This window comes from Ptychodera flava, chromosome 21 (genome assembly GCF_041260155.1).
Source record: "Ptychodera flava strain L36383 chromosome 21, AS_Pfla_20210202, whole genome shotgun sequence".
Classification (NCBI taxonomy): Eukaryota; Metazoa; Hemichordata; class Enteropneusta; family Ptychoderidae; genus Ptychodera; species Ptychodera flava.
The window spans coordinates 8,986,777-9,108,672 of record NC_091948.1 but is presented as its reverse complement, the minus strand read 5'-3'; the positions used below and the strand labels follow the sequence as shown (position 1 = coordinate 9,108,672).

Below are 121,896 nucleotides of genomic sequence, written 5' to 3'. Positions count from 1 at the left end.
AACAAAACTGTCGACAAAATCAATATTACAGGCGTCGTACCCACTATGTCAGCTATATCATAATGTTTATCACAATCGGCTTCTAAATTGTTTTTTTTTCTTTAAAAAGAAACATTATATTAACCTTTGAGGAATCTAATACAAGTCTGATCTTAAACCAAGGCTAAAAGGGGACCAATTTTAGGTTGATTCTCCCCCTAGGAAAATGTCACAGCTATATACCAGAAATAACTCTGACCATTAGCTGTGAAACAAACAATTTTGACAGTGTAAGTTATGTCCAGTTTTATCACGAACAAATCGATTAAAACTCTCGTTTTAAGACTTCGGTGCGCCAAGATTCGTCTCTTCTTTTTTTGTCGGAATAAGCGCCCTCCCGCGTTCATATAATGACAGAGTCCTCGCACAGCGGAGGCTGAGAAGAGAATTGCTTGCAAGGTTGCATCCTCGTAAAACAATTCTCTTCCTTATACGGTTTCACGGCATCTACTTGCCTACTAGAGAGAACAACTGAATGCACAGGCTTATGAGCGGTAATTCACCAACGCCAGAACTTCATAGTGTAAAAACATTCTATTCTCAACCTTGAACAGAACACTATAGCGGACTGTAACACCGACATCATCAGTTTTCAAGGATGACAGTAATTTTTTGGAATGAAGCCAATGGAACTTCAAACACTTCTAGATTGAGGTATGTTTTGCATACTTTGGCCAGAATTTACGAAATAAAAATGACAAGAGTCGCTTTCATGTGACCAAATTTACATTTATTAAACCTTCTTTGTAAAATTTTGAATTATAACAGGATATCCTGTAATATCTAAAAATAAAAAATATCCTTTAATTTAATGTACATTATTTTTCATAATGGTTTTGAACGTTTGTAATTTCCAGGCACCAGTAGAATGCATAACTTTTGTGAAAGGGTAACTCACCCACCAATTTCATGTAAAATATAGAAAACTTCGACACCTATTTCATGTGAAAATGTTGATGATATGTAATCAGGTAGTAGTAGCACAAGTTATGATCAAAAAACATAGTCAGCAAGAGAGGGCACCACGCGCCATGGCTATTGTAAACTGGCCGTTCCAAGTCCATGTGCACTTCTTCGACTGGGCTCTAGAGGGCGTTCTCCACCAGCACCATTTCAATTGATGTAAATCATGTACGATATGTATAATAATATCAGTCATTCATAATTACTGACAGTTGTCAGAAAACAGACGCGTCCGACTGTTCCTCGGTGTCCGAGTCCGCACTGATGCGATGAAATCCCTTCATCCGGTTCTTGGAAAATATACCCATCAAATTCAATTCGGTGCCGGGCCCGAATTTTTTCCTTCGGTCGGCTTGCCACGAGCGGCACCTGACGATCAACGCCGTGCACACGACAACCAAGGCCACCGCCGTCACGGGGATTGAATAGAGTAATATAGTACTGGAATCATCCCTCACGCCGTCGTTGGTGTCGCTGCTCGCGTGGGCGGGGGAATCTTTAGTATAGCCGTCGTGTTGGACAACATCTGTCGATTTCGTGTGAAAGAAATGTAAATAAATAAAATTTATAAAATTGATACTGTACTAATAAGAACGAAAATGTCGCATAAAAAACGTTTTAACATTCGGGAATTATAAATTGAGAACGATTGGTAGTTTTAGCAAAATATTCTACGGGATCAATATTCCTGACCTTGTAATTTCTAATAATAAAGTATTGGTGGCCCAATATACAGGTGCAGCCAACGGAGCTATTCATCGAAAAAGCTATTCCAGGAGCAATTTTTGAGGGCAGGGGAAATTTTAATTTTGCTAGGGCAGGGGACATGTTTTAGGTGGTAGGGGAGCAAATTTTAGTTTTTTTTTGTAGGGCAGGGCGGATATCGGTTGATTGTCATGGGAACAGGGCTTGGCGAAAAACTTTTTGAGGGGAATTGTTTTCAGGGCAGGGGAAATTGGCAAGTTTTTTCCGCCACAGGGCGAGGGAGCTTCAAAAATTCACAGTGGGGAGGGGAAACAGGCAAAAAAAGTGGGGAGTGGGTAAAAATGAAGTTTGAGTGTGGGAGGGTAAGTCGAAAAATGTTCTGTGGGAGGGCAAATTATGAACAGCTAGTTAATTACCCTCTTGACTTAAAATTAGTCAATTCACATTATTTGTCATGCACAATATATCTTATCATAGTAAGGACCTTTTTAAAAGTGCATTGTTCGTTGGCTGCACAATATAGACACACGAGATATGGTATTGGGAGTTCACTTCTGTTGGGTATTTATCCAGGACTGTGACACCTATAGTGTCGTAACGTGTGTGATGTTTATGATATGGAATGTCGTTACAACCGGCAACGGAGTGAAAATATCCGATTAAAATTCATCGTACAGGAAGCGTCGACATTTCTAGGTATTTTTGTGTGTATATGACTGGTAGGCGTTAGGCTGTAATGTATACTACTGGCTGGCTTGAGGCTTCATTGAGTATCAATATCACTGAAATCTTCCACATCTAAATTGTTTTACTCGCCCTTGTTGAAGTTATGAAAGGAACAGGATAATTTAGAAACGATTACTGAACCCAGAAGTTGCAAAGTAAAACTCACAAACACTTTTTAATATGCCATGTTTCAGATGTTGAAGAAATGATAACTGTAAAATGTGATAATACATTCATTAATTTTTGGGGAAAATACATTTTCTCCAAGATTCCTTGAGTGTGAAATAAGAAAATATAACTCTTGCAAAGACACCGCATTGAGTACAATTTTTTGCAATATTATTGTAGATAATGATAAATGAATCGTAGACAGGACTTAAATTCAGTAGTCAACGATAACATTGAAATTGCATATATAGAGACTTGGTTGAAAAGTCAATCACTGGGCTGTTTGATATGATTCGGGGAGAAGGACAAGAAACCATTTTGCCAGCAGATCAGAAATAGAGGTACATTGATCAAAGTGACAGTAATAGATCGTTAAAGTGTCAAGTTTTACACAATTTGGTCTCCGTGACTCAGCTTCCTGCTTTGTGTACCAAAGTTGTAAGTCCGTTGGACAGACATATATATAATTTGGTGAGAGCATGTGGTTTATGTCTGGAAGATGTGTGTACTCTGACGTGGCATCGAAGGGGACGAGAAATGAAGAAGTGTAACGAGCTCACCTTTGACCTTATCTAGGTCATTCATGCTGCTTTTATTGACCTGGTTGTCTTCACTGTCATCTCCTTTCGCACTTTCTTCATTTTCAAGTTTCTCCTGTGCCTTAAGGGGTAATGCATCACCTTCAAGTTCGTCAGTTTTCTGACTGTTTTCCTGTGTCGCCGGTATTTCTGTGGGCACTTGTTTCCCGAGAAGCCCATTGTCACTTCCCGAACTGTTCCTCCTCGCAGAATCGATGGGGCCACCCGCTGGCACCGTGCTCACTGCTACATTCCCAGGCTGCACTGCGATGCTGTGGCAGGTTCCGAAGAAACACAGAATTATCAGAAGCAGTAGACTCGAATTGATCATCCCCGCGGTCTGAACTGTCGACCACGGTGAATAGATTGGATTTAAATGAGTTTTCTGTAGTCTGATACGCCAGGACAAGTCAAAGAAAATAGAATATACGGAAACTGGTGGTACCGCTCAGAAATAAATGGCAATACGGTCAATATAACGTGTGAGCGATTCTTCGCAGACCGTGCATGGTGAAAGCCGCTGGTGAAAAATCTATTTCAGGTAGCGACAGACGTCATCATACTTTTCAAGCACTACCATTTTCACTGGAAAAAAAAAGACAGTAATATAGCCTTGAGTTAGTGATTATCGTTTGGTAACGGAGACGCCCATTCGTGCGCGTCAGTCATGACATTTCACTGGTTTATGCAGCCAAGGGTGGTGAATGAGGCACGGACTGAACTTAAAACGATGAACCCAAAACACTCTTACTTGGAGATTAGACTCGAGACAAAGCGATGTCCTGACCTTTCTCGTAAATCAGGGAGGCACATACATTCCCGTGAAGCTTTATGGCTGCAAAACCAGGGTCAAAATGCAATGCTTAAAGAATTTTCGGTGTCGAATTTGTTGTTTGCGCGATTATCGTTCTTTGCTCGTGGTGATGAACTCTGGACTTTGGAATGAACGAACGCGAAAAAAAAATTCCATGCTTCGAATGGAATGGCGGGGTCATTCTTGGCTTTTCTAGGTTTACGTAACAATCTCTTTCCGTGTTAGATGCGCCTCTTTTATCCACTTTAATCCCGGATCATACATATCAAAACAGGTCTATGCTCTCGGATGCCTGGTCATGAATTACACGCCACGAATGTGCGTGTACAATATAGGCCCTACTGGGTGAAAAACAAACAACTACACTTTTACATGCACACCAACCTGTCAGATTATTGCCCCTTCATGTCTGCTGTCGGTGGTCGTGGACATGGTTGAAAAGATTACTGCGTTGAGTGCTGGGTTTACATAAATACAAAGAGAAATGCTAATATAATTCACTCACCAGCCTTGCAGGTTGTTTACGGTTTCTAAATACAACGCCTACGACAGGGAATGCTATCCTGCGGTTCCGGCTGTGATTCCGACAACGGTCAGCAAGTTATTTCTGCCTTGAATCCATCGTCACGTTGTAATAGTCCACAAGGAATACAATACGGCTTCTCACAGCGAAAGACACGATGAAATATTTCAGTTTTTTGCGCGTTAGACTATCGCTCCGGCAGATAACCGCACCAGCAGCAACGTTGCTTTTTGCACAGCTGTTACACAAGGCAGATCTATAAGTACTGAAGCACTGTGTGAAGCCCTAGCCAGCTTTTGTCATCGTGTACTGAACCCGCATGAGTGCTATTTAATAAACAAATACATCGCCTGATTTACATCTCATTTGCATACAATTGAAATACTCGTGGAAGAAAACTTTGTTCTCAGTGTCGCGATGTTACGAGCTTTTCTAAACACTGGTTTTCAAAGTTCGTTTTTTCCGCGTTCGGCAAGGGCACTGGAGCGGAACGGTCGAATACCAAAAGAGGGTGTTTATTAATCGAGGGAAAGCAGCATGACCTTGGTGAAGGAAATGGGGTCAAACGGCGAACGTTGGACCGCATGCCACGGAAGATTCGCTATCATCTAGCCATCTGCGCGGTTTTAATTGTTTCTCATTCATACTTTTGTGAAATGGAAGGCGGAACTCGTTCTGACATGTTCGACTTTAATTCATATCAGAATAAATTTGAAAACAGATTACTAAATTGTCTAAATCTACTTTCGTTTATTTGAGATGATCATTTCGCCGACAATATTCGGAAGCACAGTCGATGTGCATAGGCCTAAACGTGGGCGTTTTAAGCAGTATTAATGGTATTCATTGATTTGCTATGTATGTATGTATGTATGTATGTATGTATGTATGTATGTATGTATGTATTGTACGCCAACCGTACATTCAAATTTTGCGATGTCAATATTTTGGTTGTGAACACTCAATGGACGATTATTCTTGTTGTCTGTGCTCACAGCAGACAGGTGTACCCGATGTACTTCCATATAACACAGAATTCAAGTTGTACCGGTACATTTGACAAATGGTTGCCCAGCAACAACGCAAATATGCCCATATGGTAAGACTAAACGTCCTGGACTATCTTCCCACATTGTACCATATTGACGTGTTCCACAGTGGATGATGCGCACCAACTCAAAGTCATTCCTATTCATACCAGGACATCAAACAAAGCTGTTCATACGAAACGCTTTTCGTAAGCGATTCCTTTACTGGCGGGTGGGTATTTTTAAGAATCAGCGGGAGGGCAATTTTTCCTTGCTAGCTGGGGAAAACCAATCTCTTACTTAGGGCGGAGGGACTGTGCTTAGGGGCAGCCAAGTGGAGAATGTCCAGAGGGCGGGCAGAGCGTATGATTCTGTTGTTTTCGGGAACTTACCGACGATGGGCAGGGTAAACACATAGACTCCCCTCTACTTTCAATGGCAAAGCACGGTCCCTTAACAAAACCGCAGGTGAAAGTATGTGGCAAAGAGATGGTAGCGAGGAGTTCCTTAGAAAGAAGGAAATCGAGGAGATTTGCCGGTAGGGATTGGCTAGCGGAAAAAGTGAAGCAGCGGGAGGGTTGTTACGAATTTGAACAGCCACGCCATACTTTCAGTCCGTCCAAAATACGTGAAGATAGCATACTGACATGTAACATACCTCCGCTTACAGTTTCTCAAAATCAGCTTGTTGACTGCCCCTCTGGTACACATTTTATCCAAAGCAGAACCTTCTTTTGCAAACATCATTTGATAAATACTTTTCGGAGATCTGAGAATTCAGCGAGAATGTGGGTTTCAAAGAGTCGATATTTCAGCTACAATATCCTGATTCAGTGTGGTTTCCTCTAGCTATTGAAGTAAGTATCCTATACCAACAGGAAACGAAATAGAATTCTCAGCAATTTTCTGCAGCGTTCCATTAATGTGCGCAGAAAAGTGTTCCCTTTCAGATATCCGTTAACATTGTAATAGTTTAAATGGAAAAACAGGTATAAAATGAAGCTCATTGTGTGAGAATGAATTGAATATTTATTTGGTAACGGTGTCGAGGAGTCACTCCGCACATGAAACTCCTATCAGAAACTTTAGTTTTGTGAAGTCAGGATGAACAGAAGGGCGCCCAAGGTGGTTTTGGTCTAACTCGACAACCGCTACGACTCAGACAAATAAACTGACATGGATAAAACCCCTGTTTGTTTCAAATGGTCAATCTAAATTGATTCCGTTAAATTATTTGCAGAAAACTGAGGGAAACTTTTTTGTTTTGTTGTAATTATAATATGCAATGCATTCCATCATACATGCCTAGTATTCCAATATTACAGAGATATTCCTCGAATTTGAGCAGATGTGAAACAAAGCGATCAACAAACTACGGATGAGACCTGTAAAATACTTTGGAATAATAATATCTGTATTAGTAGAAAACCAGTCTTTTCCCAGATTTTACTCCTATTGCTTTGTGTATATTATAGATCTTTTATACAAGAGAGAAGTCGGCATATTGTAATTAAGGGAGCCGTCATTATTTATGGCCTGGGGGGTCGGAGGAATCTTAGGGGGGTCACTCAAAAAATCGAAAGCTACAAGGGGGGTTGCTCAAAAGTGGAGAACAGAAGCATTTAGTGGAGTTACGAATTAATACAACAATAATAGTAAAGATATGTATATTCATACAACAATAATAGTAAAGATATGTATATTCATACCCGGTATTTGTGTACACACACACACACATAATATATATATATATATATATATATATATATATATATATATATATATAATCATAATACAGGTGGTTTCAAGTAGAAACTAAAATCTCATTACACTCTGTGTTTCACGTTATTGTGATCTTCAGACGAGAATGATCAGCTATTCGACGTGGCAAGCCTTATGTTAGAGGCTAGTACTGAGTACATTTTTCAGTATTTCCTGATTAATTGATATACTTGCCTGATCATAAATGAGAAACGTCTGCTTTCTATATTCTACATTGTATAGGTTACCGATAGGGGAAAATGTGTAAAGCAAGCTTATTCTGATGCTATAAAGTTTAAAACCAGTTGAATGCCTTGACAACAAACCCATCTTTTATTGCAGGAAAATAATAATAAATAATAAATGTGAATAAATGTATGTCTGTCGCTATTTTTTCGGTTTCAAAAAATATAGTTGAAATCAGTGAACTGCAATATAAGTTTTGGAATACTGTCTCAGATTTATTTTCCTTTGAGTTTTTATACGAAAAAAATACTCCCCAAGTGCCACCAAATAACACCATTTTAACCTCTATTTTTCAAAAGCGCCAATGGCAGGAGGGGGGACACCCCCCTCCTGACCTCCCCCCGCGACCGCTTATGTGGTCTCTTGTGGTGCTTTCACACCACATCTTCCCCCTCTTGCAAAAAAATCCTACAGAATAACTGCATGTCACCAGAGCACTGGATACAGACCTGTACATCAGCCCCTGCCACAGCAATTGGAACCTCCTTCCGACAAAGACCCATACGTACCACAGGGTTTAATCAGGGTCTGTACAGGGCCTGTAGCAGCAGCAATCCATTTTACTGTATAGATATTTAACTTTCCCAATTTTTTTCGGGGGGAGGGGGGGTCACTCAAATTTTCTGTAGCAGAGAGGGGGGGTTACTCAAACACGTCATGGTTGGCAGGGGGGGTTACTCGAAATTTTGGAGTTTCGAAAGCAATTCCTCCGACCCCCCAGGCCGTAAATAATGACGGCTCCCTAATCGTCAGGTGACGTCATGTTTGTCACCTACCTCGAATTCGAACGATTTTATCTCTTCATCATGGATGTACATACTTCGATATGCTTATGTTCGTTTAATTTAAACTGTATGGTTGCAGTGGACGCAACAAATATGAGTTACACATGACGAAAAACGATAACACGAGCGTTCAGCGTTCTCCCTGCACTGAATGGGATTGGCAATGAACTGAAATTTTCTGTCGTGTGCGGGCGCTCCTCCACGTCCCGAAATCTTTCACATGTAGCATGGCATAGCTCTTGCACATCAACTTTAAACAATTCAGGGACTGTCCACACGAAATAAAAGACATGTTTGAGAAACCTTTGTTTTTATATTTTATCGACTACGGCCAGGGTAGCCTCTCAAGTGGTATGCTTGAAATGTTGATATGATATTAGAAAGTCGAACAATTGATCCGGGGCGGAATTAAAGCTAGCAACTTCAGCAAAACAGGCAATGGAAGAAAGTGTACGTACTGCATCACGCAAATATTACTAGATTGAAATGGCATTATGTAAACATTAACAATTAGCGGTTTTCCACGACATATGATGATACAAACTCTCTCAGCCCCAAGAATATCTCCAGGTAATAACGTTTCCTAGACAATTCCACAGAACATTTAGAATGCTAAACACGCAATTACAGCGAAACGGTCATTTAACCAAATTTGAATAATAAGATTTGATAGATCTTTTGTAATTTAGTTGAACTGTTGCCATGGTAGCTGCTAATATTTGCAGTGTTGCCATGAAAAAACGTAAATTGTAAATCCATTACACGACGTAATTTGAAAAAAAAATAGACTGAGGAAAATAGTCTTAATGTAATCTTGATATATCTTCAGACATATTAGAAAACTTACCTGCTATCAATATTTCTACTTAGCAGAGAAAATGCCAATCGAATATAAAATTCCAGCTTACTCTAATATATGATGGTGTTTAACGTAAACACAGACTGGGTACAAATGATGTAACATTTAACAATGTTTTTATTATTACTGCCAATACTACCGTAAGCTGTCATGTCGTTAAGCCATCATACTGATGTTTGTATATTGTTGACCAGAAGGAAATTCTTCGAATTCAACCGCACCAGAAAAAACCCCCAAGATTTTTGCTCTGTCAGATGTTTTCTGAACAATATCTCCGGTTATTTGTTCTGTCAACATAACGCTCCAGACATGCGTGTGTTCGAATTCAACGAACTGATATCCTTTCTGGCCGGACTTCAAAATTGTTCTCTTTACCCCAAAAATCCATGTATTAGGTTTAATTATGTTTTATTTGTCAAACATTAATGGACACACACACATATACACACACACAAACACACACACACTCAGTTTTGAAATGACGACAACACATTTATAACCATAGGGCAAATTAAAATAACCCAATCTCAGTGAGAAAGAAAGATTATGCCACTCGAGATGAGGTAGAAGTTCGATATCAAAGTTAGGAGAGTTTGTAGCTGCTGCTCACAAAGGTATATGAACATCGTATCCTGGAGATGCCATATTAAGGCAGTATGCACCTCGAAAGTGAAAGACTTAAACTTTTGCTCAAACTTTCGTTAATGAAACTTTCAGCCATTCTCTTACTAAATCAAGAATAAAAATCGGGGGTCACCGTGCAAATTTTGGTACTAGAGAAACAAATAACCCACGATTTACTGATATTTAAAATTCAAAATGGCCGTCATCCCTGTGTTAACACTATTGAGAAAAAATAAAATTTTCGATTTTCGAAAAACTAAGCCAGTGAAAAGTTTTCTTACACCAAGAGCTTTAAATTGAACCACCACAAGTGATATATCAGTAGAGAATTGTAAAAGTTTGAGAGTCCGAATATCTGTCCCCGAGGGACGATCTACCTTAAAGTTGTTGCATTGTTGAAAAGAACGCTTTACTTTTCTGGGACAGTTACATGTAGTTTTAAGTTTTCAGCTCGTCTTCACTTCGTCGCTATTAGTGTTTAACTCCTGTGTATCTCGTCGTTATTTATGTCATTCATGTTCAGAATTTTTGAAGAGTACTCCTATAAGTAAAACAGTTTCATACATTTTCACAAATCAACTAGTATCACTGTAGCTTTGCTTGAAGGGGACAAAGCTTATTTAATTGAAAATCTAAAACAATCGAAATACTTTCTAAAAACAAATATCAAACTCGCATGTCAGTGTACGATTGAGTATCAGGTATACTGTGACCAGTTCTGTAAGGACATTGATTTTAGCTTGCCAGAATTTGGTTATCATCAGCAAGTATTGTGCGTACATATATCAGAATGTTATTGATTTCTCTATATCTCTATCAACTTTGTCCTTAACTTTGTCGCCAACTCTTTCTGATCAGTTGTAAACAATATTCTAACTTCGAAAATAATGGAAAATTGTCAAATTAACGTCTTATGATTTTTTTTCATTTCAAGCTTTTAACTCATGAGTTAGATTATAGCTGGCACCCTGCATCCAAAAACCCTGACTGTTACTCAGAGAATACGTCTTGCCAGCCATCGGGACGAACCCTGTAAATCAATCGCAGATAAATAGTAGCACACAGTTTTCATAAAGCAGGGGCAAAGGCGGTATCATGTTTACTATTTGAAAGGCTGTGTGGTCTGTTAAGCGTGAAAAAGGCATGGCTGACTGATAGGTTTACTAACAAGTCTTCAAACCATAGGGCTGATAGAGTTCAGTGTTAACTTTTGTCTAAATTAAACTCGACAACTTCCGGACTATTGGTATACTAATAGGCACATTTAGGCCAAAAATATGTTCGTTTGTCATCCTAGGTCGCGAACAAAAAGTAACTTTTTTACTTTAGTAAGGTTTGTTTGAGCTCACAAGATCCAACCACCAACATGAAAGTAACAAAAGCGGTAATGCTGACACACAGCAAGATAGTTACAATTGGAGTCAGTGGTCAACTCTTTACTGTTTATGTTATCTTACAGATATGGATATTTTTCTGCCGCACTGAGCATTTTTTATGTTTTCTTTTTTTCAAGCGAACAGGAAAAGGTTTAAAAAGCTTGTGTACATCGAAGCTGAGAAAAAAAACATTTCCTTGTCTTTAACGTTACTGAAAGTGACATCTTCACCAAGAAGGCTCGGAAGTATTCAACTTTTTTTTTGAAAAAGATAAATTTATTTCAATATAGTCACAAATAAAACAAATCTACATAACTGTGAATGCATTAAAATTACAATGCGTCTTGTCTGAAAAAAACCCAAATAATTAGCTGTTTAATTACAAAGCTCATCATATGAATGCATTCAGGATGCATTCTTCTCCTTCAAGTCTTACAAGGCTTGAAAACTTTGCGATAAAATCCTCAGTTTTGTTCATCATCTTATAAGTGAAATATAATGTATTCATCCATGAGGAGAGATAACATTTCATTACATAGGATTGAAGGGAAACTTTAATCCCATCAAGAGTAACCGAATTTCGAATATTCCATACTGTATATTTTACAAAGGAAGTAATACAGTAAATAATGTCAGATGTTGCATTGTTATCATTTTCGATTCCTGCAATTGCTAATCTTTTGATATTGATATTATTATCAAAGTTGTGTTTTCTGACAAAGAAAGAAGTACATTTCTGCCAGATTTCTTTAACATATTTGCACTCAAATAAGATGTGTTCCAGTGTTTCTTCTTGGCCACAAATATGGCATTTCCCATCACTTAAATTGAAAGTTTTGGCCAAGCTTCCTGTGACTAGGCCTCGATGGAAATCTTCCAATTTAAATCATTTACTGAATTACTGACAATTCCTGTTGAATTAAGACGGCTGAATAAAGTAGCTTTGTAACTGTCAGAAGTATTCAACTTTTTTTTTCAACGTTCATGTGAGGTTTATAACGAATACGCCCTCTACAGTTCAAGTTGGCAAATTTTAGTGCTTTCTTTACCCGTGTAACTTCATCGGGGTGTGTCTTCAAAAGTGAAGTTAGGATGGGGTTTTGATTCTTTCTAATGATTAAATAATATTGTTTATTGATATTGTGAAATGGGGATCTATCATAAGATTAAGGGAGGCGTGGATTTTAATGCAAGCAGACTTTTCAGCCGCAACGCTTTCATTCTGCAATATCGATGGTGCTGTGCGCACATATTTACAGATACTTGTGCATTCTGACAATAAAGGTAAGATGTGACATGTGATATAGCATATAACGATGTGCAGTTTGGTGTGACGTGAGCGATGTGATGTTATGCGATGTAAGATGATTTTATATCTATGTTCTGTTAGATCAAACTGGTGTCAGATGTCTGAGATCTCTATTAGAGATTTTACATTGTAGGGGCCAAGTGCAGTTATTCCTCGGGGTCAAGATGAGATAGATGGTACCTTCGTCCAAAAAAATTACGAAAATATTTCAGTTACCGAAGAGTGTCGACTTTCAGCTTTATTGACGGAATTTTTAAAGTTGGATTCTTAAAATTTCGTCGTTTTCCCCATTCTGACCTAGTCACGTGTTTAAACTTGTAGTCGAGTATTCTGATTGCATAATCGCAAATTGTATTCATGAAGCGACTTCTCCTCTGTAATCATCGCATTTATTGTATTAAAATCACCGGATTCATAGGACCTGAGATAGTCATATGAGATAATCATATCCGACCATCAAATATCCAATTCTTTTGTGTATCACTTTTCGATCAAAATCGTTACCCAGCGTCATTTGCCACGCACGACGACAACAACCGCTGTTGCAGCTGGACGCGAAGGGATATTACGGCGGTGTCGATTTCCGTGTTGCCATGGCATCCAGAACACATCAAGCGGCTCATCGGGACGCCGCGTAGTATTGACGCAACCTGAATTACACATATACATGCTGGCATTGTGCAATTTGATCCTAGCCGAATGTTCCATGCTGGCGGACTGAATCTCTTTTACTAGAAAGTTAAATTATTAAAGTCTTCAATAATTACGACCTGCATACTCATGCAGCGTGAAGATTTTATAAGTATGAGTATGAAGCCGAATACGTGCTTTGGGCGTATGTAGGGATATAAACACGCTTACATTTTCAATGCACGTTATTTGACAAACGATCGGTGGGGAAGCCATACAAGGGCATAAAATCAGTACATTGGTCGTGCTTTTTGCCTTGAGTGCCGAGAGCGCCCGCAGGGGACAAGGCTTTCAACCAAAAATGGCCTCCGACAATGATATGATATAACTATATGTACAAGGTACAATGCAACCTTTGAAGTGTTACAGGGATGGCTTCCTGTCGCTTCAAGGGGAACTTGGCTTTGATGTTGCTCTACGGCCCGTTTGGTGTTCGTTACATGATACAGTACATGGCTTGCATCGCGTTTGGTGTCTGTTAGATTCCTTACATCCCGTATCAGCGAATGTAACAGTCATGCAGTGACTACATGATCTACCACAAACAGACACTAGTCAAATTCCATCCTGATTTTGCTTAAAGGGAGGCAGTCGTCGGAACTCTGCTCAAAGGTTGCCAGGGACCCCTACGACCGATGTAAGTACTGTAAATAGGGTAGGTTGAAACATGTTTATTAACAATGAATATCGAAAAATTAAATGTTGAAGCTATGTTGAAGTGGTGCATCTCGATATCATGCATGGAACACAAGAAAGCGTATACAAGAAAGCATATGTATGTAAACAAGCAAGGCGCACACGCGCAGTTCCTACGATCGCCTCCCTGTAATGTGTGGTTTTGTAACGCACACAAAAGGGGTATAGATAATCTACCATGAACAGACGCTGATTAAAATTCAATCCTAATTTTGTTTAATGTGTATTTAAGCATGAATCGATGCTTGTGACATACTTTGGCTCTAATTTCCTGTCGTGTTTAAGTTGTATTAAGAGGAACATCGCGTACTTAGTGTAATTTGTCTCATTTGGCGTACACCATTGACGTATTTGATTTGGACTGTCGACGAGATTCATATATATATATATATATATATATATATATATATATATATATATAGAGAGAGAGAGAGAGAGAGAGAGAGAGAGAGAGAGAGAGAGAGAGAGAGAGAGAGAGAGAGAGAGAGAGAGAGAGAGAGTCTGTTTCAGTTCACAATTTGGTGTGTCAGTACGGAATAAACCTTTCGTGGATTAAAAACTCACACCTGTGACCCTCGTGAAAGGAACGCTTCACCTTGTGTTAAGTTATCTTTTTCAAAGGTTCAGATAAAGGTCAAAAAACACTATATTGTGTCATTTTGAGTTCAAAATGGAGAGTATCAGTTCACACGCAGATGGACCATAAAATTTCCATTATAAAAAAACGAGAGTGTACAATATCAGGTTTCAGTTCCATTGAACACCATTGTCAATCATCCAACCGAGTAAATTGACATATTTGTGTGTGTTCGTTTCATCTTCTTTTTTATGACGATTTGACAAAGGGCAGTTCAAGGGCACGTTCGATTTGAAAAATAAAATCCAATCCGAGATCTCTCTCTCTCTATATATATATTGACTGTTTATGTCAGCGACATATATAAGAACAGATCAATGCCCTTAGTAATACTTTTTTTTGGTGTATTTGGCTATATATAGAGACAATTTTAATCTATTAAAGTCTTTCAGTGATGATGGCTGTTTTTGCTACGGTTATGGTAGAACACGCCTCAGCGACAGACATTCTGATTCTCAAACGTTTGCAATTCTTTTCTGATATACCACTTGTGGGGGTTCATTTTAAGGTTCTTGCTGTGAGAAAATTTTCACCGGCTTAGTTTTAATTAAGGAATGGCAGCCATTTTGAATTTTAAATATCGGTAAATCTTGGGTCACTTGTTTCCCTAATACCAAAATTTTCACGGAGACCCCCGATTTTTATTCGTGATTTTGAAAGAGAATATTTGAAAGCTTCCGTAAGGAAAGTTTGAGCAAAAGTTTAAGTCTTTTACTTTCGAGGCGCACACAACTCTAAATGAATTATTAACCATAGTCCCATAACTTTATGGCAAATAAACACTTCTCTTAGCAAACGCTAAAGACAGATATGTTGGCACGTTAAGTCTTACCGAAAGCTATCGATGAATTACCTTGTCTTCTTTTCACCATAACATCTTTATGTGTTTTTTTTTCTGGTGAGAATTTCATATTTTGAACACACTTTCTTACGCAGGTATCGTCCATCCTGTTTTTTACTCATGCTCCGTGCACAGCGCCATTGACGATAGTTTTAGTTGAGGATTACATTTTATTGGCACAGATTTTTCACCACATGTTACAGGCTTAAATCTTACCAATGCCTTTATGACGGTGGAATGTTGACATGTTGGAGAGCGCGTGTTGCATTAAAATGAGTTCAGGTGCGGCGCAAGAAGAAACCTGTCATTCTGCTGGGATGAATTTAAGGTAGTTTTGTCATTTGTCTTACTATATCAAAGACTGGTGAGGGCGCGGCGAGGCGTACTTTCGAACGCTCGAAAAGCAAAATTCGAAACGACATATTACCAAGACGTAATAATTGTATACTTTTTGTTCGTTATTTCAATATTCACTTATACTTTTGGTCACCGCTGCACTCAACAAGGAAAATGACGATAAAATCACAACTGCATTTTGATGTCATCAGTAAATATTTCGCTCCTCTTTTATAGCTGCATGAGCGCCACCAGCGGTAACTTCAAACCTGCTGGGAACGTTCTTTGTGTATGAAGTGTGCAGCAGTCGCAACAATACCATCATCATCATTATTATTTGTACGTATTGTATCTGCGTTGGTATGCGTGTGCGCAGGCCGTACAGACCCTTATGATCATACCTGTGGTTCTCACGCCCTGACCGCGTCCTGGACTCAGTCGCGAGATGCTCCCCGACTCGTAGCTCAGTGTTATGGACATGGTTCCCCGTATTAACTCCCACCTCTCCCAAATTTCACACTTTGCAGAAATCCACTCGTCCTGATGAACATTAGGTTTACTGACTGATTCGATTCACACGAAAATAATACTTTAAAATCCTAAGTCGGTGTACTCATTACATATCGAATTCATCAAAGTAGGCCGGGAGTCACCACAGACAGTACAATGGACGGACAACGCAGAGTTGGCCTGGTTGTTCAGGCGCAAGCCATATTCTCGATATTATTGAGCTTGACAGCGATTCAGAACACGGAATCTGGAAAATTAAGGTAGGTGTCAATCTTGGTAAAATTTCCTGACATGATCCAGACCTCGCAACAGGTCAATGTCTTTATGCTTCGTGTATCTGTCAATTTTTGAAAACCCTTCCACTTCGTACGATCTGATAATTTCATTGATAGAATATTGGTTCTTTAACTGACAAAATAAAACAACAAACAGGTTAAGCTATTTTATTAACCAAAAGAGAAAAAAACATTAAATGATCAAATATGAAAAGGAAATAGATCTTAAGTGGCGCCACTCCAGAAATGATGAATTTCAGTTTGTCTGACATCGATTAACATAGACCAGCTATGGCTGCAGTTACTGCCAAGAGCATTGCGCTCATGGCAGATACGGGTATCCTGGCAACGACGCTTGGATGTTGTTCGATTTCACTGAAATACTGACACTCATTGCAAGGTATGTACTTTAAACTGAACCGCTCACCGGTCTCTTTGTCTTCGCTATAGGAGGTCATCACGAAGACAGCCATGGCAGATACGGCGTACGTGTGCTAGCTATACATGACCATGAATGTAAACGCGCTATATTGAAGCGATGGCAAACGCTACCGCCTTTGCAAATTCAATGAATGGTCCCGCATTTTCCCATTCAAATGAATACGGGCAAATATCTTGTCAATAACAGAATAATATGGCCGCTCAAAGTGCGTTGAACCGTGGGAATAGATAAATTTTCGCGAGTGATCATTTTTACGTGGAAAAACGGAAACTTTATGTCCACTAAGAGAATTACGAGAAGTCTACAAAGCAAGGCCAGATAAAAATAGTTATAGCCCTACTATTGTATCATGACATAACTATATCATTAAAATTAATACATGTATGAACTTTATCATTAAAATTAATACATGTATGAAATATGAATCAACAGGTGTGCGTTCAACTGAAACCTGCGGCGAGTGACTCAATTTTAGTAGTTTGTCATGGATTGGCGATTAGCACAACAGATCAAATCTAAAAAAAAATATTCTGATACTGAACTCCACTTTTTGACGGTGCAGCTATATTGTAACAGTGACAAGAGTGGGTAGGTGCCGTGATCTTTGCGCACACCGGAGACGCCGCTGTTTGCCAACGTGATTCAATTTTCTTGCCAGGGCAGTACGACAAGACTAGACTGGTGCGTTTGTTGTTGTTTTGCTGGTAGACGTATGGTTATTCCTTGCGCATGTGGTAATTACGTGAATTACGTAATTACGTAATTACTTAAATTCCCTGAAATGTTTGTGATTTCGAGCTTAACGCTCCATAAGCCATAAGAGATGTGCTCCATATTTTAGAGACTTGCTTTCCATTATTTTTTACTGATTGCGAAATACATCATCTTGTTAATTCAACTCCTAAACTCCACGTGTTCAGACTTTTCAATACAACTCGTGGCATTTCTGTCCCGACTTGAATTCATACTGCAACAAACTGCACATCGAACAGAATTCTTCTAGGCAGAAAGGCAAATTCTTCAACATATTCTGGGGAGAAGACAATAAGAACCAGTATGAACTTAAAATGCTCACGTGTTTCATTATATATTGCAGTTGTGTGTAAATTTAAACTTTTGCCACATCTTTCAACTTCATTGAAAGTGTTATGATCAACATCATGAACAATATTTACCACAGATTAACTCTAAAGGTGATAAAGTCTGCAAATATGTAATTACCTGAAACAAAAATACTAAACTTCTTTAACTGCTGTCATTGTATCACTAGTGTATATAGCAAGTGTAACTGCCTTTGGTCAAGTCCTTCAAGCTTAATATGCCAAACTGTGAAAGCTCATTAGATATACAAATTATAAATTAGCTGACATGAAAATGCCAAATGACTTTCATATTTTAACCTGGTATCATCTATGTACATAGCACGTTTTGCCAACTTTGATCAAGTAAATCCCGGTATATATCCCTAATTAGGAAAGTTCATTAAATATGCAAATTAGGAATTGTTGCAGTAAATATGCTTAATGACTTTCAATAATGTTAAATCATGGTATCTTCAATATACATATCAAGTTTCGTCAATTTTGATGAAGTCAATTCAGATGTATATCCCTAATTAGGAAAGTTCATTAAATATGCAAATTAGCAATTATCTTTCATGTCACCCTAAATACCTTTCACGGCTGATATTTCTTGGTGTGATTAATATTTGTAGCAAATCTCATCAAATTGTGTTCAGTCGCTCTCAATTTATATCCGTTTTTTCTGAAATCATTAATTATGCAATTGAGCAAAAAGTAAGCAAGCCAACCCCACCAAAAACTAACCACTTCTTGCCATTTGCAAACTGAATCTATGTACTAGATTTGATTCTGATCTGATGAGCCGTTCTTAATATATCGGGCCCACAGACAGAGGGACAGACATACAGATAGACGGACAGACACACAGACGGACAGACAGACATCGCGGCGAAATTAGCTCGCATATGTAAACGCTTGAGCTAAAAATGTACTTATTTTGCTGAAAAAACAATTGAAAAAATTATCAAAGCTTTCAGCTGAATTCGTTTCAACTAAATACAGGGAGTATCATAAAATAAACACCTATTACCTGGTCATGAGGGCCATAGCGCTCATTTATTACATCGACGGGCCGTCGGGCGGGCCGTGTGTTACAGATCGCCGCTATCCCCCGAGGTTGTAAGCCAAGGGGTATAGCGATGTGTTTCTGGTAACACATGCCCACGATGGGTAATAAACGGGCGCTATATCTCAAATAAAGACCAGGTTATAGGTGTTTTATTACATGCAACACGCTCATAGCGTATTATGTTGTGGTTTTTAATGTGTTTTGATATTATGCGACGCAACAATCCATTTTGACAAGTTTACTTGGCGATTTCCCCACAGCGGTAACAGTACTAGTTGTACCAATTTCTTCACAACAATATTCTAAGCATGTAGCAACATCATTAGTTGCACTTCAATCTTTATCGTTGATAAGCTGTTCAAGTTCTTACGCTAATGGAATGAAAAATCTTGCTGTTCTTTTTCTGTTTAGTGAGAGCCGGGCTAGCTAGTCGCACATCCCTGGCGCTCATCACGTTCTAGTCATCCGCAGTTGATTCAGAGCTGCAGACGACACTTCGCGTGTGGTCACGTGACATGGCACTTTTCCAAGTTTTGCCAAAAGCTATTTCCTAGGGAAATAGTCTTTAAAAAAATACTCTCTGATGTCACTTTTGTCAATTCAGTGAGGACTAGATATAGAAATTTTCTCGTCACGTGACGTATTCTGGCGAATCCCGACACCGTATAAGCATGTGGCGTGTTATAAATGCTTTTAATCATACTTTATACGGTGCTTCATCAGCAGTACCTATAGTCAATGTTGTCGTTTAAGCCATCTGCTCGCTTTCCTAGGTAAGGAATTTTTGTCCAGTGCCATCTAGTCACAAATTGTATAGAAAGTCTTTTGGAACTAATTTGGGAGAATAGGATCTTTTAATTCTTCAAATTTATTAAAAGTGTTAGGTGTCCTATTGCTGAAAGTTGCAATATTACAAATTACACATAAAAACAAATGAATCCCAATATGAGCTTAAATTTGCTGATTATACCCGACATAACAACAATATCCTATTGTTCCAAATTAGTTCCAATCGTGTTGAGGCCGAACTAGCATAGAGTGGTTCAAATTACATGCTTTCCCAAAATAGGGTATAGGTCTGTCGGTATTTTTTTATGTCGCCATGTTTTTTATTTCGTTCAAAACGATGTAACGGTTAATAATTTCTTAATAACGCATTTCAGAGTGGCTATTGTTGTTATATCATAACACAACACTATTGTATGTATGATGCCATCAAAACTAAACTGGCTCATCACCATTTATTCACAGAAAATTGAAGCGATTATCAGTGACCATTGTCTGGGCTTTGCTAGATAAAATGACGATTCAGGTTTTAGTTTGATCAGGCAAAGTTCGTTTGGTTCCGGTTACCCTACGCTGACTTTGCCCACCTACCCTAAACTTTCTAAAGTCGTACGTTAACTTGGAAGTGACCCCATCAAAAGACAAACAAAGGAAAAACACAAAACAATAAAAAATCAAAAATTAGATGTGAAATCAGGCCTGGGCGAGAATAACAAATCCGCGAGCATTTTAGTGAGATCTAACGTGTGGTCGATGTCAGTCAGCAATTGCGATCATGGAGACGAAAAAATCTTCGCTGGCCGCTCTTAAAGGTATACAGTCACCTGTAATCTAAATATGCCCATATATGGTCAAAGGAGCGTTCCTTGGTATTCAAAATGCTCATGTGAGGGCGCTGTTTTTAAAAAGCGGCCACCCGCTTAAAATCTGTCATTGGTTAGATTTTCTCTTTCTACGGTAACTGTTGCAAATTGGAACAGGTGACAGTATACCTTTAATCATAAGCGCAATTTCGAACAAATTTTAGAGAAATGCCATCAAGGTGTCCCTTACTGTACAATACTCAGCAATAGTGCTGGACCATGGTTTCAGTGCAGCAGCCTAATAACAATGGCATGGCATGCACTTGGGTCAGGCTATAATATGATGAATTTCAACAAAAAATATTTCCGCTTTTAATAGTTGTGACCGATTGCGAGAAGTTTAATAATTGTTAAAGCTTGATGACGTGAAGGAATCTGCCGAGACAAACATACACATGTTTCAAGTTCAAGGACGAGCTGATGTGTTTTGCGACAGCCTGCTACAAGTTCGGCTAATAAGACACAACATTGATTCGTACCATTTATCAGACAAAATGAGAGCTTTTGAGTTCTTTTGGTACAAGATGTAATAATATAAATAATTTTTGAGTTTTGTGTTTTAGCACATACAAACGATCAAAATGGTTTTAAAAAAGACAAATCAAATCCTGTTTAAATACAGTAAACATACTTGTGACTTTACTGTACTTGTTGGAAATTAAGTTTGACAAGAATGAATAGCAACTTCAATATTGCAATATGTAACATCTTTTGTTAGTTTCTTGGGTCTGAGAAGTAATTGTATAGACTAAAATTATTTATTATACTTACCCTTTCAGGACAAATATTGTCCCAATCATAGCTCTCAGGATTCTTTCCCACGCACTTGTACAACAGTACTGTCATTAATTCATCGTTCTGGTGACGTCGCTTTGAACACAGGCCAGTGCATCTGTCTAACCTATGATATCTGCAGTAGCTGCAATATTTATTGTTTTTTTAGTGTTTCCATTTGGATGTCTATTAGAGGCACATAATTTGTTTTTTTCTCTGTAGCGTGTGGAAAAGCTGTGCATGCAATCGAGGCCCGGCACTTCATCCCGTGTATCGTTGAAAAGAATTTCATTTGAACTCACTTTGTCAACGGAACGATCCGACATGTACACAATACCCAAACACTGCAATTCCGTGGCACTTTACGAACAAAACAATGCGAAAAAGAAGATGAATCTGCAATTGTGTGTTGGTAAAATGACTAAATAATTAAGCAGAGAACAACCGGTGATACAACCGTTTGGTTGGATCAGTTTTTTCGTGTAAATTCGACGGATCGGGCAAATCTGTAATAATCTCTCTGACAATGTTTCATCGAGAGTAGTGCCATGGATGGGTTGAATGTCCTCTAGTCATTACAGTGTAATTAGTTTCAACAATTACTAGTATTAACTAGCTGTAAAATGAAGCAGTTCTATTGTCACGAACATCACGTGACCATAGACAGCGCTCTCAAGGTCTTGGCTATTAGACTAAGTGCTGTTATCATCAATACACGGCGCGTGCTGCCTACATGAACGCAAAAGTAACACACACATACAGGCTGAAAAAGACGAGTTTCGACATCATTTCGGGACTAGAACAAGAAACTGCTTTATGCAAAGAGAGAAAAAATATCGGAAACGCATCGAATATTGCAGTTATTGGAGCTTTAATTATTTTTAATATCTCGGTTGGGTTATCTCCAGCCTTATCTCTGCACAGTTGGGTGCAACAGTTTCCCAACGGAGCAGAATGGCGGCACACCTCATTTACGTTGAACACAGCAATGTGTGCCTATTGTAGTGCATATTGTCTTCCCGTGAAAGATGTACCTACCTATCTCTCAAATTACACAAAGTTACCTGAACACTGCAAAAATTGCCATGCAAGCATCATCAGTCAAGCCAAGAAGTCACATAAGTATGCATTAGGTTGTTCAGGTATTTCTGGACAATTTTAGGCGTTTGCCAAATACACAGAGACTATGCAGTCCCGTTCGACATTCCATTTTCCAGGGGACGCTAAAGAGGCAAACTTTGAATATGGCGAAATGCATGTTGGAACAGGGCCAAATTGCCAGGGGAACCTAGCTTAGCTAGGATTTGGAAATTTACATAAATTTACATATCAACTGTGGAAAATTCGAGGGGGGGGGGGCTTCTGCTCCCCTCCTGCATCCCCGCATGCTACGGCCCTGCGGAAATAGTTTAATGTAAGAAAGCAGATACGAAAAGTTCTCTTGTATTGATGATCGACTATATGTGATATCATATCATATCCTAAAACGTTTGTTTGCGAAGTGATATGTTACTTTGCATACTGCTAGATTACATGGGCATCGCAGCATGCAACTCGCGAGGTGCAAATTGAAGGCTGTGGAGAGTATACATACGCCATCAATAAGTGAATAGGCCCAATGCCTTTAAAGTCAATGCGATAATACACTGTCTCCTGTGTGATACACAATTACACTGGGCAAAATCATGTTCGTATCACAGTTACCATGGAAACTGTTTTTTTTTCAATCGAACTGTCCACCAGACCTAGGGATTAATTGAAACAGCTACCCATATTAATTCGCGACAGGTGAGGCGCTTGTCGTTGTAGTAATATTCATAGATGTGTACAGAAGTTTTCGCGAACTTTCACTTCAGGGTCTTCGTTGTACGTTTTTCGTAATTTAAAATATTTTGTGATCCCTATAACAAAATAATCTTACAATTTCGACTGGTGCATTCTCCGTGTGTTTAACGTTAAGACCAATTTTATACAAGCACAAAAACGTAGAAACATTTGACCTACCTCTCCATCCTTTTTGATACTAGTATAAGTCTATCTATCTCTCTGTCTTATTGACTGTCTTTCCCACCTAGTTGTCCTGTATGATTTGACAGTGATCTGTATACAGAGCAAATTCGATATGCGTGCATCCCGAATAGGGATTGCCGGATTGGTGATTTTCCCAGAATTTACTCGAGGAAAGCCTTTTCATATGATTTGCATTAGCCATCGTTCAGCAATGCTGAAGCAACGTCATTTAAGCCGATATTGTCAACTGAAAAAAATGATTTGCCTTTTTGCTGTAAACGTGGTGAATGATGTTACAAATCCGTTGTCGACGTTTGCAGCAGAAATGATTACAGACGGAAAATGCCTTTCACGAGAAATATAAAGTAGTTAAACTATAGCTGTCCACAACTTTGCAAAAAAAAGAAAAAAAAGCAATATAAGTACAGAGCTATAATGGCCCCAGTAAACAACATGAAAATGCAGGCAGCCAGTGGCGACTCATGTTCGATGAAAAGACGAGATTAATTAAGGTATATTTCAAAGGAAATGAAATTGGCAAGGACACAAGGACCACACACAACGCTGCATTATGAACACTGATGATTGGTATTAACCAAGCGCGATATAGCAACAAATTAAGATAAGTATACTTATTGTGGAGAGGGACCTAATTTAAAATTACATAGTTATGTCATCATAAATTCACCAAGTCCCATGTGTTGGTATATTTCAGCCTCAACAAGTAAAATAGTCCAATAAACGTTAATTTTTTCTAAAAAGAAATACCAAACGTTTTATTATAGAAATGGCTGATATATAACGTGCTTCCTAAATTGTCGTCAGCTGAAGTGGAGGTATCGAATTTACTACATCAGTGCATTTAATAATACGGTCAGTGCGAACACACATTTAATGAATTACTAACTGACTTTCGATAGACAAGGGACCTTTTTGGTAAATCTGGCATTAAGCGTAATTTTGCAGATTTGATGAAAACAAATAATATTAATAATCTTTGTGGTTTCTGTTAATTATTTTAATACAGGTTTTTAATCGATTGTACCATAACATATGCCACATGTCTTGTAAGTTGGTCGTGTAACATTGCCATCTTTTCTTCATTTGATTGTACATATATACCGCGCCACCAAATGGAAGCCAAAATGGGACAGGCCTGTCCAGATATTATCCACTTTTCACTGTAGCCAGGACAGATAATACCCTTTGCATCGACATCGGGTTTCCATGCGATAAGTTGATTGTTTCCATGGCAGCGGCAATAAATCTGATTTGGTATTTGTCGGGCGAACCGTAACATATGTTGGTAGGCGCGATCAATCTGTTCGCGTAAGTCGACATAGAAAACCGGTACAAAAGGAACAAGATGTTACCACGACCGATAGCTTGGACTTATATTTATTTCCTTTTGTTTTGATTTTTTTATCATCATATGGGAATTTAGAACAACGGTATTTTGGCAAATCTCTCAGATTATACATGCACTGAAAACGTGTATCAGTGGAATCTATCTGCAAAAATATTTTGTTTCTCTACGTTTCATATCCGAAAGAAAACATATATCACATATCATTTTGTGGTCATTTGTGCTTTCTGTCCTATGCTGTCATTTGTTGAGAACTACGTAGCCATTTAGCAGAGGAAAGGATAGAATAGGTGACCTTAGCAGTTTGTACAGTAATCACAAAAATAATTTGAGTTCCAAGAAAACAGATGGTCTCCTAAAACTCCAAATTTTACCGCCAAACTTTACATTTTGGGCAATTAAACTTCCAAAGAAGCAATTTATTTGACAAAAATTGCATCTGGGTATTAAGTTTTGATTGACTCAAACGAATGTCAGCGAGTATAGTTTATCACTATTGGTCGTTTCAACAGATGTTACACGTATTCGAACCGCTATTGGCCAATCCACAAAGCTATTTGCGTGCGTCATCGTTGGTTTCAATAGAAAAGTCTGTCCCATTCATCGCTGTATTTTGCTGTCGTGTATGACTGTTTGATGATCACTACGTCATTTTTGTTGTGTGCTGTGCGTCTGCTGGCTTCCTCCACCCATCTGTAAGTGAGACAGATGAAGACATGTTTTCCCCACTGAATCAAGCTCTTACTCAAATATTCTCAACATATCATCTTAAGCGTATCAAATGACTTGTTTCAATTTCACCCCCATAGTTTCTACTTGCTATACAACTCCAATCGCTATAAATAAATCAGTATTTATGCTTCAACTATTTTAATTCAGTGAGTACCTATTGCGAAGAATTGTACGCGCCTCGAAACTTTATCTTAGAGACTTTCCTCAACAAAACTTTAATTATACTCTCGCAAAATCGAGAATGAAAATCAAGGGTCACCATGCAGATTATGAGATGATAATTGAGAAATGAATTAGTCCATATTTACCGACTCTTGAAATTTGAAATGGCCGCCATCCCTGTTTGGGGATGGTGGCCACGAGGGAAATAATTAAGTTTTTGGGATTTTTCAAAAAGATGAGCGGGCGTTAAATTTATGAACTCCACGAGCTTCAAAATGAGCGCCTAAACGTGGTACAAAAAAGAGTATTGTAGAAATTTGAGAGTCCGAATATCCTGTCCCCGAGGCTCATTTCTACTTTTAATGACGGCGATGAACTTCGGTTCGAAGAAATTCGGAAAAAATTAAATACATTGATTCGATAAGTTAACCTTAAAGGTATACAGTCATCTGTAATCTAAGTATGCCCATATATGGTCAAATATGCCCATATATGGTTCCTTGGTATTCAAAATGCCCATGTGAGGGCGCTGTTTTTAAAAAGCGGCCACCCGCTTAAAATAATTGTTTATATGTTAGCAAGTACACCGGTTGAGTAAATTTCACAAGGTAGTATTCAAATCGGAACTCTTAAATTACAGAGATAAATTACACCTTTAGGAATCCAAATTAAACTACCGATTTAACCTGTTTTCGTAAAGACAGTTGTCTGCCTAAGACAGTTTGCCGGTGGGTCATAAGCGCATTTCGATTGTAACATCACTGTTATAAAATACCGACAGCATCATTGTGTTTAGATTAATGTTTCTATTTCAACTACGAGCAATTTGCAGCCACCTTTTTGTTTGTATAAAAACTCTTTTACTATTTCCAAAATTCCTTTTATTCAATTACTTATGGGCAACACAATCATCGTTCGGCAGATCACGTTTCCGGTGAAGGTCATAAAATATTCAACTGGACAAAAAGCCATAATATCCTGTACGTCGATTCGTCAATTGAGTCATAAACGTCTCTTATGTATGGATATAGACTTAATTAAGGCGAGCAGCATGAAAAGTAATAACGTGTCTACAAGTTGCTGTCCGGGAGGGCCTATGTCGGTCGATTTGTATAATTGCCTCTCACGGATGTCATTAAAACTGTTACACTTGTACATTGATTCGATTAGTTAACCTTAAGGTATACAGTCACCTGTAATCCAAGTATGCCTATATATGGTCAAATATGCCTATATATGGTTCCTTGGTGTTCAAAATGCCCATGTGAGGGCACTGTTTTTAAAAAGCGGCCAGCCGCTTAAAATCTGTGATTGTTTAGATTTCTCTTTCCGTGGTAACTGTGGCAAAATTGGAACAGGTGACAGTATACCTTTAAAGTACCCCGGGGGCAAATTTCGCCTAATCGAGTCTTCAAAACTCTTGTTCGTTATTAATTAAACAAAGTAGAACACACATGAGGAAAAAAATGAGGAAATGTGTGAGCATGGATAAGGGACTGGACATAAATTACAGGGGGGGGGGGTGCCGGTGTTTTTCGAAACACCGCTGCATCAAAAATAGTGACCCTTCAAAAGTTCATGCACAAAAATTAGTGACCCTCCCCCTTATCCGTGCTTGAAAATAAGTGACCCTCCCCTGTTACTCAATACCCCCAACAAACCCGCAATGTGTTCAAAACCTTCTGACTTGCTATACTTTTGAAGTCTCCTCCCAAAAGCAAGGCAAAATGTGGCCGATATAACGCTTTGTCCAAAAAATATCAAATCATATGTGTGTGATAATTCATGTAAATGTACTTTGCTTGAAGTGGCAGGTAAAAAGTGCATGCGTGTACAAAAATGTAATTTTTAGATTTCATCGATAGTGTTGATTCACTATACATGGTAGTCGACTATAAAAAAACTATGAACGTCCAACGTGTATTTTCCAATATAAAACTAGCAATATTTGTTCATCTACAGATGTTTAATAACTGATATAAATATACTTGATTTGCATGGGTTGTTTACAAGTGCTCATGTGAACAAGATTTTGGAATTTCACTCAAAATGTTGATCAACTATACATGGGAGTCTATGACAAAACTGTAAATTTTTTTTCCACAATTAAGAATATGCAATATTTGTGCATATATGGACCCTGAATAATTGATATAATTGTACTTGATAGAAGAGGGTGGTAACACGTGCATCTGTGTACAAGAAATTTGTTTTTGGAATTTCGCATAAAATGTTGATCCATTATGAATTGTTGTCTCTGACGAAACCATAATTTAAAAAAAAAAAAATAAAACTTGGCAAATCTGTGTATTTATGTATGCTTGATTATTGATATTTATGTTCTTGATTAGACTAGAGTGGTTACAAGTCAATGTATGTGCAAAAAATTGGATTTTGGAATTTCACCGAAATGTTGATTCATTATTCATGGCAGTCCATGATGAACCTATAATGTTTATCATATACAAAAATAGGAAAATCTGTGCATTTATGTACACTCGATTATTGGTATTAGTGTTCATGATTAGACTAGAGTGGTTTCAAGTCTATGGTTGTGCAAGAAATTTGATTTTGGAATTTCACTGAAATGTCGATTCACTATGCATGGCAGCCTATGATGAAACTATGAATATTTTTTTCCAATACAAAGCTAGGTAAATCTGTGCATTTATGTACACCTAATTATTAGTATTAATGTTCATGATTAGACTAGAGTGGTTTCAAGTCTATGGTTGTGCAAGAAATATTGATTTTGGAATTTCACTGAAATGTCGATTCACTATGCATGGCAGCCTATGATGAAACTATGAATATTTTTTTCCAATACAAAGCTAGGTAAATCTGTGCATTTATGTACACCTAATTACTAGTATTAATACTAATGATTAGACTAGAGTGGTTTCAAGTCCATGGTTGTGTTAGAAATTTGATTTTTGAATTTCACCGAAATGTTGATTAACTATACATTGTAGGCTATGAGGAAACTACAAATAACTCATAGGTTATCTGATCCTAAATTGTTATTCAAACGTTGTTCGACCTGAAACTTCCAGTTGTTATTGATGACATTTTGCACTATTCTGAATAGTTTGCATTCTGTCAATGTCCTCAAAAAATGAAAAATGTACATACAGCTTCATGAACATTCGACATCGACCTATACCCAATGTATTGTCAATGGGAGAATGATATCAAATAAGTGATCTCCCAAATTGTTATTGAAAGCGTCATTATAGGGGACAGTTTATATGCACAATAGAGGAGTTGGATAAGTAGAAATCATGACAACTTAAATCAATGTGGCTGCTTGGTACATTGTTTACTATACCTTTAAACTTGCGCCCGAACTTGCGCCTGAAAATGGAAATGGCAGAAAATGAAAGAGCCAGGAGGTATTTTTTCTTTTTTCAGTATTCCATATTCTTCAATACGTGCACATGCAATTTTAGCTTTGATGCATAAAAAACGGTAACCCTCCCCAATAGGCTTGCACAAAATTTTATGACCCTTCAAAAATGCTTGCGCGAAAAATGGCGACCCACCCCAAAAAAACACCGCCCCCCCGTAATTTGTGTCCAGTCCCTAAACATCAGCGAGTTTCCTGTCGCGAAGGTTACGATTTAGAAAGCTACAGCTGGCTTTGTCCTATCCATAGAGTAACGGCACAGAAAATACCACAGCTCATGCGATACTAAAACACATGCTCTAAACAGCTAAACTCTTTGAAGACCTTTTAGACAGGCAAAGAAAAGATACGAGTATTTCTAATTCTAGCAACTACGCTATCTAAAACCTGCCGACTAAACCATATTTCAGGACCATTAGTCAAACATACTGACAGTACTCATGTAAAATTTATAAAGACAGGAAGAATGCTATTTTGCAAAATAATATATGATACATTTCAATATTATTCTCAGCGTCATGGCATGAAACTGAGAGCTTTTAGTCTAATTTCCTCCTGCAGAAAGAAAATTTGACCCATTGATGTCCTCTGAATGACATCGATCTACCAGCGACCATATTTTTTCATTTTTTGGCAAAATAAACAAAAATTTAATATAAATTCTCCCAAGTTACAATAATAAATCCCCGACCTACATACCCTATTTGCAAAAGCCACGTTAAGGGAAACACATTTTTATTTTATTCTGACCGACCATTTGGCTCTGTCGCAATGACATCAAACGGAGACCTAACATATAGTAATACGTCACAATTAACAACAATGTCACACTCTTCAATAGCTAGATCGGGTAGCCATGGTAACCAGGAGCCCCTGTCCTTGTGAACTTGGCAAATTTGGAACCGATGTGTAGTAACCATGGAAACAGCCGACAAATTGACACAGCATGTTGTGATGGGTAACTGGTGCCGATTCACGCACATGGCTCACGTGTACATTTCTTCTTCCAATTTTAAACAGTGAATTGGAGGAGGATACAATCCAGCTCTTCGCTGACCTGTTAGACGGCTATGATAAAAGGATACGTCCAAACTATGGAAGTAAGCTCCTCTCAACTAAACTGTATCACTTATATTACGGAATGAATGCTAACACAATGCATGACATGACATACATTCATTTATATCGGAGTCCGACCTCTAGAAAACATGACGCTGATATTGTTTTGTGACAATGAACTGAAAAATGCAAAATTTGGGGTGTCAGATTTCATATTTAGATCATTATGGTACACGTAAGCTTGTACAAGAATTTTGATCAAAATCCAAAATACTCTAATGTACAGCGTTGAGATACATTTCTCTATCTAGCAACTGTAAGCGTATGTATGTATGTATGTATGTATGTATGTATGTATGTATGTATGTATGTATGTATGTATGTATGTATGTATGTATGTATGTATGTATGTATGTATGTATGTGGGTGTGTGTGTGGGTGTGTGTGTATGTATGTTTGTTTGTTTGCAGACAGGTAGGCACACATAACCAGACACCCACCTACCGACCAAGCCAGACGGGTAGGCAAGTTGGTCGAGAATATAGTTATCCAGTTATACACGCATGTAGGTTTTCTTATACATCTATTTTATGCATGCGGACATATATCTTAGTTGTTGATGGATGGGCTAGACAAGTCAACATAGAATTCAATGAAACGATACTTTTAAAAGGTTGATATGATTGGTAGACGATCGATGACAAGAACAATTGTGACGGGAGATAAGTGTCTGGCAGGCTATCTGACTTTCAGTTTTTTATGTCTGTTACCTAGGTGACGAACCCTGCGTTGATACTGTGCAGCTGTACATGGCGAGTTTTGATGATATTGCCGAGTCTGATATGGTAGGCGAAGAATATTTTCATTTCTATGAAAACAGTAAATTGTGATAAAATTTTTCATTATAACTTTTCCTCTTGTTCTCTGTGAAGTGAGTTTAGATTAGAAGTAAACACTTCGTATTGTGTGCCATCTGCAATGGTATAGTCAACACCAAAGTCAAGTCCAGACTAAAATTCAGTTGTCATTAATAATATTAGAACATTACACATGTACAGGGCTGTGTTTACATATTGATCGCCAAGACTGCATTTACAAATATCTGGTGGGGGGTGTAGGAATCACGATTGAAATTTAATTCGTTTTAGATCCCCCTCGATACGCTGAAAACATTTCAAACACTCCCTATATATGATAAAAAATATTCAAATGCCATAACATTATATAACATTTTGATATATTTTATCCAGTATGTTTGCTCTTCGTATCAACGGACTCCAATCTCTTGTTTTACATCCAATATTCAGTATTCAGCTTATCAACACAGCCAGCACATGTGTTCTGTATACTTATATCGGTGGTAACTGCACTTCTCAGCCAGGCCATAAATTGAAATGTCGGTATTGCAATAACACTAATGCATATTCATACTCAGGCTGTGTTTCACAAGCTTTTAAGCATTTAAACATGTTTAGAAAAATGATGTACAAGAAAATGATGTTGATACACAGAATAAAAATGTTGAGAAAAAAATCAAGTTTTATTCCTAACTGATCATTCAGATCTCGGATACTCTCTATGGATAAGTATATACTCTTTGAGAACATTTTACCCACAAACCCTGCTGAAATGCTCATGGGCTTGTCGACCCAACACAGCCTGCACAATATCTTTATTTTCAGTGATGACATGTGGAATGGAAAGTAGCGGCAATTTTTGTTGACATTTTGTATATTTATGTGTGTCAACAGTTTCTCGGTTTACTTGCAAAAGCAAGTATTTGGCTCGTCAATTATATACAGTCAGCACTAGCCTAGACAGTAATTCGTTGTTAAAATTACAATATATAGTTTGTTTTGATATTGGAGGTGTATATTTGATATTTCAATACATGCTTTTGGGTGTAGCTGGTTTATGCACAAAACAAAAGCCTCCGTGTGGAATATATCAACAGTTGCAGCTTCTGTTACAAGGTCTATACTTTTTGTCGTTCCTATGACAATCAATGCCATGGTTACTATTTTAAATTTTTCAATATAAAAGTCATGAAATTCTATAAAATTATGTCAGAATTTGTTTATTTATTATTAACATAAGATAAATTGGATGATATAACCATGTTTTTATTGTTTTAATGTTTTTACCTACCAAACTGTGGACTCTGAAGATGTGCAAGCATAGGGAACCAAAATATTTTTTATACCCTATACTGCAAGTGCAAACCATTCAAATCTCCTTCTACTACCCACAAAACTTTAAAATCTCCTCGAATCCTTGAATGACTCCAGCCCCCCTCCTAAAAGTATTTGTGAATGCAGCCCTAGCAATTCGATATGATTTTTGGAGCCTGTAAAACCAAAAGGTGTATTTCATAAACAGAAAAAAGTAAGCGAAATGCACCAAAAATTATGTAGGTATAGTATCAATCAGTTATCGATTTTGCTCAGTCTGAGCACCCTGGTTGTTGGTGTCGTGACGCCGTCGTTGTATTCATACATGCTACGTAGCTGATGTTCCTGACACGAGTATAACGCTCGACCGTCCATTATTTCAATGGTAATTTTTGAGCCAGTTTAGTAATTTTTAGCCAGTTTACAACATGACGATGCTCATTACAATTCATCTTACCCATCAGAGTTACAGCTTCACCATCTACCTCAGGCAAGCTTGGGATGACCCACGACTCACTTACGACGAATCCCGTGAGCTGCCGCCAAGCAGCTTCCTGGTCGACAAAATATGGGTTCCCGACCTAATGTTCGGCAACGAAAGAAAGGCTGTTTCTCACGACGTGACGACGGATAACAAGGTCGTGCAGATCACTCCAAATGGATCCGTTTGGTACAGTGTCAGGTGATCTCTCTCTCTCTCGTTGTTAAATCTGAACGACACCCTTTCCCGCCAAAAATTATGACAGAAATTTTCGATCGACAGTTCATTCATTTTGGATTGGACCCTCCTCAAAATGACGGATTTTATCACATAAACATCGTTTCATGTATTTTTTTACATTTTAACGACAAAATTGCCCCCCTCCTCAACTCAGTTGAAGAAGTTAGAGCAGTTCAGATTGAAATGTTGACTTTCAAATTTGTCATGGAAGAAAAGCGTAGACAATGATTTGCGATAGGACGAATCCTTCATCCTTTGTGAGTAGCTCTTGGGTTTTTCAAGGGATTACAGTAGGCTATAGCTGCTGACTTTTCCCCGTGTGTGTGGGCGGGGAGCAGTTCAGTTTGTATATGTGAAAGTAAAGGTGGTGGCTTTATTTGAGATACTAGCCTAGGTGAATTGGCCGCATCTAGTTGCATCATATGTCACTGTCCCGCAGACACCACAGTATTAATTGCGTTCGCGATAAAATCATTATTTTTGCGAATGAATCGTCAAAAGGATTATATTTAAGCAATGTTGTAAGTGCGGAGGATTACATCTAACAGAACTTTTCCCAGGCGGTGATTTGGCACAGACATGCCCGCCTATTTCAACTAATACATCCAAAGCCCGCAGCGTGCGTGCGTGACGTAAATTGTCGCAACATTTTCAACTTCATTTTGGCCTCCCTACTGTAAGAGGTTCAAGTTTCGCCAACTTTCGCCACACTTCCTATGGTCTCAGAACACTAAAATACAACAAAAATGTTCCAAACTTACCTACCTTATCTCAAGAAATCATGTTATAAAACACAAAGTATGCATTCTACCTTAAGTAGGCCATACCTTTTTTTTCTAGGCAGTTTACCATATGTTGGCATTTTAGCCACACTGTGAAATTTGATATCAGAAAAATGAAGCCAGTGTTGGTACAGTTTGTGTCTGGTGTACGTGCGTTATCGAAATATGGTACACATATTGCGAAAGATTATCACCATGGATACAACGTGTGACGTATTTGGGTATTTTTCTACTGTGATGAAAAGAAGTATAGTGAATAATCAGCAAACTTTTTCATTAATTTTGTTTTTTTTCCATTTAATCTGAATAGAATAAGCCTGACGCTGCACTGTGATATGGATTTTCACAAGTTCCCGATGGACCAACAAAAGTGTGGGTTGGAGGTCGAGAGCTGTAAGTGCTCCCAATCCCGTACCGCGACTGCGCAATGGCTCATCATATCGATATTTTTTCATTTAGAAAAAAAGGAATTCATTTTGCTCTTACGCACTCACAGGGCCAAAGTGCGACAGAAATTGCACCAGGGTATGGCAGTAACAAGTGACGTCATGAGCGAATAAAAGATATTGAATTCAAATAAATACAAATGTGTCAGTACGGTCCACGAACTACATGCAGCAAAATACATCAACATTGCAGGGAGTAATTGTATGTTGGGTTTCAGGGTATATTTTATGTGGCCTCTATAAAAATGTAAGGTTTTAATATCTGGGAATTAAAATCTCCTGCTTTCGAGCAGCAATAATAATCAGGTAACCAGTAGTGTCTGAAAATCGTAACGATGTGGAGTCAAACACGTCTAACAGCGTGAAACTTATTTTCTGACCTAACTTGTACGTGTTAACAATACTTCGTACAACATGTACGTGTGTCCTGATACCTTTCTTTTTTCAAAATCACTGAAAGTATTTTAGGTGATTGTAAGGTAGTAAATGTTAAAGCAATCAGAATCAATCGTCACCTTTTCCTTGCATTGAGTCTTTTATATTTACAGAAAATAAATTACAACTAGGTTCCATTGTAATGTCTTCTGTGCCATACGTATCTTTTTCAAAACGCAAACAATAAGCTTAATTATCGCCTCATAATGAAGTCGTCCTAATATATTTCCATTTCCATATTGTTTCATTGCAGTTCAGTACACGATAAAGGACTTGGTGTTCCAATGGGTTGAAAACGAACCTGCCGAATTCAACAAGGCACATCTGAAGCTACCCCAGTACAGTCTACGAGACACGACGATCGAAAACTGTACAAAACAGCTGAGCACCGGTAAGAATGCGAAATCTGCGCGCCTCGAAAGTGAAAGACTTAAACTTTGGCTCAAACTTTCCTGAATGACACTTTTAACCATTCTGTTACAAAATTGACAAGAAATATCATGGGTCACCGTGCAAAGTTTGGAACTAGCGAAACAAATTAACCAACGTTCTGCGATATTTGAAATTCAAAATGGTCGCCAATCCTGTGTTAACTCTATGGGGGAAAATTAAATTTGGATTTACGAAAAACCAAGATGGTTAAAGTTTTTTTTCCTCAAGAGCTTTAAAATGAGCCCCCCAAGTCGTAGATCAGAAAAGAATCGTAGAAATTTGAGAGTCCGACTATCTTGGAGGCGCGTTCTACTTTAACCACAGCCACACACTGATGAGAAATGGAAATTCTGGCAAAAATTCTGTGTACACATACATGTAGTTCCCGAACCAATTCTAGCTTTAGATTCATTTTTATGTAGTCTTGAAGCTTAATTCATGCTAGTTGTTTGTGCTGCGGGTTCTGATTGCATGATTGTCGTCTAATTGTCCATGGTCAAAACATCCAGGTTTAAGAATTGCAGTAAACGCACGATAACAAGCGCAAAAATACAGTGTGGGCAGGATGGACCTCAAGTTGTTTGAAACCCCTACTCACTCCCCAGTGCGTACAAACATTGAATAATCTCATGGACGAAAAAATATTGGTAGAGTATATACACATATGGAAAGTTGCATGCTCTAAAGTATAATATGTTCTCGTACTGAGTATTTGGAAGATGTTAACACACAATTTATCACAAAACACCTGAAATCCAGATAAAACGGCTTCCCAATAATGCCCGTATTGTACACTCTTTCAGGCTGGTTCACGTGTATCGGCATCACATTCAGACTCGACCGTGAGCTTGGTTACTACCTACTGCAGACTTACATCCCCAGCATTCTACTCATCATCCTATCCTGGGTCTCCTTCTGGATCGACATCAAGGCCTCACCGGCACGGGTGGCGCTCGGCATAACCAGCGTGCTCACCATGATAACGACGCTGAACGGCGTGCGGGAGGACCTACCACATGTCTCCTACATCAAGGTGGGTGGCGGTCAAAGTAAAAACTGTAGTCATCTTTGTAGAGACAGTGTGATGTGCATCATCTATTAAAACTCCATTTTTTTTATCAAAATCTGACACCATATTAATTACTGTATTACTGTGATATTTCATAATCACCCAATATGTAAATTTTAACCCGATATGTACTGTCACTTGACCTAAACATGCAATGACACTTAGTACAATAATCGTGTTATTACATCATTAAGTTATGCGTTATTATCTATGGGGTAATTATTTACGGTGTTGCAGATGCAAGGTGCCTCCCCTCAGTCCCCTCTATTGCTAACCCAAGATGACCTCTAGACAATTTTTTCTTCAGAAGCCGACGCCAATCGACGTGTAATATATCACTGTTAACGTTTTTCATACATAGCGTTAAGAGACATGGCTGTGAGCCTCTTCAATGCTGTAATACTGTGAATAGTACAATTTTAACGAAATGATTATTTTCGCATGATGTCATTAGGTTACGCAATCAGTATTACTTTGCATACGTCATAGCCCGGGCTTCCATTAATTGGCCGTGTGAGGTAGCTTATTTTTATGTTTCTACTAACAGGCCATTGATGTGTGGTTTGCTATGTGCCTCATCTTTGTTGTCGGCTCTCTCATCGAATATGCCATTGTACACTATCTATCAACAAACAAGCTACGCCTTTGGCGACACAGATCTCCGTCGAAAGTCGAAAAGGTACAAAATAAATAAATAAATAAATAAATAAATAAATAAATAAATAAATAAACAAATTAAAAAAATGACGCTTCTGTGTAAATATTGGAGATTTCTCCGACAATTTGTCTTCGGGAATTCCAAATATGTCTTATGATCGGGTAGCATCTTTATTGTTGATGAACATGTTGAAGATACAAATGTATCACGTGCAGTACTCTACAAGAATGCCACTTCACAAGAAACTGTCAAACCAACCGAGACCACATACAGTAGAAGCGGCTCTCGCGTCTACTGTCCCTTTACCACGATGAACGTAGCATTTGAAGGCTATACCAGATGGCGTTTTCTGCGACTTCGTTTTATTTCGATCTAGTTTTCTCCTATCCCTTTTATTGTTGACATGATGTCATCGAGTTTTGTTCGTTACTGTTCATTTGTCAATTTGATTAGGTACAAAATACCGGCATCAACAACTATAATGACAATAGCAATGACGACAACACCGGATGCTGCTGATGATATTGAGATTAAGGTGCCCACTTTGCCCCGCATACTAATTAACGCGATTTGAACTAATTTGGGATAATTGGATCTTCATATTTTTCAAATTCATTAAAGTGTTCGGTGTCCTATAGCTGAATTTTGAAAACTTACAAATTACTCATAAAAACAAGTAACTTAAAAAGAAAAGTGGATGAGGTTACATTTACAGATTGAATCAACACTACTTCATCACCCAATTATCCCAAATCAATCGTGTTTTTAATGCAAAACTTCGAGAGGATCCAGATTTATTTAGCAGTGTAAAACTCTCAGTTCTTGTTCGAAGCGAGATGAAAACACTGAAGTACAAGATGCTTACAAGATCTTTCTTTATGACTTTCCTTTTCATGTTAGGCTGAAAAATACACGGGCGAATGCTGTGTAAGTATGTCAATCGTCGACCAAAGTCGCTCAGTCCCGGCGTCTCGGTCAGAAGCCAACGGCGAAGGCGTCATCAGCAACGGGGGCAATCCTGAAGCTATATCGTCTATCTCTGGCTCTGCCGCCGAAGAAGGAAGGATTTGGATCCGCGGAAACTGCAGTCGCAAACCGGAGGCGATCTACGACACGGGCAAGAAGGTGGACAACGTGTGTCGGGTAGCGTTCCCTTGTGCATTTGTTCTGTTTAATTTAGGTTACTGGACTTACTATAAGCTGGTGTAGTCGTGAGATACTATTCCCAAAGACAATAAGGAATATATTTTGATGATAAAAAATGAAAAATCTCCAGCATAAGTGAGAGAGAGAGAATCGCTATCTCTATTTATTAAAGCTTCCCCTCGCCACTTTGAAGACTATTTCGCTACAGAACAAACTCGACCTTACGTCGGGGAGCTCGACGTCACATAGGCTGCTACTTGATTCCTTTAGGCGCACACTGGATCTACACTTTCTTCTGCAAAAACAGACGCAGAAGTTCAATAAAACAATGATGTTCCCGTTTGTGTGTGTGTGTGTGTGTGTGTGTGTGTGAGAGAGAGAGAGAGAGAGAGAGAGAGAGAGAGAGAGAGAGATAAACCTCTGTCACCATGGATTAAAGGAACCATGCGCAATTTCATGACTCGAGACAATGCAACATTTGTTGGTTTTCGAAATATTCACACTAGTATGGAAGATGTGCTGTGTCCGTCGTTATGCGCTCCTTCCGGCCAACAGAATGTCCCGCAAGATTATGCGAGTGATGTACTGTCGTGCCGTTTGGAATGCGAATTCTATGAACTTCAATGAAGCTTATGAAGCGACGCGGGGAACTATGGTAAAAGACCAAAGTGACGAGTCAGGATACGTCAGCGACGGCGCAAGAAGTACAGATTTTTGAGATATCTATAGAAACCTCGCACAAGTGAAATATGTTTTACAATTTAAACCAGGAGAAACAATTCTGTTCAACAGAGAAAGTGTGGAGAGCAAACAGAGATAGGAACTGTCCCCGTCAGAAATCCCGTGTCTGCGGGGATTTGGGTGTGGATATTGAAATATTCAACCATTACATGTAATTAATCATTCTGGCTTATGCTGAAAGTCCGGGTTTAAGCAAATGATAAATACACCACTCCCACCGCTGAGCACTTTCAGATAAAAGACGCGGTATGAAAATATGGTTGCTGGATTTCAGATAAGAAATGTGCACCGTTCTGATCTGGAAATTTATTAGTCAGGGAGGGAAGATTATCCCTTCATACGGGGTCGATGGGGATTACACGTCAATACGAGATTTTGAGAAGCTGAAGTGGATTATCCACAGGCGTGGGTGTGCATCACCTCTGTATGAATATGTCAGACCAATTGAAAGCAGAATGAACCCAACAATAAAACCATATGGTGCAGTTTGATGACTGCTAATACGCTAGGAGTGGGATGGGAAAAAAAGTAACATCTGTATGTCGAGACAAAGTGGGATCTTTTTTTCTTTAAGCTGGTATCAAAATCCACTCCGTCCTCGATTTCCTTGCTACTGAACAGGGATGGAGATGGAAGCTGTCTGACCGTCGTGGTGGCTGCGTGGGTTGGGTCACAGCGTGTCCGGTCAGCTGCTGGGTGCACCGTTCAGTGTTCACGAACAATATCGCGGAAATACAGCGTGTCAAAACGTGATTGATGAATCTATAGAGTTATACAATAATGTGAAAAAGGAAGCTTATGGTCAACACATACATTCTGAAAAAGTTTTGTTGCACCATTTGGAAACGCGTGAATAGTCAATATTGTTAAAACCCAAGCAAGTCTAAAATATTTCATATTGTTTGTTGTAGATATTTATGTAATTTATGAAATTTTACTTTATGGAAGACAGAGAGATGGAATAAATTAATATTTTGTAAACATGTCAGTCAAAATAAGAAGATATAAGATGCATGTATACAATTTAGTCTATGCAATATAGATGTTTTATGATGTATATATTTCCCAAGGTGCTAGTTGTAAAATTCAGTTGAGCTAAAATAGCTACCATTGTGTAATTAATGAGATCAATCAGATATGTTGTACGTTGTTCGTGGTCGATTTAGATGTGATCGATTTCGTGGGGCATTCAAACTGCCATGTCAATTTCTCAGCGTGGAGTAATTGGGTTACTAATTATTAGCTTGCTGTTGATTAAGTCTTTGTCAATTAGCTTGACTCTGACAGAAGACAAAACCTGTCACATCGTTTTAATCCTCTCATCATTTAGACTAAATCCCTGGGATTGATTCACTGGGTTTTAAATTAGTACAAATTAGGTAAGATTTATTAGTCTACCTATATCAGTGGAATCTTAACGACTCGGTCTAGGATTTCTTTAGGTTTGGTTTGCGTTGTTGTAGTGTACTAACCTTCTGAGCTGCCACTCAACGTAATCAATCATGGAGGCAACGTGTCTTTCAAGGTAGAACGCGCCTCGGGGACAGATAGTCGGACGCTCAAATTTGTAGAATTTTTTGTCTGATTAACAACTTGTGGGGGCTCATTTTAAAGATCTTGGAAAAAGAAAAACTTTCACCGTCTTAGTTTTTCGGAAATCCAAAATTTCATTTTCCCCCCATAGAGTTAACACAGGAATGACGACCATTTTGAATTTCAATGTCGCAAAATGTTGGGTAATTTGTTTCGCTAGTTCCAAACTTTGCACGGTGACCCCTGATTTTTGTTGTTGATTTGGTAAGAGAATTGTTACAAGTTGCATTCAGGAAAGTTTGAGAAAAAATTTAAATATTTCACTTTCGAGGCGCATACTACCTTAATGATCAGATGGGAACTTCTTACAATTCCTATGTCATAGGTCATGGGTCAGAGTTCAAAGGCTCAATGCTGCAGAAACTACTGCAAGTTGAGCAAATGTACAACACATTGACCCCTGCTCATCTGCACTCATATGATGAATCACTGAGACTCAAAAACTCAACTCTACTGTGTTGTATCATGGTCCCAGTTTGGTATCATATGGTGTGCATGATAATGAGGTCAAGGTTACACATATAGAGTCAGATAAATTGTGATGCCAAGTGCACACACAAAATGTTACAAAATTTGACCTTTGAACACAAAATGAAAGGTAATTTCCTCTTCTGAAAATTCATTTCATTGTCACACAGTGGACAAACAGTAATTACACATTTTGATAAAACCATTCGTTGAGTCCCTGTGGATTTCAGTGAATAGAAACACAGGAAGGCGGACACACATTTGCACCTATGTATGCAGGTGGCCCTCTGTGGTTTAGAACTCCTGTGTCTGCTGAAAATCAGTGAAACTACTTTAACACACAGGGAGTATCAGTGTCTTTGTGCGTCATACCAATTAAAGATTTGTTACTTGTGGGTTACCGCTGTTTTGCCATGAATTTGGCAGACACCATTCACTGTATAGTTTCTCTTGTGGGCCTTGCTTTGTGTAGCTGACAGTATTCAATTTATGTGTTTGTACAAGTAAAGAGGACAAATAATAATTAGTATGATATGTATTTACATAAAATGTTTGTATAGAAAACACAACAACCATGACATGCAAAAATTTTTGTACAACAATCAAAGATCACGTGTTTCGTTTAAGATTAATAAAATATTATTTATTTCAAACCAGGATGATACATAGTGTTGTGTATTTTCTTCATAAGAAAGGGTCAATTATTAAACTGCTTTCGTATAAAGCACAGCAACATTTTTTCATTATTGTATTGTTTAGTTCCTCTCTTAAACAAATACTGCAAAGTAGAACTTGGATGTCGAAGGCCACTTGATGATGATCTGACAACTTTGAGTCAGCGAAATCCTTTCATCCAGTTGGATACGTCTTGAATCCCCGATAGGATTACACGCTGTCAAAAACTCCAGTAATGATGGCGGCATTTCTATTTCTAGAACCAGTCTCCAGACCAGCTGTGCTTGATAGTATCCGCATGATCTCTCCGCTTCCTGGTGGTGACGCTGGCCTCTCCTTTGGCTACTCTCCTTCGTCTCTGATCTTTCTGTTTCTTCAGCAAGTTCCTTTTCACTTTGTTCTTGATCACGTCCGGTCGAATTGTCGCCTCTGATGTGGTGCTACTCATGCTGGGACTACTCCGTGTTCTTGGTTTCGACGCTTCATCCCTGAACGGCCTGTGCTGTGAATTCTGTACACTGAGATCTTCCATGTCCTCCCCACCCTCCTCTTCTTCCCCATCATTTGAGTCTCCCTCCTTCCTCTTTTTGTCTTCTTCCCCCTTGTCATCGTCGGTGTCCCTCTGTAATCTCCCCTCATCCTGCCCTGCCAAGTCTGTTGAAGAAGTTCTGAGTTCAACATCAGATGAATCAGATAATGCCGTAACTTCAGTGCCCATTGCTTCTCCACCAGCACTGATCTCTGTCCTTTCAGCTGACTCAGCAGATTTTACAATTCCTAAACTTGTAAAGCCACTTTCAAGTGAAGCACCTCTGTTTTCTTCTCGTTGTGTTTCATCCTCATCATTACCATCATCACTATCATCATCATCATCATTATCCTCTTCCTCCTCTTCATCAGTGCTGTCTCCTTCCGTCTCTGTTTTCCTATCAATCCTTTCTTCTGCTATTCCCTAAACATTGAGAACACAAAAAACAGTGTTTTCCTCAGTTCCAGTTTCCTAACACTTTTATCCATTTCATTGAAATTGCACATACCCATTTCGACTTCTGACCTCTACATACAAATGTACAAGGCATGGGGGTAAAAGCTGAAAACCTGTACAATCACATAGGCTGCCTTTCTTTACTGCAATGATGACGATAAAAGTAATCCTGGAACTCAAACTACGAAACCTTCTCTGAATTCATAATTATAAGAATCACAGTGACATACTGACTGCTGTGGATATATTGGATATTGTCAAATCTTCACAAACAACTTATCATAAAAGGTATGAGAGTGCATATAACTATAATTTTTTTCACTGAGTTTCCATTTGCTGAAAGTCTCATCTGAGCCCATGACATTTCAACAAATATTTGGTTCACAACAGCTACCCCCCATAGCTTGTATAATTTTGATACTTCAGAAATAAACATCTATATTCAAGATTATGATGAACAGATGACATATCAGATCAAACAGAACTTGTGCCAGATAGTTCGACACGCACGTTTGCAAAAACTGGGCACACTTTAGACCAAAATCAGTATGTTAATTGTGGATGACGATTCCCTTGAAGTGAAGAATTCAGCTTTTTTAGTAGAGGTCAGGTTCTACAATTGGAAACTGAGTATTAAAATCTATGCGACTTTACGGATGCAACTGAGAAATCCAGTTGGTGAGTTGCTGTATTATCCATGAAACATTCACAACTTCAAGACAGCCACTGGTAGTGTCCTCCAGTACGATGGCAAGTTTTATGCATAGCTGATTCAGCTAAGTCAATTCAAAGCTTTTCACAATGTCAATTTCTTGTCCTGCAGCACATATTAAAAGACAACTACACTTCCTCAACTCAAATGATAAAGTCTTCTCAAAACACAGGATGCAGACTTTTTCAAACTTTAAATGGTCAATTGATATCTTTAAGTTGATTCTCTAGGTTATCACTTGTGACAACTTTCACAATGGATTATGTCCTTACTTGTAAAACATGTGAAATTTACAAATGAAAGAGAATAGATTAATCTATAAGATCTACCTGTTCTAGCTCCTCTTGCTGATCTTTTGTAAATCCACTGGCTGCCACGGCAACATCCAAATTGTCAGTTTTACTACAGATTAGAATGTACATAATCGACATGAATTAAAAACCAGTACAATGACATCCAGTTGCCTACACAGACACTTAAGTTCCAATGCGCCTCGGGACAGATACGTGGACTCTCAAATTTTACAATGCTTTTCCGATCTATCACTTGTCGGGGGCTCATTTTAACCCTTTGCACCCTGACCCCCTGGTACCCTACGACATCATGCGGACATTTTTGTCCGAGCCAGGTTCAAATGGTTACAGCTCTTGGAGTAAGAAATTTCATCATCATAGTTTTTTGAAAATTGAAATTTTTTTCCCCCATATACAGTTAACACTGGGATGGCAGCTAATTTGAATTGCAAATATCAGGAAATGTTAAAGTAATTTGTTTCTCTCATACCATGTCTCGCACTGTGACGCATGATTTTTATTCTTGATTTGATAAGAGAATGGTTGAAGGTTTCATTGAGGAAAGTTTGAACAAAAGTTTAAGTCTGTCACTTTTGTGGTGCATACTACTTTAAAAGAATATTAACCCTTTCACCACCATGGTTTGTCCCAAATCCATTGTTTTCTATGGTAAAGTTGGACCTGTATACAGGGAACAGGGGTGAAAGGGTTAAAGTCCCAAGTAGTTGCTGGAGGGCTTAAAGATATGTTACTGCATGCAAGATGTATGTTCCAAGACGTCAATTTTTGAAATGTTCAAAGTCATCTAAATATCACAAAGCGATTTCTACACAGATATATCTTAAATGCATCCATACTCGTGAACAGTTATCTCCCGATGTTCATGGTGTCGAACACACTGGGTAGGTACAAAGCATGAATAGAAATAACATTAACTTACACAACATCACTGAATTTTGGATAAAGTTCACTTTCGTATCCAAATCTCCTGGAGAAGAAATCTCTTACACACTGGACATCACGATTAAAATACCTGCAAAATTTTTTTTACAAAATAATGAATAAATTACTTATGACTCTCTTGCATTACAACTGAAAACACCTGGATCAGTCTCAGTCAGCTGTGCAGTTTCTGTTCGAAGCAGAAAGACCTAGAGACATTTCGCATGAAACTTTCATGGTGAATATATAGAACATACAACATCATTATTTTTGAATTCTTAAGTTGCAAAAATGATCTCATACAAGGGATGCAAGTTTGGATGTGTAGCTATCAATTTGGATGCTGGTTCAATTTTGGATTCCTGGTAATTTGACCTGACCCAGGTTCTTGCAAAAGTGAAGTTAGCTACAGCTTGGTGAAAGGTTTGGTAAAACACTGAACTGACTGGGTCTCTAAAGGTACATGTACCCAACTTGATGTGTGCATGTCAGAAGAGAACAATGTTCAATTTGCGGATAATACATCAGACCTCTCCACCATACTTATCACTACAATGGAATGTACTTGATGAGTATGATACAGGTTCAACATACAATAAAACCCATCTGAAATGAAGCAATTAATCATCATGACTGTGAACCATCTACCAATCTCACCATTCTGCATTTGCATGCGACGTTGACACCATCTGCGGGAAGTCTATGAGCGTGACCTTGTCTTCACTGTCAAGCATGATGTTGAACTCGTTGAAATCGCTGTGTATCAAGCCGTAGCTGGCCAGTTTCACGATAAGATCCATGCAGTCGCTGTAAACTTGAGCAGGGTCTTCAAGGTCGTGAACTTGACAGCTGTGATGTTGGGATAAACAGAGAGGATGAAAAAACCTCAAAATTTTGCTTATTTTTCACGACTGCTTTTCTGCTTTCCTGTCTAACTCTTTCATCCTAAAACGTTAATGTTATTATGTATACATCTAATTAATTTGCTACTTAACTCACAGAAATCTGTACAGGAGTATGGCTAGTGTTCTCTGACTGGGAATTTCGAGGGGCCGGCATTCTATTCATATGTTGATAACCATACAAAGAATACATTTCCATAACAAAAGATATGCAAATTATACATTTGAATGAAAATTCGCCGCTGGTTTTTTTTTCCGTACTGGACACATGTACAGATGGCTACTGCAAGTCAACAAGGATAAATTTTACTTTTGGGAACATTCATCTGCAATTTGTCTCATGATGAAACATTGGTGGAGCTGTGAAAAAATTACAGCCAACAGAAGAATTAAAAAAATTATATGGAGTGGGCACTAGTGCAACTGAAAAATGACAACAGCCGCTCTAGTGTCCACTGTATCTCTATAAAATTGTTAAACTCCTAGCATAACTCACTTTGAAAATTTTTAGTACATATGTACATGCATTCCACTTTGGCAGGAGTTTCCCTTCTCCTAACGTTGTCACATTTTGCTTTAGAGTTACTTTCACACACTCAACTTGCATAACAACCCTGGTTCTTTAATTAAAGGAGCATGCGCCTCAAAAGAGAAAGGCTTCAAGTTTTGCTCAAACATTTTTAATTGAAACTTCCAACTATACTCCTACAAAATCGAGAATACAAATAGGGGACAACTGAGCAAAGTTTGGTACTAGAGAAAGAAATACCAAATGTTTACCGATGTTTGAAATTCAAAATGGCTGCCATCCCCGTGTTAACTCTATGGGGAAAATTAAGATAGTGAAAATGTTTCCTACTCTGACAGCTTTAAAATCAGCCCCGATAGGTGGTAAATCAGAAAAGAACTGTAAAAATTTAGAGTCTATACATCTGTCCCTGAGGCGCGTTTTACCTTAATTTACATAGTACTTACAATGGGTAGCCATCGACTAACTCAATGATAACAACATCTATCGTAATGCACATGGTACTTACAATGGGTAGCCATCAACTAACTCCATGATTACAACATGTCTGTTGAAGTCCACTGGTTTAGGGACAGGAAAGCCACGGTCATGCAGAGCCTGCAATCAATCAGTCAGTGATAGAGTTTACAGGTTTGTAAAATGGTCTTGTCTTTTTCAGAAAATGTGTACAGTGAACAAGCTGAGGGACACGAATATTTTGTTGGAGTCACCATGCTGTTTGAGGAAAAATGATTTGGCGGACAGGGTACATGACAGTATTGCTAGATTCCAAGTTGATGTTACTGCCTATGTATGTATCACCATAATGCCAAATTTTAAAATCGCCACTACATGGCCTTATGATCAGGTATTTTCAATTTCAAGCACTTCATCCAAGTTCAGAATTGATTAATAAGTGCTGAGTACAAGTTGGACGTGGACATGGCAAAGTTTATCCTCGCCGTTAAAATACAGTTGACTTCTAACAATAGAATTATTATGGTATGACTGATATATGCCATGGGTTAAGGTCAAGGAATTCCACAATGTGTGTTTAATACCAGGACACGCATGATTTCTTGCCATAAAAGAAAATTGAACATGATATCTGGAATTTTTCTCTAGGGATCTCCTCCGTTCAATAAAAAATTCATGTGCAAATTTTTTGATCTGACAGAAACTATTATAAGCTGAATATTTGTTTTAATCTTAGTTTTTATGATAAAATGACAATACTCCAATTTTTTGAACAGTCATTATCATTACATGTACCGCGCAGGTTTGAACTATGTCTAATATTAGTAAATTTGAAACAGTATAGTTCTCCACCACACGGAACACACTACAATAACTGCCTGACTTTTTTTCGGTTAGATTTGATGAATAAAAGCAGTTTCAAGTTTCCTATGAGGCAAAATCTGAGTGTTTTTACATGTACATCAGAGGTACATGCGAGGCTCATGATACAGTTTGTGTCAAATGCAAATCTAAAATACAAATTGGAAAGCCTTGTGGATAGAGGTTAATGATAACGCTCTGTATGCTGAATGCCAAAAACCGAGAAACAAAGCTCTTACCTTCATGAATGCAAACTCCTTCATAGCAGCAAGTCGGGACAAGTACAACCAGGAAGCATTTCTCCGGTGTTTGTGGTAATCTCTTTTTTCCTTAATTTTGCGGAATGATGTTCTTCCCAGCCTGAAATAATAAATCATTTTAAAGTTTGCTGAACTGTGGACTAAAAGTCTGTGCTGCTAATGGGGAATGGAAATATGTTTTGTTTGCTAATAGATTAAATTTCTGTTATAAATCATGCAAAATACGGAAAGTGGAAAAGCCTTCAGACTCTGTACTTTTAAAATGCAATGTTTATTTTGAATAACTCGAACAGGTTGTACATAAATTGATTGGATTTTGTTTGAAGAAAATATTAGAATTATAACTTAAGTTGAGATACTGTTGATGAATAATGTTGCTTATATATGTTAATCCTTTGAGTGCTGTAATTTTGCCACCAGTGCAACATTTTGCAATTTTTTATGAATTTTACTGTAATTCTTTTGATAATTTTGGACCAAATGAACGTCACTTCTCAATTGAATTCAGTTTTTGATCAAAATTTTGTGAACAATCATGAAAAAAATTGTCTTGGGGATATTATATAAAGGTGACAAAAACTGACTTTGGCACTCAAGGGGTTAATCTGTTTACTTATAGTTTCCTATACATGTATCTCCATGTAAGTCTTTTGAATTTTTTAACAAAAATCAGTATTTTTAGCTGGCTGTATCAAATCTTGGCAAACAATCAAACACCCATTCATACAAGGTTTATAAATATCTTTCATTCACATCAAACTTTGTATCGGGTTTACTTGACTATTACAGCAAATCTCTGACTTCACTCCCTTAAAAACCCTTTTCTTCCCAGCCAATCTCACTTCCCCAAAGTCAGTATTGAGCAAAAATCATATGTATTTTCACTCGCTTGGTGTGTTATTGTAGCTTTAATCTGTACAGATCATGTTTACAGCATCTCTGTTTTCAGGAGCAACCATAAATTTCAGTCACGGGTGTAAACTTTTATGTAAGAGTTCCTAAAACCTAAAAAATAGCTTCTGGGGTAAAATGTATCTTATTAACTATGGGTTCTGTAAATACATTTCTGGCTGTGTATCATTTAAAATCCGTATATGTGTTATGAGAAATTCTGCAAAAATCAGCAACTCCCACACCAATGTGTGTGCTATATTGACAGAAAGGGATATTATACATTGTGGCCAAACATTGAGTGTTTAATGGTACAGGCAGTCAACTACTCCCAAAATTGACAGAGTACTGGCACATCCGGTAACCAGATGCTGGGCAAACAGTGTCATCTTGTGGTTTTCACTTACACGTCACGCTCCATGTTTTGCAAGTGGTGAAAAGGGAAACAGTCAATGGAACCATCTTGTCATTTTTCTCTCTCACATATTACAGTTTTTCAAAGCTATAAAATGTTATAAATCATAACTTGGAGTCGTGGAAAACATTGCCTCTGTCATCAATAAAGTCCCTACGCTCTGACAAAACTTGTACTGGTTAAGAGCTGCAATGATTGACTTAAAACTACCTTCCCAAAAAACAAATTTTCCCAAAATTGCAGGTGTTAAAAATTATTCTGAAATATTTGAACATTTTGAAAGTCAACACAAGAGCAAACAATTATGGTAATTACTATGAATTCTAGTCACGAACTAATTAATTTTGTTATTTATTGGTTTGGATTACTGACGTGACCTCTTGCCATGAAACTATTTTTAAAATATTTTTTTGAGGTGATGAAAATTGTAGTTGGCTGAATACAAACACGAATTTAAATTAAATTAAAATGTTTCAGCTATTATTTATTCTCTATTTTTTGGCAAATTGCAGGGCACAGACCAAGTCAATGAGAAAAACCAACCGACTGTCAAATGTCATGTCAACAAATAATAAGAGAGTATTGTCAGCGTATACATATTCAGTAACTCCTGAAACACTGTTGACAGTCAGATCCTACAGATATTTCAAGTGTTTGGCTTTATCGGTCACACGGACAAATCTTCTCATATCAACCACGTTTTATCTGCTAATGGTGTTTTTTTATGTCACCACTGGGGTGCAACTTTCTCTAACAATCGATAAATACTCTTTCATCACAAATTTGGAAACAGCAGAAGAAGGTAACAGAAAATTTATTAAAAGGACAAAGTTGACAAAAATTCCCTTTTTTTATTTTATTCTAGGTTGCTTTTGTTTCACACTAGAAACCATTCACTCTGTACTGCTGAGGGAAGAGTAATCAGTCATTGAAATCCTTATTAAATTTCACTTCATTGTACAATGTAGATGTCAGGTTTTATCCTGTCACCCCTACATCCCCAAAGATGGTTTCACCCATCCTACAGAAAACAATGGGGGCGTACTAAAGTCTGGTGTTGCAATAGCAACACTCTGGTGATCCAATTCCTCATCAAATACACAGCATCTTAAAAGATGTAATGTCTGTCACAACCCCTTGAACACATTCTCCACGAACAAAAAAATAATCATATTTCACTCAAAACAACAATTTCTTTTTACATTCAGAAGAAATAAAAATAGAATACATGTACCATTGAAATATTGGCGATTACACTATAGTTCCATTGAAAAATCACATGGTCTGCAGATTATTAAAAATTAAAAGCTAGCAACATGGTCCGTTGAAAAAGAACATAATCTACAGATAAGTATTGCATTGAAACACGGCCTGCAATTCAATGGTTTAGTATTTATCAGATGTTGAAGAGAAAAAATGCCCAGGCACCTTGACAATATGATGTACAGTGTCTGCCTTGTTTCATTTAAACAGTAGAATACATTTGTTTTGACGACAAATCATATGGAATAAACAGGCATCATGTAGCATTATCTCTGATTTCTGGGGATTGTTGATGAAGAAATGAGAAGAGCAAGACCACTGTTGTCAAAGATACAGTGGTATCAGTCAAATCTGACCAGAAGTTTCCGAGTTCTAGCTTTTTTCACTGTTTGCACATTTTTTCAACCTCATTTGCATATTTTGGGGTGTTGCATTTTCATCAAACAACAGCAGCTCTTCACCCAATGATGCACCTCCACATTAAATATTATAGCAATAAACATACCTGTTTTTGAGTAATGGATGGACAGCCAGACATACAGACATACACTAGATTTTTCCACCTATCAGATAAAGCTCCCATTGTCATATACACATGATAAAATGGAAGCTAAAAATCTATCGTAGGAATCTTAAAACTGGTTTCGTGTATGTAGCACTGAGAAAGGCACAGGTGTCTAGGGAACACACATCTCGGTCAAAACCCGTCTTCATCTTCCTGATTTCAAACACTTGAACCATGCACAAGTTCATGGCACATGTGACATACTCACCTGTGAAGCTTCATGACAAGCTGCTCATCATCATCATTGGCAACGATGTAAATGTCTGACTCTTTGCCAATGCCAATCTGGTTGCCGACTGATGCAAGGGCTCCTCTTGTCGCTAAGGCTTTCAGAGCCAGGTAGTCATAGCCGGGATAGGTCAGCCTATAGCCAGGGTCTACAGGGGTCAAGGGGCACATGAATGAGTGATCAAGGGAAAAACAAAACAAAGTTTTAAAATGATGAGCTACTGATCTGTACAACAAATAGATCAGGGAAATGCTAGTTTGTTCCACTAAAGAGAAAGAACTCTAAGTACACTCTGAGTACACTCTGTGTATAGATGTGATTTTGGAAGACTAATCAAAAAATAGATGCATGTCTGTCAATTTTTAAATCTGAGTGCTCTTTCCAAAAAGATCAATGACAAAGACAAGTAGATGCTCCAAACAGAAAGTAAAAATTCAAAAAAACAAATGAACTAGTATTGGATAGCCGCAAAATATGAAAAAAACCCGCAAGTAACCATTTTGAAGGCATTCACTTCACTTACGTTACTAATACACGACAAAGTCTGATGACATTATTCTATCAAGCACAGAAAACAAAAACGATTATTAGCCATGAACTTGGACAGTTCCAACACTGACTTAAAATTCCTTACCATGTAACCAGAGTATGCGATGCATTGATACTTACGTCTTCCACTTTCATACACAATGAGTTTATTTTTGACGAGCTCCCTGAGCACTTTGTGACATCCGCCATGTTTCAAGTTGGCTATACTTGCTATGAGGGGAGCCGGCACTATCTCATGGTTCTTCATACCCATTTCAAGCTGTAACAAAGGGAAAATCAAAATCACACTCAGTTTGCATTGATAACTGATGATGGACAGGGCTGAACTTTTGAGCTTGACTGGTTTCTTTGCCCTGCCTTCAGGTTGAAACCATTCAAGACAGGGCTGAGATACTTCAGTCAATGAACTGACAAATTCTGTTACAACTTCTGTTTTACTTGTCAAACCAAATGATCATTGAGCTCAGCTACATGTACATCCTCCTTTGTCAAGCGTTGTTCAATATTAATGTAGAATGCCCCTTGGGGACAGATATTCGGACTCTCAAAATTTTTCACAATTCTTTTCTGATCTACCACTTGTGGGACTTATGTTGCTGCTTATGGAATAATAAAAGTTTTCATCAGTTTATTTTTGTAAAAATCAAAAATTTTATCTTACCCCATAGAGTTAAAACAAGGATGGTGACCCCTGAATTTCATTCTTGATGATTTCAAAAGGGATCAGTTTAAAGTTTCCTTATGGAAAGTTTGAGCAAAAGTTTAAGTTTTTCAATTTCAAGGTGTGTACTACCATAATACAATTCTAGCTTTGTGCATCACAGACTCAGGCATAGAAAAAATAGGATGTGACACAGTCAAACATCAGTTCACCTAGATTCCTACAACCCTTTTTGGTCCGTGAACCCTTTTACCACCATGGTTGGAAAGGCGAAGTTTCCAAATTCTTTCCCTGAGAACATTGTAATGTGGGGTAATGAGACAGTGTGACCAAAAATCGGACCCAATATGGTTAAAATGGCTGATAGATGACTAACTATACGATAATGAGTTCAGTGAAAGGTGCATTTACAGTTGCCAAATTACATTTGTATTTCCCTGAGAATATTGTATAGGTTGATAAGTCCAGTGAAAGAAAATGGAAGATTGTCCTCATGCTGACCTTTGTGTTTCCAGTATCATGGATACAAGCCGTTGTTTCTGGTCAGTGACAGGTGTTCACCGGTAAAAAAACGTGTTGATCAAGTACGGCACTATTGCTAACTTTACTTCCTGCTTTGGGAAAACCATGGGCGCTAATTTGCACTGCATAGCTGAGCCTATTCAGAGCCCAGAACCAGTAGAAAAAATGTCTAAGGTACAATTTGCCTGCATGGCCATCCCTTCCCCTCTCGGAAAACGATGCCAAAAGTCATTCATGTTTGAAGTGCAAATTTCGTCAGCATTTTTGCCAATGAAAAACTGCGTTTCGGGAAAAATTTTAGCACCAACCTTTACTTAACAGTCTTCACAGCGTTCAGCGTGAAATGCAACTATTTCTGTGAACGCAATCTCCAGTCGCAACCGTTCGTGCCAGAATGGACTACCTCCAAGATGGCGTCTCCTCTGACATTTGTTGACATTGTGAGTTTGGAACTTTCAAGATTTTTTAGCCACTGTCTTGTTCATACACATAAATTTGCACAACTGTAGCATACTTAATGTGAATATGTACAAGTTCTCATTACCCGTGCCCCACTTTATGCCTTTGATTTTGAATATTCACTTACAGAGTTTTCACGTCAACCCCATTGTTAAGGAATAGGACGACCTTCGAACCGGTCATCCTACTTATGAGTGATGTAGATATATTGCATGGTTGTAGTCGCTTCTGCCTTCATGCTAAGTATAACTTTCCCTTATCACTACCCTTTGGATTCCACTCGAGTTACATGCAGTTGATCTCCTGGTCCAGACAGCTCTAGAGGTTTCAATGAGCATCTGACATTCCTTATACTGTAGGAGCTGCAACCGCTAAGTAAAGTATGATTCTAAAGAACCTTTGAAAGAGTGAAGTCATGTCCTCAATGCATGCATGTTATGACATCAAGCACGATGTGAAACAAAGTATAGTGCAGTAACTAACATTAGTACTACAGCTCATGGATGTATCCATGCACAGCTCTACATATGTATTGTATACCAATAATTGGTGTATTCTTTGGGGAAGAATAGCGTTCCAAAACTTAAGACACACGACGTATAGGCTTCGGAGGAAGCGTAGGTTCTTTTCTAGCTCCATGGCGTACCGAGAAAAGGTCCCACACTACATCTCGACTGTAATTCTATCATTACGAGCCGCGGGGAGCGCTGTGGTGTAGATCACAGGTGCGTGGAGTTGCCGTGTAGTATACATAGAGAGAAGGGGCCCCTAGTCCCGGGAGGGGCCCTTCTCTCTATGTATATACTACACGGCAATTCCACGCACCAGTGGTGTAGATAAACCAAGAAATTTTCTGGTTATACCACATTTGCAACTCCCTGTGGTTTCAGTAGAAAAGTCAAGTTGGGTTTCTGGCTAAACAATTATTTTGTCTATCCTTTGTCAACTATAGGAGAGAGAAATGGTATCATTGGATTGTGCAATCTGTCACTCACGAACAGTGAACAGCTTAACAGTGCACTGAGCATTGCTGAAGCCAAACTACGAACACTCTCTCTCCCATCTCATGTATCTCAGCTTCACCGATTTTCAGTTTACTTACCGCCGTAAGGACTCTGAAATCTTCCTTTGACAAATATCTCAACATCGTCACGTTCATTCGACCCATTTTGTCGTTATAAAGAGGTGAATCTAGCGAACACTAATGCCTCTTCTCTCCACATGTGCCACCACTTGTACTTCCGGGTCATTTAAAACTCTGCCCTCTACGGCCAAGCTGGTACTGAGTCTGTCCGGTACTCGGTCCACCAGGTGCAGCTAGCAGCAGGTGTGGCCATCCTCAGGCGACTCGAGTTCGGAACCAATTACCGGCCTCCCTGACGGGCAGAACTCGACAGAAACTCGGTATCTCGAGAAGTCAATAATAAAACTACTACTAGTGGTATCGATTTCCCCCAAAAATGACTTTTTAAAGGTGACGTGCATCTCTAAACTTAACTGTCTTAATTTGCTTTAACTTCCTTAAGGAAACTGCAAACCATTCTGTTTCTTCTGTAGCAAGAATAAAAAACCAGGGGCCATCCAACAAATTTTGGAATTAGAATGACAATTTACTTCAAATTTACCATATTTGAAGTGATCACAAAGATGTGAGCTTTACATGTAGTGGGCGGCGGCAGAATATCCGCTACTCCCTGATTGTGATACAATTCCCTCCTTCTTTTTGGTATCTCTGTTCTCATATATTAATGCAAACTTCGCATTGGAGCCGCTCTTGGCACTATTGTGTGATTATTTTTTTCTTAAAACGGGCTTTAAGGTATAATGATGTTAATATGTGTTTAATCTGACCCGATAGAAAGTGAACATCTTTCTGGCTAAGAGGTCCTAGTAGGGCGTACGTTGAGTAACTTGTTCGTGACTCTGTCAATAAGCTATGAACCCGACTAACTCATTCGTCACTTCACTGTCCATCCCACGACTGAGAACTTATGCACGAGACACAACTACTCACTCGGTCACGAGACAACAACAACAACAACAACAGCAACATAATTTATTTTTATTTTTTATTTTCAAATCATTGAGAAAATGTATGTCAGCGTACCTTTATGACTGCAATAAGGGTATACTCGCTTGAAAATGTCCCTGTTTTAGCCAAATATGATTTAACTCAGAGTTAATACTTATTCCATATCATATTATGACCATGCAAAGTACATCATGCATTCGTGACGTAACAAGCTTGAAAAGAGATGCAATTCAGAACGATCATATCATTACATTATTCATAGGTTGTTGACAAAACGTATAGAGGATACTTTACTTCTCTCGTTGCCTTTCCGTTTTCGCGATGACTACATAAATTTGACATTCTTCCCTGGTTTAGTTTTTTACTTACTCTGTCAAGGTATTGAAAAACACATGCACCATGCAAAATTCGAGTATTTTACGGTCACAAATTGACAACAGTATTCTACATGTGAAAAGCCTATTTTTCATCACATACTCCGAAATTGGCGCGCAAATTGAGTGAGGTCGCTCCACCAGTGTAAATGCATTTTACAGTTGAATAAGTCGTCTGCCCTCGGGATGACTAGAGACACGACACACTTAAAATGCCAATCTATCATCTATATTTCTAATATTCACAGAAATTAAAATATTTAAGATCGTCACTGTTATTAAGCATAATGTAAATAATTAATAACTACCAAGTCATTCATATACTCCTTATGGTGATTAATTATATGGTCAGTGTTCAGACGACTTCAGGCATTAGATGTAAGTTTTATCACACAATAAATTTTGGGTGCCGCTTCTTTGTAAACTGAGAAGCGAAGGATCCCATTATTTTTCTATTCTTCCACCAAAACTCCATCGGTGGTCGTTGAATCCGTCAGTAAGTGTTCTTCTTCGAAATGAACGTCTTCGTACTCGGCGGAGCCGGTGTAGTACAGCCAGTAGCCGATGTTGAAAATGATGAACGCCACTGGGAAGGCTATCCGACAGAAGTAGTCGATTTTCTTACCGGTGTCGTAGACGGCCTCCGGCTTGCGGCTGCAGTTGCCCCGGATTTTCAGGCGGTTGCCCATTTCCTCCTCTGGCTTGCTCAGTGTACTGACTTGAGAGAAAGTGCTGTCGGAACGTTGCTTCTTCTGTGATGCTGGTGCCTTGTCTATGATAGTCAGAGTTAGGCAGCAGTCTCCGGACTGATGTTGTTCCTGGTTGGAGAACAAGATAGCCGTTCGATGTAAATTAAACAGCTTTATAGTTACAGAGAGTGGCTGTTGTGGTACCTTTCATGAGTTTGATGTTATTTGTTAAGGTTACTGAATGTAAAATCTTGAATCGGTTGGCTAAACATTGCTGCCCTCAAATACCATGAAAGTGCAGACCTACTCTGACGATGACACGGACACTCAGATGCAAGTAAGGATCCTTGTTACTATAGCGAGCAAGTATAAAAGATTGTAAGTTTAACAGATGTTAAAGGGGTACAAAAAAACAGAAAAAAAAGTTTACACACTGTATCTGATCAATACGGCGTTTCCGAGGTAACAAAGCCTCTCTGTAAAGGTATCATATTTGGAAGTATGATACAAAATCGCTCCTGGAAACTTTTATGGTAAAAATATAGTGACTGCGTTGTCATCGATTAAGACTCGTCGGTTGCATGTCGCGGGCGAATTTCTTTTTCTATCCCTTTCACTTCTGTCGAAAAATAAAAGGAGCAGAGTTGCTGGTATTTGATTACGTTAATCTACTCCCCTTTTCACTAGAATTGATGTTCAGATATTGATAGAGGAGTAGGCAATATCAACAACATCAAAATAAAGTATTGCAGTGACAATCTTTTGTGACCAAATATTCGTTCATAGATTTAAAAGAGATTATGCCTTGAAGGTTGAGGGACCGGCATCGCTGGTAGCAGTAACAAACAGAGCGCAGCAAACTGTTCATCCATATATAAACCATTAAAACATACAATATGACGTCAAATTAGGTGCAGAGTCAAGTTTCTTACAAAATCCATCCTTTGAAGTTAATTTAGTGAACTAACACCACTTAACTGTCTGTTTATACCAAGTTACGTCGTGTTACGTCGCTAGATATCAGACTAGTGTTTGGCGCCTGATATCTCATAAGCTTATATTTTCCAGTCATTACAAGAAATGACATATCTCCCTTCTATATTATTTGAGAGAGCTGAAAATATTTTGTCTCGACTACTTTTCTGGCATGTTCAATATATTGTATAACTGACTTCTGACGTAATACAAGATTGACAAACAGTTTGGACGACGTTAGTCTTCCTTACATCGACAGAATGCACCTTGAAAGTGAAAGACTTAAACTCTTGCTCAAACTTTCCTCAATGCAGCTTTCAACCCTTCTCTTACCAAATCAAGAGTTACATCAGGGGTCATTGTCCAGTTTTGGAACTAGAGAAACAAATTACCCAACATTTACCGATATTTGAAATTCAAAATGGCCGCCGTCCATGTGTTAACTTGTGAGGGAAAATAAAATTTTCGATTTCCAAAAAAACTAAGACTGTGAAATGTTTTCTTACTCCAAGAACTTTAATTAGCGGTTGTTTACACTGACACTATTAGAAGTCGTAACCTCCACAAATGTAATAATCTCCATAAATGTAACATCAACCATAATTGTAATAAAATGCACCCATAAATGTAATATCACCCATAAATGTAACAAAAATCAACCATAAATGTAATAAAAACACCAACCACAATTGTAATAAATGGTAACCATAAATGTAATAAAAAAATCACCCATAAATGTAATTAATATTTGTCAACCATAAATGTATAAATCTGTTTTGTCGTTGCAATTGAGGAATTGGCCCTTAAATATTGATCTATGTACTAAGGAAAGCAACTCCACACATTATTCATAACTGAATTGTTTGCGTTTAGTGTGTGTTTTGTATATTTAAAAGTGTATTTTACGTTTCCCTGTTTTGTGTACAGAACTGATTGGCCATGGCGAGACACAGCTGTAATCTGAACGTCAGTGCAGTCTCTACTCCAGACTGTATAACACTACGATCCTTTAACGCCGTTTCTTTTCCGAAAATTGCCGTACTTTCTTAATCAGTCGCCTCAAATTCGTCTTCAGTGGATAAATTGTGTGATATAATCGATAGATTGTCTGTATTCCTATGTTGTCCCACTTGAAGTTTGTTCCTTCACTGGAGATGCTAGGATGTCTAATTTTGTTCTAATGTGTTCAAGGTAGTGTTCGTATTGTTTTTACTAGATTGAAATATAGATATATGTTCTCGTCAACATGTTTTGTGTCGGAAGTTTCTGTTATAAGGTTTTATATTTCTCTGTTATTTGTTCGGAGTCATCTGTCATAAACTTTGTGTGGTATCACTGGTCGACGAGTTATTTTGACGCTTCCTTATTATGTTATTATCAGTGTCTAGAACTGCTGTTCCACTTCCATTATCTAACAGTTTGATCAGTACCTCGCCGTTTTCTGATAGCGTTCTCAAAGTATTCTATTCTGTGTTTCGGAAAGGAAACCTAGCTTCAGGAAAGTATGCAATAACATTACACTGGTCTTATTAAAGTTATTATTTACTCAGGGCATTGATAAACAAATGATCACATATGCAAGTTCAAGTTTATTACATTTATGGTTGAGTTTTATTACATTTATGGTTAATTTGTTTATTACATTTGTGGTTGCGGGTTGTTACATTAATGGTTGACTGTTTTATTACATTTGTGGTTGATTTTATTACAATTGTGGTTGATATTACATTTGTGGAGATTATTACATTTATGGAGGTTACAGAAGTCGTATTCTCCATTTGGATATTTAACAAATTTGGGCAGAAAATTACAACCCTCATACTTGATTATCGGAACTTGATTTCTTCTGCTTATATTAAAATTTTAAAAGTAATTGACTGCATTCTATATTTCGTACAGCCGAGCTTAAGCCCGGGTACGCCGGCAATATTTTTGGTTACATTGGCAATTAACATCTCATTTCCAATTTTTGGTTACATAGGCAATTAACATACAATCATACATACATACATAGGTTATATTTTTGGTTACATAGGCAATTAACATCTCATTTCCAAAGCGCATTCTGCTATGAATGACGGCAGCAAAACTCAACAGTCAGAACCAATATTTATGTGAAGGCTGTATATGCCTACTAAAATTGTAGCTTATTCATGCACATCTCAAGTGAATAATCTTGATTTCCGGTTCAAATAACGATGACAATTTTATTTTGAATTGTCCAAAAGGAGGGGGGACAATTAATGGTTGCCACTGCATTAGGAGAAAATAATTAACAACATGATGTGAAGTTTGACATATTGATAATCGAATTAATTAGCCGTGAAATACAACACTGAAATTACAAGCACAACAAAGTTCAATCATGCGTTTGTGACGTCATTATCTAAAACCTATCATTAATCATCTTTAATTCGGAACTTATCCTATCATGGTAGATTAATTAATATTTAATATCATAACCTCCGACACAATAGCTTTGGCATAAAAGCAAGAACAGCGCTGATGGATTGTAAATTTCGTTGACCTTTCAACTGTACCATGAATATCCATGGATAAGAATGCCAGCGAAGTCTCTAGGACTTATGTTTATCATCCAGACAGAAAAGATTGTATGTTCATGAATCAGCTGTACATAAGCAACTATTTTCCTGTAAAGCATGAAAATTAACTTATAAAAACATTGTGATTAAGTATAGGTGATCAGAAATAATTCAGTGAGCAGGTTACATAACTTCTAAACTACATATATGTACGTATACATGTATGTATGCACATTAATTTAGTATTAACATAACAAAGTTCAATCATGCGATTGTGCCGTCATTATCTAAAACATGTATGTATGTATGTATGTATGTATGTATGTATGTATGTATGTATGTATGTATGTATGTATGTATGTATGTATGTATGTATTATATGTATTATGTATGTATTAAACATGTATGTTTGTGTTGTTGTATGTATGTATGTATGTATATATATTACATATATATGTAATATATATATATAATATATATATATATATATATATATATATATATATATATATATATATATATATATAATATTAATAAATAAATAACTAAATAAAAGATACTGAGTAAGTCGGGAAATAGGAGATCTGACTGAGGCAGCTTTCCCTCCCCCTACCTTAGTTACTGACTCAGGTGCCTTGTAAAACCATATCCGTAGCTTGTTGGAAGATAGATAGTGCACGATGGCGTATTCAATCAACGCAAGGACTACGAACACCAGACACATGGCGAACCAGACGTCAATTGCCTTGAAAGCAAACAAGAAACGTTTTTTTTTTCAGTTGAAGATAAATTCTTTTGTCAGCTTCGTCCAATGGATGCATCAACCATACGTGGTTTATTGAATAAACTGTTCGCGGTCACGTCATTACACAAAAACCAATATCACTGAACTCATCACCACCCGATGTCCTATCTGCCAAGCTTTCTTTGTTGTAATTCCACTAAGACATTAGTTAATTATGGAAATTTTCACGGTGATATTATTAATTCGCCGGCCGTGTGTTCTGTTTAGTTATTTGTTTGCGGGTGAAAGTTACATTATAGCTTTATCTTTAGAATGATCAATTGTCAACAGACATGCCAATTGTGAAACTGCGCATGCGCAGGACACCTTTGTGATCAAAGCTCTTTGAAAACGCAACTTAAATCAGCACATTTTGCTATGACTCGAAAAATGGCAAACACTTTATATGAGGAATCTAAGAAAACGAAGAGTCGTGTCATCATACGCATGCGTAATTTTCCAACTCAACGATTAAATAATAAAATTTTACGCTTCTGACTTCTGAATGTATGTTTGCATGCTGGCCCGTTTTGACAACATAACAAGCTCTTCACACGAACAGCTGTTCTGAACACGCTTGCTTGCAGAAATAAAATTTATTTGGTATTAAGACTGTTGCCACGAAACCATTTGAAAAGCACATCCGGGGCGAACCTGTGAAAGTAATCTAGGTAAACTCCCTTGATGCGTTGCAAAGCATTAAAACTGTCACACGTATTGCAACCAACCCATTCAACATTAAGCTCTCCATTGAAAAAAATTATTTACACAATCTGTTATTCCTGTCTTAGTACTATTGTTGGAACATTTAAAAACGACGCCTGCAGTTTTAGTTCTACTTTTTTACCAGCTAGTCATACACTGTGCGTAATTGTGGCATTCTTCAATGTGTTTCGATGCCGTATGTTTTCAGTTGAGGGCGAACCTCTCAGTGCATTTTGATAACTCAGCTATTATGACCCGATTTGTTTAAGGAATGAGAGAATGTATATCGCATTAACTAACTTTACCAACTCATTTTTTCATAAATGCTTTCTGGGAAATCATCTGCCGAAACGATTCAAAGGAGAGAAGGCGGTTGACCTTTCACCCTTGGCTGAATTAATTTAAATGTTAGGTAAGGATCGGAATGGAACTCTGACGCAAATCCTGAATTTACTGTATGGTGCCGATGTCTATCTCTCGACGAAAAGTGAGGTTTTGCTACATTCATCCGTCCTTTGGTAGAATTATTTGAATACTAAAATCCCACAACGTTATTAAGGAAATATATCAACAAAAGTACAAACAAAAGGCAATATCTAGTTTTCATTCCTAACACCAACAGCATGTATCACGTTATGTTACGTTGCTGTGTTTCTTACGTTACATTATGTCATGTCGTGTTTGTTGTGTTGCATTTTAAATGCATTCGCATAAATACATGATACAGCCATCAATCAATTCAGCAACGTATTTATACATACATACATACATACATACATACATACATACATACATACATACATACATACATACAGACAGACATACATACAGACAGACAGACAGACAGACAGACAGACAGACAGAAAGACAGACAGACAGACAGACAGACAGACAGACAGACAGACATACATACATACATACATACATACATACATACATACATACATACATACATACATACATACATACATACATACATACATACATGGAATGATATGGTAGAGTCAGTCGTTGATATTCAGATATATCCATTCACCATATTGAAAATTTTTTGCGTGTTTGATGAATATGAGTTGAGTACAAATTTGAAAAGAGAACATTTGATTTTTGTTCGGTTTGTCCTTTATTCCACTATTATCCCTCACCAACCCTTTGGTAGCGCATTGTTCCGCCTGACCTTGTCCACCCACATCTCTGAACAGCCCACGCTTTTCTGAAAATCCTCTCCAGAACTTTCATAGCGTCATTTCGCACGCCAATACGCAGTTAGCTACGCAGTGAGCTTTGTTACTGAACGAAGTGTCGAGTGAAAGGGAGATGGAAATGGCAGCCTCTTATGAACTGAATGGCCCTACAGACCGCGCGGGGATTACATGCTTTTCGTAGTTAACGAATTGTGCTGAACAATAGCCTTAGAGCGCGGCGGTTGGCGATTTCCTCCAGTTCTTTTTTAATCCGATAGAGTTAGTGTCGTTCATATTTAGTGTTAGCGGGAATGCTGACCTGACCGAGATTGAAATTGCTTTACGCGATGTTTGGAACATTATCGTCGTAAACTACGCGCCCCTTTACGGCAACAGCTTGCCGCTACCCGCAAATTTTTTGCGTAGGTCAGCGGAGCGGAAATTATGCTCCGGCTCTAGCGAGAATGGGAATCACAAACTTTTGGAGGCCTGTCTTTTCTAATACTACTTGTGCGATGTTAAATTCGTTTGCTGCTTGGTACGCAATCAAAACGCATATCAAACCCTAAGTCTTTCAAACTTCATTATGTTTTCGTTACTTCTGTCAGACAAACGAACATCAATTTTGATTCAGTTGATTGCATAAACAGATGACACAAGGCACTTTTGTAAATAACGACACGAGAATTTGCATTGTATTGGCGATTTCTCCATAGTAACATTCCAATATACAGTCTTATTAATGTAAAATCTATTACCGGAGCTCTGGTTGTGAAGTGACCCCTTTTGAAGTTTTAATAACAGTCAACACACTGTGGTGACTGTGTTTTCATATACAGTGAGCATTATTTGCGCTCGTTATACCTTTACGCACATGCCTTCAGCAGTTCGGCAGGCATGATACTTTTTTCATTTTAAGGCACGGAACGGTTAATAACTGAAAGATTTAGAACATTAGGTCCACACTGAACAATTTCACAAATCAAGGCAATCTTAGGGGTTCTATTCTTGATAATGTTGGATGACCCCATAAGTAACCCAATTGTTTTCATTAGAAAGATTGGAATCGGTGTTTTTCACGTGCGTCGTTTAAAAAAAATTGCTTAAATTTTCCAAGGGAGGCAACGAACAATTCCCTCTGATAATGAGGAACAAACTGGGCTAACTATTCAAAATAATCTGAAAATGGCGCTGTTCCCTCTGTTAACTCTATTAGTATGGATTAAAATTTAATTTTCAATGTTCACAATAACAAACAAACAACAACTGTGAAATATTCTTTCGCTCAGATTCTTCATTCTCTACACAAGCAGCAGAGCTAGATTGTTGTAACCGTTTTAAAGTCGGACCATCTGCTCCCGAGGTGCGTGCCATCTTAACTCCGGTCAAAACTGACATGTATCGCCATTCAACTCGATACAAATTCCCGTAAAATCTCACCTTGACGTACGAGACATGCGGCAGGTCACCCCGTACGCCGTTCAGTGTGGTAATCATGGTGAGGACGCTGGTGATCCCGAGTGCAACTCTGGCCGGGGACGCTTTAATGTCCACCCAGAACGAGACCCATGACAACACAGTCAAGAGAATGCTGGGAATGTAGGTCTGCAGCAGGTAGTATCCTAGCTCTCTCTTCATCACGAACGTCAGTCCAATACACGTGTAGTTACCTGTGAGTGAGTGTTACAGTTGAGATATACTAACACTGAAATTTAAGTAGATTCATAGGTAAAGCAATGCTAGATAGATCTCAAAGGAAAGAGAAAGCTTTTACGCAGATATATTTAGAAAATCATGTATATAATTGAAATATTTGAAATCAATCATTCGATAATCTGGGCGATATTTTCACTGCAAACAGAAGAAAAACTAAACGGGTCGTTTCAAACAATCATATCATGCTAACATGGCACTGTTCAGTAGAGTATTCAAAATGTTGGAAAATTGGCGGGAAAATGTAGAAGCGCATTCACAGACGACCTACCGGTGCTGATGCGCCGTGTACAGTCTGTGATGCGAATACCCTGCAAGGTATATTGGGGAAGTTTCAAATGGTTCTTGTTGAACTCGGCTGGTTCGTTTTCAACCCATTGGAATACCAGATCCTTCGTTGTGTACTGAACTGAAAAGACACATGAAAGAAGAATACATTTTGAAAATTAAACATTTTATGACGCAACCAATTTCCTACGTTTCTATTTTTCTGTATATTTGTTCACACTTGAAAAGCAGTTCTACATACTAACTAAAACAAACTAAACAACAAAGCGTGACACGTTGATAAAGTGAATTTCTGAAAGAGAGAATTTATCTCAAAGATCATAGATATACGACTTTTGTCACGTATTGGTACATAATGGACAATTGACGGGTCTATTGAGGCTTAGTTTTCGGTGATGTTGTCACTGTCATTCCATGAATTTTTAGTGGAAAAGTTATTTCTATCTCCAGATGTAGTGATATCGGTCGTACCATGTTTCAGAGTTGCTTAGCGTTGGATCATAAGATCTTGTGAGGGGTGTTCAACAAAGGGAAAATCAGCAAAGTTATAATGTCACCGATTTTTAGCGAAAATCTGGAACTGAAAAATTGTTTGGAATTCTGGAAGAGAGAAAGATGTGCATGCTCAACTCATTTGAAAAAAAAACCCTAAGAAATCTTGTATCGTTCTGACACATGCCTCCCAAAATGTTAAGTCCAACTTTGGGGCTTGACCAGCATGCAGGGATATGGTGACAAGTATACGAAACATCTTAAAGAAACATCACTTGTCCTTATTTTAGGTCGGCAACCTGCGATCGCTGGCTTTGATGGTGACACGGGTGTAAACTGTCATGCATACGGAATCATGAACACGTTTAACCATTCGATCAGCCAGATGTGTGGTGCGTATCTCGCGAAAGCAGTTAAAAAAGCTAAAACTTACAGCTTTCGACTTCGAGTCCACACTGTTGCTTATCTATCGGAAAGCGATGAAAGTCCATTTCGCAGTGCAGTGTGAGACTTATTCTAGAAACAAAACAATTCAACGAGTTACAATTGAACCAAAAGACGTTCGAATCGAGTTTGAATATATTAAATATATTATACCGATAACGGCAGATATATCCCCATATGATTTTCCACGAAGTTGGTTCCCTCAATATTGTCTTGGACTTAAGATAGGTATTGAGATGTACGGCTCTGGGTAAAGGTTGCGGGCTTCGCTAATATACAGAACGGTTTTCTGACCTTGACATTGAAGGAACTGTACACAGGTGACTTACCTTGCCGAGTATTGAACTGTGCCGTTGTAATCTATGCTGGCAACTTTGTTCTCTGTTGTCATGGTGTGATAGTTGGCTTTCTTCTCATTGCCAAACATTAAATCCGGCACCCATATCATCCCCACCATGTAGTTGGACACCGGCAGTTCCTTCGCAGGGTCATAGGCCAGCCTTGGATCGTTCCATTGCTGACGCAGGTAAATAGTACTGCTGTAACTCTGGATTAAAACAAATTGTCGAAGAGAGAGAGAATACATGCAAATTCGCATGAGTGTTTCATATTTTGAAACATCCATTCATTAAAGGCTACAGGACATAACAAAGCATTCTTGAAAAATAATTTATGCCTTTTCCGGTTCGGGGTATCATCAACACGATTGGAACTACTTTGGGTTAATTGGATCTTTTCATTGCTGACATCTATCAAAAGTGATATAGGTGCCATATAGCTGCAAGTAGAAATATTAGAAATTTATCATAAAAAATAAGTGAATTGCAAAAAGGAAAAGTATGAGAGCTTACATTTGCTGATTAAACCAAAATTATTAATACGATTTATAATTAGCCAAAATTAGTTGCAATCGTGTTCATCAATATTGCCATCATGAGCACCATCATTAGGCGAGCAATAAAATCGTTATCTTACCCTTGCTGTCATGTGTCACTATATAAATATTTTGTTCATTCGCGAGTCAAAATGACAAATCACACATGCTGACATTCTCAGTTTTAATGCCAAATAATACTTGTCAACATTCATGAAAGTTCTCGGTCAGGTCGCTTTCATAACAAGGAATATTCAAATTTTGCCATATGTTGGTTTATGTCAATAAATTATCGTTCGCAATTTCAGCAAACCCCGTCGGCCACTTAACACGCAGCTACAACAGCGACGGACTGCGTCATCTGTTTTGTGAGTAGATTATCTATTGTTCAAAAGGGCCAAGCATGTAAAGCGGCCCACAGGTATTCAGTGATATTCGACCGCTTTCTCCCATATTGAAAATTATAACCTCTCTATTATGTTAGACGTATTGGTCGTAAAATAAAATTTGTATGACAACTTTATATGCGCGGACGAAATTTGAAACACTCTCCCTGACAACACACAGATACACGTTCTAAATAAATTATAGATGAGGCTATGAATTACCAAGAAATCAAGTTTTTCAAAAATCCATTAAAACTTCCATAACAAGTTGGAATATAAACAAAATCTGGAAATACATTAAAACCAAAAGCTACTTTTCATCTCATAGTGACACAGAGAGGAGAATTGTAAATGTCAGAAGACGCTTACCATTTTTGTCTCTTCGATGTCATCGAAGCTAGCCAGATAGACCTGCACAATGTTCTCCACTGGTTCCGAGCCTGTCCGACCAAATAAACACCGACATAAATATACACAATACAGGCCTAGGGCGTCCGATATAAAAATTATTAAGAATGCTAGAGATATGCAATATTGTAGAAAAGTTGGCCTGGTTTTTCACATTTGAGGATGTCGAAATCCTTCTCGTTGTCATAGAAACCGGCAATTACATTGATTTCCGATTGTTATTTGATATCTGTAATAATGTAGGATGCACATCGTGTTCAGTGTTAAAATACATGTAAATGGTTCGGTTCGCATCACAATGTTGAGAACCGGAAGGTTAAACAGATATCGATGTCATGTCGAAATGTTGAAACAGACTAACGGATATTGTAGTTGCATGTATCAATACGCCCAATGTTTTCGTTTGCTTTCCTCATTTACTTTAAAATACAGCCATGTCTATTGAAATCGAACATCAACATGAAATCAACATGTTTTCAACAACGGAGCGCAATGGACAATGTTAGCCCTGGGCCCTACTTACTAAATGAGATATCCGGGCTACTTACACTTGAAAGTAAACTGTTATTACAATAGGTGAAAGAGCGCATGCAATGTGTAAATAAAGCTGGTGCCCTTTGTACTCGACGGCTTATTATGCAGCCGAGGGCTTGTTAGGCCGCGTTCAAAAAAATGGTTAGGGGGGGGGGCTGGAGAAAATCGTGATTGAAATCTTATTTTTTTCAGATCCCCCCCTCGATACCCTCAAAAATTTTCAAGTCCCCCCAATTCCCTCAAAATTTTCAAGTCCCCCCCCCAAATTACCATATAGCAGCATATTTATTAGGAATGCACGCAGAGTAAAAAAAACATGTAATGTGTCGTTCTGCACGCAAATGTTCAACACTACCTCTTATCAGCAGGTTGTAGAGCCATATACCTATGGCAAGTTCTTAAATTGATTCATTTTTAAATGCATCAGTGAACTTTTTGGATTTCTCAGTCTAAGCCGACTTAAGTTTATCCAACTCCGGCCAGTTCAATGGCACCAGCTGAAAAGCACACAAAATGACAATCATGAGAGAGTATGAAAATTGTGTATTCCTAGCTACATTTAACCAAATTGTGAAAAAATGAGCACAGTGACCTACTGAACAATTTTTTTCAAAAGTACAAGACATACAACTTAGATCCCACTTATAAAATGTTTTACGAAATTGACAATACTGGAAGGTTAAAATATTCCATGAAATTAATGTTTTAATCTCAGAAATTTTGGGTGTAATAATGGCAAATTTGATAAAAAATAAAAGATTCCTTTTAGTCACACATTTTTCCCTTTAAATTAGAGTCTTTACTGTTTAAAGTTTTACTTTTGTGTTATTGGTACAATGAGATGTGAAAATTTCATTCACTGCATGAACGGTTTTATATATTGATTTTAAGTGATTTTAGAAAAACTGACTTTTCATCATACATTTGTATAAGATCAAGTATGGTGACCCCATCTTTTTTCTCTAATATTTGATTGTTCTCATATGCCAGAATTCAAAAATCCATGGTAACTGTTAGTCCCCTATGTGTTGCTCTCTGGCTGGATCTTGTGTACAAGTAGATGTATGTTTCACTGTCAATTGAGTGTCCTATGACCGAAACTCTTCTTAAACTACATCAGAGTCAGAGCTACATGTATCACTGTCACTGCCAGTATATAGTAGCAGGGCAGTAGTTGTATTAACTTTTTATTTTGACAATATTTTGTTCAGTTTATACAATTGTGTTCTTGTTCTACTCCCTACAGAATGTTGAGATATCCAGTATTCAGCTTGCCAACACAGCCTACATGTACCGTGCATTTGCATCATTCAATTATCACCAATATTTAGACAAACGGGCTTGTTGAAAAACTGAATATTGTGTTTTTCAGCAGCATGCTGTAGAGAGACACCAAGAAACTGTGTTTGATAAATTGCATAGAAATGTTGAAAAATTATCAACAGTTGTAGCTCCTGCCCCATTACAAGGCCAACTTGTTCTAACGAAAATTTAATGACATTCATACATTTTTAGACTTTTTCGAGATTAAAGACATAAAATGAGACAAAGCGGTTCTGGGTTTTGTTTAATTATTACTAACATTAGAACCATTGGACGACATCAAAATGTTGGGAGTCAAAATTTTCAGGTCCCCCACCTATAGGCAGAGCAAAACTTTCAAGTCCCCCCCTCCACTACCCCCAAAATTTCGAATCCCCCCTGAATTCCTCCAGCCCCCCTCACCACTTTTTTTGAACGCGGCCTTAACAAAGTGTTGATAGCATGTGACGCAATATTCACTCGGGAGCTCAAGATAGAGAATTCGATACACATATTGCACATGCGCGTCAAGAGAATTTGTTTTGATTGATAACAGACTTGCATGACTTGGGATACGTTTGTTGATGAAAATTGAAAAGGAACAAAATTCGATTGTCATGAACGTGTGACCATAGGGTATTCCAAGGTGTTAGTAACGTATACATAGCCATTCAGTGACAAACACACTTTTAATGCATATGTACAGCACAGTTTTCTTGTACTATCTGCTGGGAATAACCTCGATCGCAGCGTGCCTTCATTTCCAGAACATCAACCAGTATTTCTACATTGTCAAGGCGCTAGGCGTCTATTGCTGCCACAGAAGACTGCTGTTATGACAAAAATAGATTCTATTTTCTACTACAAATTGTTGTCCATTGGCATTCGGGCGCCATCCCGCGCGAGTTAACGCAGTCGCAGTGCTATTGATCAACACCAGCACGACAGCATTTGAACTAGTTTCCTAGCCGATATTTCAAGCCGTGCCGAGTCTGCCATACATCATCATTAAAGCAAGTGTAGCTGCAGGGTGGCAGAAATGTTGCCTTCAGGACAAAGAGACCGAGAGAAAATATTGTTCCCTGGATTTCTCTAGGGCTACAGAGGAAATACTGCTTTTTTTGAATAGTTTTTACGGCTGGTAAATTCAATTTGATTCCCCGATAATTTTACGATATTGAATGCCTAGTTACAGTGAGTATAGGCCTGTATAATGGACAAGAAGCAAGCATTGATATTTGTGTTCCACAAATTTATTAATTCTGAAAGAGCTCGTAGATTATGAATCGACTGGCATAGCAGACGAAGCAGATCATGTGTTTGACCCCAAGCTCGGGCCTCCCAAATCCCTCCTCTAAAAGGGTAGTTTGGAAGTAAAACCCGACGACGAAATTATGATTTAGACTACTCCCTACCCCCTCCCCAAACAAAATAGATCGCCGGAAATGGTTGCCGATAAGTTTTATGAATCACAAACATCTCAAAACGAAATCTGAACGGTGACTGAATTACACGTGTGTATTTGGTTTCCATGGCGATAACATAGAAAAAAGTCAAAGATTGTACAAATTTTGTGAAATTTATGGATGAATTTAACTTCTTATTGATTTTTCCAATATATTAGAAAACAGTATATAGATCATATTTTTACAATCCTCCATCAGAAATTAACTTTGTTGAATTACTAAGGAACTCGTGAAAATACAGAAAAAGTATAACGTTTAGCTGTTTTTTTATTCCAAGCGCTTAATTTACGAAATCATGTAAATGAATTGGATATGTGATGTACTGTATCTCTTGTTAATTACTTCTCAATTAATTAATGTTATTGTATCATGGGCCGATGGCCTTGAAATGCCGAAATGAACCAACCATACAGGGCGAAACTGTGATGTATAGACACTGCGAATAACGCTACCCCTATCAATTAAACGCGACGAGTTTCGTTCGTATGCGGGTGTGATTATGTAACATTACCGGGGAAAGTTGAAAAAAAACCCAGAAAAACCCGGCCTACTTCAAATTCCACGAAGAGCGTGTAGCCCAGTGTCGTTCATGTGTTCCTGTACGTTTAATTGTTTTTGCAAAAAAGTCAACACATATTTCCTTTTCCATTTTGATCCTGTTTTCTGAGCGCTCACTGTAAACTCCAGCTCTTCTCAGCCAATAGAATTAGGATTTATAGATGCTGTCTGAATCTGGTATTGCTGAATACACGGCGTTTCTCAGCGTATAATCGCAGTGCTTTGTAAAAAATCTTGATAAATTGGATAACATTAAGTCTGTACATAACGAATCGATATAAAATTGCTAGTAAATATTCGTTGAACTTCCGATGAGCCTGTGCTAACCCGGCCATAAATTACACACATATTAGGAAAAGTCTTGTGAAGTTTAGGTATTGTCAACGAATCCTTCTAATCTGTACACGAAAGTTAGAATATATAGTGTATTTAGCTGACACTCTCAGTTTAATCTTAAATGGTCTATGTATAGGATAAAGCCCGAGTACGAGGGCTCTTCTGGTATATAAAGTCCAACCCAACGATAAAATATCGAGGCCGCAGGCCGAGACATTTTATCGTAGGGTTGGACTTTATATACCAGAAGAGTCCAAGTACGAGGGTTTTATCCGACTTAAAAACTATCGCCCCTAACTGATATATTTTCGTTTTCAATGTGTTTACGTCAACCGTCCCCTTTGTCAATGTAACATGTTTAGGATATGAATTAAAACTTTTATTTGTGAAATAGCCTTCCAATGTAATGGAACATCCTATAAATGCCCTAGGGCACATTACATAAATGCCCTAGGGCACAGCAGATTTTGTGTTGCAGCTGGTTTCCGCTGTGTTACCAAATTTGAATATTAAAACGTACCAGATGTCTACAGAATATGACATGTTCACTTTTGATTGGACAGTACTTTGCTACGGCGCTGTCATTCGTTTCTGGAATTTGGTGACCAAGGCTTTACGAGTAAATAAAACACCCTGCATTGAGCACTCTGATTGGCAGTCAACAGTAGATAGTTTTTAAATGAGAGTTCAGTATAGGCATTTGAGATTACCGAGTGTGCTATCTAAATCATGGAGGTGGCTATCTTTATGGCCATTAGCCATGGCGTAAATAGACTATGTATTCGAACAGTGTGTATGCTGGATGCTCATGTATGTTTTTTTTCTGAACGGTATCCTGTTTGTCTGAAAAATAGTCACAAAATAGAGCAAAACGAAGAGAAACAAAGCGCCGCAAATATTAAGTGAAAACATTCGAAATGTAATATACTTAGATTTCCAACTTTCGCTCTTAAGATCTTGAACCTTAAGATCTTGATGTGTTCGGCAATAACCTCTAATCTGAACAAAATCCGTTACGATTATTTGATTCGAATACGTCAGGTTTGATGTACTAGTACGATATAAGACCGCTTGCCATCCATCGCGGCACCCAGAGTGATTACCTTAACTACAAAGAGACTGTTCACAGAAAACTGTCCAAAAATCTCCCATCGCAAATTTATGACAACACCAGTGTTGTTAACGTCATCACTCAGTAAGCTTTGAATGTCACGTGGTGGGCAGTGTGTGCGAAATCCATGAATATTAGAATACGTGTAGACATATAAATTTTCTTCTTAATTTGTGCTTTTGTTCCCCTCTTCCCACACTCCGAGGGGCCCTAGCGGATGACAGATGACTGATCATAAATTCGACAGACATAAATATTGTTTCTAAGCTGATTAGCTGTGACAAGACGGATAAAAACACTGTTCTATAATCCAAAAAAACACTTATTGTGGCCCAATCTGCAGCCTATCACAAGCGCGTGTGCTGACTACAGCGACGGCCTAAAGTACCGGCTACAATTTGGAAAACGCGTTGGGAAACGAAAGCACCAATCTTTACTTCGACATTGTTAATTGAACATTTTGCATTATGGTAAAGTACGTTCATATTATTCATCGACCAGAAACACGCCGATGACAAACTTGACAAAAACACTCCAATCTTATTTCACAGCATGGAGAGAAAGAAAAAAGATACACACTCTTCGTATTGTCTGCCTGAAATGTATGGTGCTCTGATTGGCTAAGTTCAGCGGCATCACATACGACACGTTACAATAACTTCATTGTGTTTAGAAAGACGTGTAATGACTTCTCTTGACTGAAAAATATAAAGTCCCACATAAACCCCCCAAAACCCAAAGAAACACGACCAAAAACTAGCGTAAACAGAATGGATATTTTAAACAATGGCCACATATTTGTTTTCTCCTACAGTTCGTGAGTATATTCGTCAACCGTGTATTTATCAAACCATTCCATCAGGAAGACAAACAAAACTAAGCTTCCTTGACAAGAATGAGGTCGTAGAAAATCAGAGAGTTTAAAAAAATGCAGCTTGGATTCCACCGGATGGAAATAAATATCTGTGTCTCTCGACCTATGGCAAAATCGAATACAAAAGGATTCCGGTATCGTGATAATATGCCTCGCTTGATTCAAATTCAACCGACGCCAGTGAACGTTGGCGGCTAGGTTATCGGGAACGCACAGGATACGCTTTGCCTTTGATACTAGCGAAATGAATGGTACCATCATCGGAAGCATTTCATGGATGATTTCGTCATAAGACATGGAAAACAAAACGGTGTATAAAACAGCGACGAGATGCTTCGACGTGTATACAATATACCCTATATAGGACATATGTTCTGATCCCACGCGAACCTGTCGGTGTTGAGAGTCGCAACAAAGGCAATCAACTTTCATGGCAGACAAATAATTTCTCGAAAATCAGCTCCGAGGAAGATTTATCCTTAGCTAGCCTCATATCCTTACAGTTTGCTTATACCTGAATGTTGTCTATTTCAGCTGGAGTTACGCAAGGGGTCATACGCTCGCATCTCTACACAAACCAATGCACGACAATTTTTTACGCGCAGAAAAGATGCGCCCCAAACTCAAGAGCGTCTTCCAGCGGGCAAGATCACTGCTTTGGGCGGGAAAGAATCTTCTCATTCATGCTATATAATTTTTATCACCCTGCCATGTAACTACGTCTTAACCAGTCAGGATATATGGATAATACGAGAGATGTATTGAATATCAATGCATGTATATCGTTTCTGTGTCAGTGTATTATTGTTTCTATCTCTGTAGCGTCTTTCGAATATAAAATAGGGCAAACGATATTTTAAACATTGGCTACTTACTTCCAAATTTTGGACGGATTCTCTTGTCGTAACCGGCGAGAAGTTCATCGAACAAATCGGTCGCTTCCTTCTCTTTGTCAGGGTTAATTTGTCTGCAATCAATCAATGAAATAAACATAAACAATATAAATGAATGAGACTTTATCGATGAAAAAATGCTAACAACTGGTAATGAGGGGGTAAACTACTTGCATCACGTGGTCATACGTTTGCTGTGTTGAAACCGACACATTATGCTAATTATGCTTCTTTTTGTGTGCATGTCAGAGTGAACAGCGGCTATTTAACGCTGTATACGGTAGTCCTGATACCATTCCACTCAACGAATCGCTGTTTCATGTTAACGTTATTTCAACAAGCATCATCGATGTTCACCTATCACAGAGTTACTCGGGAAAGAAGATGCGTCTATCGAGAAATATTCTAGATCTCCCACTCGCGGGTTTCCTTAATATACCGCTAGCTGTGCAAGTGCACATGTCCCTGTCGTATTAAAATGGTCCTAGCACACCAGAAATCCTGTTTTATCTGCAAGTAGTTTTGCTTGTTTAGACCAGACTATGAAATCTGTTCAGACTCGAAGGGACGTAACAATACACTTGTGATCTCCGTAGACGTACAGCACGAAATGATTCAGGTCTCTTGTGTCGCCTTCAATCATCTTTCGCCCTTGCGTCATTTATCGTAAAATGACACGAAGGGTAACACTTGACTCGAACCGTAAATCAAACTTTCGTGTCTGAAATGATTGCCTTCAATGGACGAAGAAAAAATAAAAGCAGATTGAAGCTCTTCTTAAATACTTTCTTTTGCGTCATGACACACATTCAACACTCAATTTTCAAGAGTACCAGCAATTTGTAAACAAATTGAATCATGAATGAGGGTGTCAGCCAGTCTATTGTTGCAGTAACCCAGTTAACCCGTTTCGAAAAACAAAACAAAACAAAAATGACACAATATGTCGAGAGTTTGTTTCAAAAAAGTACCATACGAAACCATAAAATATCAAACACACCTAGGTCGTAAATTGCATCCGTTGTTTTCTCGACTTTAGCCTTCTCAATTATGCCAAAATCGTACTTTGAAAGAAACTAATTCCACGGTGCAAAAATCAAATTATTTTAAACGCAGAAAAATTCTTTCGTGAATTAAAAACACGGTCTCTAGGCGTTTTTAAAATATTAAAAAGCTAAACTTAACTTCTATTAACATTTGTGCATCACTACTTTTAATGATGTTGATAGAGGAATGATGCTTTGATCAAGACTTGTTATTCTTATGTGAATCTGGTGTGGTTTGCTTTAAGGATTTTTATCAGCATGTAACCTTCAAATGCCCTACTAGCGTTCGCTAACCTCTTTTTCATATGTTCTACCGGAAATTGGACTGCATGTTTATTGTGAAGTCAAAGTTGAACATTTCTGGGTCTCAAAATAAAGTATTTGGTCGAAATACTGAAGAGTGTAACCGGTTGAACATTTTGACACCGTATGCCAAACTTGTAAAGGAAGCCCCATCTGCATGACTGCTATACGCTTAACTGTCTATGGCGAAGCCAACGTATTCGATGGTTCAGATGAATTAACGTGTTCGAATCACATTCATTGGAGTCACACTCTCATATGTCATTTCAAGTCACTGATGTGACCTTCCGTATGTCATAAACTTGGAACGAAATGCTACCATTAAAAGCAGCTGTGGTATCAGCAACTGCTTTCAAGCTGTGTAAGTGAACCGGCGAGGTGACGCAGTGTCAGAGCTCAGATATTGTGCATCTCCGTCATCTGCCCTCAACACAAAAGAATTAAGTTTGAACAGAATCGTAACATAATGCTATCGTGCTTTTCAAACGGTCTAAAATGTTGAACACTGTAAATCTATGGATCCCTCGAACAAGGATACGATAAAGCTGGCCTACTTCCAAGTGCTCGAGAGTTTACACATTGTACCTTTGTATAAACGCATTGTTTCATCGTAACTCAACCATTACAGATTGTTTCTGTATCACGAACTCCCCTTGTAGTATTCATTCAGGGATATTTTCGATACGGTCGATCAATGTATAAAGACTGCAGATTTCCTCTGCTCTAAGCACGGCTGAAGGTGTTTCATCTCGGCTAGATGCAACCCAGAGTTGCCAATCTATATGACCGTCAATTTTCATGTTTAATAATCTTTTTGATCTTGTTTGTATTTTTTGTATGTATGTATGTATGTATGTATGTATGTATGTATGTATGTATGTATGTATGTATGTATGTATGTATGTATGTATGTATGTATGTATGTATGTATGTATGTATGTATGTATGTATGTATGTATGTATGTATGTATGTATGTATGTATGTATGTATGTATGTATGTATGTATCTATGTATGTATCTATGTATCTATGTATCTATGAGTGTTTGCGGTGTGGGTGTACGTGGGTGGTCGGATGGATGGATGGATGAATGGATGGATAAAAAGATAGATATAAAATTAAACGACATGAAAAGAATCTATGTGAACTTACCCAAGCCCACACGAACAAAGAGAAATCAGCAGAAATGTAACCAGTGCGGGTGTCATCTTCTCACACACCATGATAAAGCGATGTAGAACTCTGAAGTGGAAACACCTCGTTTTCAGTGATAATGACTGTGATCAGGAGCAGCGCCAAGAGAGGGTTGTCAAGGCAACCTAGCGACGAAAGCGTTATGATGCTTCATCAGCGCAACGGGAAGCTGAGATGACACAGTTCAAGCAGCGTGTGTGCAAGCGATGACGAATGCTGGTCTATATGGCGGGTGCGCGAGCCTGGAAAAAACACGCACTTGAAAATCAGCGAGTTTAGACCCGAGGGAAACGTCCTTCTGTGTTTTTCATGCAATGGAATGAGATGCCAGTACAGTTGAACAGGGGCTTTGGTTTAGAGCTGTTCACAATATTGATTGCTAATCGCATTCAGTTTGAACAGAGGGGATACCAATTTTAATTCGCCGCTACCTACAGCCGGAAACACGTTGAATTGTGACATTTACATGCGGCAAGTGTGACGTCATCTTTCCCCGACCAATCACGGAGATGGTGATTAGTGTTACTATTTATGGTTATACCTTCACCTTGGAACTGTCATTTTGTTGATTGCCTATTTTTTTTAAATTGGCGAATGGAGTGTAAACATGAAAGTGTTTTCCATATGGAGAGTAAGAGGGTCAATTGATTCACCGTCTGTCATTCCGTCATAAAACCTTGCGATTTATTATACATCGTCATAAGCCTGCAGAAGCGTTGCTTGGTTAAAACAGACGTTCAATTTTGTCTGTCTTACTAGTTTTAGAGGGTAGGACACCGAATATTTTTCGATTAATATCACATTTGAATAAAGTTTAATGTGCATTGAGCACTGTTTCTTCCCTGTGAAGAATTTCCATGCTTACTATGGAATACATACATACATACATACATACATACATACATACACACACACACACACACACACACACACATATATATATATATATATACACGAGAGAGAGAGAGAGAGAGAGAGAGAGAGAGAGAGAGAGAGAGAGAGAGAGAGAGAGAGAGAGAGAGAGAGAGAGAGAGAAAGTGTCCTTGTCGGATTTCATCGTGTTTGAAATCAGAGTTCGAAAATCCGAAGACGAGATTATGATTTGAAGTGTCCCAAAACACGATAAATAACTGAAATGGTTATTAGTGCTACCAGTATTTTGTGTTCGACGGTCGAAATACATCTCAACCCCATGACCTAAACGCCACAAGTTTCAGATGCCGTGGACATGGAATAGTCATGTAGTTGGCTGAGGATTAAATGCGAAATGTTTGTGATTGGAAAGTAGAATTTTGTCCATGTCGCCACGTGGAGGCGCAATTTAGGAAACTAGCAACAAATCGAAACACATGTACGGGATTACTTACTTAGTACACTTTAATGGCTTCAGAAAGGGTCACGCATCACTTTGGTGCGTCACGTCTGTAGGACTGATGATAGTATTCGACGTCGAGAAATTCTCATTAGTTTCTGCGCCCATTTGAGATTCATACGAGCTTATCATGAAGAGAGGTCGTGACATTTGTGCTGTAATTATAACTGTTTACTGTTTATGACTGTTGTTGGCTGTGCGTGAAGAAGCTTTCAAAGCTTCTTCTCGCACAGCCAAGAACACTGTACAGTTGAAATAAGAAGCACTCTTACAAATTGTAAGAGTGCTTCTTATTTCAACTGTACAGTGTTCTTTTACATCTTAGCTAAAATAAATATTAATTTTCGTCCTTTGACCAAATACTGACTCAAACTTGAACAATTTCATCACCCTTTGTTTGTATACATTCGAAACATTTCCCCCGATAAAATCAACTTTCTTCGCGGCGATCCAATCACAGTTTGACTGTCACGCATCTTTATGGTGGTCCTGGATCATTGAAGATGATACAGAAATAGGTGAAAGTAAATTCCATCATTCTGGTCTTACATCATCAGGATTACATCATTCAACAATGGCAATAAACGGACGACCACAAGGCAAGAAACCGGAGGTCTATTCTGTAAGACTGAAGTGAGGTGTGAGTCAGCGCGTCCTCTCTCGGCTACTCCACATTTGTTGTGAACCTTGTACAGTATAAGCTCACTTATAGAATATTCTTATTTCAACGCGGCTGCGCAATTTACCATACCACACTACCACTTTCGTGGAACTACCCTACCAACGAATTATGCAGACAAACAAAATTGATGGCGCTTTCCAATGCTTAGAACGTTCATGCGAACATTCTCATCAAAGACGTAAGGACCGTAGACTGTTTTTAAAATTAAAGGGACAAAGTCGGCCATTTTTCATGAATTTTGTTTGATACAAGATACTACTTACATTGTTTGACATGTTGAAAGATGCTGAATGAATGGGTGACCATGCATGTATTCGACCCCAGTTTTAGACAAATTAAATGAAACTATCTCAAAAATGAATTACTGGTCATGACCATTATTCATTTTCGCGATGGTTTCGTTTATCGTGTCTAAACCGGGGTCGAATACATGCATGGTCACCCATTCATTCAGCATCTTTCAACATGTCAAACAATGTAAGTAGTATCTCGTATCAAACAAAATTCATGAAAATTGGCCGATTTTGTCCCTCTAAAGTCGTTATTAATAATGGCACTGTGAACTCATACCGTGATATTGCAAGTTTCTGTGTGAAAGCAAAATGGTAGCTCGACTTTGATTGGCTGCAAATAAATCATGAAGTAAAGAATTTACATGATGTAAGGCTGAGACGAGCAAGATGGTAAATCTGACTTAACTCTCACGGAATTAGGAAACACTCCTTCCCACGAAACTTTTCTGAACATTTTCCCGCTCACCAGATAATGAATCAATAAAGCTAATATTTAACTATCGGGCCAGGAAGTAATGAATTCAATTGATCCATGTAATCGCCGCCTGTACTTCAGTCCTTGTGGATTTTCGGCAAATTTTCTCTTCCTAAGTTATTGCCACTTTTAGGGCATTTTTTGTGCACACTTTTCAGTCTTTTGGTTTCTTTTGGGAGCATGTAGAAATGCTCAGACTTTGTTATGCAAATACTGCTTGTATCTAATACCTTTATCATTGTAAACAGTTTGTAAAATTTCGACTCCAAGTCATCAGTAACGGTAGAGGAAGATTTTACTGGTTCGTAAAAATCGCTCGCCGTCGTTGTATCTTTACAAAAGAAATGAGGAACAATATATGTTTTTCTCTGGCTTAAGTGTGAACTTGAACTAAAAAAATGCAATAGTGTAGTAATACTGCTTTGAGTAAAATGTATTGAGTTTACATAGAGTTTGGTGGAGGGACTCTGGTATTCAATGTGTACAGCAAGGCATGGCTGCCGCATTAAGTGTAGATCGTCGCCGGACTCTTACTAGAAGCAGACAGAGCGTCTATATAATCATTTTAATAAGCAAGTTGACAAGTGCCTGCCTTAACCTCAAGTAGATACACTTTCAAAACTACCGGACTATTGGAAGTCCGTTCGAATACTGAGTCATTCCATTTTCCGTAGTTTCCCCACCCCTGAATAAGAAGAATCATACAAATGAAACGATCGCACAGCCTTCAATATTTTGACCAGACACAAAGTTCTGATTTAATCATGATTCGTACAATAATATAGAATCAGATGCAAACGATATTGACGAAATACATAGATGCTGATTTCACTATTTATGCAATATATAAAAACCATTTCCTCCCCTAAACCAGCAATATGAATGAAATAAACCAGTAAGAAAATTAGGAAATTTCAAAGGTTAAAACGAGTTAAATACGATTTGGTACAATTTGACCAATCTACAGGGCTGCATGGTTACATTTGGTCCGGATATTAATAGTTAACAATCTAAAATTCGTATAAAAATCAGCAGATTTCATTATGTCTACAGAGGGCGACATCACAATCAATAACATGTATATTGAACCTCAAAGCCGTGACAAGCTGCCTGCCATGCAGGGTATGGTGCAGACCGCACGCAGAGGAACACTGAGTCGTATTTATCGAGATCAAACTGTTGCCCGCGTGTATTCGCGCCATTTTCATAGAATGTGAACAATTCAGGACGTCTCCCGACGGCTTCCAGACCGAGCTCATACGCGCTATCTCCAATAACGCCCCAAATGCCACACTGGGAATGGCGCTCATTTGACACACCGTTGTTGGACGCCCAGATCTTCACAGTTTCTAAGGACTTCAGTTTATCCAAGGGTTTATTCACGTGCTCCCAAACGACGGCGACTTTATTACCACTTCCATATCGTCCAATGTACTCACCGTTCACAAACGTCTTCTCTGATTGGTCTCTCGCGCGAATCACTTTGATCTTTTGGTTTTGGCCTCCTTCTTTGACAGTGTACACCTTAGGCTTCGAAGTCGGTACGTTTGGCGGTCCCGGTACGTTTGGCGGTCCCGGTACGTTTGGCGGTCGCGGTAGTTTTTTGTTCTTAGTTGCCAACCAGTACTTAATGAACCAGAGCTTGAGATTAATTGCGTTGTGAATCATCTTGTAAGCCTTGACCTTGTTTTTTGATTGAGCTAGTTGAGTATTTTTCTCATTCTTCTTCTGTTGCAGGTTTTCGAGACGCGTTTTCTTATTTTCACGCTTCGAAGGTAAAGAGGATTTCAAATGACGCTTGTCGTGCAAGTCGTCTTCATTTTTCTTCAGGTTATCTTCACTTTCCTTTTTCTTCTTTTGTGCTTCGTCATGCTTTTGTTTAGCAATGACTACTGCTGCTGCCGCAGCTGCAATGACCCCTGCAGTGATGATCCCTCCAATAATCGTCCACCAGTCAGCTGCCTCGGCTGCAACGGCAGCGCCCTCGGCCGCAACAGCTCCAACAACCTCCTCGGCGGCTACTGCTTCGGCGGCGATGGCCTCCCCGACGGCGGTTTCAGCTGCGGCAGCCGCGGCTTCCGCTGTTTCGATCTGAGCCGCAAGGGCTGCTTCCTCTGCGACCAGGGCTTCGATCTCTGCCTCCAAAGACGCAATACCTGCATCCATGCCTTCGATGGATGTCTCTATAGAGGCTTCGGAGAACATCTCTGCAGCACCTTGAGACGCAGCTTCCATACTTTCGCTGTAGAGACCTTCTACCATGGTCGGTAGCTCCATCTCACTTAACTCGGCTTCACTTGCGACACTCGAGAACGATTCAAATGTGTCACTGATTTCGGATCCGTCTGGTAGAGTAGTTGATATGTCCGAGGCAAAGTCCGCAAAGTTAATATTTGGAAAATTTTCGGCTGCCAGGAGCTCGTCAGCTAGAGAAACAAACGGTTGGTCTCCTAAAATAGCTTCGAACTCAGCTACGAGTTCTTGGTCTCCGTTTGCAAAAACGTTCATCATTTCTATCGCACGATCCATTTCTGTCGATTAGCAAATCTGAAAACGAATAAATCAATATGTTTTCAATGAAATTTTATTCACAAACGTTAATTCCACCCCCGTGCCCTGTTCTTACATCTGCGCAACTCGCAACATCACATTTTCAAATCTATAGCTAAGCTTATGATGCAATTAATTTAGGCGATATCGATGTCAGGGAGACATGTAATTTCGAGTCGCGAAAGCCTTAGCCATTCTAATAACCTTATGTGGTGCCAGGGCTGGACTGACCACAATACCCGCTGTCCGAAAGCAGTGCAGTAAACGGCCAGGGCTGGACTGACCACAATACCCACTGCCCGAAAGCAGTGAAGTAAACAGCCAGGGCTGGTAACCGCTGTCCGAAAGCAGTGAAGTAAACAGCCAGGGCTGGACTGACCACATTAACCACTGTCCGGAGACAGTGAAGTAAACGATGCATGGGATCCATTGACCGATGCGCTTACTACACCAGGCCAATGTCACTATAACGTATGTGACGGTGTCTTCGGTTAATTCTGCGCTCGTAAACTAGAAGAGCGAAGCGGCGACATTCATCACGGTGATTCATATGACAGTGGCGACATTTTATACTGTGGATATGTTGTCTAGGAATGTCTGGTATTTTTTCACTCAACGTATGTCAGTTGATCGTCGATCTTCCTTACCTGAATACACATTGTTGTGTAAAATTGTTTATGTACAACATGTACAAAATACAGCAGAATGTAATGTTCCTAAGTACTTTTTTCAGTAAGTTTAATAAATCTGAATAAATAGATATGAAACTGCCGTGACGTGAAGCCTTAAACATATTACCTGTTAGAATGCAAGCTTAAAGGGGCAGTTCTCAATCCCTGGTTTTCAGATTAGTTCTTGTTGACATTGAGTACATACATGGTGTTAGCCCTTTGTTTTCCATCGAAAGTGTTATCAAGTTAGTCAATTTGCTTTGAGATAGAGCTGAGAAATGCCTTGCCCCTGTACGGGAGTACGCGCCTCGAAAGTGAGGCTTAAACTTTGGCTGAAACTTTCCTCAATGAAACTTTCAATCATTCTTTTACTAAGGGAGCGTTCAGTTTTTACGGCCTGGGGGGGGGGCGGCAAAATCTTGTCGCCGGTGTTCAAAAAATATAGACCCCCCCTGCATTTTTTGTGAAAAAAAGATGACCCCCCCTTTGTCAGACGAAAAAAATTGATGAACCCCCCCCCCCCCGAAAAATAACCAAAACCCATATGTCAAATTTACCCGTATGGTTTGGATTTGAACTCCGGTACGCGGCGCACTTTATTCGATGCCAGTGCACAAACTTCTCAGCCACATCCATTGAAACGTCTGTTAATTAGGACGACTGTAAGGCAATTTTTAACTTCATTTCCATAGACAACTCATGTCCATGGACATTGTATAAAGTAAACTTTATTGGAGTGGTTCGCCAAAGGCAGCCCTCCAGTTAAGAGGGTCATGGGCCATTACGTAAAGTCAACTTTATTCTAGTGGGCCACGCTGGTAAAGAGGGTCGATCATGGCTATTGCATAAAGTAGACTTTACTGGACAGGGCCGCTGAAAGCGCGCGGCCATTACCATTATTAAGTGCGTGATCCCAGGGTCACTCAAAAATGTTTCTGATACAAGCCGTGGCTTCAATTTGGAATTTTACGGTAAGATTGCCGTTGGGTATTACATAAAAGCAATTTATTGTAGTGGGCCGCCAAAGGCGGCCCGCCGGTAAAGAGGGTCAATCATGGCCATTGCATGAAGTAAACCTAATTGGAGTGGGCCGCCAAAGGCATCTGCCCGTTAAGAGGGTCATGGGTAATACATAATGTATATTTATTGTAGTGGGCCGCCGAAGGCGGCCCGCCGGTAAAGAGGGTCGATCATGGCCATGGCATAAAGTGAACTTTATTGTTGGTATTATGTTTTTGAAAATGTGGTGACCCCCCCCCCTTTCCTACCAGTGAAAAAGCGATGACCCCCCCTTTGCGGATTCCAAATTATGATGACCCCCCCCCCCTGGATTTTGCCGGCCCCCCCCCCCGGCCGTAAAAACTGAACGGTACCTAAGTGAAGATTAAATATCAGGGGTCAACGTGCAAAGTTTGGTACAGGAGAAACAAATTACCTAACATTTAATTTACAGATATTTGAAATTCAAAATGGCCGCCACCCGTGTGTTAGCTCTGTGGAATTTTTTTCGAAAAGCTAAGACTGTAAAAATAATTTTACCCTAAGAACTTCAAAATGAGCCGCACAAGTGTTAGATCAGAAAAGAATTGTGAAAATTTGAGAGTCAGAATAGCTGTCCCCGAGGTGCATTCTACCCCGGGCACTGTCATAGAAAAGGTGTACGGGTATGTGCTACCCGAATGGGTCACTTTTTCACTAAAAAATCCCTAAACATGGGTCGATTTTTCGTCCGAAAAAAAAATCCGTAAGCATGGGTCGATAACAAAGCAAACGTCCTTTGCCTTAGGAAAGCCTTCACATGCAATGGAATAAAAGTGAAAATTCCGCCAAATTTGTCAGCAAATCCCTGATAATGGACCATGTTTTCGACTTGGGCGGCACATTCCCGTATGAAAATATCAGGAGTACCCCTCCCGGGATTCTACTGTAAATGGACTGACTGTATGTGCAATAGGATGTAAGAAAGTGAAATGCAAAAGCTCCTTCGAGTACTGAAGTACTGCAAAACCATGGTTCATATATGACAGAATAGATGATGTTTAACTCATAGCCAGCTAGTAAGAATGGCTACTTGGGGCTAATTGGCTCAAAACGCTGACTGGCCAAGAAAATTAGCGGCGCGGAAAAACACCGGAATAGCTACCAAATGTATCGGTAACAGCTAATCAAACCTTGAATGAGGTACACAACAGCAAATTATCCATTTGTCATTTCCTGTGGGCTTTGTACTTTCAATTGCAGCTATATCCACTGCAATATTTTGAAGTATTAAATAATTGCAGCTGAGTAGCTATGAAATATCTTAAAAGTTGGCTATATTAGCAATTCAGCCATCCAACAGTACCACAAGATGAAAAACTCTTACTATTTTTAACAGCTACATACCAAAACTGAAGTCAAAGTGAAAACATTAGTCGGAAATGAGAAAGATCTTCTGGTGCATTGTGCACGTTGCAAACATCGTTTGTAACAATGTGACCATGTTAAAAAATAAGATATCAGGCAACAACAGAGCTCCCCACGTATGATGTACCTAATTAATTCGGCATACCACACCCAAGGCAGTGCACGGACACGCGAACAATGCACATTTGGAAATTATATAAGCGTGAGAATGCTGCCATCGCGCATTGGACCTCGGACGATGGATGAACTATATACCAAAAAAAAAGCAATACATGAAACGGTCATGTTGTATTTAAATTAGCATAATTACCTTATGTGTTGTCGAGACTCTTATGAGAGAGCGCACCAAAATGGCAATGTTCCTTGGAGGATCGTGTGGGCGACTGGTGGAGAAGAGGAGAAACGGAAAATATTAAGTATGACCTCTTGACCTCAACCACAGGAGGCGCTGAATAATTGTGTTAGCCTTTGCAGTTACATAAAAACGAAATACTTTGTAGCTTTATATGTAAAGACAAGGACAGTTTGGTGGTGTATTATACATATGGATGAAACATAAAAGAATGCACCCAACCATATCTGCAGGCAGTTCTTGTAATATGTATAGTAAAAGAAAAACAATATAATATAGTCGCTTGTACAGGTGACCATCGCAAGTGAGCAGAGCGCCTTCATCTGCTACGTCTATGTCATTATCATTTTATGGCCTTGTTTACAAGTGAACTTTAAAGTTGGAAGAGAATATGATAATGAACGACGTTTTGGTATTTTACATGATAATGACAGACTTTGTAGTTTATGTAACAACTACATCGAGTCAGCGACCGCCAAGTTTTAATTTTTGTGAGAGAAATCGAAAATCTTTGAGGAATGTGTTGCCTCCCTAACAATGCCGCTACTTTAGTAAATGAATGTTTTTTTTTATGTGCCAGGTCCGTAACGTGTGTGATTGCTCTTGACATTTGAGACAGATCAATGTCACTTGTGATTTTGTTAACGTTGTTGTAGTATGGTACGACTCCGTCCAAATCAATAAGGGCCAATTTTGATTCGTTGATTACCAAACCCCAGCTTGGTTGATGTGTCGTCGTGGTTATCGGCTGTGACAGATAGCCGAGTCGATGAGCGAGATCAATAGAACGGAATGATTGGAAACTTAGATGAGTTCGCCATATCAATCGCAAATAGAATCTACCGTAGTATGTACGATCGGTTAGAGATCAGCTTTTTCACAGGACAGGGGTAAAAGCCGAATAAAATATTTCGAACAATTTACTGAGATGTGTCTCTCATTAAAGGGAGGGTGTCGTCGGAACTCTGCCCAGGGACCCCTACGACTGATATAAATACTGTATCTAGGGTACGTTGGCGATTGATGAAAGTTAAAACGTGTTTGTTAAAATGAATATCGTAAAATGTAAATGTTGCAGCTATGTTGATGTGATGCATCTAGATATCATGCATGGAAAACATTGTTTGTAAATAAGAAAGTCGCACACGCGCAGTTCCGACGACACCCTCCCTTTAGTACAATTGTTTATGTGTCACGAAACGCCGAACATAGATCCACCGATGTTACCGCTATGTAGGTGTTACGATAATTCAATATTTTTTTTTCGCAAGTCTTGAAGATTTCTTTTAGAGAAGAGGTTGTAATTTTATGAGAATTTTTACGGACCGAGAGTGCGGAAAATATGTTGTGTCGTCAGCGAAAACTATTTGTCTTGTAAATTGAACTCAAATATCACGACTGGATTGTTAAAGTTGATTTAAATTACAATCAAATTTTGGTTCCGCAAGTCTTTCCCATGCACCTCACTTTCCGAGGTGTCACATTCCAATGGAATTGAGAGTGCTGTCGCTTTAGATGTCGGCGTTACTCACAAACATACCATAAATACCAACAGTGCTACAGTTTTTTGATTCGGCATTTCCTACGAAGGCAGATCATCAGCTAATAAGCGTCCGCTAATATCACTAGCCATCAGCTAAAGATCCCTACGCCATTTCTACAATGTTTCACAGCTTTAAACAATCGTAGTTGAACAGCTACAGAATATCTCAGCGTTCGCCACTTTGGCGATCCAGCAATCATGCTCGTTTTGCGGACAACGCACACGATGAATACCTACATAACAGCTGTATAGGAACACTGAAGTCCACAAACGCATACATTGCACCAAAATGATAATTTTTGAGCAATATATTCTGGTATATCGTGTACTAGTACATTGCACATATGGTTTGAACCGATGTGTCTTTCAAAATACGATATCAGACATTATCTGAGTTCCACGTTCCCAATGAACTTGGCAATATCACTACATACAAAGGCCGTGCAGGAACACACGAACATTGGACAGGTGCAAATTTAGTATAATTCCTTCGCGCAAATTCCTGCAGACGATGGATGAATAGAATGAATGTCCGAAAAGCAATTCATGAAAAGAACATGCTGTTCATATAAATAAAAATAATAGCATAATTACCGAAAAGTTGTTGAGACTTGGATGCGAGGGAGCACTAAAATGACAGTCTTCCTTCGAGGATCGTCTGATCGTCTGATATAAAAAAGAGAGAGAAAAATCACCATAATTATATAGTGTTTAGCGTGACCTCTTGACCTCCAACACAGATGGCTCTTAATGATTGGTGATTGCAGTGTTGCATAAAATAAAAGCGAAATCACTCATCACCTCCGTGAATGTGCGTCTCCGAGCCCAACGGCCACGTCAATAGCTCTACGGCCTTGTTTACCAAGTTTTCTCTGGAAGCGAAACGTAACAAGTGAATGGCCTTTTGAACAGTTACATAATATTAGCAAAACTTTGCATTTTATATTCCGTCCTTTTGAGTCATCGACGTAACGACCATTATGAGGGATAAACTTATGTCGAAAGTCATTGAGGAATGTATTTCCTACGTGACAATGTCACTACTATAGTGAACTGCTGGTATTTTTGATCTTGACATTGAAAACGGCGCAATGCTATTTGTGAATAAGACATTATGGTTGCAGTGTAGTATAACTCAGTCCGAATTTATTCGGAGCCAAATATCAACCCACTGAAAAAACCGACTCAGTCCGGGTGATGTGCCATGGCTGTCTACTGCAAATATACTTGCAACCAGCCAGATATAACTCAATTGTTGCGGGATAACTTACAGGGCAGTAAAATATCAATCCAAAAAGTAATTAAATATGCTGAATGATACCAGCTAGGATGTTCTCTCAACAGTCACGTCATTGCTTTTCATGCATTACGGAACCACAGTCGTATATCCGAGTTTACAGAGCTTCCCTTAGGATTTTCAAACCTGCGTAAGGCTGTACGCAAATGGTTTTTTATTTGCATAAAATGTATCAAAAATGCGTACAATTACATGTAAGTATCAATAAAATAGCTGTGTACGCCATATCGAAAACTAATTCAAAAGTCAATTAATAAAGTGTTCAATAAACATCAGCAGTGACAATGTTTTTTCTTTGACGAGTTTTACAATCGATAATACTCTTCTGTTCTATTCTCTGGCGACGGTTTTTATTTCTTACTAATTATTTAGACTACTAGTCTACTACTTCCGACGATCTCTTTGCTACCTGAACTCTATCATCGCTAATCTGAAGTCAAATTCGCAAAGTTTTGGGCCTTTCATGGTTATCACCATCAGTTCATTTATGACATCTTCACTCAGACAACTACGTTTCCATGTTTTAATCCTGTTTTGGGTACTGAACCCACGTTCACATGGGACAGATGAGACTGGAATCATGGCTGCAATTATGGCCAACTTTGCAAAAGTTGGAAAGAGTTCACGATAATCGTTGTAAAGAAGCGTGCAGACCGACTATTAAACTATTGTTTCCAAGTCTGCTTAGCATTAGCTTAAATTGTTGATTTTCGACGCGGAGATCTTCAGGGTTTACAAGTACGCATTTGTCGCAATAGGGGAAAAACATGTTGGAATGACGACGAACTATTGAACACGTTACATGCCCATTAGTAAAGCCTTGAAGGAAACAATTGACGAGACATAATTGACAGAATGTATAAGACAAAATATTGCGAAATAATGAACATTTTTATCAGCAGATATTGATTTTCAGTCCTGGATAAACTACGCAACGACTGGAAACCACGTGTGCTCATTTCTTTGTTATGGAGACTGCGTTTTTTTACAATGTGTATCGGATTTTGCGTACTTCAGAGTAATTATGCGTGAAATACGAAGAATTTTGCGTTAACGGAGGCTCTGGTTTAATAGCACAGTGTGGGCGTTAGGATTATATTCGTTATTCGGGACGACTTCTTCAAGGAAGAAGAGTGCCGCTACAATTGTTATCTTGGGAAATTTCCATGGACTAAGAGTATGCGGAAAACTTGTTAAGGTTGATTAACATTACAATCAGCTCTTTGCTCTACAAGTCATTCCTGGAAACTCTCTTCGAGGTATCACATTCTAATGGACTTGACGGTGCTGTTGTTTTAGATGTCGGCATTACTGTCAAACATGTCATAAATACCAAGAAGAGTCCGTTAATATTGCATGATTTTTAGAATGAACATGTAATTGTTTAAAAGTTTGGTCCAATCGAGTATATGAGATTATATCTTTGGTTCAATCAAGTAGTTTTTAGTCAATGATAAGTTTGGCGTGATAGATCCACCGTTGTTACCGCTATGTAGGTGTTACGATAATTAAATATTTTTTTCGCAAGTCCTGAAGATTTCTTTTAAAGAAGAGGGGTATGACGGTTGTAATTTTATGAGAATTTTTTACGGACCGTGAGTAGAGTGCGGAAAACGTGTTTTGTAGTCGGCGAAAACTGTTTGCGTTGTAAATTGAACTCAAATATCACGACTTGATTGTTCAAGTTGATTTAAATGACAATAAACTTTTGGTTTCGCAAGTCTTTCCTGCTGATGTGCAGCATGCTAATAAGGTTATCTCTGATTGGTCCATTGTCTCACTATTCACAGCGACTTAGGTAATCTATTTGTATTGTTTTAATTATGTTGCTAAGATTCAGCTTCCCAATTGGATGACAGCTTCTTCAATGCTGCACATTAGCCCAGTCTTTCCCATGCACCTCTCTTTCCGAGGTGTCACATTCCAATGGTATTGAGAATACTGTTGCTTTAGATGTCGGCATCACTCACAAACATACCATAAATACCAACAGTGCTATCGTTTTTCCATTGGCACTACCTTCAAAGGCATAATCAGCTAAGGCTGCCCTCACAAAAAACGGTTGGGGGGGGGCTGGAGGAATTCAGGGGGGATTTGAAACTTTTGGGGGTAGTAGAGGGGGGACTTGAAAATTTTGCTCTACCTGTAGGGGGACTTGGAATTTTTTGGTTTCCTTTTATGTTTTACATTTTCCAATTCAAATTTTTTGTAGGTAATTCAATGAAAAATGAATACCATTTTCATGATGTCATTCAATTGTTTTAATGTTTGTAAAAGTTTAACAAAATTTAGAAACCATTTTGTTACATTTCAAATATCAAAGAAAAAAAATGAGGTCACGTTGCTTGATTTTCTAAATTTTCCCATTCTTGTCATAAAATAATACAAAAGTAAAACTTTGAACAGTAAAGACTAAATGAAAAAATATGTGAATAAATGGAATTATTTATTTTTAACCAAATTTGCCATTATTACACCCAAAATTTCAAAGATTAAAACATTAATATTTTAGCCTTCCAATATTGTCAATTTTGAGTAGCATCTAATTCATATATGTCTTGTACTTTTGAAATAAATTTTTGGTAGGTCACTGTTCTCAGTTTTTTACAATATGGCAATGGAAGTATCACATTCCAATGGAATTGACAGTGCTGTTGTTCAGAGATGTCCTCATTACTCACAGACATATCATAGATACCAATGAACGTCAGTTAAAATTGCATGATTACAGCATGAACATGTAATTGTTTGAAAGTTTCGTCCAATCAGATATATGAGACTGAGTTTTTCGTCCAATCAAGTAGTATTCTTACTTCTAAGCCGATGATAAATTTGCTTTTGAGAGAGACTAATTTTGAAAGCTGAATTTCCATGTACAAAGATAGATTTTTGGCGGTCTAGTACATGTACATTGCTGGTTGCAGCTACATACTTCCTGTAAACTCCATATAATTGACCTTTTGGGGTATGTGCGTGTCGATTCCATACAATACCCCTCCGCAAGGACGTATTTCAAATGCAGGTAATAGCCGATAGTAAAGCATGAGACACAGATGTGAATGAATTGGTTTTTCCCCCTTTGTTGCACTTGAATCGTTATCGTAAATAAACTCTTCAAGTTCCTGCGGTTTGTCGCTCATACCGGGCGCTCTTCGTGCTTTAATCACCCGCCACTGCTTCAAAGCTGCAGGCGATACTGCACGGTATGGTCACGTGACACCATGACCTCGCGGCGATTCTATACGATACCCAGAAGCCAACAGTATAGTATGACACACAAATATGAATAAATTGGTTTGTATCGTCCTCCTTTTACCAAAAAATGATATCTATTTCACAGCTGAACGTAAACATTTCTCCATGTATTATGATTTGATATTTTTGGATGAAACACTAAATCAGCCACATCTTCCCTTCTTATAGTTGCACAAAATATGGTGACCCTCCCTCAAATGTATGAAATACCATATCTCTTCAAGAATTCTTGCGTGATAAATTGCGACTGTCCCTCCAAAAACACCAGCCCTCCCCTCCGTAATTGTCCCTAACATAACGATTGAACCAATTGCTATAACAATTGAAGCAATCGTTATGTAAATTATCTGATACCGTTTCAGTTATTCCTGGGGAGAATACCGCAGTGGTTGGGGGGGGGGAGGGTCAAGTTTTAGAATGTCGGACAAGGGGGAGGGTCACATAGTTGACAGGAGGAGGGTCACATTTTACGGTACAGGTGAGCGCGAAATTCCCCGGCCCACCCCCCTGTAATTACTGAAGGCTAGTTCCTGACAGCTGTCACACAAACTCGGAAGTCCCTGTGTACACAATGCTTGAAAGGTTCATTTTTCACGTCATAGGTGAGGTACTTTTCACCTGATACCGTCCTTTTATAGCTACAAACGATCTTTGCAATGCGCAAGATTCAACAGAGGAAACTGCCCTAAGAATCATACCTTCGTGCATGGTGTACACAGGCCTTGGGACTATCCACACAAACAGAAAACGTACGTACACGCACACCTTTTACGTCACACGTAGTGATTTTCTGTTAGACTTTCGTGCATATTCCCCTACAGTCGACAGACAAATAAATGCCCTGAGTAGCAACGTATAAGGGGACGCATGTTGTATTGCGAAAACAAGTGGAACAATTACCGTACGTGTTGTTGAGACCAGAATGAGAGAAAGCCACAAAGGATCGACTTGGCGTCTCGTCTGAGGCACAAACACCGAAGTATGTAGGATAACCTCTATCTTCAACTTGGATGGCGCTGTATGACTGTAGTATAAAGTCTATACAGCCACTTAGGAAAAGGAGAGAGGGGTGAACTCTCCTTCGCCTCTGGGATTACTCTTTTAATTTTTTAAATTTTCTTTTCGGTTTTATCTATATCTAGACGGAAAAGCTTACGATAGATATCGCCAACAATACAACTCATATGTTTCGGTGTTTCTCGGTGTAAGGTTGAGGAAGGGATCGCCGCTGGTGTCACTCTAGACTTGCTCTAAGTTGGGGCATCATATCAAAACAGAAAACACTGAAGGAATAAACTTCAGCAAACTGCCAGGTCAGGTACTTGGCTCGTGCTTAGATCTTTGGGTGAACGCCTTGCTTTGCAGGACAGTAACTGCTCTGAAGAGACAAGCCAAGCGACTGGGGAGGGGGGGGGCGGAGAGTCTAGTGTCGTATTGCCATAGCATGGGTTTTGGACACAGGCGTTATGTTGACCGGATAGTTTGTAAAAGTGTAGTTTACGCTATGAGCTTATGCTACGATCCGACGTTCTGTTACGTAGCCTTTAACTAACAGTAGGAGAGGGAAAACTGCTATTACCCAGTCTGGTACCGATGTAGAAAAGCGCCCTCACCGTGACATACACACATCGGCCGGATTGCCCACTCTGATTCGGATGGATGCGTTAATTTCCGGATTTCAGTTTTGATTTTCACACATTGAAACATCAGATCTGCAAATTCAGCAATATGGCAGACGTTATAATTCAGTGCATGACAGGAATTCTAAAAGGTGATCTTCGTTTATGTTACTCTATGGCACAGTCACCTGTGGTCTATTCCGCTCTGCGTCTATGCGCCCCATATACATGATAGACGTGTGTACATATGCCTGAGAAGGGCATATGTACATACGAGGCGCCAGATGTAAAAAAAATAATTTACATAGATACATACATACATAGATACATACATACATAGATACATACATAGATACATACATACATACATACATACATACATACATACACACACGCATATATATATTAATATATATATATATATATATATATATATATATATATATACATATATATTTTTTTTTTTTGTGTGTGTGTGTATGTATGTATGTATGTATGTAAATTATTTTTTTTACATTTGGCGTCTCGTATGTACACACGTCTATGGGACGCATAGACGCAGTGCGGAACTGACCACAGGTGACTGTGTTCTATGGTGACGACAACTGATCGGGAATGACGATTTGACGACATTACTGTGAATGAGTTCATTAGAAACCATGCACAAATCACCAACAGCTGCCGCATATTCCTTAGACATAATTAGATCAATGTCAGCATGAATACTGCAAATGTGACGAAATTTTGAGCTGTGATGAAAAAAGCGCCCTCAGTGATGTATTTGTAGAATCCATGCCCGTTGCTGTGATAGGGTTGCTTACATTACTCCCTGTAACCACAGAATGCACAGTAGAGATTTATCTTCTCACAAAAGTTTCACATCCAGGCTCAAGCCAAACAACCATCGCTGCAGGTATCAAAAGTCAAAGGTCAGCACTATATTTGTTCTTAGGGAGCGTTCAGTTATTATGGCCGGGGTGGGCCGGCAAATTCTTCCTGCGCATCCAGTCAAAATAAGTGAACCCCCCTACCCATTGCACCAAAAAATTGATGACCCCCTTTTAAGATGATAAAAATTTCATGACCCCCCTCCCTAACATTACTTGAGTAAAGCTGCACACACAAACACCTCGGGGGCGGGCGGGCGGGCGGGCGGGCGGGCGATAGAATCAAAAAAAAAATTCTCAGATTTTTTCAAACGACCCTCCTTACAAACTCACAAAGTGTTAATGTTCAAATTTCCCCTTCTGACATGCTATAATTTTGAAATTATCCCTCAAAGGGATTGGACAGAAATTACAGGCGCATCGCAATATTTTTGCGGAAGCGTGTGTACAAAATTTTGATATTTGGTTTTAATTGATAATTAGCAATTGATAATGTTGATTCACTGTACATGGTAGTCTATGCGGAAACTATAAATACTTTTTTCCAATACAAAACTATCTAAATCTGTGTATTTATAGACGTTTGATAATTCAAAGGTTGATATGTGTGCAAGAAATTGGATTTTGGAATTTCACCGAAATGTTGATTCACTACTACATTGGAGTCTATGAGAAAACTATGAATAATTTTTTTACAATGCTAAACTAAATTAATTTGTGCTTTTATAGGTGTTTGATAATTGATATAAATGTCCTTGATTCAAATAGGGTATTTGAAAGTTCAGAGGTGGACAACAATTATGATAATGGAATTTCACCTGAAAGAATTATTTAACTTTTCATGTTACTAATGTAGTCTACAGGTAACTATTAAATAATTTCCCCGACAAAACTTGCTATAGCTCTAATATGTAAGTAATAGGAACTGTTCATTGCCCTCCGTGAGCTCGATTTACAATAAAGCAATCAAGGCTAAGAGTTGCCAAGTCAAGATGTTCATGTGACAGAAATTATACTTTTGTTCAGATTTACAGTCAAATGACTTCAGAGAATGAGATCATGCAGCGAATCATTTTTATCTCCCAGAATATTTCTGAACACTGAAACTGCTTTTTGACGGGACTGATGCTCATGAAAATTAAGTTACCCCCCCCCCCTCTGAGCTGTTTGAAAAATACATGAACCCCACTTTGCAGTTTTCAAATCTGAGGTGAACACCCCCGGATTTTGCCGGCCCACCCGGCCATAATAACTGAACGCTTCCTTATACAGCATGCAAGACATCATCGTCGGGACAGACACTATCTTGTTCGAACAGAGAAATCTTCAACTTGAATATTACCTGTAGGCATGATATGACTGGTTTGTAGAATTAATATATAACTTTAAAGGCGTCAACGTATACATTATTGTGTTCTCATGTCAACAAAATATTTGCATTGAACCACAGGGTATTGCAAGCACCATTCGTCTGGAAGTTATGATCAATACATGTCATGTGTTAAACATTTTAATAATACCTTATGAGCTGCTAACGAGTTATTTGGTCAGGGCGATAAGCCCCCGCGTTGGTGATTGGTAGAACAAATTAATGAAGGGGAGGGGCAATTAACATATTTGGACGTTTGCTTTGAAATATACTATACAGAGACACAGACGAGAAAAATATTGCGAGGGTAAAGTAATAGGCATACACATGACGCAGGTAAGGCTTGTGTAATAACAAATGTTAAATAATGACATTTATTGATCATGACTTCTAAGTATCGCTTGCAATACCCTGAGGTATGACAAGCATCGACAGTGAAGTGTTTCGAGCTGGTTGAAGTTCAGAATCCTGTGCATTGTTGCTGAAAAAAATAGTTATATAATCATGAATTTTCGTGAATACTAAGTATTAATAGTAGTATCAAGCTATGCAAACAAACACTATGAGGAGTTGACCCTATCGTTTTTGTAAGGACGATCAGGGAACAGTATTGCAGTCCGTCAGACGTGCGTTTTCCTTGAGTGAAAATCGAGTTTGTTTGAGATGAAGACGATGGCAATGAACTTAGACTGTGGCAATGAACTTAGACTGAAATGCATGACCAGTCCGATGGGGGCGACTTGCAGCGATTTCGAAGCTGTTATCGAATTGGTTGGCAGAATCTTACCGTTACAATTAAATAATACAAATAAACTCCCTAAGTTGCTGTGAATAGTGACAATCGACCAATCAGATATAACCTTAACCTTGCAAACACGCTGCGAGTCAGCCGGTCCGATGACGCAGGGAGGGGAAAGAAAGGGCGCCGTAGAAAGCATGGATATTTGACAATAAAGATATGCTAGGTAATTTAATATCGTTGCCCCATCTATGATCCATCCTATAATTTGATACTTCTGATACTTAATCGTGAATTGTCACAATCTCATGTTTTCAATTTCGTAAGGTATACGCCTCGATGATAGCTCGTCAGACTCTCAGATTTTCACAATTCTTTTTTAACCTACCAATTTTTGGGGCTGATTTTAAAGCTCTTGGAGTAAGAAAAATCTTCACTTCTTAGTTTTTCGAAAATCATATTAATTTAGAGTTAACACAAAAATAGCGGCCATTTTGAATTTCAATTTATCGGTAAATATCTGGTAATTTGTTTCTCATGTACAAAACTTCGCACCGTGACCACTGATTTTTATTTTTCAATTGGTAAGAGAATGGTTGAAAGTTTCGCTGAGGAAAGTTTGAGCAAACATTTAAGTCTCATTTTCGAGGCGAGATAAAACATGTACTTTTGTAAAATACAAGGTGGTCGAAGACAATGAAAACTTCCCTCTGAGGAGAAACATAAACGCGAAGTCAGCGTCTTGCCTTCACGTGGACCGCGCCTCACGACTGAAAAGTTAGTTTTTAAATATTTCTCAAACTCCCGAAAGGAAACTACGAATCATTCTAGCAGGGGTCTCTGTGCAATGTTTTGGATTATTTGAAATTTAAGATTCGATTTGCCACTACTCTCTATTAACTACATGGGAAATTGTACATTTTTCTATTTCAAGTTCGCATTCGTTTATTTTCCAATGTGAAAATTTCTCGGACCCATACTCTTCAACAGGGCAGCAGAGCAGTGAAGTTTTGCAAACAAATTGAGTGTCCCAAGACCTGTTCCCGTTGCGCTCTCTTCATCGAGTCGATTTCATGAAAACTTGGCGCGCACTGATTTGTAAAATAGAGTTGTACTGAGTTTTTATGGGATTTGTGTTCCATAGATGGCAAATAATCAGAAAGCATTCATAAAATTCACACTTTATTCAATTTTGTATACATTACTAAGGTTGACCATTTTTAATTCTTGCTGAACACTCGAGGGGTCAATTACTAGTATTCTATTGTACATCGTGTGTAGTCTGCTTGCCAAAAATTTCCCACAACACCTATTGGTAAGTAAAATGACGTATGTCAAGTAAAGTTGCCATTGAAACAAATGTAAAAGTTAAACAATCTGTGGTACAATGCGACCAGTCGATAGTTTAATTTATTCATTCGAATAGAAAAATAGAAATTAGACTAATTACGATGACGTTTGTAAATGAATTACTGATTGACCCAAAAGTAACATCATCACAAGGGTTCTTACCAATGTGTCATACTTTCGGTGGTGTTGATAACCCGTTCATTTCGAAAAAGACCAAAACGAGCTTCATCAAGACAACGAAATGTTGAAAAATTATCATTAACCTAACTTCTGATTTCTGTTTGAATGAAAAAATTAGAGTATGGTGATTGACCGCAATGTACCACGGATTTAAAACGTCAGAAATGTTACTTGATGGTTTATCAAACAAACCGTTTCCAAAATTACAGGATTGCTGAGGGTGGAGAAATACTCTTACGATATAGGCAAATTGGGTATTTGAAATTGTGTCTGCTGCGGGCATATCTGACAATCTGTCGGTGTTTTCAAAGCCAAACACCGCCGCTGTTTTTTATTTTGTGCTTGTAAACAGCCTGAGTTGCCCACGCAAACACTCGTCACTGAAAATTATTTTTAAAACTTGAAACGGTGCCCAAAATCAAAGTGGACAAGTATGATTGGACGCCTTTAGTCGGAAGTCGAAAAATTCAACTTTCTGTTAATTTTGAAAATCCAAAGAAAGGGAGAATACTGTTATTAAAGCCCCAGTGCTGCTAGCTTTCGATTGTTTTTTCATTATTTTTATTTTATAAAATTGCAACTTCTTATTCTACTCCGCAAAGAATGTTGAAACACCCACTATTTAGCTTGTCAACTTAGCGTCTATATGGTGTAAAATGCATGAATATTGTTTACATTTGAATTCTAGACCGGACCAGAAGTCAGTTTTTAACAATAACAATGCACTTTACAACCATGGGGGCTGAGTTGACAAGCTGGATACTGTGTATATCAACATTCTTTGGGGAGAAGAACAAGGAATTCTGGTTCACATTCAAAATAAAAATGGTGAAATTATCATCAAAAGTTAGCAGCACTGGGGCTTTAATAAAGAGGCACAAGGGTTGAAGGAGAAACGTAACTGTTCGCAAGGCAATGAAAAAGCGAAATCCCACATCATAAAGGCTTATGAAAGACATTCAATTCAATTTTATCCCGGTGAAGAAATTGCTGATGAAAATTAGGAAATTTACCCAACTTCAAATTGTTTGTTTCAATTTGATACAAGTGCGAAATCCATGGTGCTTAATACTGGACCGTGATTTTTTTTTCCAAACAAGTGTATCGAGGTCAACAGATATGTAATATTCTGACTTATGAAAGGGATGCCCTTATTTCACATGCTCGCTACCTTCAACTTTTGTCTCGATGAACAAGTGATTGGTAGCAAAGGGCCCTGATCTGTAGTTTAAGTTCAAGAGCAGGGTGTTTGCAGCGTCGTATTCAATAACGACGGTTATTTTTATGCCATTCTCCCACAACCACAGTCCCTGGTTTAAACGATCGTGTTGAGATATATAGGTAACTATAGCATAAGCAGATTCTTTTCTTTGATCGAAGTCTGCAAGTCGGCAGAAGAGTTATTCTTATCAATATTCGTATCCTCTTCCTTCGTTTTCTATTTTCGTTCCGAGTTCGCAATTAGTGGTGCTAGGCTGATGACGATACGCAATGTGGTATGATGTATGCGTTTGTCTTTACAACGCGGATCCGTCAGTCAGAAAACTGTGAGCTTTTTAATCATTGTTGGAAAAAAATCGTAGATAAACCTCCACTTATGCTTCATCTTCAAGTCTACTTTATTGCAACGTGTGATCAAATACCCGCAGCCTGAAGGTAGATGCATGTACTCTGTTGTCAAAAGCCGCCAGTAATTAGCTATTTCTTTGTTTTACAAATCACACACATCGGCGAAATAAATACCAAAATGCCATATTGTGTCAAATTTCTGTCGTCTGCCGACGGACGGCAACTGTTGCTGTGTCAAAGTCGTGTGAACGGGTCTTTAGAAAGTCGACCGACCTTTGACAATACTGGTAATTTATACATGATGTCCACCATGCTATATATATCCACCTCTCTGATGATTTCATTCATACGACCTGCGCTTAGAGGTTCATCGCATAACAGTCCTTCGACCAGCAACATGTTGATGCAAGTCACGGAAATAGAACGCATCGCTTCTGTGTGTTTGTATGCGTCTGTCCGAGTTGGCAATTTGCGTATCCATAAAACCCATCCCAGCAGCCTGTAACGTCCATGTCTCGATTCGGTCCATGAGTCCTGGTGCATTAGGGGGCTGAGGCGGTTCAACTTGGAAACCTGAAAGTGTTTTTTGTCGTAGTGACGGGACAGAGCGGGAGTCCGCCATGCCGGGCGAGAGGAGCAGGCGAAGTAAGCGATCGTCATCGAAGCCGGTGAAAACTGTCACCGTAGCCTTATGTTCAATGTCGACACCGGGCACCATCCAGCTGTTATACGACAAGCTAATTGAGTCCGGATATGCCAAAAAAGTAGTGCACATCAAGGTACAAAGCGGACGAGCCTTTTCCACGAAGGACATCCAGGACTTCGATGTTGTCATCTTGTGCCATTCTAAAAACTGGAAATCGTCACAAAAATTCCGCAGTAAGTTCAACGAACTGACTGAACTGCCATATCAATATTACCAACAATTTTTGAGAGAGGCGGAACGGGTCAAAGGTGAGAGTATATTTTATTAATTACTTATTTCAGAACAGGATTGAAATTAAAATAGAAATGTTTAACCGAGAACCGTAATGTTCAAAAACCATACCGTAAGTTAAGCCCGAATTTGGGTTGTATATCAGCGAAACGCTTTCTTTTTTAGGACAAAATGGTGGACGCTTTTGAAATATACGCAGTTAAAACTATTTTGAGAACCACTACGCTGATTCATATCGCTCATCGTTTTATTTTAGGAAAGACGAAAAAACACATAATTATCCAGTGGAATAGACAACAGGAAGAGAACTCTGCCAAAACATGTCAAATATCATAATGTGTCACAGGTTGCCACAATTTGACAGTTTCGAATTGAGTAAAACGTCGATTCTGTCTTTATTTCGGTCAGTGTTGTCGTAGAATAAGTCATCAGCTCTGTGTGTCAAAGTTCGAGGATATCAATCACAAATCAATTGACAGACTAGTTGATGATTGAGGTTTGTTTTGACACTGGGGATCCTAATAATCTGACATCACAAACTTACATCTACAGAAAAATAGGACGAACTTGTACTTCACTCCCTGTGTCGTGTAAGGGCGCGGCTGATTATTTTTTTATAATCTTCTCTGCTAGTTTCATTTCGTATGGGTATTAAAAACGTGACTATCTTGTCTGAACACGACTATAACAAACATTTAAATTTATTTACATAATTGTCTTTTTCAGCATACAGTAAAGACTGTACACTACTGAAGATCATGAAATGAAAATCTTTTAGCATCAGATTTCAAATTTATCAGTCGGGACTCCATTCTTTAAAGACTTTGTCGAGGTGATCACCTGGCTTCATTGGAAAGAAAATCGTGTGGAAAGCGCGGATTAATGCGGTTACGTCACTTTACGTCATCGCAAAAATAATGACGTAACAATAACCATATGATGACCTATTTAGAGGTGTTGACAATAGCCCCTGTAGCTTTTTACGCCACCATCACTCGCTTACAATGAAAAACAGATTATGAATATGAAAAGATCTCGTTCTGAGGTTGACGAGAAGCTTTAGTGATTAGTCAATTGTTATATGCTCTCCTGACTGTAGAAGAGTCACTCTCGACGAAGTATGCTGATTTTGTCAACTTGAAAATGTCAAATGTAAAGCCAGATATTAAGTCATATTAAAAATTCCCAGAGCGGTGATGCTGGTGTGCCACGATCCTAAACGCTATAAAGGACTATTTTTGACGCTCATTGGACTCCGTTCAGGTTTTTTAATTAATAAAATAGAAAGTCATCTGCCACAGCTTCTAAGGAATTTAGCTTTGGATATGAATTCATTCGAATAATTTCTTTATCTAAAAAAAGACGAAGACAACCTCGCTTGAGAAGTATTCTAAATGAAATGAATCAATCACTGACTTGGAGCAAGTTTAAATGTTCTCGAGCTTTAATCTCTGTCTATCGGTCCCCGATTTAACTGTCCCGGCCTGACCAAACCCTCCCCTCTGTCTGCCAATTCTCGGTGCCATTTCCTCATTCCGAAATGATCAATACCAATTTTCTGGTGTTTGGACAAGCAGTCGACCATCCCTGTTAGGTTGCGTTCAGTCGGAGTTGACTTTAACCAGAAGATGAAAATGATTATGTCCAACGTCGACGTCCAAAGACACGATGACCCTGAATTTATTACCATGAATTCTGTCCATTGTTGATCTTTTAGAATTCAATATTTTTCCCCTGTTTATTACGACTAACCGTTGTTCCATGAGAAGATTTTAGTATCCAAATTAAAAGATAAAACAGATGACTGTAGAGCAATATGGGAAGTTTCCTCACGAATACAAAACACCATGATATGGGAATTTTGTCGTGTTTTCGCGTTTGCAAAGTGATGTCGAAAATCATCGCGTTTTAAATTTTAAATATCACACCTTTCGAAAAGATTGATTAAAACACAGTCCCTCTATCCACCTGGATAGAGGGACTGTGATTAAAATCAATCTTTTACGTTCTTAACGATCATCGGTCTGACAAAACGGACACCCATGACTTCAATTTTGCTTCTTCTTTAATATGTCACATGAACATCACATGTTGCCGCCGTCTTTCGCGTGTTAAACTGTGACACGCGATCATTTTATGAAAATGACGTCAACATTGTTCTGCTTTTGTGAATGTGTCATGTTGTTAGTGAGTCCGTTCGCCACCCACGGACATTCGCTGTCGTGTTTTCTACAGTAAACTGACCATTTCCGTCGGCCCTTTCAAATGCATGATTACAACATTACCATAATACGGGTTCTTCATGAATATTAACAAGGTATGCCCCTACCAATATTCTGCGTTCGCGAAAAGGCCGCCTTACGGATATGCTGGTAGGCACGATCAGAACAAATGTCATTGGAACTCAGCCGACCTAAGGCCGATATGAGGGACCCATTCGTAATGAAATAAGACCGCCTTTAAACAGGTGTTCATGAGCGCTTTGCTGGAGGACGTAGAGTATTTTAAATGACGATGTTTGGGACGGAGCCTCTAAATAGCTCCTGTAAAGAACAATGGGCGTGGTCAGGTCGTGTTAGATCCATGGAGGTAAACAAACGACCTCCATGTCAGTACATACCTGTATAGACATTTGGAAAAAAACAAAAGACATTCGTTAGCTATGGTTTGCAGGGATATAGCATTGAAATTAACAATGGTACGCAGTGTTCATGGAAATCTGCAATAAAATCCGTTGTTTGAAATGCCTAAACAACTTGAGATACTCTTCTTAGCCAGGGAATGGCAAGAAATGAAAGTGTGCCATTCAGATACCGGGGCTGCAGTCTCAGATCTGGCAGTTACTACATCTGGGGCAGAGGTCAGCTGAATTATATTGCTGTGGACCACTCTGTGGACAGCCGATTTGCTAGGGCTGATATTAATCTTCGGGAAGGCATCAACGGGGAGGGTGCTCGCGTGTCAGGAGGAGAAAACATCTTTGGAAAACTTGGAGGGACATGTAGTTCCAAATAGCTGAAGCCACCCTGCAAGAAATTCGACATTTGCGTGAGATTATCGACAAGTGTGTAGTTTTTGTGTGGACGACATAATTAGATGTCGGTTCTACCTAGCATAGTCCTGGGCGACTGCCTTGAATTTTGAATTCACGGTCCGGGAGGATCATGATAGCGCCCCCGAAATAATAGCAGGGTTATAAATTAGGGTTACACGGTATTCTACAATGATTTCATACTCAGAGACATGGCATATGGCAGAGCATGACCATGGTATGATCTACATTTTTCTCAGAACGCCATTTATACTGTCAAGAATGTTATTTTATTGTCACTCTTATATAAAACCAGCAAGTATATAATGCAAGTGTGAGACAAATGAATATTCTGTTTAAAAAGGAATCATTAGCTAACATTTTAATACCAAAACAATGCATAATGAATACTACTAGTAACCACTTCGCATCTTGCACTGAGAGGCAGCAAGGCTGAAAATGATGCAACAGTTTTTTACTGCACGGTTTGGAGGGCCCCATTAAGATCATCCATTTAGACCTTCCTTTAGACCCACCACCACAAGAAATCACATTAATCGCGGACTTTCCTTGGAATAAAAACATCAAATACAACTTTTGGAGGGGTTTGGAATTAGGGTTAGGGTTAGTTATAGGTACTTAATGAGTGTTGTATATCCTACCTACAGAAAAAACAATTGGGTTGGGGCCTTAAGGAAGTATTTCCATCAACGGCCACAATGAAACCCCGAGTTTCCCTCTCATCTAAATTATACTGGTTCGACGGTGCTTTGCAACCTCATCTAGAGAAAGGATAAAGTCTATATCTAAAAAAATATATTCAGGTATTTCATGTGTGGGTTTTATTGAGCACAAATTTGACTTTTCGTCTCAATTATCGATCATATTCTTTCAAACATCGTTTAACAAAATTTATAAAAAAATACTCAAATCCATGAAAAACCATCTACTTGTAAACTGAAATGTCATTGTTATGTAATATTCAAAACAACGTGGCGGGTTCTTTTTCGTTTTAGCTTGTATAAACAATACATATTGCTAGCATTTAAATGTCCTTCAGACGCGAAAAAATAGCAGAACTGTCATACTAAATAAGGTCAGATTCGTCCAGCGACCTAGACTTCTATTTGTTTTACGGTTAAGTTTGTAAAAAGTACCATCATGAATCTGCAACAAAGAATTTTACAACCCTCACGGTATTGATCTTCAAACCATAGATGTAATATCAATCTTGTATTTGATTTACCTGCCAGGCAAAGAATGTGTCGCCATGGTGATACACGATATGGACATGACCTTGACCATTGCTGAGAAGGACGACAGGCGACAGGATTTTGTAGAAGACTACCAGAACCTGAGCCGCTATGTATCTGACGTCATAGTATGCGGGGACATCAGCAGCGTCAGCAGTTACTGCTTTGACGCCGTCACAGAATTTGATGACGAAAACGTCAGACAATTGCAAAAATTCCTTCGGCGGGCTTCCCGCCATGCTGCGGGTCGGGTTCCCACCGCCGCCACCGCCGCCGCGAGTGCCGGATCTGATAGGGAAGACGAACAGGGGTGTTGTATGTGTTTTAGGAAAGGTTCTTGGATATCTAGGAAACTACTGCATTCAGGCTCCGGATCTAACGGCCAGACGTCACTGAATTCAAATCCAAATGGTTACGACAAGGGTCTCGCGAACGGCTCAGCGGTCCGGTACGATTCGATGGGGACCGTGGAGATAGAATTAAAAACTGTGCCCATACAATTAGAGCATTCGTTGGACCTGTACGATTCTGGTAGCAATCCACTGCTAGCCAGCGGTACCAGCTACGGCAGCTATGGCAGTGGAAAATAATACTTCGTTATAGGATCACAACAGCAGACATTATCATCACTGGAAGTTATTTTGGGAGAAATATTTATTTTCATTAAAGGATAAATCACAGAACAAAAATCGGACGTTTCAGCCAAGTCACGACAGGACATTTTTTTTGTTTTGCTTTCGATGCAACTAGTCACCATATGGGCCGTGAAAACATACGTTGTTATAAAGAACCGCAATCGCACACACCAAATCAAAATACATCAAAGAAAGATGGTTAATATCATATCCTGGTCCCTCGTAACTTTATTATAAGCGGATCCAGACACACCCTTTTGCTGAATTCGTTTCAAATTTATCAAATCCAGACGGACTTTTCACTTCAGTCGTATGGGGACACACCCTACTTCAATTGGACATATCTGGCTCTTGTAGTGATAATATCGCTGTTTTACAATAATTATACAAAAAATAAGCAGCGCCCTTTTTGTCTAGTCCTTTGCACTGTTTATTTAGTGGAGTCATTCCTTGCCTCTTATGAGCAGGGCGAGGGCAGTGGAAGTTTAGGATAAAAATGAATAAATTTAGTCTGCAACTGATTTTAACCAGATTCAATCATTATGATTGGCATGTAATTTACCAAACCCCTACGTATAGTGATTCAATGGGCACAGTGTTAACAGAAAAGCTGCGTCGTTTCGATACTCACATTCACATTGTGTATGGCAAGTCCTGAAATATAGTTTCATATTCTACGCGTGACTATTTACATCTTTTGAGATCTAGATCTGTGATTGAATTGGACGGCAACATTCACTCTGAAAATGTAACGCGTGAATTAACCCTCTTGAATACAGTAATATCTCCTCTCAACCCAGAGAGAGAGAGAGAGAGAGAGAGAGAGAGAGAGAGAGAGAGAGAGAGAGAGAGAGAGAGAGCGATTGAGCATGTGTGCCAGTGTGTGTTATTGTTAAAAGAAAAAGGAGAGAGTTAACTTGCGGGTTTGTTTGAAGATTGTTTGAGGGAAAGGTTAATTTGCTAAGGCCGTTCTATTTCGTCATTTACTCTGTTTCTACATATATTCTATTCTAATTCTTTGTATGGGATTTTTATATCATGTATATTGTGATCCTGGGTTTTCAGTTTTAAGAAAATACCCGCTTGACAGTGTATGTTTATTCATCCACGGCAATCTTGTCAATGAACTCGAGTTCATGGTTTGTGAGCATGGCTGGAAAATATCATAATAAACAATACATATTTAGGTAAAACCTGTTTGTTTTATTTGCGTATTAAATCTTGCAAATAAGAATCTCGAGTATGTATGTATGTATGTATGTATGTATGTATGTATGTATGTATGTATGTATGTATGTATGTATGTATGTATGTATGTATGTATGTATGTATGTATGTATGTATGTATGTATGTATGTATGTATGTATGTATGTATGTATGTATGTATGTATGTATGTATGTATGTATGTATGTATGCATGTATGTATGTATGTGTGTGTGTGTGTGTGTGTGTGTGTATGTGTATGTATGTATGTATGTATGTATGTATGTATGTATGTATGTATGTATGTATGTATGTATGTATGCATGCAAGCATGCATGAATGTATGTATGTATGTATGTATGTATGTATGTATGTATGTATGTATGTATGTATGTATGTATGTATGTATGTATGTATGTATGTATATGTATGTATGTATGTATGTATTGTATGTATGTATGTATGTATGTATATATGTGTGTGTATGTATGTATGTATGATGTATGTATGTATGTGTGTGTGTGTGTGTGTGTATGTATGTATGTATGTATGTATGTATGTATGTATGTATGTATGTATGTATGTATGTATGTATGTATGTATGTATGTATGTATGTATGTATGTATGTATGTATGTATGTATGTATGTATGTATGTATGCATGTGTGTATGTATGTATGTATGTATGAATGTATGTATCTGTGTTTCAGTGTTTCCATTTCTGTTTGTCTATCTGCTCTCTCTATTGTATTATTGTTTTAATCAGAGTGAAACAATGTAACATTGTGCTGGACTACATTTATTGACAATCTCGAAGTTGTAATAAACGAAAGGCTTCGTCGTGTTGCCTTATGGCGACGCACTCATCAATTGAACACGGACCGTGCACTCTATAGAACAGCCATCCATATTCGAATAGGTATAAAGCTAATGACACAGACTGGGAAACACACGTTTGACTATGGTATCGTTTCTAAGAGCCTCATTCATTGGAACTCCTTTAAAATAAAAGTGATTATCACGTGATCTGACTTTGCCAATCACTGGATCTTAAAAACGGAATGGATGCAATATCCTTTGCGAATATGTTGGTACGAAATAACAAGTGTCTCGAATGTAACTGCGTCTGAAATTCCCATATCTACAAATTTGGCGATAATCCTTATACTTTAGGAAATTTAATTCGCCAAGCCTTAAATGTATACTGTCACCTGTTCCAATTTTGACACAATTACCATAGAAAGAGAAAATCTAACCAATCACAGATTTTAAGCGGGTGGCCGCTTTTTAAAAACAGCGCCCTCACATGGGCATTTTGAATACCAAGGAACGCCCTTGACCATATATGGGCATATTTAGATTACAGGTGACTGTATACCTTTAAATTAGACTGAATATTTGACCTTTTTTTTCAAAAACTGAAAAATACAGAAGAAGAAAACTGCACAAATTTGAATGTCTTGGTACCGTTCTATACTGTTTAAAAACTCTGACAACTATTTCATCTTACATCCAAAAAGTATACATTCAATTTTAGACAGACCAAACTCTTTCAGACGATGCTCGACTAAAAATGAAGTCTTCTGACTTTTACTGTTTGTTCAAACACTGAAAGATTTCAGAAATATAGTTAGCTAATGTTTAAAGTTATATAACAGCAATTTTCTATCTACGAATGCCATTGGCTAAATTTGAGCTACATTTGACATTTTAAGTATTCTTGTCTCTGTGTTTTGTTAATTTCAAGGGAGAAATAAGTTGTTATGGTTGCGCACAAGACTGCGAACGCCCTCCTTTGTTAAAATGTTTCCAAATGTACAACTAAAAGCACACAATGTATTTTTCTTAAGAACCCGCCAGAAAGTCTGTGTTCTAAACGCAAGTATGACAAAAGTCAACCATAAGTCATTAACCCTTTGAACGCCATAGTCAATTTTTGTTGCCTTTATAAGATATTCCAAGTCAATTTTTCTCAGACTTTTGCTAAAATTTTGATAAAAAACTGTAGCCATTGAAGTATGGTGTCCATTTGGTCGAAAATTATAAAAAATTACAGAAAAATTCATAAAAATTGGTAAAATATTGCACTAAAATTTTTGTGGAAAAATCTCAGCACTCGAAGGGATAAGCAGAATGCTATTTAAATACATTTTATCAAACGAAGTTTTCAGCGGAAATGCCAAAGCAGTCAAACAACAACTCACAACACAACGAATAAACCCTGTCTCTGATATACAGTACGATCAACGCGAAAACTAATTATTATTAAAAGAATATAACAAAAACAGAAATGAATACAAATTTTAAAACGCTGTATTTTTTAGCTTTAAACTTCTAGAGGTTGATAATGTTGGCTGGGCATTTATTTAAAACCTAGCAAAGTGAAAAACCAGAATAAAGAAAGCGGAATCTGTCCATAACAGCCATGTACATGTATATCTTCTGAAAGTGTGGAATGGTAAAGACGCCAGCAGTACTAGTCAAAATTTTCCTCGACTTACTGCAAATCAAATTTATGCATATTGCAATGAATCTCAACATCTGAGGATTCACCAACCTTTGAGGAAAATTAGCGTATCTTGTACTGTAACTAATCAGACTGTTGCTAACATGTATGGCAATTCCTCCCGACTAGCATTTCCATGTAGTTTCATATTTTAACTACTTTTCTTTTACAAAATGTCAAAACATGTATAACGATATAACCTCAGCAATAAGAGAGGATGCCAGAGTACTGAGTTTTATTTTGACATTAAATACTGTGCGCGATTCCGCAAAAACCACTTTGAAAAGTCAAATGTTTAAAAAAAAACTTGCATGAAGTTGAACTGCAATGGCCTACGAAAAATTCACTTGTTTTTATAGCACGTTTGATGACTGTAATACTGAATATGGGAGGGAACGACATGATTTGCAAACACATATTTTTGGCGGGAAAACTTCACTAGATTGGAGTGAAGCAATGTTTACAGAGGGAAGAGATTACGTCAGGCTCATTTTGCGACAAAAATTTGCGTCCATGTAGTGCGCGAACTCTGCAATCCCGCGACGCTAAAGTGCCATGACCGTTTCTACTCGAAATCGGGAGAGAACGGGTCAAAATCCGCGGCAAACCATCAGAGGAATATGAAAATAATAATTTTTGACTTCTTGTCTGCAGAGAACCCCACTTCTGATCTTTCAGCATGAAGGTTTAACACAAAATTACTCGGAGCGGCCGTGACTGAACGCACAGATCACGCGCTAATGAGGTTGGGGCAAAAAATATGAATGTTACAAATTACGCGCCAAATTCCTCTCACCCTGATTGCGAAAAGTTCGTTACATCTCAGTGCCTAATTGGCTGAGGGCAGAACCGAATTCGGTCGTAAATTTACGTTCAATTTACTCTCAAATGCATTGATGCAATTTGATCAGCTTCCCTCTTTGATGTTGACCCACATATTTTAAACCTTAATGAAAAATTTAATATTTCGACGCCGAGATTTGGCGGTGTCGTCACCCCCATCTGACATAATGTGGTCTCCAATCAGTTGCATGACTGTTTTTGAGATGGTTTTGAAGTTGGCTAATCAAAATGAATTGATTTCAGAATACGCGCGCCGCCATGATATGCTCTTTCCTCCGATTGCAGGGATTTTTAATTCACGTACTCCCCATTTTAAAATTGTCGTTAATTTTCAGCGCTACCGCGTAGGACGCGAAACGAAAATTGCTGAAAAATTGGAAATCAAAGGAAATTACTCTGGCGTATTGTGAGTGGGGTTGGAAATGAATTTCACTTGACAGTCGGCTATCTTTTGCCGGTGAATTTGCGGGTTCGTTGCCAAGGCTACTGCATATGTAGATTACAGGCAGTGCTCGCTGATGGAGTTCACGGCCTTCAGAATACCAACATGCACTCGGGTAATACAGTCTCTGGTAAGGGGACATGACCCCCTGTCATTCATCGATTTCATGGTTATTAAAGGCGTATCGCATCGAAATTTCACGCTCTATCTGAAAGCGTTTCAATGATGGACTTCAAATCAGAAACATACAGCGATGAAAATATTTGAGAGAATCTGCGACTCGTGTGCCATGGCAAATGGTGACTTGTATTGCAAGTATTCTCACGCGGGATGTCCAGAGTATGAAAGCCCGTAAAATACATTGTTGGAAGAAAAAGAAAAATTTCATCTCGCACATATATTTTTTTTCTGTCAGAAATGTACCTTACGGGCTTTCATACCAGAGAAATAAATGCATAATCTCAAAATTTGTTCACATGAAAATGACTGAAGTGCTTCGGCAAATTAGATTTCGGCACGGCAACTCCTTTCAAGGTGTTCGATTGGGTTTAAATATCATTGTACGTATAATTACCATCAATCATGTCATATGTTCCACCGCCAAGAACTCCTCCAAAACGGTGAGAAGAGTAGAAAAGGAAATAGTCGACTGAACAGATAAACAAGCCACACCATGAGCAAGACTTCATTTTTGTCTTCGCCAGTTCATCTTTTTGGAGCAACGGGATAAGCTTGATAAGGCCAAAATATAAAACAACATTAGGTAAATCGTAGTAGAGTTGCATTTAGTCGCTCGGCGCCTTTTTAAATTTTATCCCTGCAGCGACTCCCAAAGAAAAACATAGCATAAAGATATGATATATTCTAGCGTTATCTTTAAAGATGCAAATATAACATTTTTGTCGACGTCGGGAGAGGGGTATAAAATAGAGTAATATTTTTCTTAGCCTGTTTATTATTTGCATATTTTACACCAAAATCTTCACAGGAAGGTGCTGCTTAACATTGAGATGAAATTAAACCGAGAGACAAAGACAGACACAATTTGGGAAGCCTGGGACACCCACGCCAAGACAGGAAAGTGATCAAGAGAAGGGAAGGATATAGACCCTCTGTTCTTTGATATTCCCAACAGCTGAAATGATGGTAGCACTTTCAAGCGTTCGTGTAAAGAGCATGGCAAATGTTTATTCCACTGGGTAACCATGACCTAAAAAAATATGACAGGTGTGGGTGGGCCGATGATTCTGTTTTTTACTTCTCATGTTACACCTACGAAGTGAACTTTTTGGGTACAACGAACTTGCCGCCGTAAAAATTGATAGTGCGCCACCACCCAACAAGAAATGAAACTCATTTTGTTTTCTGACGCAAAACTGCTTTTGTTCATCTTTGTTCGTTTTTGTTTCGCGTACGCTTTCCTTCCTCAAAGCTGAATTGTTTCCATCGACTTACACTAAAAATAACGAAAATATTATAAATAATAAGAAAATTTAGCAACAAAAAAGAAACATGATAAAAATCATCAATCTGGTGAGAAATGTTTATGTCGGATTTAACAATACAGTGCTCACCCAAAACTGATGCAATTTTTTATAACATGACATTTGGTCCTAAAAATTAAAAATTTTACAATATTACTGGGAAATAACCTCATTCAGCTCAGTGTAGTACGTCAATGCCAAAACGAATTTGTCTAGGACGCTATTTCTGGTAATAATATGGACGAAAGTCAATAGTTTATGTTCAAAATTACTTCACTATTTAATATATTCAAATATCGTTTAGAACCGCGATCAAAATATTAAAGATCCAAAACAATTATGTCAAAAACTCGGCAGACATGCTCAGCTTTGTTTTGAATGTTTTGAATCGGGTAGACGGTGAGTTGAAGTGATTCGATGGGTTAGCGCCTCCTAGCGGTGGACTGCACGACTGGCGGCGTTAAATGTACCTTTCCACGGCTTCCATGCAGTGCGGCGTGGTTGAAAGCGACAAAAGGCGAGAAAGTATCGTAGATTTTGTCATGTTCCACGTCAATGTCAGCATGCGAGACATATTTTAGATGCTGTTCGATCAGAGAAGAGACATTCTCTCTCCGATCAAAAGGCAGGCCGCGTAATTGTCTTTATAGGCGTCTGTGTGGATCGACAGATCTCTAAAATGCCAATGCTCACCATAGATGTTTTTGATAAAGTCTAACACAGTTTCATTAGAGAACCTGCAAAAAATATTGCACATCCATCTTCCATCGCGACGAACCAACGACACCACTGAAATTATACTATAGCGGCGTCCTTTTGCGTCTACCTATGAGGGCCAGGGTGATATGAATGTCGAGCTATCACATATCCCATGGGAAGCCAATAACGCCAGAATGATTATTCCGTTAAACACATATATTCCACGTAGAGTTGTCAGCACTCTATAATCTTAATTATTTTGAAGATGGTAAATTGCATGGAATTAATCTGTATGCGTAATTAATTAACAAAGGTTTGATAACCAGTTTTGATAGCGACGGTTGACACGGGGGCGCTTTGGTTGTCTCAACAGTGTCACGACAGTGACATCATCGTTGCTATCTTCTCACCATTACTCTCCCTGCCATCTTCCGCTTTTTTCTTTAATGACGATGATTGGAGCAATGATAATGGCGAAGATTGGTGTTACCGTTAACATCATCAAAGACACACAACGTTAAGAAAATCAAGTAATTTTTATCATCATTATCATCATCATCATCGTCGTCGTCGTCGTCATTTTCACCATTGTCATCATCATCATCATCATCATCATCATCATCATCATCATCATCAGCAGCATCAGCATCATCATCATCACTTTTTTCAGTCACTGTAACTATGCTTACAGAACTTTTTTCTTTCTTTTGACGGGAAACCCTTTAACTCATTCACCGCCATGCTCTGGCCAAACCCATAGTCACCAGTGAGGCAAGGTTGACAACAACCTTCAGCATCTACACAACTTGGCGCTATTGTTATGGCATTGTTCTGACTTGAACATGGGCTCTTTATGTTGTTGACAAGCGTTCACAGTAACAAAATGCAAAAAGTGTGGCCCGGTACTCCCTGTAGCGACGAACAGACAGACAAGGCTATGTCTAGTGCGACAAAGGAACTTTTGTTCTTAGGTCTATCTTCATGTCCATTGTCTATGAATAGAGAATGTTTATGGCCGGGCTGTTGACTCTATAGCTGCCTCTGAAAAGTTGCGTTGGACGATTTCAACTCGAAATACCTTCTCGTTATTATGCATGTAGCTTTGAGGGAAGAAAGCACACGTGAGAAACAAAAAGAAGACAAGAAAAAGGCTAAATGATTTGGCGCGGAGCACTTTATGAGCCTCGTATTCGAAGTTCTACGAAATTAACAAGTTTGTACGAATCGTGTTTTAAAAACGCATTGGCTAATTTCAATGCTGTCTGTTCGATCGCTCGAAGAACAAAAGCACAACCGCAGTATCTTTGCAAGGATTACTTGATCTGAGGTCATGTTACACAGTAAGTGGCGATGGTGTGCCATGTTGAAAATCTTAAACGATGGGACACTCAACAGCGGCGAACATTTTCGGTCTCTTTCCTCTTTTCTCGGAGAACTGCACCGAGCAACCGTTGAACAAGCACTCCGTCCCGCGCGCTACTTCTACCCGATGTTTCAAACACGATCAAGAATTGTTCTCAAAAGGTGGAATTTCTATCGGCGCTTGGTAGCAAAAGACAGAAACCGTGCCGAAGAACTGGGTGGTTGTATGGTTTTGATGGGTTATGAGTACCTCGACTCGGGAAAAAGTGGCAGATTTTTCAACGAGTTACCCGACGCACCTATTCTACAGATTTCAACAGCTCGCAAAACAGGAGACGTGTCCAACTTGAGACGTCGGCAGAGCGATTGGATTAATGGCAAATTCCAAGAATAGAGATCTGTAGCTCGTTCCGCAGTTTATTTTCGAATACTTGAAAAATATTCTAATCGGCTTAATCGGCGAGGGAAACGCCGATCGCAACCCGCTAAGCCGAATAAAACACAAAACCTTGGCAGACAATGTGCACAATATACAGCTACAAAGTAATTTGCCTTTCTAACTGTGAGCTCCGCTCAGCGCCGAAATCTCGCTTCTGAGCCCCAACACGAGAGTTCTCCTTACCCGACGAGACTTAATTATCAGTGGGCATTAACCGGCACTACATGAACGTGATGAAGGGGAACTTAGTTTATCAAGGCATATGTGTGATAAATTTTCGGTCAGGCTTAACAATACGATCGACCAACTTAATCAACATGGTTATATGGCGGTTGCGATGTGCAGTCCTTCGCTACGCGTTCATAATTTCACCATTTACAAACCGCAAACATGATGGAAAATATATTGGTTTATGTAAGCCGGACAATAAGGGGCTATTCACCGCAGAAAAACCGCATTTTATGCCCTTTTCCATAAATTCGCATGACAATCAAAGTTATTACCATGCACGCTTTTAAGCGAATCAACTACTTCAGCGCCGGGGGTTTTTTTAACGAATTTTGCCTCCGGTCAAAATCGCCTTCCATTGTTCGCACATATGAAGCCCCTGCCGACGATCTGGGTCATGGCTATTACCAGGATGGGATACACGGGAAACGTAGGGTCGATGCCATTAAATGCTACCCCAGGTCAGCCTTGAACTTGCAAGCTATCTTTCCTAAATCGTGTAAATGGACTAAGAATCACACAGTGTGTGAGCCACTCCTAACCCCCATATCGATGTAGGCGACCTCACTTTCCAAATTTTGCTGCAAGTTGAGGGAGGCAGTTCACTTTTTTTGCAAGCAGCGGCGAACACAATCTTCATCAGCGTAACTTTTTACCATCTAGTACCAAATCAGATTTCATATACTAATGGATAATTCGATGCATGTTTTATTTCGCAATATCTGTTAATGAAATTGATTTATCCCCATTTGATGCGTTCATCTCAATTAATACATAGTGCCTTGAATCCAACTCAATGGAATCTGTGCTTTTTTTGCATCACCATCACCTTGAAATTTAGGATTTGTTAGAGTCACGGTCAAAGCTAAAAAGAATGATACAACTGGTGCACTCCATCAATTCTGTCATCAATACATTTTTGTAACATGACATGATTCACTCAAGTGTAACAGCCAACCAAGATGACAGCTAAATTCAATGTATTGACAGTTCACACTTATCAGATTAGCATCTTTACAATCACGCCGGCCTTTTTCCCCAGATTCCATTATTTATTTGAAGAAATTTCATACTCTTTTGTGTCTCAGTAAAATGAAAATTATAATCTCCTCAATGCCTCCGCGTAATCCCTCGATACACGTCGATAACCCATCGTCATTGTCAACCTCACGTCTTGTACCCTCTTGTTGTATTTTTGTACCCCTTACACATACCGCCTTTATTAGTTGGTCGATCCCTGAAGCCGGTTCAACAATCCGGGTCATTTGTAATCACGAAACAGCAATGAGTGTAATCAGCCCGGGGTCTTTGCAATGGCAATGACTTTAACTATTGACAATACTTTGTTATTTTTGTTCTTGAAAAAAGATTCCGTTTTCCAATGTATTAAAGTTTTGTTGAACTACAAAAACTTTGGCCTTGACAGCATAATGCAACACGCAATGTTATTGTTAAACTGTTTATAGATGAAATTCTGGACCGGTCTAAAATCCAGTTGCCTGCAAGGATGTTGGATGTTACTCAGTTGGACAGTATCGCGTGTACAGTATTGACCAGTTGAACAAAAGACATTTCCACGTGATTTTTCTGCGTAGACCGAGGCACTGTATTTTGTACACAGAACAAAAAGTACTAAAAATCCACATTGAAGTCACAATTAACGGAAATTCAACTTACGAGGCTCCAAGAAATGTGAGGAAAGCGTACTAGTATGGCAGCCCTCCCCCACCCCATCCCTCTTTTCACAAGCTTTAAGTTCGAGGGTATCCCTGCAGTGTGGTGAGAGTTAATGCTCCATCACACCGTGGACAACAAAGTTCAGTGCAGCCCAATATTATGTTTAACATACGGGTGAAAGTTAGGGGGCTACTTCACGTTGCCTCCAACGTTTGATCTTCGATATGTAAATATATTTTACATGACTCATTTACAGTAAACTCTCCTAGGCTTTTTACCCAAACTTGATTTTCAGTTACACGAGTTCCAAACTTTTCTCGTATGAAGCCTGAGCATCGACCCCCGCGAAATACCGAAACTGTAACGATTTATAACGTCATTGGAACAGTCTGTGCAACACACAGCAAAGCCCTTTTGCTTTTATACTTGTCCTGGACAGACTTTTACATCACAAGGTAGCAAACAAAACCCAATAATGAACTTTCCGGTGCTTTGAAAAAAAAAGTCTTCAGAAGTACCAACCGAACCGAACAAAGAAGAGACTCAAATGGACAGTGTACATGAGCGCTTTGGTTGGAAGTTTTACAAAGTCGAACTTTGGTGGAGCACGTACAGTCTCAGCCACAACTGGTTCATGAAAATCTTTACGGAAATGAGTACGGCCCCTATGGGAAACCTAGAGAATACGATGAAGCATACACAGGGCCTGGAAAGTTAAAAAATCTTCCATTATAATTCGTTAACGTTTCAAACCTCGCTGATTTCCCAACTTTCAGTATATAATCGACGCAGAATTATCGTTGTCCATCTTGACTGCCTGTCTCTTATATCCACCTTTTGATAAAACAGAATATCTTCCAAAAGTCTAGGGATTTTCCGAGAAGATGCGTTTTTTTTCTTTTGGCGGGGGGGGGGGGTGGTATCAAACTAAAACGGACGGCGAATTCTTGATATTTGCTAACAAGACCGCACATTGCAGAAAGTAATGTTGGGAAAGGATAGCGTTTTTTGACGTTTTTATCTGTAAAAGATGGATGGCGCGCAGATTGCTAATCTAAAAAGCACGAGGCCTCCGATGTAATGACTTTGGGGGTTTTTCCCCCTCCTTAATGATATTTGTATTGGTACTTTAACCATCCCTGCTTCTCGTCGTTTTTATTAGACAGAACAAATACCATCTCCTGCTCGACGCTTTTTGTTACAAGTGCGCTTCGCCTTGTCGTCGCATCGCGACGCTTCGAGACCGAGTAATTGGATCTGTATTGTGTGTCGCCCGTTAGCAGCGTCGATTCCGAGCCTGTACCGTTTTCACAAGAGATCGCTTGACGCGATCATCGCCAAGTGCATTTGCATCGGTAAACTTAATAGTTGCACTTCCTCGTTATATAGTATGTGCGCCCGATTATTCGATACAATTTGCACAGGGGATGATGTGATTCCCGTTTTTTTTTCCATTAATCCCGCCTCGACGACACACTCAGATCTGTGTACTGACGAGATTGAACGATTTTCATTAAAACCGGCGGTGTATCACCGAGTTGTATCTCCTTACAGTTGTTTTTGCTCGGAAGAGCAGAACATGAGCCGGGCGATGTCACGATAAAACGAGCAGCAATAATTACATGTAGCTTTCGCAGCAGACGATAGTTGGAGACTGTCTGTGCCCGCGCCGCGCAATTTCTCTGAAACACTGAGGGCGAACTTTTGATCTTAGTCGGGCAAACGATTACCGCGCGACGTCCTGGAAAGTGACACAGTCGGGGTTCTTCAGCTAAATCTTGAATATTGAGAAGCCCAGGCCCTGTCTCTCATGAAACAAAAATTTCTGCACCTAATGTGCCTTTTTAAGTCAGCTGACACGGAACTTGATGTTAAATGTGTAAAACTGTACATTTTCTCTTCAAAACTCGTAAAATCAACCCCAGGGAACACCATAAGAGCTCTTGAATCATCGATATTAAGAAGCAGTGAAAGTTGTTATTGTTACTGCATAATTTAATATCTTTTGCGATTTGACCCTGTCAATCGAGAACGTGAATAGAATAGCGCCCTCTCCAGACGATAAAACAACACTATGCACAGCATAATGCAGATTTAGAGTATTGCAACACTCTCAACCTTCTCGTGTGGAAAACGGTATTCGAATTCAAATCCACTTTTAAACTGATTGTTACGTTGACATTACACTGGTAGAGTAAAAATATGTAATCTATAAAACAATAAATCATTGTACAGGCTTATTAACTGAGAACTTAACTATCTTATGTCTAGCTTACACACACACACACACATATATATATATGTATATATAATATAAAGGCAATATATACATAATATGTACATACATACATACATACATACATACATACATACATACATACATACATACATACATACATACATACATACATACATACATACATACATACATAAAACGAAGATAATAAATCATAAGCTTACAGTGTACATTCAATCTCTTTTCTCAAAGTTTAATGATAACTAGGCTGTTTTTTATGTGCTGCTGTTGTTATATTCGGCAGCAACATTTTTTCAAGCATAGATTCGGCCGAAAAATCCTAATAAAAAATCTAACCATTTGCGATATCCCAAAACAAACTACAAGTTTCTGTAACTTCAAGTAGAGAAGTATTTCGCTGGCGAGCACTGAGTTAATTGAGGATTGAGAAAAACCAGTCAAAAATTCACGAACCACACTCAGAACGATCACAGAAAGGTCACTTCCATAACGATCCATGGTGAACTCGAAAATCGAGACAGAGAGCGAGCGAGCCTCCTTTCACGGTTCAATGGCTGAGCGGAGGCGGAACTTGAAGAGAAACGTAATCTCCGACGTTTTTAGGGAAAGCGTCAAAATATCCATGTCGTCTCGGAGGGGGATAGTCATGGTTTTAGCAAAAGCTCAGGCCCGGGGTTTCTTTGTGTGTCTGAGACTCGATGTATTTTCTTCGGAGGAAACGCTGTCCGCAAGCACGTAAGCGATAGACCCGGGCGATCAGGAACTCTGGGGTTAGGAAATGTTATCGATTTTGAACGACATGCGTTACAAAGCTTTCAACCTAAACTCGGCTTAACATCGATTTGCAATAGTAGGGCAGTGTGGTCATATGATGTATTAAAATTTAATGTCGGCTGAAGATTTTAGATATATATTCAACAAAGGAAATAATTTAAGAATTTATAAAAAAAATTGAACTGTTCAAGGGCTGCATCGTTTTTTACCCTTAAATCCGAGAGGTTGAAGTATCATGAATATTTATTTAAAAGTTCAGTTCTGTAACCTAACCATTGCTATAGAGCTCTTGCCATCGCAACCTTTTTGTGTACGTGTCATTTTGTTGTATGTTTCATCCTCATGTAAGTTTCAAATTTTTATTCCAGGTCCCTCAAAAGCGTTGTGATTCCATGGTGCTGCGCTCGTTTTCGTAATCACTGTCTCTTTATATCCCCTCAAAATGTTATTTTTTATACAGAAACTATAAATTGTAGTTCTGCCATAGAACTTGACTTTTACCGAAAGGGCAAAGCTTCGACTGACCTTTATTTACAAAATCACTCACAAGATGTTATATAGGTCACTTAAAATATGTAGCAACAAATGGCATTGTGTGTCCTGAGGATCAAAATATTTAGCTGGATATTAGCCTGTCGAGTATTGTAAACTATTTGAGATACACATCAACCGACGGACAATGTTGCTGTATTCCATTGCGAAGGCATTCTTAATTACATTCTAATAAGTTTCATCACACAGAAATATGACGCATTGCAGATGAAAATGGACACTTAAAAAACATTAAAGGGAGTTTGAGAACCTCATTCACGGACAGAAGTTATGACTGCAACGTGCTTGGAAATGATCAAGAAAAACTGTAAATTAACAACTAATTTATTTAATTTCCGATTAGTTTTGTAATAACATAATGTGTAGACGTGTTGAAATAATTATGTCCATATCCTCTTGGTGGTATCATCCGCAATAATTTGATTAATAAAAGTATTATTTCAGACATCTTCGTATTAGACTTGACACCTTGGACGGCTACGCAGCGTCTCGTGACGTCACCACTCCTCTGGCGCTCTTAAGGTGTCCTCTTCGAATGTGAAATGAACGCGAAATATGACGACAGCTGACAAGAACAGAAACTGCGATAATAAAATGAACTCAAGCGATGTTGATAAAGAAAGGGGGGTTCAGCGTTTGTACGGATGCACACATCAAACAAGCGACTGTGATAGGATACTTGGTATTTGCGCATTAAAGTTCGTTTGTTTAATAATCATACAGCGTGAGAAAAAGTTCAGTGGGCCTCTTGGATGTTCATTGCACTGGGAAAGCTAGCCACTCACCGTTATCTCAGAAACGATCCATCTTATCAGCCTCACACGGCGAAGTTAGTTGTGATTAAGGAACGCTCCGGGCGTAGGAACCACTCACACGCAAACCTGATAGCAGATTTTATTAAGAGATGCAGAATACACAATCAACATTCTAACACTTTCTCCCGGCTGATATTCCCAGTAATGACAGCTTCCGACCCCCCTTCCTGGCCTATCCGGCTCCTAGGTCAGTAGATCTTGTTGTCTTAGAAACATAAATAAATTTTAAATCGGTCGCGGTGGTTTCTTACAGAGAACAGTCTCGTCCGAATTAGCTGCAACTGATTAATCACGCAATTAAGAGGTATGTTATGACTTCAGCGAATAACTCAATTTTCTCTTCTAAGTTTCAGAATAATAGCATAACTCTGATGAAGGCAATTAAACATTAATTTGCCAATGGAAATTCTGACTTCACAGATTGTTGGAGCATTGATCTTTTTTTTCATTTTGTTTTCAAGGGCAGCCTGGCTGAAGGCCGATCAACAAACTCAGGAATACCAGTAACTCTTGTTGGCGTGCAAAGCAGGTGAACAAAGAAAAGGAGAAACTTATTGTAACTCGATGTTTTCGTGTACCTGAATGACTGGCAGAAATTATTACGTCTATATTCGTTAAAGTAGTAATTGAGGCGATTTAGATCGTGGTTTGTGAATATATATATTTAAAGTTATAGGATTTTTAGTCATTGCATCTTAATTCGTATACATCCCCTCATCATTGGCAGATGAATACTGCAGGTGTTTCTAAACCCGCAACTAGAAAACTAGTTGATACACGTGACCAAATAATACCGAAGCTGAAAGAGCCATCCAATTGTCTCCGAGAAGCAGAAGGTGAAATGAGTCTTCTAGAAGTACTTTATATATGTGATTTAATTTCCTTCTCAGGGCAACATATTGCCCTATCAGTAATACATGGATTATAGGAACGAACATGTAGAGAGACAGACAGACAGACAAACAGACACATACTTCCACACACATATTACACACAGAGAATCAGAGAATCGATATTTGTTAGGGATGCAATAAGCTTTTTTTGCAAAGTAGCTCTCAGATCTTCATGGATCTCTCTCTCTCTCTCTCTCTCTCTCTCTCTCTCTCTCTCTCTCTCTCTCTCCATATAATCTGGTCTTATTCGTTAGCTAAGATTTTATACAGCGAGTTTCAGGTTTTTGACATGGTAGATAAAACTAAGCTGCAAGGAAGACGCAAATTTGGTTTGTGAACTGCAGACATTACAGTCATTACGAAGCGAGCATATTTTAATTATAGCACTAATGAACAAGTGAAGCTATAAGCTTGATACATTACTGTAATCAGCGAAATTGTTATCTTTCGGTGCGCCTTCACATAGTTTTTGAAAAGGAAACAGATCAAAATTGGCACAGTTGCCCGGGGCGAGTTAACGCTCGTCACTACATGATGCGGTCTCGGTACGCGCCAACAGTCACTGGGGACGTTTGCGGTAAACCCGAATTTATGTAACCGGAGAGTCTGCCTCCAAAATAAGTCGTCGAGGGCTTCACTCTGTATTCCAAGGCTTGCCCCGCAGAACACAGCTAGT

At 38.7% G+C, this 121,896-nt stretch overlaps 6 protein-coding genes across 8 annotated transcripts; 2 read left to right on the top strand and 4 right to left on the bottom strand.

The window, feature by feature from the left end:
* Window positions 1-747: 747 nt before the first annotated feature.
* On the bottom strand, window positions 748-5,021 carry LOC139121320 (uncharacterized). 2 transcript variants are annotated; one of them, XM_070686111.1, is made up of 3 exons: window positions 4,499-5,021; window positions 3,162-3,764; window positions 748-1,528 (listed from the first exon to the last, which is right to left on the bottom strand). In XM_070686111.1, exons 2-3 carry the CDS (start codon window positions 3,508-3,510, stop codon window positions 1,218-1,220), a joined length of 660 nt encoding a protein of 219 aa, XP_070542212.1. In that variant the 5' UTR covers window positions 3,511-3,764; window positions 4,499-5,021; the 3' UTR covers window positions 748-1,217. The 2 variants fall into 2 exon arrangements, with proteins under 2 accessions (XP_070542212.1, XP_070542213.1); XM_070686112.1 differs by having other exon boundaries at window positions 4,378-4,513.
* Window positions 5,022-13,513: 8,492 nt separating this feature from the next.
* Window positions 13,514-41,644, top strand: LOC139121319 (glycine receptor subunit alpha-3-like). Of its 2 annotated transcripts, XM_070686110.1 has the most exons (11): window positions 13,514-13,831; window positions 15,572-15,696; window positions 16,232-16,474; window positions 30,202-30,281; window positions 31,015-31,085; window positions 32,876-33,093; window positions 34,225-34,307; window positions 35,049-35,186; window positions 36,031-36,260; window positions 36,844-36,975; window positions 37,855-41,560. In XM_070686110.1, exons 3-11 carry the CDS (start codon window positions 16,371-16,373, stop codon window positions 38,161-38,163), a joined length of 1,365 nt encoding a protein of 454 aa, XP_070542211.1. In that variant the 5' UTR covers window positions 13,514-13,831; window positions 15,572-15,696; window positions 16,232-16,370; the 3' UTR covers window positions 38,164-41,560. The 2 variants fall into 2 exon arrangements, with proteins under 2 accessions (XP_070542211.1, XP_070542210.1); XM_070686109.1 differs by lacking the exons at window positions 13,514-13,831; window positions 15,572-15,696 and having other exon boundaries at window positions 16,046-16,474; window positions 37,855-41,644.
* On the bottom strand, window positions 41,522-54,309 carry LOC139121318 (uncharacterized). Its single transcript, XM_070686108.1, has 9 exons — window positions 54,174-54,309; window positions 51,550-51,688; window positions 50,860-51,028; window positions 47,497-47,617; window positions 46,449-46,537; window positions 45,167-45,358; window positions 44,508-44,600; window positions 43,604-43,676; window positions 41,522-42,529 (listed from the first exon to the last, which is right to left on the bottom strand). Exons 1-9 carry the CDS (start codon window positions 54,237-54,239, stop codon window positions 41,834-41,836), a joined length of 1,638 nt encoding a protein of 545 aa, XP_070542209.1. The 5' UTR covers window positions 54,240-54,309; the 3' UTR covers window positions 41,522-41,833.
* Window positions 54,310-55,116: 807 nt separating this feature from the next.
* On the bottom strand, window positions 55,117-77,036 carry LOC139121317 (glycine receptor subunit alpha-2-like). Its single transcript, XM_070686107.1, has 9 exons — window positions 76,538-77,036; window positions 74,019-74,110; window positions 66,924-66,994; window positions 65,624-65,841; window positions 65,284-65,366; window positions 64,342-64,479; window positions 63,798-64,027; window positions 60,298-60,429; window positions 55,117-56,295 (listed from the first exon to the last, which is right to left on the bottom strand). Exons 1-9 carry the CDS (start codon window positions 76,606-76,608, stop codon window positions 55,930-55,932), a joined length of 1,401 nt encoding a protein of 466 aa, XP_070542208.1. The 5' UTR covers window positions 76,609-77,036; the 3' UTR covers window positions 55,117-55,929.
* Window positions 77,037-80,127: 3,091 nt separating this feature from the next.
* On the bottom strand, window positions 80,128-87,811 carry LOC139121316 (uncharacterized). The gene is made up of 3 exons (XM_070686105.1): window positions 87,518-87,811; window positions 85,339-85,411; window positions 80,128-81,948 (listed from the first exon to the last, which is right to left on the bottom strand). The coding sequence occupies exon 3, from the start codon at window positions 81,928-81,930 to the stop codon at window positions 80,470-80,472; it is 1,461 nt and encodes a 486-aa protein (XP_070542206.1). The 5' UTR covers window positions 81,931-81,948; window positions 85,339-85,411; window positions 87,518-87,811; the 3' UTR covers window positions 80,128-80,469.
* An 11,747-nt stretch (window positions 87,812-99,558) lies between these two features.
* On the top strand, window positions 99,559-106,237 carry LOC139121315 (uncharacterized). The gene is made up of 2 exons (XM_070686104.1): window positions 99,559-100,142; window positions 104,410-106,237. Exons 1-2 carry the CDS (start codon window positions 99,809-99,811, stop codon window positions 104,997-104,999), a joined length of 924 nt encoding a protein of 307 aa, XP_070542205.1. The 5' UTR covers window positions 99,559-99,808; the 3' UTR covers window positions 105,000-106,237.
* Window positions 106,238-121,896: the final 15,659 nt, after the last annotated feature.

What these genes read in the sequence shown, in the direction of transcription:
- LOC139121320 (XM_070686111.1), bottom strand. Translation starts at nt 3,510, where the DNA reads ATGATCAATTCGAGTCTACTGCTTCTGATAATTCTGTGTTTCTTCGGA. An exon ending in TGACCTAGATAAGGTCAAAG is followed by an intron (nt 1,529 to 3,161) that starts GTGAGCTCGTTA and finishes CGAAATCGACAG; the next exon opens with ATGTTGTCCAACACGACGGC.
- LOC139121319 (XM_070686109.1), top strand. Translation starts at nt 16,371, where the DNA reads ATGGACGGACAACGCAGAGTTGGCCTGGTTGTTCAGGCGCAAGCCATA. An exon ending in GATACGTCCAAACTATGGAA is followed by an intron (nt 30,282 to 31,014) that starts GTAAGCTCCTCT and finishes TCTGTTACCTAG; the next exon opens with GTGACGAACCCTGCGTTGAT. An exon ending in ATATTGCCGAGTCTGATATG is followed by an intron (nt 31,086 to 32,875) that starts GTAGGCGAAGAA and finishes CTTACCCATCAG; the next exon opens with AGTTACAGCTTCACCATCTA.
- LOC139121318 (XM_070686108.1), bottom strand. Translation starts at nt 54,239, where the DNA reads ATGGGTCGAATGAACGTGACGATGTTGAGATATTTGTCAAAGGAAGAT. An exon ending in CTTGTCATGAAGCTTCACAG is followed by an intron (nt 47,618 to 50,859) that starts GTGAGTATGTCA and finishes TTATTATTTCAG; the next exon opens with GCTGGGAAGAACATCATTCC. An exon ending in TCGCATGCAAATGCAGAATG is followed by an intron (nt 44,601 to 45,166) that starts GTGAGATTGGTA and finishes AAAATTTTGCAG; the next exon opens with GTATTTTAATCGTGATGTCC.
- LOC139121317 (XM_070686107.1), bottom strand. Translation starts at nt 76,608, where the DNA reads ATGGTGTGTGAGAAGATGACACCCGCACTGGTTACATTTCTGCTGATT. An exon ending in ACATCGAAGAGACAAAAATG is followed by an intron (nt 65,842 to 66,923) that starts GTAAGCGTCTTC and finishes GTTTTAATCCAG; the next exon opens with AGTTACAGCAGTACTATTTA. An exon ending in TGGACTCGAAGTCGAAAGCT is followed by an intron (nt 64,480 to 65,283) that starts GTAAGTTTTAGC and finishes GTGTCTTTTCAG; the next exon opens with TTCAGTACACAACGAAGGAT.
- LOC139121316 (XM_070686105.1), bottom strand. Translation starts at nt 81,930, where the DNA reads ATGGATCGTGCGATAGAAATGATGAACGTTTTTGCAAACGGAGACCAA.
- LOC139121315 (XM_070686104.1), top strand. Translation starts at nt 99,809, where the DNA reads ATGCCGGGCGAGAGGAGCAGGCGAAGTAAGCGATCGTCATCGAAGCCG. An exon ending in AGAGGCGGAACGGGTCAAAG is followed by an intron (nt 100,143 to 104,409) that starts GTGAGAGTATAT and finishes TTTACCTGCCAG; the next exon opens with GCAAAGAATGTGTCGCCATG.